The sequence below is a fragment of the Ursus americanus genome, chromosome 26 (assembly GCF_024610735.1).
Source record: "Ursus americanus isolate L20-20 chromosome 26, mUrsAme1.1.p, whole genome shotgun sequence".
Classification (NCBI taxonomy): Eukaryota; Metazoa; Chordata; class Mammalia; order Carnivora; family Ursidae; genus Ursus; species Ursus americanus.
Genome location: NC_142152.1, coordinates 21,452,814 through 21,594,054, shown reverse-complemented (window position 1 = coordinate 21,594,054; position 141,241 = coordinate 21,452,814). Strand labels below are relative to the sequence as shown.

Genomic DNA, 141,241 nt, shown 5'->3' with positions numbered 1-141,241 from the left:
TCCTGTCCCTCTCTGCCCATCCACAGTCCTGCTTTCCGGAATGTACAAAACTTGGGATAGAAAATATCCAATAAAAACAATAGTAGCTGAGTCTACGTGTCCTCCATTCAGCCGGGGCTGGAGCCTCTTGGTCTTGATCCCAGATCCCTGGGGACGGACTTCGGTTGTAGGTGTGCAAATAATACACTAGATATGCATGGTGACATACGCATCAATGGCCAAGGCAGGACACTGAAAGACAGCTTGTCGGAGGCACAGAGGAAGAGCTCCTGTTTGGGGTCTGGGCTGCATTGAAATGAAAACAGAGACACTTAGTAGTGCATGTCTGGGATGAGGAAGCCTGGCTTCTTTCTACTCAATCCAACATCCTGTTAAGAGCAACAGCCATAGCTCCAATCCCCAAGGAGCTCCCCCTCTGCTGAGGGAGTCAGACGCACAGACCGGGAACTACCATACCGAGTGGGGGTGACCAGAACGGTGGTATAGACACAGTGCCTGTGCGTGCCGGGCCAAGGGGCACTAACTCCGCCAAGTCAGGTTAGCTCAGGAAAAGCAATGTTTGAGCTGAGCCTTGAAGGATGGAGTAAAGAAGCACATGCCCGAGCTCGCAGAAAGCCCTGGAAGGCCTGGGTGACTACAAGACAGTATCCTTGGGAGGAGTTCCTCTCCCTTCCCCACCGTCCCCTCCCTTTCCAGCCCCCGTGTGAGGGGTCTATTGCTGCTGTCACAAATTGCTACCAGTTTAGGGCTTAACACAACACAAATTTTACAGTTTGGAGGCCAGAAGTCCACAATGAGTCTTATGAGGTTAAAATCAAGGCGGGGGGGGGGGATCCGTTTGGCAAGGAAAGTTTCCTTGCCTTTGCAGCTTCTAGAGGCTACCTGCATTCCTTTGCTCACGGTCCCTTCTTCCAACTTCAAAGCATATGACTCCCACCTCTGCCTCCGTGATCCCACCTCTTTCTCTTGCTTTTGACCTTCTTGTATCCCTCTTATAAGGACGCTTGCTATTACATAGGGCCCACCTGGATAGTCCAGGATTTCTATTCTCAACACCCTTCACTGACTCTCACCAGCAGAATCCCCTTTGCCATGGCAGGGGACATTCCCAGGTTCCGAGGACTAGGATGTAGATATTTTGGGGTGTGGGGAGGCACCAATTGGTCTACCACAGCCACCCTCACCTCCTGTCTTCTCCCTGCTGGGGCAGAGGCACTAATCTAACTGGAGAGCTTGACACTCCTGCAGTGGGCCCTAGCTCCCAGCGTTCCAGGTTCTCCAGCTGTGATTGGAGAATCCACCAGACTTTGTGCAGGGTCTAGATTTCAAGGGGGAAGGTGGAGACCCTGCGTCTGTGTTCACGAAGCTAACCCTGTGGGCAGATCCATGCTTACTTAGGTCCTTCTGGTTCCTTCCTGATGGTCCAAGAGCCCAGGGAAGAACTGAATGTCAAATTCTTCACGTCTGCCACGGTAGTGGGCTCCCGGCTAGGGGGTGCGAGAAGGAGGCACAGCGCCCAGAGCAACACACGATGGAGTTTTGTGTTCCGTTGTGGGGCTACTTTTTACTTATCTTTTATTTATTTTAAAGATTTTATTTTTAGGTAATCTCTATACCCATGGTGTGGCTCAAACTCCAACCCTAAGATTAAGAATCACATGCTCTTCTGAGCCAGCAGCTGCTCCAATTTATTTTATTTTATTTTATTATTTTTATTTTTATTTTTTTAAATGATTTTATTTATTTATTCGACAGAGATAGAGACAGCCAGCGAGAGAGAGAACACAAGCAGGGGGAGTGGGAGAGGGAGAAGCAGGCTCATAGCAGAGGAGCCTGATGTGGGGCACGATCCCATAATGCCCGGGATCACGCCCTGAGCCGAAGGCAGATGCTTAATGACTGTGCCACCCAGGCGCCCCCAGTTTATTTTATTTTTTAAAGTCACTTCTATATCCAACATGGGGCTCAAGCTCATGACCTGGAGATCGAGAGTTGCGTGCTCTATCGACTGCGTCAGTCAGGCCTCTCCTGGAGCTACCTTTTAAAAGAGACATTAGAGGCACGCCTGGCGGGCTCAGTTGGTAGAGCACGTGACTCCTGACCTCCAGGTCGTGAGTTCGAGCCCCATGTTGCGTGTAGAGATGACTTTATTTTTTTTATTATTATTTTTTAAGATTTTGTTTATTTATTTGACGGAGAGAGAGACAGCCAGCGAGAGAGGGAACACAAGCAGGGGGAGTGGGAGAGGAAGAGGCAGGCTCCCAGAGGAGGAGCCTGATGCAGGGCTCGACCCCAAGACTCTGGGATCACGCCCTGAGCCTAAGGCAGACGCTTAACGACTGAGCCACCCAGGCGCCCCAGAGATGACTTTAAAAAATGAAAGAACATTAGAGCAGATCTTAGAAGCATGTCCAGGAGGAAACGATTAGAAACATGTCAGGTGATGAGCATCGCAGGAAGTAAGAGAGTAATTAACATTTGTTGAGTGTCTAAATGTTAAGGTACTCTGCATGGAGGTGCTTTAATCACTTCAGAAACCCTTGAGAAAAGCACATTTATCCTCTTTAAACAAATGAGCAAACAGGAGCTCAAAGAGCTTAAAAATATCTCCTGAAGTCACCCAGGTAAGGAAATGGTGGGGCTGGACTTGGAGTTGGGGGCCTGTCTGACCCCCACCCAAAGTCAAGGTCTCAGCCTCTCCATGCAAGAATTTTGTCCCAGAGGAAGCTTTTGAAGCAACTGCTAGTTGCCTACCCCGTGCACATTCTCCCTTTTTTCCGTACCAATAGGACCATTGTTTTATTTGAGGCAGCAATGTGTCCAGATTTAAGCAAATAAACAAAAGACAGCCTCTGCTCTTTTGCTACTTGTGGAGGCCATGCGACATGATGCTGACCTGTGTGACATACGCAGCAACCTGCTGGCTGTTTCTGGGAAAGCTTTGTTTCCTTGTTGCTTTCTTCCTTTTCTTCCTGCTAGGAGTGTAGACTGGAATCCGGAGGTGCGGGAGCCACTTTGCAACCTTGAGGCAACTGCAAAGATAAAAGTCACCCATTAGGATGGCGGAGCAGAAAGACAGAAAGGGGCAGGGACACTGAGGTGCTCCTGGAGTTGTGACATCAGCGCCGGGCTGCCCACCCAGCCCTCCTGTAATGTCAAGAAATCTCTCCCTCTGCATTTGGTTAAGCCACTGTAGTCTGGATTCTGTTTCATGCAGCTGAACTCAACCTCTATTAGTAAAAAGGGACGTGACGGCTCTCCTTGAGCACCTGAGTACTGTCTTTGGACACGGGTTTGGACCTAGGTTGCTCGCAACTGTGGAAGGTTTAGGGAAACAGAAACTGGCTCCGTCAGATGGAGGAAGAACCTTCTAGCTCTGCTCTTGTTTCTTGGCTCAATGGAAAAGCTGACAGTGAGTCAGGGGCAGTCCTCACCCATGGGAGAGTTTGAGCAGAAACTGGATGGCCCTTACATGGGGCCAGATGAAGAAACAATGTTTGGATCAGATAACAGGCAAACGAGATAATGTCTACATATCTGAGCATGTGAGAGGTTCGGCTCTGTCAACACATGACCCTCCTAATTATGAGTTTGCAGGATTGTGCAGTGGGCCTTTTTCCATATGCACATGTAAGGGAATCAAACAATTCCCAGCACTGGGGCAGTCCTGGAAGGAGAATCACAGTGGTTAGGGGACCATGGCTGGATTAGGTAACCTGGTTATTCTGATTTTGTGTTTTCCCTTGGGGTCTCCCTCTTCTGGCAAGTTGTCTCCCAAGAGGTGTAGCGCTCAAAATCTTCTCATTATAGGTGGCATAAAATCCCCCAAAGGATTATCAACTCAATTAAATAAAAGTCTTAGGGGTGCTGGTGTTCAGGCATGGCTGGATCCAGGTGCACAGATGACATCATCAGGAACCTCTCTCCTTCCCTCAGTGCTGCTTTCCCTGAGCAGGCTTCACTTTCGGGCAGTTTCTCACCCGGCAGTAGCCAGATGGCAAGCAGCAACGTGAGGCTTGCATCACGGCAACCCTAGCAGTGAAATAGCACTTCTTCTCCTATCATTGAGCAAAAATGCTAAAGAGTGCTGTCATTGGCTAGCGAGGTCACAGATCCACTCCTGACCAATCATGGCAATCAAAGACACACAGTGCTGTCATCGTTTAGGTCAGAGTCATGTGCTTTCTGGGGGAGTTTGGTGAGATGTCAGCCCTCCCTGGACTGGAGGGAGGGAGGGATGGAGTCCCACCAGGAAGAAGACTAGAATGCTGGACGGGCTAAAGCAACAAATGTCTCTCTACTCTAGGGATGCTGTTCCCCCTTTGGGTGAACGCTAGCTAGGCTCTGCCCTTAGTGTCCATTTACATGATCAAAACTGTCAAAGTCTTTCTAAGACTGTTCTAGTCTAAGGGAGGAAAGGGGGACCAGACAAAGACTCTTCAGGAAGCATAAACCCAGTCTAGCTCAGCAAGTAAGAGTTTATGACTTCAGTATCCAATTCAGCTGGGGTTTGGATATGGCTCGCTGGAAACTTCACTGGCTTGCCTTGTTCTTAGTTCTCTATCTGCCAGTGGGACACACAGGTAGAATTTCCCCAAATAAAAAAGCTAGACTTTTCCATACTTGGATTTGCTGTGATTCAGCCAAAAAGACTTCTAACTCTGCTGACCACTTCAATCTCGGTGATAGGGTTCCGGAGACCACCACCTTTCTTGTCCCTTCACCAAAAAGGCAAGAGTTGTCTATGTATGCTGCGTTGACTCCCTCACCAGCTCTAGATTCTGTTTGTATTTATTTATTTTTATTTATTTTTATTGTTTTAATTTTAAAAAAAGGTGTGTTTTAAAAGTCAAATACACTAGGAGGCTTATAATGAAACCTCCCAGTTCAACTTCTCCTCCCCAGAAGCAACTACATTTAACTGTATTTTTAAAATTTTTAAAAAAGTAATTTCTATGCCCAGTGTGGGGTTTGAACTCATGATCCCAAGATCAAGGGTCTCATGCTCTACCAACTGAGCCAGCCCAGTGCCCCTACATTTAACTTTTTTAGTAATTTCTTACACTATTTACCTTCAGATTTTTAAATATATATCTATATCTATATCTATATCTATATCTATATCTATATCTATCTATCTATATATATATATCTTATCAATTAACTTTCTTTTTTTTTTAAAGATTTTATTTATTTATTCGAGAGAGAGAGCATGAGAGGGGGAAGGGTCAGAGGGAGAAGCAGACTCCCTCCTCACCAGGGAGCCCGATGTGGGACTCGATCCTGCGACTCCAGGATCATGACCTGAGCTGAAGGCAGTCACTTAACCGACTGAGCCACCCAGGTGACCTCAATTAACTTTCTATAGTGGAATCTTAGAATTTAGTTCTCTGACCATATATACCCTACTCCTCAGCCCAATGCACCTGTCCTCCTATGACATTTTGCTTAAACTGTTATTTAGTGTTTACATTATTATGTGCATGTGAAACTTGCTCACAGCTGAGTCCTATAGTGCACTATGATTACGTTTTCTCTCTCATGTAACTTGGAGTTACCAATTTGCCTGTTTCGTCTCCTCCTTCTCCTCCTCATCCTTCTTCCTTCTTCTTCTTCTTTGTCCGCTTGGTTAGCTTTTCTTTTTTTCTTTCTTTTTTTCTTAGCTCAGGCAGGAGCCCTGCCCTGCTTCAAATTGAACTAGTTGACACCACTGTCATCCTAGAATGTTCCTTCCCTCCATCTTTCTGGGGATCCTTTATTCCTCTCCCTTTCTTTGTGGTGGTACACATCTTTCCTTTATTCCTGAAGAAGTGTGCATTAAACATTTTGAGCCTTGATTTCTAAAGCATTTACATACTCACCACACACTGATTGATAGTTTGGCTGGGTATCGAATAGCAGGCTGGACATAATTTTTTCTCAGAACTTTGAAAGTACTGTTCTGTTGTCTCCTAGCTTCCAGTGTCATTGTCGAGAGGTATGATGCCATTTTAATTCCTGGTTTTTCTCTTCAGGGCCTAGAAGAATGCCTGGGACATGGTAACACTCTGCACATGTTTGTTGAATGAAGGAGCAAACCCACACATGCTTATCACTCAGGATGGTTGGGGAAGCTGTAGAGCTTAACATACTGACTTAGAGTCTGTTGCTCTGCTATCATCATTATCCACCCACAGTTTCTATGTTGTGTGAGGGTAGGGCTCTCACCCCAACCCCATCCTGAAGGGTATATCCAGAAGATTCTCACCACCGGGCTCCAGGAAGCTTTCAGCCTGGTTAGAGCTGGTTCCGTTCGTCAAGCTGCTCCAGAAATCTACTACATCCAAACGCTCCTGGAGACCATGGGTTGCCTGCCACTCTCTTCCTATCTGCAGGGGGAGGCAGTCCAGGCCACCCCTGCATGTGGAGGGTCCTGTGTCCAAGGCTGCTCCTGCCAACTGGCTCCTGACCCATCCTATTTCCCTGCCCCTGTGAGCCATCCCTGTAAAAATAGCTCTTCAAGACACTTCTCCTCTCCATTTCCACTGCCCCTGCCTTGGTTCAGGCCATGCCATCTCTCTTCTGGAATATTCCTATAGTTTCCTAACCTGTGGCCTAAACAGTTTTGAAACATGTCCACAAATCTTTGACACTACTCCTTCTAAAAGGTGGAGGCTAACTCCTCTCCCCTTGAGTGTAGGCTGGACTTACTGACTCACTTCTAACACATGGAATTTGACAGAGGGGGCTTTATGTGATGAAGTCATAAAAGCACTTTGGCCTCCCTTTTGTTCTCTCTTGGATCACTGGTTGTGATGTTAGCTGCCATGTTGTGAGTAGCCCTAGGAGAGGCCCATGTGGTGAGGATATGAAGCCTTCTGCCAACAGCATGTGAGGGAGCCATCTTGAAAAAGACTTTCTAACCTCAGTCAAGGCTTCTGACAGCTTGCAAGCACAGGAGAGACCCTAATCCAGAACCACCTCATTAGGCTGCTCCCAGATTCCCCGACCTCAGAAGCTGTCTGGTAATAAATGTTCATTGTTTTGAGCCGCTAATCTTTAGAGTAATATGTTATGCAGCAATAAACCATGAATACTCCATTTTGCAAATTACCCTCAAACCACTGCCAAAGTCATCTTTCTAAAATGAAAATCTGGTCAAGTAATTTTGAAAATTTTTAATTGAAGTATAGGTGACATACAATATTAAATCAGCTTCAGGTGTACAACATAGTGATTCAACATTTATTATATACATTACAAAATGCTCACCACAATAAGTATGTTATGGTATTATTGACATACACCCCATGCTGTACTTTTCATCCCCATGACTTATTTATTTTATAATTGGAAGTACCTCTTAATCCCCATCACCCATTTTGCCCATGATCAAGTAATTTTCTTTCTTTCCTTCTGTTTTTCTTTCTTAGAGATTTTTATTTGTATATTTGACAGGGAGAGAGCACAAGCAGGGGGAGCGGCCGGCAGAGGGAGAAGGAGAGGCAGGCTCCCCGCGGAGCAGAGAGCCCAACGTGGGGCTTGATCCCAGGACCCTGGGATCATGACCTGAGCCGAAGGCAGACGCTTAACTGGCTGAGCCTCCGAGGTGCCCCCAACTAATTTTCCTTCTAAAACCCTGCTGTGTCTCCCCACAACTTTCAAGGTAAAGTTCTGACTCCCGGCTTAGCACTCAGGGGCCTCTATATTGCACGTGGTCTCTCTGCCTAGCTCCAGAGCTGTGTTCCGGCGACACGTCTCACGCTCCTTCATGTGGGAACGACTGGTACTTCCATAACCAGGCCATGCTGTCTTTGGGCCCTCATCCACATGGTTCTCTCTGCCTGGATTGACGCACATGTTCCTCTTTCTCTAACAAACGAACCAGCTAACTAGCCCACCAACAAAGTTACTAACAAGAATAGGCTTGGGTGCTGGTAGATCTGAGCCCTACCCACCCATGGGGTCTGTGGCAGATGGATTCTTCTTGGCACCTGTGATCCTCACCTCGTGGGATTTGAACAAAGAGGATGGAGCCAGAGGGGGAGAGTGCCGAGGGTACCGAGAATTGAGTTCCTGCTCAGAAACCCTTTGTGACTCGTCCCTGAGATAATGAGGAGATACTGGTTGGTTTGGGCGTGCTGACACGTTGCTCTGTAATTGCCCTCAAGTCAGCTCATGTCTGTGCCCCTTATTTCCATAATACAAGCTCCCTGGCGAAACCTATTTATTTTACACCTTCTTCCTCCGCTCTGCCCATTCCACCCTCTCTTCTGATTGGTGCCCTGTACCCAGGGTGTGCCTGCCACGTGGATGCAGAGGAAGAGCTGGGTGGGGAGAGCTGGGTGGCTTGCTGACTCAAGAAGGAGACCTACCCTCTCTGTTCCCCTACCTGTCACATGCATCCTCGTTCCCCCCCTGTCTTAGGTCTGGTTGCCTAGAAGCAGTGTGAGGTGGGGATTCTTGCACAAGGGAGTTTTGGAGGGAGGGCTCTCGGGTGAAATGGCAAGAGAGCGAGGGGAGCAGGAGCGGGCGGGGAAGATGCTCGGCGTCTCAGCGTGTCCCGCTGAGGTGTCCCATCAGCTCTTTCTTCAGGGAGCTCTGGAATATGAATGCGCTGCCTCACAAAAGTGTCACATCTTGAGGCAGGGAGGCTGGCCTTCTGTGTTCCCGTCTTGTTCGGTCATTGCCGAACTGGGATCAGCCCTGGGAAACAACCAGCATTTCAGGCTGGGCTGCTCCAGTAGGCCAGGGGAGGGGGGCAATTCTCAGAAGAAGGGGTCCGCTGTGAGCATCTCACACTCCCTGCTGCTGGCGGTGGGGGTGACAGCCTGGCACAAGGATCTGGGTCACTGTGCCCAGCAACTTGGATGTGCCCCTCCTGGCCTGACGCTGCCCCTCTGGGTCCACGGGCACCCAAGGTTCAGGCTGCCAGAAGCCCGAGGCTGGGGGCTGGCAGCCCAAAACAGGCCTGCAGTTTGCCCAAGGAACCGTTTACGGAAGAAGACTTTGTAGTGGGCTGAACAATGTCCCTCCCAGGTTCGTGTCCACCCAGAACCCCAGAATGCGACCTGATTTGGAAACAGGGTCTTTGCAGATGTAGTAAGTTAAGAATCTCCAGGTATAATCGTCCTAGATTTAGGACGGGCCCTAAATCCAATGGCTAGTGTCATCATATGAGGAGAAGACACACAGAGACACGCAGGAAAGAAGGCCACGTGACAACAAGGGTGGAGATTGGAGTGACGAGTGTACATGGCAAGGAATGCTAGGAGCCACCAGAAGCTGGAAGAGGCAAGGAAAGACCCCCACCCCTGGGGCCTTCAGAAGGAATATGGCCCTGCCAGCATCTTGATTTCAGACTGTTGGCTTCTTTTTTGTTTTGTTTTATTTTTAAGATTGATATATTTATTTGTTTGTTTATTTGAGAAAGATGGAGAGAGAGAACAGAGGGAGAGTGAGAGGGAGAAGCAGGCTCCCCAGTGAGCAGAAAGCCGGATGCAGGGCTCGATCCCAGGACCCTGAGATCATGACCCGAGCCAAAGACAGACGCTTAACCCACTGAGCCATGCAGGCGCCCCGGACTGTTGGCTTCTTGAACCTTGAAAGAGTACATTTCTGTTGTCCTAAGCCACGCAGTTCACAGCCATGGCAGCCCTCGGAGACGAATGCAGGCCCTCAGACCGTGCGGTGGCACACGGCGCCCAGGCTGGGAGGCTCCCTGCCACTAATGTCATGAGAGACCTGGGCAATCATTCTCCTTCTCTGAGCCTTACTTTCCTCACGTGTCTGCACTAGAGAGTAGACAACCGTCCAGTCCTAAATCTGGCAGGGCGTGAGGCTCACCGGAGACTCCCAGGCTGAGAAGCTTTAAAGACACACGATTCCCGGGGCCCCGCTATTACCCCGGGTCAGCGGTGTGGCCCCAGGCCTGTCTCGGGTGACTGACGAACCAGGCAGACACCTGCCCCTGTGTCCCCATCTGGGCGTCCCTGGCAAGAGCAGTTTTCTGAGGAACCTTCCAGCCCTAAGTGTAGGAGGAAAGCTCCCGAGGACAGCACATGAGCACGGGGTAGCTGGCTGCAGTTTCTGTTGTTAGAACAGAACAAGTTAAGTGCAGGGGGCTCGTGTGGTGCCTTCTCAATGGTGTGAAAGCAATGGGGCTGATCTACACAACAGTGCCCGTGATGCACAGAACATCCTAGAACGGAGAGTAGGAGCCGTTGTCTCTGAGGTGGGGCCCTGGGGCTGGTGGGCTGCACCTACCCTTCCTATTGTCTACTCTGTATAGGTTTTGAATTTTTTTTTTAAAGATTTATTTATTTATTTTAGAGAGAGAGTATGTGTGTGAGAGCCGGGGGGAGAGGCCAAAGGAGAGGGAGAGAGAAAATCTCAAGCCGACTCTCTGCTGAGTACGGAGCCCCACGCAGGCCGATCTCGATCTCACCACCCTGATATCATGACCTGAGCTGAAATCAAGAGTCAGACACTTAACCGACTGAGCCACCAGGGAGCCCCTGTAGGTTTTCAGTTTTTTACCTTCTGCATGTATAACTTAAAAAAACCCAATTGTTTTAAAACAGAGAGAAAAATGCTCTGGTGCTTGGAAATAAACATGGAAAAAAGAGAAAGGGGTTTCTTTGCTCCTCCCTTTCCCCACATGGCCAACCCCGTCGGCAGTTCCCCGGCGCGTCTATCGGCCTCCTGCAGCGCCCAGTGCCCATCAGGGTGGGGTGCTAAGGGTGGAGGTGGGCTCGGCACTCCCAGAGCCTGGAAGCTAGGGCTGGCGGATTCAGGGCACAAGCTGTCACGAGTCGACAGCAGAGGCTGAAAGCTGGCCACACAAGGCAACACACAGAGGCGCCTGGAGGAGTTGTGTGCTTAATTTCATAGCACAAAGCCTTGCCCTCGATTTTTTTTTTTTAATTAGCTAAATTGCCAAATGAGTAGTGGAGACAGAAACCCCCACAGGTTCCAGGGGAGCAGAGAGGGCTGTGAATGGGTGGCAGGGAGGGCTTGGCAGGGGATGGGAGGGCAGGGGTGAAGTTCTGAGCTGGGCAGCTGACAGCTGAGGTCGGGGCCGGGGCGGGCGGGGAGCTGACCAGGGTCAGGTGTGGCGCTGGGTCGTGGGAATGGGGCGTTTTGCGCCTCCTGGGCACCAGCTCTCTAAGTGACACATATTAACGTAATATGTTGACGTGAGGGTTTCTAAGACCAAGATGAAAAAGCATCTGGAGTGGAGCTTCTCCAGCTCTCTGCGGTCAAGGGCTGATTGTTTTCTTAATGTCCTGTCAATGACGGGCCATTTCTTTTGTGAAATATAACACAAGAGAATTGCTGGAAAAAAAGGAAATGAGCAAAGGACATAACATACAAGCCAAAATTTTTTTTTTATTAGATTCAAGGGACATAAAACAACTCTGTCGAGTTGCTATGAAAGTATCTAAATGCTTGGGGACAAGTCCAGTACTTATCTCATCCTGGATCTGAGCAGGCAGCTTGCACAGGGGGCTGGACCACACTTCGAGCAGCCCTGCTCCAGAGGGAGCCTCTGTGAGCAAGACGGTGAGAGCTTCAGAGGAGATGATGGCCAAAGAGTGGGGCCTTGAGCACTGCGTCCCACCCACCCCCTTCCTGGCCCCCACCCCTTCTGGGCTTCTCCCACATCCTGGTCGGGGACACTCCTGGGAGGAGAAGGCCCTGGGGAGGCAGGCAGGCCAAGCTGGGATCAGTGGTGTCCTGGCATGTTCATTCATCAGAAGGCCTACATATTGTGTTATTTAAGTGCTTGTTCAACATTTGTTTGGAGGAGAGGCTGAGCGCTGCCTGGGGCGCAGAGCTGGAGGATGGGAGGCTGGCAGATGTTCCAGATTCTCCCTGACTCTCCTAGGTAGTCTGGCCCTGCTCCAGTTGCTGACCCCTCTTCCCCCACACACGCCCTGCCAGTGACCAGACCATCCTCTTTGGAAGGAAGCTCAGTAAACAGCCCTGGCTGGAGTATATTCCTCGGTGAAAGTCTCTCCCTACCCCTATAGGCAGTTTCTCGCCGTGGGTCCCATGCGCTCCTGAGGAAGGCCTCCAGCCCCTCCGGGAAAGGTGCTGGAGAAAGCGGCTCTCTTAGTCCTGTTAGGACCGGCGATGGTTTAACACCCAGCGTGTGAGCCTCCTCCTGGCTTAGTATCTGGACAGCTGCCCAGCAGACCTCCCTTAATGAGCTCTGTGAGGGAGCAGGTTATTAACCTGTTTCCCTGCTGCGATGGGGCAATGGTAGTAAGAATAAAAATAACTACCCTCTCCGACTCGGAGCCGGGCACCGAGCTCAGCACCTTACGTGCGCAATCTCCTCTCAGTCTCTTAGCCCTGGGAGGGTGTGTGTGGGCCCTGCTCCCATTCTATAGATGAGCAGACTGTGGCTCAAAGGTTTAAGCAACTGCTGAGGTCACACAGGTGGAGCTGGGAGAGACAGGGAAAGCTGAGTCCGTCCTGCTCTGAGCCCACGTTCTGCACCAGGGCGTGGGGTCCTCGAACAAGTGGTGGGGAAGAAAAGCCCAGAGTGGGACCTAGGTGTTTGTCTGAAAGGAGCCGGGGCCAGTGAAGGGTACAGAAAGCTGAGTGGCGGGACGGCTGGGGCAGCTGCTTCCGGGCTGTGGGGAGGGGGCGGGGCTGAGAGCAACCTGCAGCTTCTCCATCCCCTTGGAAGAGGACAGGGGCAGCCCTCAGCTCTCCTGCCACACTTCACACTCTGGCTCTGGGCTCAGGGGACGCTGGCAGATGCCCACGGCTCAGCCCGGCTTCTGCGGTGCTTTCCACTTGGCCCTCTCGCAGGGCTATGAGGTGCCAGGCAGGGGCCAGCTGGTGACTTTACCCTGGGACACTCCACGGCAGTCCTGCTGCAAGATGATGAATCGACTTGGGGCCTTTTTAAAGGTTAAAAAAGGAAATGCTTTGGGGGATATGATCAGGCAAGACTAATGACCCCTTCCTTGGCCCCTTTTCCCAGCAAGACTCCGGAGAGAGAAGTTCTTCGGGTCAGCGGGAAAGAAGGCAGCTGCACTAAGACAGCCACCATCTGGCTGGGCATGGGGTGGGGCGCTCTGCCTGGACCTTCTCGCGTCTTCCTAGCGTCACTGAATCCTTAGCAGGGCAGACACTAGAAGCCGCTCTTAGGTTTGGATCAAAAGTAGAGGGCCCGGTGCTCTGCTTTCTGGCTGTAGCTCTGGGAGGTCCAGCAGCCCCAGAGATTTAGTGACAGCTTCACGGGGTCCTGGGAAGCTTTACCGGGAGTCCCCACCCGCCCCGTATGAGACACACCCCAAGGTTTTTCTGCGTGAACAAGGATCATACAAAGGTGAGGCTAAGGGCTGGAGGGCCCTGATGAGGGAGACAGGCCACGGGGATGGAGCCCGAGTCCACACGGGGCAGATCCTACACTGAGCCATGAGCCCCAAAACACCAACCCTGGGGAATCAGCCCCAGAGAGGAGGAGAATAGGAGGGAAATCCTGATTTTAATGGAGTTTAAACAAGAAACAACTTAGATGTCATTGCAGTGACTAAGTTTATCCGGAAGTTATCAGATTAAATGTGATCTGAGATAATATGGGGGCGAATGTAGCTTAGGATAAAAATTAAGCTGAATAATGAGAAAAAGAAAACTTACATGGTTGCGTGTCAAAGCGTTAGGGATGTGGAATAATGTCCCTGGAAAACTGAGGCCAGCCTTCCCCAGGAATCCCGGAGGCTGAGCTCTCCCCCATCAGCCCCAGGACAGCAGTCCTGGCCTCCCTGTGGATAATCAGAAGCAAAGGGGCCTTCTGAGGTGATTGCCCCATGGTTGTTTCCTGCAAGGTGTAGGGGAGCCTCTCTGGCCCCCAGGGGAAGTAGAGAGCGACAAGCCCATGGGCAATGCTGCGGTAAACAGTCCCTCGGTAACACACACCTCATGGCAGATCCCGGGGAGAAACTTCACGCATCACTACGCTTCAGAACCTCGTTAAGATGCCACGTCAGCTCGATATGCACAAATCGTGGGCGTCACGGGCAATCTGTGGGTTCTAAAGCATAATCGACAAATGCCTCACGGGAACCCACCGCTCACTTGAGGACGGTGGGCAGCATTTATTCCTCACCGTGACCTGTGAGGTCCCGTTTCACAGATGAAGAAACAGGCTCAGTGAAGTCAAGGTCACAGAAACCAGTGAGTGGCTGAGTCAGAATTTATGCCCTGTTTGGTCTGTACCCTTCCTCCTCCCTCAGCTCCCTCACTAGGGGCCAGAGGTCCCTGCCCAGGCCCTCTGTGCCCTCGTTTTCGGGAGGTCTGTAGGCTCACCCCCTCTCCGACGTGTCTGCACCCTGCTGAATCACAGAGCTTGAAGGGACCCCCCATGCTGAGCTGAGTCACCCCGCCTTGGGGCGCCCTCCAGCATCCGGACAGCAGCGGAGCCCACACGGTCTCACTCTGCACCCCTCAGAAGCCACATGGGGGCACCAGGACTGGCAAGAGTTGAAAACACCCGTTTTGTCGGCTGTTTCCAGGCTGAACACAAAAAGCTGCTCCTGGCCACAGAGAAAGGAAGGCTGGGGCTCAGATCATGCGTTGGTTAGTGACCTGGCCAGGTATCCAGAGCTAAAGGCTGGTCCCTATCATTTGATTGCTCTCATCCCCTCCCCCACCACAGGCAAATGGGTGCCAATTGTACCTGGCAAGCCAGGGGCTCAGGTCACAGAGAGGGAGGGAAGTGTGGTGCTTACCCTCCCAAGAGACCTGTTCTAAAGGGCGAGGTGGGGAGGGGCGCCTGGGTGGCTCAGTCGGTTAAGTGTCTGCCTTCGGCTCAGGTCATGATTCCGGGGGTCCTGGGATCAAGCCCAGCATCGGGGTCCCTGCTCAGTGAGGGGCCTGCTTCTCCCTCTCCCTCTGCTGCTCCCCCTGCTTGTGCTCTCTCTCCCTGTTAAATAAATAAATAAATAAAATCTTAAAAATAAATAAATAAAGGGCGAGGGAGCTCTTTTACCCTTGGCTCCTCTGGCTAACACGTAACTGGTACAGCAGTGAAATGCTTGCATTCCAGTTGGTAACTAACTGCCCACCCCCCCAACTCCAAACCCTCCCACTACTGTCCCAGTCACTCTCCCTGGGAACCTGAGGACCTCTCCCAGATCCCACTACTATAGGGATGTCTCTGCGACCTCCAGGACCTTGACCCTGTGCCAAGGACAATGCCTATGCTGAGTGCTGAGGCTGCGCTGTTGAGATTGTTAAAATATTTGAGTATCACCCTTGTAGGATCCATTGTCTGCGTTGAGGAAACACCATTTTGAGCGAAGTTAGGGACTCTGACTTTTAAGCTCTGTCGCCGGTCAGCCATGTGACCTTGGACTACACACAGTCCTTCTCCTCTCTGGGTCTCAGTTTCTCTATCTGTAAAGCGAGGACACTGGACAGGGGAGCTCTAAAGGCTTTGATAGAACCCTGTGATTCCATCTTCTCTCCAAAGCATGTGTGTACGTGTGTGTTGGGGGGGTGGGGGGTGGCAAATCCCCAGTTTCCTCGCCACCAAGCCTCATCTCCAAGAGTGACAAGGCCTGCTGCCTTCCATACCTTGAAGCTTTAAAACGAGGTGACCTGTGGTTTGATGGTCCCTGAGCCCCTTTCTATGTCTCCTCCCCGCTTTAACCCTGGGCAATTCAGCATGGGCCTCAGATCCTCCGTGTGCCCCGCAGGCTTCCCCAGCAGAGCAGCTCTGCTTCCTCACTGTCATCTACCTTCTCCCCCAACACCCGTCCCAGGCTCAGCCCTGCCTGATCCCTGCTTGGGAGGCCCCAGGAGCACAAAGACCAGAGGATCCCAAAGTGCAGGCTCAGATGAGGGTGGGACCAGAGGGCCGTGACCAACATGAGGAGTGCTCGTGTGTGGCAGCGGGAGGGGAAGGGATTGGAGGGGAGGAGGCGGCCTCTTCCCCCACCCGGCTGAGCGGACTGTCCTGGGGTGCTGGCAGAGACGGAACTTCTAGCTCCCCTGTTTCCTGAGAAACAGGAAAGCCAGGTGGTCCTGCCCTCACCTTTGCATCACAAGGCCCAAGTCCCATGGGCCAGGAGGCAATGGGCTTTCCCGTGGGAGAAGGTGGCAAATTATGTCTGGCCCTGTCAGGGGAGTGGATCTGTGATTTGCACCCAGGGAGCAAGGGAGCCCTAACAGATGAATTCCTGTGGATGTGGGAGCTTTCCCCACTCAAAGGGAATGCTGCTGCTCTGTGGGTTAGCTGCACTACGTGGGTTGTACAATGCAGATCCCTGGGGCTTCAGACGAAGGAGAAGGGCTTATTCCTGCACTTTTCACAGGCTCCCCTCCCCCTCTGATTCCGATGCACACCAAGGTTTGAGAACTTTGGAGAAAGCGAACATGTGCTCTAAAAAGCTTTCCAACCTTCTCCCCTAGGACATCCAGAGGTCTGCCTTTGCAGCTACAATCTGGAATTCTCTAATCTTGCAGAGTCCACAGAGCCTGTTACCTCCTGCTTCCCTCTCAGCTCAGGGAGGACCCCGGCTGCTCAGCAACGCCGGTTCCAACTGTGGCCTCACACCCCAGCGCTGAGTCCGGCAGGGCCAGCCCGTGCCAGCTCCTCCTGGTCCCATCCGCGGGAGTCGCGCGGTCCTCACTACAACCTCACGGTGCCCTGCTTCTCATGGTACGTAGGGTTGGCTTCGCGTCCGTGTTCCTTTGGAATTCCCATCTGGTCTTCTCCAGGGGTGATTAGAAGCTGCCTCGAGGAAGATTCCTAACCCTGGTGGCATGTACCCCCGGGAAGTTCGGGGATGGTCCACGGAGGGTCAGCAGACCCCCTGAAATTGCATGCAAAATTGGGGGAGGGTCACAGAGTGACCCTCATTTTTCTGGGGCAAATGCATAGTTTTCATCAGATTCTCAAAAGCGTCTGTGTCCCAGAACATATTAAGAGACTCGTTAAGGACAGGGACTTTCTCCTGGACAACTCTGTGCTCCCCGAGGTGCCCCTCGCCGTGGAGTTCCTCGTAGGACACATGTAATCATGACGTTCGCTGGGTTCGTTTCTGGAGGGGTGATGTTCTCCACCGTCTCGATGCGCTGAGACAGGAAGGGCCATCGCCATGCGAAGAAGAGAGCAGAACTCTTTTTCTTTTCGAAATATCTCTAAGTCATCTCGGAGAGTAAACACACCACACCTGGGCTTTCCCCCAAGATGGGAAGGTGTGGGGAGCGGGGGGACAAGAAAGAGGCCCATGGCCAGGTCTCCCATTTCATTTATGGAAAGAAGGGGAAATCTGCCAACCTTACGGCTCGTGTTTTGCACTCACTTTTCACCCTGCGCAGCAGCGGATGTTGTCATTGTCTCTAGAAGCTGCTATGTATAGAAGGGTATACTACACGGGGGAGACTGGAACACGGACAGAGAGGGGTAGAGGGCATCTGTCATGTGGGCTTCCACGTGGGTCATGTTTGAGACGGGGGACGAATATGAAATGTCTTGGGCGCTGAAGGATCAAGGACTGGAGCCCTTGTGTGAATGGATGGAGGGGTGTGCGGCCCGGGCAGGGGGAGGGGTCTGGCTGAGCTGGTAGGCATGTAGCAGGGTCCCAGCTTCAGCCCAAGACATGTCTGTGCAGGAAGGCCTTCTAGAAATCTGTTTGCAGGAGCAGTGGAGGGGTGTGTCGGATTTGACTCATCTCCAGGGAGAGGGGCAGTCCCCGTATGATAGGACCTAGAGGCGTCTAGGGCTAGGGGTCATTCTGGGTGCCACCAGCGAGTGTGGCGAGGATTCCTCTCACACTTGAGCCATGTGGAAACCTGAGGCAGACATAGAGGGGTGTGGAAAATTACAACAGGAAGAATTCACTTATTAAAAACGGTTTGTGTCCCTAGGAGCACAAGGAGTCCTGTTTCGGGGGCTTTGACAGAGCAAGGCACAGCAAGGAGAGACTATACCCCCTGCAACCGGCTGTGTGGACAGCCGCATGATTGTGACTGCCGGTGGGGCAGTGTCCCTCAGAACCAGGACAGAACAAGTGTCAAGAGTGCCCACAGAGTTAACCCACAAGTGCCACACGGTGACGAACTGGCCTGGTCTGCAAATGAATGCAAGATGGCCAGAAGTTTCCAGAAGTTGTTAGGGGGCACTTTGCAGAGGCCTTGGGTTCTGCATTAGTGACTAGAAGTGCGTATCAGGAAGACCAGGTGACAGGTGGGAGTGGTCAGCAGGTCCGTGTGTGTGTGTGTGTGTGTGTGTGTGTGTGTGTGTGTGTGAGAGATCAGATGTGTAGAGCTCATGGCTGGAGGTCTGAGACCAAGGGTCAGGCCTCAGGCAGGAACAGAGGCCAAACCAGGAGATGTGCACAATTAGGGGGTAGATCAGCTTAGGGGAAACTGAGTCAGGGAGCTATATGAGGCCTCTGAGAAGCAGGGGACGTGCGGCGGGGGAGGTCAGAGGCTAGGCCATGATGGCAGAGGGTGGTCTGGCCAGGCGGGAAGAGCTGGCAGAGTTATTTTCTGGGCTAACCAGAGGACTGTGCTTTGCGTTCAGACCCTCAAAGGCCCTGGGGATATGGAGGTTCGTTCACGGGACCCCATTCATTATTAAAGGAGATGAATGAAGATTTCTGTTCCACAGGCAGCTCGTGCAGATTTGCTATACCTGGGAGGAGTCAAAGTACCTTTGGATTCTTTCAACAATGGAAGGAATTCCAATCAGGCCTCCAGGGAGGGAAACTCAGGCTCCTCCGTGTTGGTGATCAGAGCTGCAGCTGGGCCTGGGGAGCTCTTGCGAGGACACGTTCACATCCCCTCTAGCTTGATAACACCAAGTCTGAGAACCAGGCCTGGAGCGGGCACTGGGCAGTTGGAACGTGGGGGATGTAGCTGGGTTGGGGGGCAGAGTTATACCACGGAAAGGGGCAGGACCTGTTGACTGAGGACTTCCCTACAGCCAGCCATCCTTCCCCCATCATCCTTATTGAGGTCTGTGTTCACAGGGCCCCCAGCAGGGGGCTGTTAACTCTCCCCTTACAGGTGGGGGGGTGTCAAGTGTTTGGCCCAAGGCCCTGAGGTCAGCAAGTGGCCAAGCTGAGATCTGAGTCCAGAGCTTTCCTTGGCCTGTCCAAGGAGGGCCCCCAAGAAGCTGGTAGCAGGAGCCTTGCTCTGCCCAGACACTTAGCTGTCGACCTCACCCAGCATGTGGGTGCCTCAGCTTCCCTGTCTGCGAAATGGGAGGGCAGCCCCCCAGGGAGCCACAGGGCCAGCCTGAGCCTGGAGAAGGAAGGGGGAAGAAGGTGGAGACTGGCGTGTGGTTGTGAGCCTTGGGACCCAGGCCCAAGGCAGGAAAGCCTGTCCAGGACATGAGTCTGAAATGGGTAAGTTCACCTACCCTTCTGCCTGTCCTTCCTCCCTTGCAAAAGCAAGTCTTCACCACGAATGTCACTGAAGACCTCCCTCGCCCTCTTGGGGTTTTACTTGAGGCTGGCCCAGCACAAACTTCCCCCAAGTGTGAAGGATGAAAGCCTGATGTGAGGCCCGCCCCTCTCCTGCCCTCTCCCGGCCTCCCAGGGCAGTTTGCATTTTCATGGGAGGGGATTAGCAGCCTGGGATCCGGGGAGATGCCAAGGAGGGAGTCTCCAGTGGCCCAGATCTCGGCCTCAGGGACAGAAGGTGGGGGTGTTGAGACAGGCCCTGCCCTGGCTCCTGCCTAGCCTGGCCAGTCTTGCCAGGGAGGGCAGACTTCCCTGGGCCTGGCTTCTGAGAGCCAGGCCAGGCTCCAGGCTGGGCCCTAAGCAGATCCCTGAGTCTCCCTCATTCCCCCCACAACACACCCAGGGTTGGGCTCCCTTTCCACCTTCTTCTGGGGACCCTGGATTCTCCCCAGCCCTGGCCCAGGACCCAGGGCTGCTCCCCTCCTGCCAGCTCTTTCCCGGCACCATCTGACCCTGGACCGACTGTGAGTGAGGTGGGGAGGCTGCAGGAGCTGCTGGCCAGCCTCTGGGAGGTGGAAACTAGCAGTCTGCCTGGACCGAGCTGGCAGGCTCAGGCTGGGGGCGGGGGGAGGGGGGGGCGGGCGGCAAGGTGCGCAGGCCCCGGCAGCATTCTGGAGGAATTTCTGAATTACTTTCTGGCTGGAGACCAGAGGCTGGAGCAGGCCTGGGCTGGCCCAGCTGGCTGAGGACCTTGAGGAGTCTTTCTCCTGGCTCTGAGGCCTAACCACCTCCCACCTCTTCCCCCCACTCCCTTCTGCCTGCCTGCCTCACCCCTGAAGCCTCCTGCAATGGCGAGTGCCAGCTGAGGGGTTCACCCGTGTTCCCCACGACCCCATTTGTGGAAGAGGCAGCCAGGGCCTAAGGAGGAGGGGCTGGTCTTCCCCTGGCCCTTGCCCTTCCTTCTTCTTGGCCTTTTGGGCGACCTGCTGAAGTCAGGGCTGCTCTTGATCTCTCCGCTCTTCTGAAAACGCACATTCCATCTGTCCAAGAGAGGAGGCCGCTCTAGTTTCCGTGTCTTCATTGAGTTGTTGGGGAGAGGATGGTGGGGTGGCTGTCCCCATACCCTCCAATGCGGTTTCCCAGATGGGAAGGTCCTTTGTGTATAAACGTCTTCTCCCTCAGACAGGACCAGCTATGTAATTTGCAGGGCCCTTTGTTAAAAAATAACCAAGAGTTTTAAGACAGTGACAAGAGACCATGAAACCAAGCCCCAGGCCCTTCTGAGTACGGGGCCCCGTGCGACCGCACACGTTGCACCCATAAAACCAGCCCCGCTCCCAGAACACCCTTGGCCCTCCTTGGCCCCTCCCCAACCCTCTCCTGGACCAGAGCATGTCTTTGGCTGGAAGGCAGGTCTGAGCAGACATCCACCCACTCTGCTCCTTTATAGCTTACCCTGTCCTTAGTGATGGTGTTCGATGTCCTACACTCGTGTTCCTCCAGGGGAAACTGAGGCAGCAAGGAGACTGGGGCCTCATGATCCCACGCAGTACTGCCCGTCTCAGACAGCGAGGCGAGGGCTTGGCAGTGACGGCTGGGCCCAGGGGCTCCCCTTAGCTGCCCGTGTGGTGTGCCAGCCCCAGACCTCTGGGTGTGAGCTCAGGTGTCCAAGTTCCTGCCCTGGCTTTCTGTTCTCCATGAGTGTCATTCTCCCTGAGCGGCGGGAGTGGGGGGAGAGCGGGGCTGCTCTGCCAGCTCCAGACCAGGCCTCCGTGCAGCCAAGCCTGGTTGCTTTGTTCTTTGTCACCACTGCTCAGCGGCTCGCTCAGCTGCCACCTGGCAGGGGGACTGCGCTTGGGGCTGTGGAGTCCCCCGAGCCAGAGGAATGGTGGGGCCTGGGGCCAGGAGTGTACTGACTCGGGGATTTTGTTTTGACTCCAGTAGCTGAAGCTCAGCTGAGGTCGGGGGAAGCAGGTGGGCCCTGCCTGGGCTCTGGGGCCTGCCCGTCCAGCTGCACGGAAAGACCAGGCCAGAGGGAAGGAGGGCCAGAGCCGAACAGCGCAGCTCTGCCCTGGCAGGCCCCTGTGGCACAAGCCCGTGTGAGACCCTTCTTTCTCCGTAGCGGCATCGCCAGGCTTCCAGGCCCGCTGCTGCCTCCTGATGGTAACAGCTGCCACCCTGCCCACGAGGAAGCCCCTAGTCAGGGCCCTGAGAGGGGCGTTCGTGGCCTACGGGCAGTGGCCCATTTCGGCTCCCAAAAGCCACAGGAGGTGGGTCCTGTTGTTCCAGTAATGAGAGTCTGATGGGCTGAATGAGTGCTACAGTCCCCGCGGCGGCCACGTCGTCCCCAGACATTCTTCCTTGGCGGCAGGCGGTCCTTACCACGGCCATGTTTGGGGGGCCCTCTGCTTCTGTGCACCTCCCGGATTGGGGTTCAAGCTCCATGTCACTGAGCAGGGCTGCTGTTTGAATTCACATCTGGCCAATCGCCACGCCAAAGACTGCAGCCCCGGAACGGCACACAGTGCCCAGCACATCGTGGGACCGCCGCGGATGATGAGGGGAAGAAGGAGGGAGGGGAGGAGGCTGCCGAGCACGCATGTCAGCACAGCCCAGCCTGACGCAAAGCCTGTGCCCCTAATCACTGGACGGCCCTAGCTCCTTCTCACCGGAGGCTCTCCTGACATCGTTCTGCCAGGCTAATGCGGGTCCCTGTCGCAGACCCGAAGGGGGCAGGCCTGAGCCTGGCATCATGGAAGGAGCTCAGGACGAGGAGGAAAACGCTGTGTCACCCTCTCAACTCCCAGTCAGAGGTCCTTAGCGCTGAGGTTTCAGGAAGACCCCTCCTTCAGGGGACACCCCCACTGGGCCAGTTGGTTCCTGGCTAACTTCTTGCCTCTCCGGCCCTGTGAGGCAAGGGTCTTGGGAGCTGGAAGAGTCTATCTCTGTGGGGGCTGGGTAGGAGGGTGGGTGTCAATAGGGAGACCTTTTCTAGAAGAAACACCTGCGTTTATAGCATGCTTCCAATCTGGCCCCATGGAGTAATTCCCAGGCCTCCGTTCCCTGTGCACTTGGCATATCTGCTTCCTAGTGGTGCTGGAGCTGCAGCCTCTGGGCCAACACTTCCGTCATCCATGGCGTCTGTGGGCGTTCACCCCAGACGTGTTTGCACACGGGCACCGCCGGGCTGCTGGGGTGCAGTGTGTCTGCTGGGGCAGCTCTCAGGAAACCCAACAGCTGGGCTGCCGAGAGCCGGGATCCCCTCACTCTGTCTTCCATTCTCTAAATGTCCTCCTCAAATATCTCTAAGCCCCTACTCTGTCCCAGGCATGTTGCTAAGCCTGGAGATCACAGATGGGACCACAGCCCCAGACTCAAGGGGCTCCCGCTCCTGTAGGGGAGAGCCATGTGTCACCAGACAGTGGACACAGAGCGATGGTGTGGACAGGAAGCGTGGGGAGGGTGGTCTGTGTCTCCTCTGATGCTTTGGTGCAAGTAACAGAACTCAACTCAAAAAAGCCTGGGCAGAAAGACATTTACTGGTTCACTTCGCAGGGCAGGTGTGAAGCAGGGTTGCCTAGCAACTTAGTGAAGTCAGGCTCGTCCCCATCTTTCCGTCCTGCCATCCTCAGCATTTCTGGTGACGCCACCTCCAGCCCATATGATGGATACAGCACCCTCCCACAATCCTGTCCAGAAGCAGAGTGGAAGGGCAGGCTCTCCCTGTGGCTGTTCCTTCTAGCAAGGAGGAAAGATTTTCCCACAAGCCCGTACTGGCCTGCCCTTCACATCGCACAGGAGGCTGGGAGAGGGCCAGCCGGGCATTCTCAGCTTTCTCTGGAAGACAGGGAGGAGCACCTGTCCCCTGCCTCATTTAGTCTCAGTTTGTTCACACTGCTACCACGGAAGAGTATAGACTGGGTGGCACATAAGCAGCAGGGGCTTATCTCTCCGCGGCTCCCCAGGCTGGAAGGATAAGGTGCCCGTGGATTGACGGGGTGAGGACCTGCTTCCTGGTGCGCAGATGGCCATCTGCTCTGTCCTCACGTGGGGAGGGCCAAGGGAGCCAGCCCTCTGGGGCTTCTTTCAGGAGGGCCTTATTCCCCTGCATGAGGGCTCTACCTCATGAGCTAATCACACCCCAAAGGCCCATCTCCTAATGCCATCACCTCGGGGGTTCGGATTTAAAGACACAAATTAGGGGGTGAGGCACAAACATTCCGTCTACAGCCAGGCTCCTCTGTGCATCGCAGATGTTTGCCAGCATCCTTGGCCTCTCCCTGCTCGATGCACCCTTCCCCAGGCTATGACAACCGAAAACCATCTCCAGGCATGACCAAATGTCCTTTCGGGGACGCGGGATGACCCCCTTGTTGAGAACCACGGATCTAGTCTTCTTTAAGTCATTCCCCTGACTGAACTGAGCTCAAATACCACTTCTCACCTGCCTGAAATTGTAACTGCCCCCACCCCCAGCCATGACCCTCCCGAACCTCCTTCCCCAGCTCATTTCCCCCCATAGCACTTAATATCTTCTCACACACTGTAGGACTCACTTATTGGTTGTATATTGATTATATATTGTTTGTGGTCAGTCTCTTCTTGCTGGAGTGTAAACTCCATGTAAGAGATGGGTTTGGTTTTATTCACTGATGTATCCCAAACCTACCCACAATAGCACTGGACACAGGGGAAGCTCTTAATAAATGTTTATTGAATTTAATTGAAGTCACTTACACTTTAGTATAAACTGAAGTACATAATCGCTCTCCCTAACCACCCCCCCCCAACCCTCAGACTTGTATTCCCCACTGATTTTAAGATTAGGTAATTTCCTGTAACACAGTGCCCTTACGAAAGGCATTTTGGGGGCTGTGAGTTTTACAATCTTGAAATAATGGCAGGTGGATGGAGGACCCACTGTGAAGCCAGGACTCAAGGAGGGAGAAGGCAGAGGGGATGGAGGGGGCAGGTTCCGGGGTGTGACAGAGAGGGAAGGAACAGCGACCTGCCACTGTCACATGGTCATGGTGTGACTACAGCTGGCTGTTCCAAAGACAGTGGTGGCGGGAGAGGCATGGAGACCTAGATAGGTGGCTCGCTCGAGCTGTGTCTTTCTAGCATGTTTTCATGGCAGGATGGACTCAGGAGGCAGGCTGGACTCCGCATTCGGAGGCACCTGGTCACTGCTGGAGGAGATGCAGGGACCCTAAAGAAGCTGAAGAGGCTGGAGCTGCAGGGACCCTCCCTCAGTGAGACCCTCTACCGAGGCCCGGGGTCCATCTGACGTTCAGGCTGCTATGGGCTTTTAGAAAATGTGCCTTTTGTTGTGACTTTTTCCTCATTCTAAATAAATATCCACTTACCTCATATTGTATTTGTAAATTTATATTTTGTGAAGAGGTCCCCCAGATCGTACAGCTCAGCCCCCACAGAACCTGGACCTGCCCCTGGGCAGAGAAGTTGCTCTCCAGGCAGGCTGAGTTCTGGCCCACGCTCCTCTGCTATGACCAGTGTCACTGAAGCCAGTAGCACTGCGGCCCTTTTTGGGCATCTGAATTTGATTTCCTGGAGCCAGTCTGGGGTCCTGTTTTCTTTTTCTGCCCGCTCCCCACCCCCCCCCCAAGCTTTAAAGAGCTGAAGCTTTCCGGAGGGGGAGAACTTGTGTGGGGTTGGAGCGCCCTCTGCTGGGAATTTGCAGGTACAGCCAGGAGAGGTACAAGCCGGCAGTGGCTGTGGTTGAGTTTGGTCTTAAAGTTGCCCGCAATAAAGCAGGTGGATCTGGGGGTTAGTACGCAGATAAGCCCCTCTTGTTGGTCACAGACACCCTCTTATTGGTCATGGACATGGACATATTTGAGCACGCACATTATGTGTCTATAATTCAAACGTGAGAACGCATTCACGTACACGTTTCCTTTTCCATCACACCTGGGGCTGAAGCTGCGCCACCACCAGAGTGAGCGTTGGACTCCGCAGGTTAAGCGCTCCATCACCTAGACGACTTCAGATGCCAGTTGCAAGGGGGTTCCCCAGGATATCTGTACTTCTGATCCGCCAGCTACAACGTGGGGGTTTCCCAGGGCCCCCTCAGGTTTGATACCCGCAGAACTCACTGAAAGCGCTATACTTATGATTACAGTTTTATTATAAAGGCTCTGGCTCAGCGGCAGGCAAATGAAGATGTGTGCAGGGCGAGATCTCAAAGGCGGTGCAAAGCTTCCCCTCCCAGCAAGCTCCTCTGAGCCTCACCGCCCAGAGTTTTCACCGGAGCTTCATGAGGTAGGAATGATTGAACACCGGCTACATTATTTGAACTCAATCTCCAACCCCCTCTCCCATTGGCTGAAAGTCCCAACCTCTACTCCCTGATTGGTCGTTCTGGCTACCAGCATGCCTAAGCTATCTAGGCACCCACCCTGGGTCACCTCTTTAGCCCAACAAAGACACTCCTGTCACTCAGGAAATTGCACGGGTGTTTTTGTTTTTTTTTTTTAAGATTTATTTATTTATTTATTTATTTATTTATTTATTTATTTATTTATTTTAGAGCGATTGGTGCGGGGAGGGGCAGAGGGAGACAGAGAGGGAGTCTCAAGCAGATTCGGTGTTGAGCGCAGAGCCTGACAGGGGGCTGGACCACGACGCTGAGATCACAACCTGAGCTGAAACCAAGAGTTGGATGCTTAACCCACTGCACCCCCCAACCGCCCCCCAAGGGTTTTTAAAGTTGGTAGCAGGAACTGGGAGAAAGACCCCGTATGTTCTTGATACCGCACACATGGACACACTCAGAAGAGTTCCGTCTTCTTCATCCTGGCCACCGCGGCAGGCGGCTCAGCCAGTCCCACTCCAGCTCACCCACAGACTCCCTAAGGCGGGGGCCGAACAGCCAAAGTAGCCCGCCCAGGGCCGCACCACCGACCCTCCTTAAAAGGCGAACCACTGGGCTTCAAGGTGGGCCTCCCAGCGCCCTGGTGCCCCTCCCCCTCCAGGACTTCTGCTTCCTGAAGGAGAAATGTTCCCTTCCTGTAGTTCAAGGCCATTTGTCTGCAGCCAGTGTCTAGGATGCAGGCTTGCCTTGCCAATCATTGTTTGATTTTGTTGAACACAAAACACATCAAAACAAACCCAATCCCAAGCCCCTGCTTGGCAAGGCAGCCTGGTCCCCTGAGGACACGGCAGCTGTCACCACGGCCGCACAGCCCAGGCTGCCGCTCACACCGCTGACCTGCCGGCTCTGTGTCCTCAACAGCCCCGGCAGCGTCGCCACCGGTCGGAGGGCTCGGCCAGCTGCAGTGCTGCAGCTCGGAGAGAGAATTCGCTGTGTTCGTTGGTGCTTTGGGCTGCTGGCTCCTGCACGTGGCTAGGAGAGTCGGTGTCTGGTGTAGGCATGCTCTGCGGCCTGGCTGCAAGTCCCAGCTGCCCCTCCCGTCAGGTGAGGCATTCCCAGCTCAGGAAGAGGGGTTCAGACCTCAGCAGCTGCGAGAAATGCTAGATGTCTACTGTGTCCCCCGCACTGTCCACACGATGCGGCTGCTCCCTGGTCCTCCCCACGTCCCTCCAGTTCTTAAGACTCCAGACAGGGGCTCCTGGGTGGCTCAGTCGGCTAAGTGTCTGACTTTGGCTCAGATCATGATCTCAGGGTCCTGGGATGAGCCCTGTGTCAGGCTCCCGGCTCAGCGGGGGTGCCTGCTTTTCCCTCTCCCTCTGCCACTACCCCTGCTTGTGCTCTCTCTCTCTCAAAGAAATACATAAAATCCTAAAAAAAAATTGGACAAATTCTTTCGATTTTTTTATGCAAGTCTTAAACCAAAGCCTGAGATTAGAATGCTTCCATGGTGTTTCAAAGGCCCGGTACTTGGATATTTCAAAGATGGCTGCTTGGTTTGGCCACTATTGTACCTGCTGGACCTAGGGCTTCTCTCATTCCCCCCCTCTAGGAAAGGAATGCCCACTGTAACAAGATCATGCTTGTAAGAAGCACTTACTGTGTGCTAAGCCTTGGGCTCAGTGTTTCACATGCATGAGTTCATTAAATCTTCACAGCAATCCTGTGGGGTAGGGGTTAGCATTATTGTTTCTGTTTACAGATGAGGAAATTGAGATTCAGAGAGGCTGAGTGACTTGCTCAAAGTCACAGAGCTGGCAAGTGGTAAAGCCAGGCAGAATTCAAACCCAGAAATGTCACATGCCAGAATCTTTATGATGCTGGCACACAGAACTTTCCAGACGCTTCCTTCTGTTCTCTCATCCTACCTCCCTTGGTGCAATTCCTGAGCAATGCAGGGGACAGGGAGAGCCTATCAACCTGACCTTGAGAAATCAGCTGCAATACAACATTACCATCTGCCTTTGCCTCCCTCCCACTGGCTAGTCCAGCCTGGCCTGGAGCTTATGCTTGCTTATGAATTTAGTTATTCCTCCCTTTGTTGCAGAAAAAGTATAGACAGAGTAAGTGCATTTCAACTTCACTGTCCTGATCTGAAGCTGCCACTTGGAAGCCACGGAGGGGCAGGAAGTATAGTGGTTAAGACCCCGGCGAGCCAGAGCTGTGTTGTCAGGGTCTGAATCTCAGCCTCGCCACTTACTAGCAAGAAACCTTGAGTGAGATGCTTAACTTCTCCATGCCTCCCTTTCCACAACTGTAAATGGGGATAAGAACAGACCTCCTGTACAGGGTTTCTGGGAGGAGCAAAAAGTTAGCGCACAAAGCTAATTGAGTTAGGGCATGGAAGGAGGGGCACATGCAGGGTGCTGTTTCCCGGGGCTGCAGCCTGATCCCCTTCAGTGTGGGGCCAGTCCCTCTGGGCCATTTCCACCTGCCAACCTCTCCTACTTCTGCAAGGTTTCTCTACCTCCACCTTGGGCTTGCAGCTCCTCCCTGAGTCCTCCTGCCCACCAGCCTCCCGACTTGGCAAGCCGATTGTCAGAGGATGAGTCCCATGTGCAGTACCCCCCAAAGGAAGCATTGTCTCTTCCTGCGGTCTTGCCCAGCTCCAGGGCGGGCTGACTGGGGGAGGGGACTGAATGTTTACGGTTTTTACCAGCCCCTGATTTTCTTCCTCACAGCAAGGATGCAAATGTAGCTGTTAGAAACCTCAATTCACAACGAGGACACTGAGCCTTGGAGAGGTTTGCCCACGTGTCAGGCTGCTGGACCCTTCAGGGCTCAGATTTCACGTTGGGCTCTTGGAGGGGCAGAAGTTTGCGAGATCACAGAAAGTGCGTGGCAAAGGCTGCAAAGCAGTCTGTTAAGATCTGGAAGAGACGCGCTCACCAGGACTTTTGGAGCTGACCTGACACCTAGTGGCCACTCCTAGGAATTACTCCAACGTTGGGAAGGCTCCCAGGCTGTGGCAGGCAGGTTTTTTTGGCTAGGCAATCCTTCACCCACTTGGGGGTGGCAGTGCCAAGGGATGGCCTGGAAGGTTAGGGGTGGTGGTAGGGGTGGATTTGAGCTTCCCTATAGCTCCATAATTACCCCAAAGCTACCCAAACAAAAAATAACATTTGATCAGAAGATTGCTGCCTTTTCATTTCTATGCAAGACATGGATTAAAAGCATCTTGAGAAAATGTAACTGTTTTTATTGATCCATGGCTTATAGTCCACCAATTCTGACCCTCTGTGGCTGCATAATCCTCAGGGTTCCCCCCGGACACCAGCAGTTATTGGAGGCTCAGCAGGCAGGAGACTTGATGGGGAAATTTATAGATTATAATAAACTTAGAAGACATAGCCTGACTTCAAGGGGATTCAATTTATTTGTGGAGTCGGAGCCAAAGACATCTGCACATCCTGATGAGAATGGTAGACATGAGCTTCAGCCCTCAAATCCCTTATTGTGTTTTTATTTTCTTTTATTATCCTAATTTGGACTCCGAGCTCCTGTACCACCCAATCAATGGAAATTCAACTTCAGGCTAAGATCTTGATTAAGGAGGGGAAAGGGGAAAATGCGCTGTGGGGAGGGGGCATAAATTATTTCGAATAATGATTCTGCCCCATGTGCAGAGAGGCTTCAGCATCAGTTCCACCCCCGGTGAAGCAAAGTGAAACCAGGGTGATAACTGGGTGCCTAGATGCCGGTCCAGCACTGCACTGATGTGTGAAAGTGTTGGTTCTTGGTTACCTCCCAATTTTCCCAGTTTTCCACCACTTGCCCAAAACAATCACCAGGTAAATGTAATTGTTTGTTCCATAGGTATTTATTGAGCACCTACTATGTGCCAGGCACTGCAGTGCTACAGAGACGCAAGCTTTCAGTCCCTCCTTCTGCCCTTGTTCATCCACAAAGACGACTGGCAAGGTTGATCAGAACCCTTGGAGGTATCCACCTCCCTACCCGCACAGCACAGGCTGTTCTTGACTCTCCCTGCTCTTCTGTTAAGCGACTCTTCTGTCCCTTATCTCTTATCTCATCTCCCTAGCTTCCAAGGAATTTTAAAAAGAAATGCAGATTGGTAGATTCCCCAGAACAGATTGGGAAGCCTTTAGTTTAGCTGTCCTACTTTTCAGATGGAAGCGTAAGGCTGCAAGGTCCGGTGGCTAGGTAGTGTCGGGCCACCACCACATGCCCGGTCTCCGTCTCCCATCCTGGGCTCTCTCCACGTGGCCCCTCAGCATTTGCTTCTAAAGGCCCCCGTTCTAGTTTCCTGAGCATCTGTTCCCTCAGCCACTGCCTCCAGCATCTCAGAAATCTCCCTCCTGGACACAGTTTACATTTACTGTGATGATCGCTTTCGTACACTGATCTCCCCCCTTCCACTCCCCGCTTTACTCTTGCTGCCTAGCAACCCCATTGCATTCCCAATTTGTCTTCGCGGCTCCCACCAAGACCGCCGAGGATGCGCCCCCTGCTGGTCACTAAAACCAGGAGGTGCTGCCCGGGGGAAGGGCACACCAGCAGCAGCCCAGAGACGCCGAGACCCAGCCAGACTTTATTGGCTCGCTCACAGTCTGGCCTTGATGTTTGTCGACGGAGGTTTCAGACAGATCTCCGCCTCCTCCCTGCCACCATCTGACTTGCCAGGACGTCTCGGTCGCCAGGACTTCTTTCCAGACCACACTTGTTGCTATGGCTTCGCCGTTTTCAAGAAACTGGTTTGAAAGGTAAAGGGGTAACACTGAGTGTGGGTGGAGCCTCGTGGCTGACTGGTGGGAACGTTTGGGCCGACTCAAATCCAAGCGAGACCATTTGTCAACCTACCCCTCGTGGTGGCAGAGGGTTGAACCGGGCGGTCCTGGGGACGGGGCAGTGAGCTGGTTTACATTGTCCACAAGGGTTTGGCAGTAGATTGAAATTTAGAATGTGCACACCCTCTGGCCCAGCGATTACACGGGATCCGCTCCACTGAGTCCTTGTTAGAGGGACTCAGGCGTGCAAACACCATATACAAAAGGATGCCGGTTACAGTATTATTTGTAGTAGCAAAACAATGGAAATCACTTCACCGTCCATAAAAATGAGATTCAGCAATGAGACTTCAGTGCTATGAAATAACATGTGGCACGTAAAAAGACGGAGATGGACCTAAATGTACAAACATGGAAAGATTGCCAAGACGTGCTGGAAGGCAAAGCGAGTTCAGAGGAACGTGATAACATGATTCTATTTATGATAAATAAGAAACTGTGTGTTTGTGAGGGTAAAATAATATATAGGAAAACATATGTGTCCTCTGAGCCTACCACATGCCAGGTAACGTTCTAAATGTTTTATAGGCTTTAATCCATTTCCGCCTCAAAAACTCCAATGCATGGGCACTATTATTAGCTTCATAGTACAGATGGGGAAACTGAAGCCCAGGGAGACTGGGTAACTTGCCCAGGAGTGGAGCTGAGCTTGGAACTCAGATGGTCTGGCCTCAGAGCCCACATTTTAAACCACTATATCACATGCACACCCGTGTGCACGCGCAGGCACACCTGATTACAGGTTACAGGAAAGTTCCGGAAATAGGCACCGAATGGTTCGTGAGAGTACTCTAGGAGGCAGAGTGCCCTGTGGGGAGGAGATCAAAGAGGACCTTTGCTTTCTTCTTGCTATACTGCTGTGGATTTAGAATTTTCACAGGCAGATATTGTTTGTAACAAACATGAAAATTAAAAATCCTTGCAATGATAAAAAGGACCATTCGGCTCTTCAATCAGAACTAACAGAGCCGAGGGACAATTTATGGGGTGCATGAGAGACCTCCCCTCAGTTCCCAAGACTCCGGGACCCAAGCCCAGGACTGCCTCTTGATTACCCCTTGAGCTCGTCTGCAACGCTAGAGATTTGCTGGACCTGGAGCCTGGTCTCTTGGCCTCTGCCCGGGCACCTCCCATCAGCCTCCCAAGGAACAAGAAGCACCACTTTTGAGAGGGCAGGTGGGGATGGTGTGGGGGACGAGCAGGCCTGAGCCATCTTCAAGGGCCCCTTTGCTGGGTGACACGTGCCAGCCTCTTGCATGCATTATCCCCATTTGGTCCTTACAAACCCTCTTGGGTGCTGTGGTTATAACCCCATTCTGAAGACTTGGAGACTGAGAGCTCTGTGCCCAGCCACACCCTTTACTAGAAGCAGGGTGTGCAGATGGGTCAGTCTGTCCCTCCTGTCTTTGCCCTGGCTTCTCCCCAAGAGAGATGCTGATCAGGCCACAGGACAGAGGTACCCAGGGAAGGCTCGTGGGGCAGGGCCAGAGGGGATTCCCTCAGATAGAGTTCCCTAAGGACACTGCAAGACACAAAGCTGCAGGGCCAGACGGGAGCCCAACCCGCAGGCTTTGGCAAGGAGGTCCAGCATGGTGGAGCGGCTTCTGGAACCACATAGACCTGGGTTCAAAGGCCACAGTTGCCCTGTTCTGTGTGCGCACCGAGCTTCTGTGCTGCCCTTCTCCAAAGCTCAGTGTCCGGGAGACGACAGCAGCTGCTGGGCACTGTGAGAGGTCGGGCACCTGGGCAGGTCTGGTGGCCCACAGAGTATGAGGCCACGTAAGGGCTCACGGAGGGTGTCGTTACCCTTTTTACTGTTATCCCGACCCTTTCCTGTCTCTTTAAGGAATGGCGCCTCTGCCCCACAAGCATCACTTTTGGCCACCGGCCACCATGGAGCTGAATGGCCTGTGGCTTCCCAGGGCATGTGCGGCTCGCGCTGCAGGACCTGCCAAGGTGAGCCTCCTCTTTGGGCTCCCTGGCTACCTGCACACCCCTCTCACCAGCAGGGCCGAGCCCCAGTGCTCCACTGTGTCACCTCACTGTGTCCCCAGAATCTGGCCCCGCAGCCGGCAGCCCACGGTCAAGGGGAAGCTAGGAGGAGGAGGGCAGACAGTGGGGCCAGCCTTGGTGGCCAGGGAGAGCGCACCCAGCTGCCTCAGCGGGGCTCGTGCCTCATCGAGTGCACACAGGGTGGCCCCTGGAGCTGGGATCAGCCGGGGCGCCTGACAGAGAACGGGGGGCTTGCCTGGGGCAGAAGCAGGATCAGAGAGCCGCTGTGCCCAGACTGACCTGAAGTTCACCATGCCTGTCTTGTCATCCAGCTTCTTTATCAGCTCCCTGACTTGGTGCAGGTTTACGGGGACCTTGTCCTGCTGAAGGGGTGGAACGTGCAAGGTCAGCAGAGCTCTCTGCCGACCCCCAGCCCCCCCAACACAGACATACAGACACACAGATAGACACACAGATAGACACAGACACACAGACACACAGATAGACACAGACACACAGACACACAGACACAGACACACAGACACAGATAGACACAGACACACAGACACAGATACAGACACACAGACACACAGATAGACACAGACACACAGACACACAGACACAGACACACAGACACAGATAGACACAGACACACAGACACAGATACAGACACACAGACACACAGATAGACACAGACATAGACACACACACAGACAGACACACAGATAGACACAGACACACAGACACACAGATAGACACAGACACACAGACACAGATACAGACACACAGACACACAGATAGACACACAGACAGATAGACACACAGACACACACAGACACAGATATGCAGACACACACACAGACACACACAGACACACACAGACACACACCCTGGCTGTTTAGCCACAGGGGTCAGCACACCTGGATCATGGCTTTCCGGAAGTCACCCACAGGCATCCTCATCGTTCCTTTAGGGTTCAAGCTCTTGAAGAAGTCTAAGACTGTGATTTTGTGCTGGTCGGCATAGCTCTGAGAGAAGCAGGAGACACCAGGGGCACACACTTGACTTTATAGAATCTATTAACCCCCCAGCCCCCCACCCGCCCCCACCTTCTGCCACAGGGCAGTCCGGCAAGCAGAAGGGGGTGTAACAAGGCAGACTGGGGGGCCCAAGTCTCCTGTGTGTTAGCAGTCGCTTAAGCCCAAGAGCCCTGCACAGAGCGAGGCGTGGCGAGCTGCATGGATGATGGTTCTGGGGGTTTGCTCAGTTTCCAGGGGCCCCCACTCCACAGAGCAGGATCTCCATGCGGCTCCAAAGAGGGAAGGATTAGAGTCTCTGCTCTTTGTCCTGTCTTTCTGTCTATCTACCTATCTATCTATTTTTCTTTCTATTATTCATCTATCCTCTATTACCTCTCTCTCCATCCATCCATCGCATCTTTCTATTGTACACACTCTTTATAAACTGCGTTGCACTAACACACTGTGAACACCTTTTCAGTTCATTAAAACAGTCTTTTGGGGTCCTTCTTAAGTCTTTTTATGTTTCTCTTCCCCTCCCACTCAAAGGGCCTTCAAGGCCCAGCCAGATTGATAGATATTCCTGCAGACGTCGTGCTCATTGAGGAACTCCTCAGGGCCCAGTCCTTGGTCCCCTGCTCTTCTTTCCCCACACTAACCCCTCTGGGGTGCACTGCCTCTCCCCTTGGGGGGGACCCTACTTCTGCATCCTCAACAGCTGCTCACAAGTCCCTGCTGACACCCACTGGCACCTCGATCCAACATGTCCCCGATGACTTTCAGGCAGCCCGACCCCGCCAGCGGTTGTAAGCGCTGTGACGGACCCCACGGGTGAGCCGCCGTGCCTCCCGTCCCCCCACAGCAGGCCGCTCTACAATGCAGACGCTACAGAGCGAAACATTGAGCTTCCCCAAACCCCCTTTCGGCTAGGCATCGGGATGGGATGGGTTTCACCAAGCATCTGATTTGGAGGGAGCAGGCCAGGCAGCTGGGGGGTGGTCCTAGTCAGCGGGTGGCTCCCCATTGGCCGGACTCCCGATCACAGCAGAAGCCACTGCTACCCTGGCAGCCCACGTGGGGGATTTGGAGAGCCATTTCTGGAACCTAAACCGAGAGTCTGTTTCTTCAGCTCCCCGATGTTTCTGGGGTCTGTCTCTGGTAATATGTCCCTCTGTGTTTAACCCAGCTAGAGTGGACTGTGTGTTCAGCAACAAGAACTTTGACCAGTGCAAGAAGGGCCTGTTGCTTTGGTAGGTGTTACTGAAAAGAGCCATGGTGGCTCCTGCCCTGGAGGAGTTCAGAGAGGGCCTGGCTACTCCCAACTAGGGAGTCGGGAAGGGTTGCCCAAGGATGTGAACTTGAGTAGAGACCTAGAGGGAGAGGAGGAATGAGTGAGACGCAGAAGGCAGGAGGAAGGGTGTTCCAGGCAGAGGAATGTGCGTGTGCACAGACCTGGGGTTGAGCAAGAACTGGTGTAGAGAAACAGGGAGAAATCCAGTGCGGCTCAACTGTGGAGAACCAGCAGGGAGGGGCGGACAGAGATGGTGGGGTAGAGAGGACTTCCCTACCCCTGCCAACGTCACCACCTTTATTTTAGTCCCTCGGGGTTGAACTTTTGGGGTTATCTTTGGCTCTCTCCTATCATCACAGGCCTTTCTTCTCCCGGCACACACACACACACACACACACACACACACACACACACACACACACATTCTCGCACACATGCAGCATGTACCCAACCATTCACCAAATCCTGGAGATGTTCCATAATGGTATCTCCTACGTCCGTCCCTCCACTTTCATTGCCACTCTCAGACAAGGCACCATTCTAGAATACTAGTTATCATACCTAGAATACTACCATAGTGTCCTCATTGGCGTTCCCACTCTCATCTTTACCCCCTTGAGTTCATTTCCTCTCCATTGCCTGAAAAATTATCCCCCGGTCCTGCTGGATTCACATTACCCACTGCTCAGCAACGATCACTGGCTCCCTGCTCCCTATGGAATCAAACTTCAGCACTGAGCCTAGAATCTGAGGACCACCATATCCAGCCTCAGCCTCCCTGTGCAGCCTTGGCTTACAGGCTTTGCAGGAGCCTGGAACCATGTGGTGGTTCTGCTGGAACCACGTGGTCCTGCGCATCCCCCAAGCACACTGTGTGCACCGCCCTCTTGCTCCTTTGCTGGTGGGAATCCTATTCCGGGAACTTCCTCCCTGTCGTTGTCGCTCACCTGAACCCTTTCTGCTCTTCAAGGCCCTTCTCCAGGACATGTCCTTTTTTGTTTGCCTAATCTCACAGTGGCCTCTACTCTAGACTTCAGTGACATTTGCTGCCTTTGTCACTCATTTATTATTTATTATCTATCTATGAGAAGTTACTGCATCTGTCCCATCTTTCTAACCAGATTGTTCGCTCCCTGAGTGGAAGGACTATGTTTCACCTTGCACATCTGGTTTGGTCTCTAGTCTGAGATTCTTATGAGATTCCTAGAGATTTCAATGCTGTGTTAAACACGGGGTGGAGTCCCCACTTTGCATCTGAGAACTCCGTTCCTGTTCCCTGGGGCATCCTGGTCCTTGGTTCCAGCTGAAGTCATCTGACTCATGAAGATATTCGATACCCCCCCGGCCTTCTAGAACTTTCCACACAACAATGATTTTCATGCAGAGCTCTTCTATTTACTCGTTAGTCCTGGAATCTAAGGCACAGAGCAGACCAACCAAGGCGCAGGAAGCAGCCCCAGCAGCACACACCCTACAGAACACACCTCTGTGCGGCATCACCCCAGATAGCAACAGGTGTGCGTCCAGCAGAAGCCCGTCAACCCTGCCGCAGGTGAGAGCCAGGAGTGGGAACACCAGCCTGGGCTGGGCGCTACTCTGTGAAGTGATCAGACCAGATGAGCACCCTTGCAGCCCGAAAACTGTCTGATTTTTCATTTCCATGGTTTCATCTGCCTCCTGTGATCTAAGACTTGAGCCAGGAGCAGGTGACCACTAGATAGCCTGAGGGTCCCTCTTGAGCTGAAGCCATCGAATAGCTGTCCTCACCACAGGGGTGTCTTGGCAACCTCACCAGCTCTTGGCCAGAGCTTGCGTTTGTTGGTGCTTATTACTGGCCAGATATTGCTCTAAGCCCTTTGTGTGTGTTTAGCAGAATTGGATCTCCACAGCAGCCCTCCTGGGGTGAGTCCTGTTGTTCTACCCATTTTCCAGGTGAGGAGACTGGGACCCAGAGAGCGCAGTGACTCGCCCTTGGTTGCACATTAGCAAGCGGAGGAGCCTGACTGGTGGAGACCATCCGGCTCCAAGCCCCTCCCACTTCAGCCAGCTCCCAGATGGCCCCTTCCTCTGGGAGCCGGGAAGCACTGCGGAGGGGGTCCGACATGCACAAGGACTACCCCACGTCTGAGACATTCCTTGTCGGAGAGGACTGTGCAGACACTTTGGGGGAGGGGAGACTCTGGGTCTTCGGGGTCTCTGAGAGGGAAGCGAGGGCTCACCTGGATCAGTTTCATGGGGTTCACCCACAGGAGAAGGGCTCTCTTTTCAGAGAAGCCTTGCACGGACTTGTACATCACGTCCAGCTGGGGGTGGACGGCACACACCCCATCCAATATTTTTAGGAACTGCTCAGACACCAGCACATTCTGAGGCGGGGAGAGAGGGGACCCATCATGAGGAAGGCCTCGCCGTTGTACCATCTCCACCCCCGCAGACCAGCAGGCCCCTCCAAGCCAAAGGCAGAGTTTTGTTTTATTTTGGTTTTTGTTTTTTCGTCTTTTCCAGCTTTTTCTGCAGGGCTGCTCCTAGACTGGGGTCGTTCATCAGATGTTGTAGCTGAGGGCTGGTAGCCTGTCACTGTCAGCTGGGCTCTCAGACGAACATCTAAGGTTGCCAAAAAACCACCAGAAGCTGCAAGGAGCATCGAACCCATTCTTCCCCACAGTCCTCTGAAGGAACTAATCCTACCAACACCTTGATTTAGTCGTTTACAGAACTGTGAGATAATACATTTCTATTGTTTGAGCCCCTTTTGTTCACAGTAGCTCTGGGACCTGAGTCCACTCTACCTACCTCCCAGAATGGGGTCAGATGAGCTGGAGCATAGAAGATCACTCTGGGGGCAAACCAGTATAAAGTGGTGGGCCAGCTACCACCTGTCTGATGATGCGGGCAAGAACACCTGGCCCAGTCCCCTCCTCGGGCCTTCCTCCTCCATCAGGGGGCTTACCCTCACATTCTACTCTCAGGAGGCCCCGTCATGGAATACAAATACAAATTTCTCTGTGTGTTAATAACACAGATTCTAAAAGTTCTGTGATTCTGGAACCGTTCTGGGACCCAGGACTGTCCATGAACAGGGCTGGCATGAACAAAGTCTGCTCTGGGGATCCCACCTCGGTCTCTGCTGTTTCTGCTCCCAGACCCACTCGGGCTCCGGTCTGGGATTTCACACCGTGAAGTTATTGACGGAATGGCTACTCCTACTACTAGGACCCCAAGAGAGGGCCAGGTTGTACTCCAAAAGGAGTGACCTTGTCATGGAGCATCGGTGTGAGGGACAGAGCTGTTGGCGCCTGCCCACCCAGCGTGCCCGTGGTAACCGGCGTGCGCCCTGGTGCGAGCCAGCACCGTCTGATCACTCACGGAAATGTCGATCTCTTCCATCTTGGATTTGGGGTTCCTCTTGATGGACAGGATAAGTAAAACAGCCCCATCCATATTCATAGGGTTCAGGAAAAGCTGTTTGAGGAGGGAGAGCAGAGGAGGATGTGATGGGGACAGGAGAGGCTGGCTTAGAGCACGGCTTCCATTTCCCATCAAACATCATCCCTGTCTTCCACCCAGTCTTCTCTGTAAACATCTGTCTCCCTGTCTGTATGTCCAGTCATCCATCTGCTTGTACATCTCACTGCTCAGCCATCCATCCATCCATCCATCCATCCATCCATCCATCCATCCATCCATCCAGCAAACCTAGCATGTGCCGGTTGCTGGGAAAAGTGCTAGGAATGCACAGGCAGACAGGACAAGGTCTCTGCCCTCACTCAGCTTACACTCTAGGGGGGCCCCAGGCGTCAGAAGTGCGGTGAGGGCAGTGACAGAGGCACACACTGGTGTGTGAGCCAGGAAAGGGGCATCCAGCACAGTGGAGGGGACACTGGAGCTAAGCCTTGCAGAGCTAATGGGGATTCTTCTCTGGAAGAAGCAGGGGGCACGACCAGAGGAGGGACTGAGATGCACCCAAGTAGACAAGGGTAGGCAAGGGCAAAGCTGCAGAGGTGTTTGGGCAATAGCAAACATTTCATGAGCAGGAGCAGAAAGAATGAGGCCACAGCGCTGGGATGGGCCAGATCCCAGGGAGCATGCAGGCCTAGCCGAGTGCTCAGGGCATTATCCCAACGCGGCTGGGAGCCACTGGAGCTTGGTGTAGTGGTTAACAGCAAGGAACATGGAGCCCAGTGGCTCTGCTTACTAGTTTTCTGGCCTTGGGTCAATTCCTTGACCATTGGGTACCTATCGCTTAGCGCCGCTCTGAGGATCCGATAAATCAATTCAAGCAAAGCATTCAAAAGAGTGCTTGGTGCATAGTAAGCAGCACGTGAGTGTTATTATTATTGAAGGCTTTCCGCCAGGTGGTGTCTTGATGAGGCAGCCGGAACTTTCGTTGAGCACCTACTGTGTGTCAGGTGTTTCCCGGGTTCCTGACGGACTCGAGAGAGAAAACACAGACTTCGTAGGGCTTAGCTTTTAGAAGCCTTTGATTGACTCACTTCCCTGGGGGAATCCTTATTTTTCTAAAAGTAGGGAAAGGAGGGCTGTGCTCGATGTGGAGAACAAGAGATCATTCCAGTGGCAAAACGGATGTGGCTTCCATCTACACCCCAACTGAGAGGTATGTTTCAAGTTGTGCTTAAAACTTTTTTCTTTCATTTTAAAACATTAAAAAAATTTTAAATGTATTTAAACACATGACAATGTGTTTAATTAAACATTTAAACAATGATACATGGCCATTATACAAGAAACTCAAAAAGAGGTAGAAAAAATGTTAAAATCACCAGGACCCCACCAATTAGAGAAAACCCCCCTGGCCGTGTTGTTAAGGCACCGTTTCAGTCTTTTACGATTCAGGTGCTCTGAACTTTCCTTGGCTTCATTGTTCCGCGGAGGCTGAATCGCAGGCAGGCTGCATGTCGGTCTCCTCTTCCTCGCAGCTCGGGCCAGACCTCGCTCCCAGCTCTCACGGTCACTAGCTGGCCGGTCACCCTGCCCTCCACTGCCGGGAAGCTGGCTTCCTCTTTGCAGCTCTCAGGTGCTTGTCCTCTCAGATGACAGCTCATTGTCCCTGATTTCTAACTCCTGTCTTTCTCCACCAGCACCCCCACCTCTGCGCCCCCTCCCCAAATCACCCCCACATCTTGAGTCTGGAGTTGCAGCGTGAAGCCAGGCAAGGCTGACTTCTTTGCCTCTCTTGGGCTGCGGGGAGTCACGTAGGCTCGACTTTCTCATCTGACAGGTGGAGCGAGTGGAGCCCACGCTGGAGGGCTGTGCTGTGGGCAAGAAGCAGACCATCTGATACGCACCTGCCTCACGTCACGAGCCCCGGAAAGAGAAACTGGTGATGGAAGGCCTCTTCTTTCATCTGTTTTCCAACTGCCCAGGAGCTTCTATGTTAGACATTAGCATCTATAAGCCAATCTATTTATTTACGTATTTTTAAAGATTTTATTTATTTATTTGACAGAGAGAGAGGGAGCACACAAGAAGGGGGGGCAGCAGGCAGAGGGAGAGGGAGAAGCAGGCTCCCTGTGGAGCAGGGGGCCTGATGCAGGGCTTGATCCCAGGACCCTGGGATCATGATCTGAGCCGAAGGCAGACGCTTAACCAACCAAGCCACCCAGGCACCACCCAGGCACCAATCAATTTAAAATGAAATATGTATTCATTCATTCATTTACGGACATTCACTGGGCATCCTACTGTATGCCCTGCACTAAGCTAGCTACAAGGGGTATAATAATGGGCAGAGGCAAACACAGTCTTGGCTCTCATGCAGCTCTCACACCAGTGGGGGTGACCAGACAGTCAGCTAGTCTCTGAGATGAGAGTCTAAGGAGGAGCCTGGCGAGTTCTGCATGAAGGGGTGAGCCGAGATCTGAGGGTCCGTGAGGACTGCTGCCAGAGCAGTGTGCTGAGCTGGGGCAGGGACCCAGGTGGGTGCAGGGAGCAGTGAGGGAGAGCACTATTGGGGAGGCTGAGGCTGAGGCCACAGGGAGAGCCGGGCCCTGGAATGGGGGAGACGAAAGAAGCCCCTGAAGCCTTGGCTGGACAGCAAGGGAGAACGTGGGGTAAACTGAGGCTGGAGAAGCACACTGGGATGAGAGACAGGATTTGAACCGCAGGAAGCCATGGGGGGGGTCTAAGCTGGAGGAGACTAGATGGGAGTGGGGGTGAAAGTCAGACTTATGCTCAAAACGCACACTCTGGCTTCAGTGTGGAGCAAAGTCTGGAGGAGACCCAGGTGGGAGGAAAGATGACCAGTTAGGAGATGACAGCATGCACTAAGTGACAGTAGAGGGTGGCATTAAGGTTAGAGCAGAGCGACAGTCCGGAACCGATCCACACGTGAGGCACTAGGTGAATTTTCCCAAGGATTCTCTCCAGCAATACGCAACCCCATCACCCTGCTGCTCCCACCCCAACACACACACACACACGCACACATTCATGGACACACCCACTGAGGCACACACACAGATGAACACACATGGACACACGGATGCATGGACACACACACAGATACACGGATGCATGCACACACACATGAATGCACACACACACGGACACACACCTAAAACGGCCCCTTCCCAGCTCACCTTCAGAACTTTGAGGCTCTCATTGACCTCCAGCCCTTTGCTGATTTTGGAGACTCCGTCATTGTTGATGTTATTGCTGCTGACGTCTAGGTAGACCAGGGAGTTGTTGAGTCTGAGGACCTCCCCTAGGGCCGTAGCCCCCTCGTTCCCAAAGCCGTTCATAGAGAGATCCAGTTTCTGCAGGGTCATGTTAGCCTCCAGAAGGGGAGAGAACAGCACCAGCATCAAGGCTGCGTGTGACTCCTCTAGCCACCAGGCCCTGGGCTCTCTTCCCTGCTGCCAACAAGTTTGGGTGCTCAGTGGTCTCCGGGAGGGAGAGCTCCGCCAGACCTTTCCAGATCCCTCCCAGTGGAGTCAGAACCTGGTCATTCCCTACCCCCTAATTAAACTGCCCTCTTGAAGTATCCCCAAAGATGCCACTGAGGCCCAGGAAGGTGAATTTGCCATAGTAGGATTTATACTAAAGAATAAAACACATCCAGGAATTGTGGGAGGGACGCTAACAACGTGAAAGCATTTGATGAGAGCTCAGTGTGTGCTCATCCGTGGGGTCATGAGGAAGAGGTTCAAGATGGCGGGATGGGAGGCCATGGATGTCCTCACTGGACTCAACACACCACTGCCAGAGAGTGCCTTACCCGGAGACCATTGCACAAGGCCACAGCTCCCCGTATGTAGAAGAGATTCCAGCTCAGATCCAGTGACTGGAGCCCTATATTGAGGGCTGGGGGAGGGAGGGAGTCATCTTAGTGTTCCCCAGATCCCAGAGAACCCATTCTCAGAGTTGACAGATGTCCACGACATTGGGGAATAAGGATTCCTCGATGTTCGTGCAAAGTAAGACACTGGGGCAATAACTTTTTCGGTTATTCATTTAAACACAAAATTTTAAGAGGATTCCCAGTGCTGGCAACAATTGCAGGTGGCAAGCAAATTGCTACCATCTATTTGGCAAATGTGATCTGGTCACAGACAGTTTGCTATTAGAATGTGTGTGCCCTATCGCACAAGCAATATCACCTCCGAGACTCTTCCTAAGGAGACAGGGAAGGATAGGAGAAGAGTTACACGCTTGTGGTGTTTATCATGGCATCACTTATAAAAGTAGCATTCATGGCTCCCAGGGAAAGGGTAAAGTATATTATAAACACCCATCTGGCGGAATCTGATGCAACCATTAAAATAATAGCGATAGCGTGGAACGCCGGGGTTGCATTTACACAGGGAGGCTGTGATGACATACGACATCGTGGGATATGTTTTTCTTGGGGAACTATGGAAACAGAGGTGGCTCCGGAAAGCTTTAGGGACACCATCATTTCTCAGTGGTGAGGCATCAGTCTTACCTAGAAGCTGGTTTGCATAGAAATTGTACTTTTTTTTTTTTAACTTAAATATATTTTGGGGGCGCCTGGGTGGCGCAGTTCCTTAAGCGTCTAACTCTTGGTTTCAGCTCAGGGCATGATCTCAGGGTTGTGAGTTCGAGCCCTGCTTCGGGCTCCACGCTCAATGGGGAGTCTGCTTAGGACTGTCTCTCTCTCTCCCTCTGCCGTTCCCCAGCTCTTTCTCTCTCTAAAATAAATAAATAAATCTTTAAAAAACTATTTTTGCTTACGTGCTACATAGGGTTGGGAAAACATGCTGTTGAGACACATTTATCATGGTTATTTTTACTGGGGGAGGGCGGATATGCTGAGGACACTGTTGGAAACAGGCTGAAGAAGTCTTGGAACTTTACGGGGTGGGGGGGGCAGTGCCTTCTGCCCTCAGACCCAGGAAAATGTCTCACTCGATTTTCTTTTCCACGGTCAGTGCGCTGGGTACTGACTGTGTGTGTCTTGCGTCAAGCACCAGGATGTACTTTCAGTCAAGTGCACAACACCTGGTATTGTTTTGAGAACAAACTTCCCCCGCCTTCAGTCTCTTCTTACCCTACTCCCTCTTCTCCGCCAATTCCCTTGCTTAAGTTACCTCCCTCCCTCCATCTCTTGAAGGGCTGCAAAATTTATATTTCTGTTCTGTTCTCACCCCTGACTTAGCTGTGTGACCTTGAGCAGGCTACTTACTCTTCCCTTAGTCTGTTTTCTTACCCGTAATAATGGAGATATTAACACATACAAGGTTTTGGGGGGAATTGATGTAAAATGTCTCTCATGATGCCTATCGTATGGCAATCACTTAATAACCAGCAGCTAAATAATAATAAGTATTTTTTAAAGCTCATATACAATATGATGATAACAGGATGTAGTCTGTCTTACTTTAAAGTTGTTTTAAGGGGCCCCTGGGTGGTTCGGTTGTTAAGTGTCTGCTTTTGGCTCAGGCCATGGTCTCTGGGTCCTGGGATCGAGCCCCACATCAGGCTCCCTGCTCAGCAGGAAGCCTGCTTCTCCCTTTCTCACGCCCCCTGCTTGTGTTCCCTCTCTCACTGTCTCTCTCTATCAAATAAATAAAACCTTAAAAAAATAAAGTTGTTTTAAAATTCAGGGTTTTTTTTAAAAAATATTTTATTTTTAAGTAATCTCTACACCCAACATGGGGCTCAAACCCACAACCCCAAGATCAAGAGTCACAGACTCCACCACCCGAGCCAGCCAGGTGCGCCTAAAATTGAGTTTTAAAGTATTTAAAAACCAGGGGCGCCTGGGTGGCGCAGTCGTTAAGCGTCTGCCTTCGGCTCAGGGCGTGATCCCGACGTTCTGGGATCGAGCCCCACATCAGGCTCCTCTGCTGGTAGCCTGCTTCTTCCTCTCCCACTCCCCCTGCTTGTGTTCCCTCTCTCGCTGGCTGTCTCTCTCTGTGTCAAATAAATAAATAAAATCTTTAAAAAAAAAATAAAATAAATAAAGTATTTAAAAACCAGTTCTCAGATGGACTCAAATTGCCCCACAAGGCTTGCATGCTTTGCTCCTCCCCTCTGATCCTTTCTCTCGGGGAAGATATGGCTCACATCTCACTGAGAAGATGGCAGCAGTGAGATGGGAGAGCTCTGCCCCCCCACCCCCCTACCTGCCAGCCTACCTGCCAGCCTACCTGCCGCCTCTGGCCCACCCACTCTAGCCCCTCCCTCTCTCAGCACTGCTCCCAGAGGCCACCCCTACCCCTTTGTTCCTCAGTCTGGCTCCAAGCATTTTCTTTTTCTTTTTAAAATTAATTAATTAATTATTATTAATTTAAAGATTTATTTACTTATTTGAGAAAGAGAGAGAGCAGGAGCAGAGGGAGAGGGAGAAGCAGGCTCCCCACTGAGCAGGAAGTCTGAGGTGGGGCTCAATCCCAGGACCCCGGGATCATGACCTGAGCCACCCCGGCGTCCCCCTCCTTTTTAAATTCAATTAATTAACATATAGTGTATTATTAGTTTCCAAGGTAGAGGTCAGTGATTCATCAGTCTTGTATAACACCCAGTGCTCATTACATCATGTGCCCTTCTTAATGTTCATCACCCAGTTACCCTGTCCCCCCACCCCCCCTCCCCTCCAGCAACCCTCAGTTTGCTTCCTATGATTAAGAGTCTCTTATGGTTGGTCTCCCTCTCTGATTTCATCTTGTTTTATTTTTCCCTCTCTTCCCCTATGCTCCTCTGTTTTGTCCGCCTTTTCAAGAACTCTGTCCCACAACTATCTCCTCTTCCTTCCTCACGACCGGTTTCTTCTTCTTTCCTTCCTATCAGCATTTTCCATTGTTACGAACCTTCCTGCCTCCATGTCACCCACCTTTCTGCCCCAGCCTTGTCCCTGAGGGGCTCCTGGAGGTGCCCACATTTCCATTTCACTTCTTTGTGTCCCATTTTCAGTTCTGCCCCCTCCAGTCAGGTCTCCCCACTCACAGCTCTTGTCAAGGTCACCAGTTATCTTCATGTTGCCGAGTCCTGTGGTCACTTTTTAGACGTCATCTTATTTGACCTCTAAGCAGCACTTGACCAGCCGAGACCACTTCCCCCTTCTTGAAAAAATCCCTTACTTGGCTCCTTGATACCTCACCTTCCCCCTACTTGGCTGACCACTCGTGCTCAGGCTCCTTCTCCCCCTCTGGGACACCTAAAAGTGTCACAGTGGTCCACTGGCCACCTTCTTAACTCCATCCACACTCCTTGCCTGGTGATCTCATCTGGCCCCATGGTTTTAAATACATCGCAATGCCTCTAACTCCCACATGCATATCTCCAGTCCTGACCTGTTCAGGGTTTGCTCAACCCATATAGCAAACCGCATGTCTCCCTGTAGATGTCAAACGGACATGGCAAACATCACATGACCAGAACAGAAGTCTTGGCTCCTGGCTCCTGTCCCTCCATACCTGTTACTCCCCGAATTTTTCCCATTTAAGTAAATGGCACCACCATCCAACCCGTTCCTGAAACAAAATAACTCTCCCTTTCCTTCATTATCCACAACAGCAAGTCCTGTTGGCTTTACTTCCAAAGTCCGTTCTGGATCCATCCACTCCTCTCTATCACCACCTCCTCCCTCGGCTCCGGCTATGGTCCTGTCTTGCCTGGACTACTGCGTTAGCCTCCTAACTGGCCTTGCTTCTTCCATTCTTTTTTTTTTTTTTTTTTTTAATTAAAGTGCAATTAGCATACAATGTTATGTTAGTTTCAGGTGTATGACATATTGATCCGACCATTCTATACATCACTCGGCGCTCACTATGGCAAGTATAGTCACCATCTGTCACCAAACAACACTATTACAATAGTATTGACAATATTCTCTACGCTATACTTCTCATCTCCATGACTTATTTGTTTTATAACGACGTTTGTGTCTCTCAATTGCCTCTGCCTATTTCACCCATGCCCCCACCCCCACCCCAGCAGTCACCAGTTTGTTCTCTCTTTTTAAGAGTCTGGTTGTCCTCAGTTGTGTTCTTCATAAAACTACATAAACCTTCACAAAACGGTTCCTCTAAAACTGCAAATCAAACCGTGTCACTCCCCGACATGAGCACCCTGCACTGACTTCTCATACATGGGGAATTCGGACTTGATGCATGTCGTGGTCCCTCAAGCCCCACTGAGTGCCTGCAGGCCACCTCGGTGACCTCCTCCTTCCATTCCCCTCCCCTGCCTGCTCCACTCGCTGCTCCCCTGCCTGCTCTGCTGCACCTACACTGCCCCCCCCCCCCCCCCCCCCCGGCATGCCAGGCTCTGCTCTTTCCTCCTGGAATGCTATGCTTCCAGAACGTGGCATGGCTGATTCTTCTTTGATATTCAGGTTTCAACAAAAAGCCACCTTCCCTGTGGGGCTTTTTCTCACCACCCCATCTAAAGTAGCATCTCCCGTGCTAATAGTGATCCCTGTTTCTACTTAGGAATGAACATTTAACTTTTTTCTTTTCTTTCTTTCTTTTTTTTTTTTTCTTATAACAAATCTGCAGTGAGCCTCCTCAGACCTCTCTGTCTGTGTACATGTGAGAGCTTCTCTGAGACACGCACAGGTGATTGCTGTATCATAGAATATGTACTTTCAATTTTACTAAATACTGTCAAACTGCTCTCCAAAGTGCCTTTATGAAACACACACGCGCGTGCGCACACACACACACACACACAACAACAACAACAACAACAACAAAGTGCCTTTACCTAGCAGCTTCAGAAAATTCTTATTTCTCCCTTGGGGTCCATGCACTGGATATTCTCTGACTTGAAATTTCTGCAGCTTTGGTAGATGACAAGGCGGATCTTTTCATCGTTTGATTTTGCGTTTCTCTAATCACTAGGGAGTTTAGGCGTTTGGCTTTCTCTCTGCACTGTCCATATGCCTGCCCATTGTTTCATTGGGAGCATTTATCATCGTCCAGTGGATTTGTAGGATCTTTTATCAATATTCTGAACGCAAATCTTGTAGATGATATAGATGCTGCAGGTATGTATTCTCTACCCGTTGCTTCTCTTTTAACATTGCCCCGTCACATCTTTTTATCACAGGCAAGTTTTACAATTACTGTTGTCAAATAAAAGAATCATTTTCGTGACAGTTTATGCCCATTGTGCATATTTAATCATCCTTAGCCTCCCTGAGGTCAGTAAGTTATTTTTTGTTTTTTTTTTTTTTTAAGATTTTATTTATTTCACACAGAGAGACAGCCAGCGAGAGAGGGAACACAAGCAGGGGGAGTGGGAGAGGAAGAAGCAGGCTCCCAGCCGAGGAGCCTGATGCGGGGCTCGATCCCAGAACACCGGGATCATGCCCTGAGCTGAAGGCAGACGCTTAACGACTGCGCCACCCAGGCGCCCCAGTAAGTTATTTTTTAAATAAGCAAGTTATTTCTTCCTATGTTTTTCCCACATCAGGTGTTGGCCCCCCTTAAGATGTGTTTGGGGTGTGGCTTCCATCCCTTTATGATCCGAACACTCACTAACAATAAAAACCAGGAGATGCGGCCCTGACAGGTGACTGTCTGCCAAGTGCCTCTCCTTTACTGACCCCTTCCCTCCGTGGGGGACTCACCCAGCATCTGGCCCATGTGCTCTCCTCCCTTATCAGAGAACTGGTTGTGGCTGAGATCCAGCGTCTTGATTTGGTAATTGGTCTGGAGAAAGAAACAGTATAGAGAGAGGTGATTTTTGGCTTCTCTATGGCTGCAAATACTGTTTCATCTCAGGGCCATGTGATGGAGGGCTCTCATGCACCAAAAATCCAGTGGACGAGAGTTTTTAGACCAAAGACATTCTCTTCTGCATTTTTTCGTGTAACTGTTGATGACCACTGGGAGGGTCTTGTCCCATCCAGTGGCTGTTGTCAGGATCAGCAGAGTCCAGATCCTTGCCAGCTCCCTAGACATTAGGGGGACCTTACTTCTCTCTGCCCGGAGCCACCCTCCAGGCCCCCACATCACCCAGGGCCATCACCCACAGGGCTCTCAGTGGCACCCACCCCTCCCTTCTTACCGATAGGGCTTGGCACAACAATTCTGCAGATTCGTCCCTGAAGTTATTTCCTGCAGTGAAGGGGGGTTGTTTGCAATGCTGTCCAGACTAGGGTTCCCTTTCCCTCTGGCGTCCTGGCCCTGCCAGGCTCTTCCCTTTGGAACAATCAGCCATAGGAAAGGTGGCAAGTACTTAAAGCAAATATACGGACATGGAAGAAAACAGGAGAAAGGCAACTGTTTGCCTTTCTCTTTAACCTTCTCTGCTTTCTCTGCCATGATAGGGCAGGGAGTTCCAGGAGCCCCAGCTCAGTGCCTAAAGTCTGTCATGTGATAAAAAAAAGTGCAAATCCAGAAGCAGGGCCAGGACCAGAGGGGGACAAGTGAGGCATGCCCTTTGTGCGCGAAATCTCAGCTCGGTAAGCGCAACGAGCAATATCTTAATGCGATATTTGTAAAAATCATAATGAACACAACACTTCTATGATGAACAAAACTTTAACATTTTAAATAAGGGCAGGATCTGACCCTGCACTTGCACGGCTAGGCCTCACCCACCTCACCATAGTCTGTCCCTTTTGGATCCTGTTTTATATTTGAAGTGTTGATAGTTTGCTCATCACAGACTTTTTTTAACATTATTTTTGATTTTTACAAACGTTGCAACACAATATTATTTACTTGGTTACTGAGCTTTTTTGTGCCCCTTGAATTCCGGGACTGAGGCTTGTGCCTTCCTTATCTTACTCTTGCTCCAGCCCTGCTAGACAGTTTAAAAGATTTCTGGAAAATTGGGGCGCCCGGGGGGTTCAGTCAGTTGAGCATCTGCCTCTTGATTTCGGCTCTGGTCATGATCTTGGGGTTCTGGGATCGAGCCCTGCATCAAGCTCCGTGTCAGGCTCTGTGCTCAGCAGGAAGTCTGCTTGAGGATTCTCTCCTTCTTTCCTCCTTCCTCCACTTGCACGCTCTCTGTCTCTCTCAAATAAATAAATCTTAAAAGAAAAAATTTCCAGAAAATAAATGATACAGAGCCTTACCCCAAATTTCTCCTTTAAACCCTTAATAATTATCTTTGTATCTTTAGCACCTAAATAGTGCTTGGCACCTAACAGTGTTCCATAAATGCTTACTGAATGAATGAATGAATCCAGTGAGACACACGTGCTTCTTGGTTGCCTCTGTGCTAGTGCAATAAAATGAGATAATAAGACAGTCAAGGCATAAAATTAGGTTTCTAGCTGTTCAAATTGTGTTTATATCAGTCGTTACAAATCGTAGAGCTGGCTGTCAGTTTGATAAAATACAGATTCCTAGATCCCTCCCTTTAAAGATTCTGACTCAGCAGCCTGGGATGGGCCTGGGTAATTTGTATTTTTACAGAGCTTTCTGTAATATGTTAATGTTATATTAGAGGCCTTAGCCAATGCAACTAGAAAAATCATGGGGAGCTATAAATATTGGAAAGAAGAGACAAAACTCCCATTATTTGCAAACATGATCACCTGCCTAAATAATCCAAGAAAATTAACTGACAGAATGTTAGAACTAGTAAGATAACTCAATAAAGAAACAGGGGCGCCTGGGTGGCTCAGTCGGTTGAGTGTCTGACTCTTGATTTCGGCTCAGATCATGATCTCAGGGTCGTGAGATCAAGCCCCAGGTCAGGCTCCGCACTGAGCATGGAGCCTGTTTGAGATTCACTCTCCTTTCCTCTCTGCCCCTCCCCACCCTCCACTTGCATACTCTCTCTCTCTTCCTAAAAATAATTAATAAATAAATAAATACGGTGACTGGATATAGGATCAATGTACAGAAATTAATAGCTCTCAGACATATCAGTAATACACACTTAGAATATATGATAGAAAGAACATTCTGTTCATGCAGGAATAAAACGGTAAAACACCTGGACCCAGTATGAAATGTGCAAGACTTCCAAGGGAAAAAAAAACATAATACTTTATTGAAGATAAAAAAAGACTTGAAGAAATAGAGATAAACCTAATGCTTGGGATTGATCTATCTATTTTAGAGAGAGAGAGCGCGCACACGTGAGTAGGGGAGGGGCAGAGGGAGAGGGAGAAGCGGACTCCCCACAGAGCAGGGGGCCTGATGTGGGTCTCAATCTCAGGACCCCAGGACCATGACCCGAGCTGAAGACAGACACTTAACCAACAAAGCCACCCAGGCGCCCCTATTTCTAATAATTCTATTTTCTCACGTTCTCGATGCAGCCACTTGTTAGAATCTAAGCTCGCACGGTGCTCTGGTTCCTTGTTTTGCTATTTTGGGCTGTGAGCCCATCTTCAGCTGAGCTTTATTTGTGGGGACCCCAAGCAGCCTGGAGCCTGGGTCGAGGGACTTTTCCTCCAATGAGGTGTTCTATTTGTTCCTGTGGCGTGCCTCAGGTCATTACCAGCACGGGACTACTTAGATCAATTTCTCAGGGGTTCCAGGACCCTGAAGAGAATATAAACTCAAACCACAAACCTGGGTGAGGACAAGTCTGTGGGTGCTAGAGTTCTCAAGTGACTTTTTTTTTTTTTTCTGTGAGAGAGACAGATAACAGACTAATTAAAAACTGAGTGTACAATTGTGGGTCAGGTAGCAATAAATGCTGTTAAGAAAAACCCGGAAAGGAAACAGGATAGTGATGGTGATGGAGGGGAGGTCAGGGAAGTCCTCCCTCAGGAGGTGAATTTGAGCAGAGGTGTGAATAAAGCAACCGAGTGAGCCATGCAGATATCTGGGGTGGAGACTTTCAAGCAGAGGCAGGCATGCTGCCAAGTGAGTCAGAAGTCTCTTGTCCAGGAAAGCCAGGAAGCCAGTGTGGCCCTGGGAAGGGGGAAAGGATGACCAGAGGGCTTAGCGGCGCACAGACGCAGTGTTCTGATCTTGGAACTCAGAGGGGGCCTGGTCTGGCTCGCTCTCTTCTGGGTTCTCTCTGCTCTTCCCTTCTCTCCTTTTCATCCCCTTGTCCTCTCCCACCCCTTCCATGGGCTCACCTGAAAGCTGGAGGTTCCAGAGCGAAGAGGTATTTCTCTGAAGGAATTCTGAGATGATTCTGGCCCCCTTCAAGCCAAGATCATTGTCGGAAATATTCTAAAAGGCAAGAACACCCTCATGTGTGTGAAAATCCCACCCAAGGACCCTCATTAAAAAACAGGGTTGGGGTGGGGCTTACTTGAGGCCTGCAACAGGGAGTAGGGCTGGGTGGAGAGAGGGGCAGGGGTGAAAGGGTAGGAAGCATTGGGAAGAGCAAAGAAGCAGAGAATGATGGGAATCCAGCTTTCCTAACGCCTGGCTGTGAGGCCTTCCGACTGGTCTTTGTTTTCTCTGAATTTGGCTTTGGTGACTCCCCACTTCTCTGGTTTAGCCCTAGTACTTTAGATAAGCATACTGTCCTATTTTTTCTGAAACCTAAGACAGCTTCATATGGAGAGTTTGCCGTAAAGCAATTGAGAGATTAGTTTATAGAGTAATTCATCATTGTAAATTCCATTCATTGATTCATGAAGCATGAATGACTGTGCTGGGAACACGTGGGGATACAAATGGACACAGTCCTTTTTGGCTAGTGGGAGGGACTTTTATATAAACCAGCTATTATTTTTTTTAATTTTTAAAATTATATTATGTTAGTCACCATACAGTACATCCCTGGTTAAACCAGCTATTATTATCTTAATTGTTTCTCCTCTCTTTTCCCCCCATTTTTAAAATAGGGTAAAATAGACATAGCACAGCATTTACCATCATAACTATTCCTAAGGGTACAGTTCAGTGGTCTGAAGTATATTCACATGCTTATGCAATGCTCACCATCATCTGTCTCCAGACACATTGTGTTTGATGAAACTATTTCACGCCTTTATTTTCTCTAAGTTCACTTTAAAGCAACTCTGCAGAAGGGCTTATAAGGTCCAGACAGAACTGCTTTCTTAGGGTTTCCTTGGGCCACAGGGAACACAGCCCCCCCCTCCCCCCCGCCTCTGACACGCAGCCCTCCTCTGAGACGTCACCTCTGCAGGAGAGGGGCCTCCAGGCTGATTGCAGAAAGCTGGAGGCTGGCTGGGGCCGGGGCCACCCCAGGGGGGTTCCAGGAGCCCCAGTGCGGGGGTGGGAACCCGCAGGGCAGGGCCCAGTACCATCTCCTGCAGGTAGTAATTCTCTTGCAGCATCTCCACCAGGCTCAGGAGGCCCTCCTCCATGAGACAGTTGTCTGCCAGCTCCAGGGTGACGACACTCGTGTTGGACTTCGGCCGCCACAAGGGGAGGGGGAGAAAGACAGAGGGAGTCGGTGACCCGGTTGGTTCCCTGCCCTTGCCCAGAGCCTGTCCTCTCCCTTGAACATCCCAGCCTTTTCAGAGGGTATGGAGATGCAGGCTAGCACTTCTGGAGGGTGGGGAGGAGCAGGAGGAAGCCCGGGGACGAGCCGTCCCGTTGAGGTGTACTGGGACAGTATGCTTATTCTGGGCACTTCCACCAACGGGGCTCTGCGGGGGAATTTAGAAAGGGGACATTAAAACGATGAAATCCCTGAAAAGTGGGGCGCCTGGGTGGCTCAGTTGTTAAGCGTCTGCCTTCGGCTCAGGGCATGATCCCGGAGTCCCGGGATCGAGTCCCGCATCGGGCTCCTTTGTTGGGAGCCTCCTTCTTTCTCTCCCATTCCCCCTGCTTGTGTTCCCTCTCTCACTGGCTGTCTCTCTCTCTGTGTCAAATAAATAAATAAAATCTTTAAAAAAAAAAAAAGGAAAGAAAGAAATCCCTGAAAAGTGCGGGGCGCAGGGATGAGCTAAACAGATTGTAGCTATTTGGCCTGGAGGAGAGAAGTGGTGACCTACTCTAAAATTAAGGAGAACTTGATGCATTTAATCAGGGTATTTAAACATAAAGCATCTAGTGTTCCTGCTTCCTCCCGAGGTCTTACTTCTAGTTTAGCCATTTGGCTTATCTGATACGTTTCTTTAGTCAGGAAGCTTGGAAGGACCTGGCGGTCAGTCTTAAATATCTACATCCCAGCCAGTCGGCATTCCTGCAGGCAGCAAGGTCAGAGCAAGTGACTTGCAGCAGGAGGACCAGGGGTCCGCTCTAAGCAGCACTGTTTGTTACTTTCCCCTTCCACACCTCTGGCCCCGGTATGGAAAGGTAGGGAGAACAGACACATCATTGGACTTGAACATTTTCGAAGTGCGCCAAGCAGCGAGAGAGGTGGCCAGCGGTAAGGAGTTCTAGCTCCGGGTAAAGGGCAAACGTGAGCACAGCTACTGCGATGCGGGACGGTCCACTCAGGGCCTTCTGGCCGCAGCTCTCGGGGGCGGGCAAAATTCCATCGTGCTCAAAGGCAAGGGTCCTGGCTCAGGTGGCCAGGTGTCATTGAATAGTGTCCAGGCAGGTCGGGGGGTTGGATGGCCACTTCCAGAGTCACCCTGGTGACCAGCACGGTGGGGGGGGGCAGCTGGCAGCCCCCTCACCAGGCCAGTCCACATTCGTCTCACACAGGCCGGTAGCCAGTGGCTTCTCTTTGTGCCCACTGTTGGGGAAACATGCGTGAGCAGAGAACACCCCTGCACCCCACCCAGAACAAGGGCGGGGAGGCGGGCAGGTGAGGGAGGGACGAGACACATGAAATACGACTGCTACGATCAGGGTGCTTTTAAGCTAAGCCAGGGAAACACAACATGCTCCACGTTGAGCAGTACAAACGATAAATAACAGTTCAGTCCACCGACATGTCACAGTGATGACTTGTCAAATTAGAGACACAGAGAATCAGAGAAGAGAAAACTCCCCCCAAACAGAAACTGTTGTTACTAAGAGACAAGTGGCCCAAGTCCTGAGAGAATTGCATTATTATCCGTTTTTTCCCCCAAGAAACTCATGAGGTAATGGTGCATTCCTAACACCTCATTAATCAGTCTTTCAAGACTCAGTAGATTTCGAGATGGCTTTGTTCGTTCTCTGCTCTTCCCCTCTTCCCACCCCCCCAGAAAGCCCCACAATCTCACATTTCATGTAGCTTCTTAATGGGCATGTGCTAAATGCAAATGCTGTTCTATTTCCCAAAATGAGTGAGTGCTTTTTTTTTTTTTTTAAATCAAAATTTCTCTTTACCGTCCTAAATGAACAAACAGTGTTGTGCTGACCTACAGTTTTCACGTGTTCTGCTTTTTGGGTTGGAAGTTGGTTTGTATACAATCAATTATAATTATATAAAGCCGTGATGAATTCAAGGTCAACTCCTTGGTTGCTCGTGCCAAGCCGAGAAAGAGACAGAGAGAGAGAGAGAGAATTATTCCTGTAGGAAAACATGATCTACTCTACAGTGTGATCTTTTAAGAATTATGATGTTGCAAAAGACAAACATTGAATAGAAGAGCTCAGTATTGAACCCATTTATAGCAAAGGTGAGCTTGGAATTGAGACCCAGGCTGACATTTCGTATTATGCACTTACATTAGGGCCAAGCCCAGCCACTTACTCAGGGCTGTTGCCTTTGCTTCCTGAATCAGAAAGAGCACAGGCTTCCAAGGCCAAGGTCCCTAGTAGCCCCCTTCCCAGGAGCTAATGAGGCATCCATGCCTGTTAGGTAATCAACAGGCAGTCAAGCAGAGCCTAGGTCAGGGTGAGCACAAAGCTTGAAATTTAGGGCCCCATGGAGGATCTCTCTGAGTCTTGGGCCCAGCACTCTGTCAACCCCCACCTCTACCAGTCTTCACGTGCCCCCACTGGCATGCTCACCACCAGGGCTATGGCAATCGCCTTGGTACCGTTGGGGCCCAGCCCGTGGTGGTTGAGGTTCACGTAGGACTCTTCCATGTTCCGGAGAAAGTAGGAGACAGGCACTACGCCCGTCAGTTTGCAGGCCTCCAGGTACAGCTCCCTTTGTCCGGTGGTGAAAAATTTCTCCGTATCTACACAAAAGATGCCAATGGATGAAGTGGGTTTGTCTTCTACCTTTGCCTTATTTCTTCTCTAACCCAGGGCCAGGTGCGCTTCTGCCCTGTGTCCCCTCTGCCTGAGGATGTCCCTGTAGGTGTGTGTGTGCTGGGAGGCGACTCCAATCGGGAAGACAGCCGGAGGTGGGGGAGGGAGACCCAAACTTCAGAAAGCCCCAGATGGATGTCTCCATTTGGGTAAGAGACAAGGCCTCTGGTTTGAGGCCCCAAGCTTTCCTAGGAGAAGGAGCAGTGTGCCCACACGCACCTTCCCGGGCTGCCCACATCCAGGACTGATTATCAAGGATGCATACAGGCCCCTCTCTCTTGCCCACCGTGGGACAGCTCTGAAAGGCCAAATAGACAAGAAGCTCATTTGTGATAGTTGAGGGGAGCCTCTAATTAGTTTTATGACCACTGTTAAAATGAGAGCCACAAGGAAAGCTTTACTAAAGATTTAGGGAGGTTCCAACTTTAAAATCCCCAAGTAGGACTGAGTGGGCTTCTCGAGGTGTCGAATCAGTGCAAGATGGAGAGACGCCCCCCAAATCAGCCGGAAACAAACGAGCTTGTATTTGAGTGGGCTTTTCTCCTTCAAAGACTTGCATGTCACTTTTCCTCACAAAAAGGACGGTCATGCCTCCTTTACCCATGACAAATCTAGCCTCAAATCAGACACAGCTGATCAGCGCTAAAACCAGCTAACAGAAAAGGGGACTTTATCTTTCCATTCCAACTTCTTGGGGCCTTTGTTCCTCGGGCTTTAGACCTGCCTGGTCATGGTCAACGGGCAGTGGGCCTCCCGGGGTGCCGCACGCCCTCGCAGCTGTCTCCTCATTAAGTGAGCGCCTTCGATGGCAGGGCTTCCGATGGCAGCTGGGGTCTAAAGCCTGCGTCTGTTTTTCCTTCGGATGCCAGGGCCTTTGGCCAACCCACCCCGGACATTTCTGAGGCAGACAATGAGAGCTTTGTCGGGGAGAGGACAACTTTACAAGGAAGGTGGCTTTGCAGCCACAGCTCCTAACTGGCCTTCTCCGACATTTTGGGTTGGATAATTCTCGGTTGCGAGGAGCTGTCTTGTGCCGTGAAGGCTACTAAGCAGGATTCCTGGCCTCTGCCAGTGAGATGCCGGTAGCATCCTCCAGCCTGCCCCGGCCCAGTCTGCCAAATGTCCCCTGGGGGGCAAAATCGCCTCCAAGTGAGAACCACTGCTGCATAGGACAGACAGCGTGTGGCAGGTGAGCAACTTCTACTGCCTTCTCTCCCTCCTCCATAGCTTCGTGGCCAGCTTGCTATTGCCCCCGGGCTCAGGTCTCAGGCCTGCCCAGGAAGCCCTCCCTGCCCCATTCCCAGCACCTCAGTACGAGCGGCAGGGGCACGAGAAGCCGGAGCAGCTGGGCCCTGGGTTTCTGTCCCAGCACAGCAGAGTTGCCATCAGAGATTCCTGTTTGCCAAGGCAAGGTTGGTAACCACCTTTGTCCTTGGCACTAATTCTGCTCTGTTTCACTCTGCTGACCCTTTCCAGCTGTAGTCTATATGGTTGTGTTTTATTTTATTTTTTTAAAGATTTTATTTATTTATTTGAGAGAGAGAGAGAGTGAGAGAAAGCATGAGCTAAGGGAGCAGCAGAGGGAGAGGGAGAAGCAGACTCCCCGCTGAGCAGGGAGCCTGATGTGGGGCTCAATCCCGGGACCCAGGGATCATGACCTGAGCCGAAGGCAGATACTTAACTGACTGAACCACCCAGGTGCCCCACTCTGGTTGTATTTTATTTTATTTTATATATATAATTTATTTATCTGACAGAGAGAGAGAGACAGCCAGCGAGAGAGGGAACACAAGCAGGAGGAGTGGGAGAGGGAGAAGCAGGCTCCCAGCGGAGGAGCCCTATGCGGGGCTTGATCCCAGGACTCTGGGATCACACCCTGAGCCGAAGGCAGACACTTAACCAATGAGCCACCCAGGTGCCCCTCTGGTTGTATTTTAGAGGCAGCTTGCAACAGTGTTCTCTCTTGTGGGGAGTTAGAGGGCGGGGGAGGAATGGGATGGAAGCAGGAATCTGGGAGAAAACATCCAGTTTCTATCTGCCATCCCCTCCAACCAGGTGAAATTCTGTGTTGAAAACAGTACATTAGCGGTAGTCTTGACATGGTAAAGAAGTCAGAAGAAGAGCAGCAAGATGCAGGGTGGGAGGAAGGCAGGAGGAGGCATATGTGGAGGGGAACATATGTGTGTTGACCACGGGTGGGGAGGTTTATGAACTGACTGACCCAGATGCCAGAACACAGGAGAGGAAGGCCACTGGGCTAGCCTCAGCCTGGAAGTTCCAGGCTGGCCCATCAGGCAGGGCGAGCATTGTGCTCACCTTGCTTCCCAGGTGTTCTGGGCACTTCCCTCCTAGGGGAAACAGGGAGAAGAGGGTAAAGGCATTGTTTGCAGTAACAGAGTCTTTGCTGCGGCTCAGCCAGCACCCCTCTTCCTGCCCTCCCAGCTCCCAGGGCACACTTGCTCTGTCCAGGGCCCACGCTCAAGTAGGAGGACCAAGAGCTGGAATGTGAGTAGAGAGGAAAGTCACCAGGATGCCAGACGGGCCACAGACACTCCAGGGGCCCCTACAATCCGGAGCGCGATGGCAGATCAGCAGAGTGGGGCGAACAGGGGATCGGCGAACACTGGCAGCTCTCCGTGGCCTTGGGCAACTCACACAATCTCCTTAAGCCTCAGTTGCCTCCTCTTTAAAAGGCGGATAATAATGACAACCTCCTGGGACTGTTGCAAAGATGACAGAAGACGCCACATGTGGAAACACTGAGAAAACCAGAATTCCCTCTTCATGTATTATTTAGCTTCCAACAAGCTGATGTGAGCGCTCTGCTCACCGGGTAGGCCGCGAGCACAGGCCAGGAGCTGCAGCTGCCGCCCCCAGGCCAACCTTGAAGAGGACGTGGCATAAAGCTGAGCCCCGGGCTGCTGCCACTTTCCTTCTGCAGGACGGCCCACTGGGCCAGAGCCGGGCCGATCTGGGAAAGCAGAGCTGGCCAGCTTCGGAGGAAGGAGGCGCCCCACCACCCCGCCCACTAAGGGCCCACTATCACCTTCAATTTCCAGGTCTGTTTCGGAGCTCTCCCGGGCTGCTTTCTCTTTTTCCACAGCCACAGAGCCCTCGGCCTCACAGTAGAGGGTTTCATCACTGTTCTGGGGCGCTGGCTCAGTTTTGGGTTCATCATCTGGAAGAAAAACTCATCTCCTTGATGGGGGAAATGAAACCTGCTGGCCTTTCACGTGGAGCCCACCCTATGCTCCCTTGCTCTGCAAGCCGTCTGGCCACAGCCGGTGACGCCACAGCCTCATGGGGCTCAGGGTGCCTAGGAACTGCAGTGTGCATTCAGTCCCGCCAGGGGGACTCCATTCTACAAGCCCTCCCTCCCGGACACAGTCTGCCTCCCCATCTTCTTTACGGGGACTCCCTGCTCCTGCCCCGTTCCCTGCTTTGGGCCTATCTCAGACACTGGCTCCTTGCTCCCTCTTTTCCTTCTCATTGGCTTGGGTGGGGTTCAGGGTCTGCTTCACTCTTTCAGGGAGAGGATGTGTGCCAGTGCCTAGGCTTCCTCATTGGCGGGCACAAGCCATGCTGCAGAAGGCCAGGGGCAGGGGAGGCGACTTGGGTCAAATGTGAAATGCAGTGGAATAGGAACAGTCCCAAGGAGAAAGAAGGATAACTTGACTCCTAAGAACTTGACCTAGCTTCTCTTCGTTCCAACCCAACATTTTCAGACCACGAAGAAGGGCTTGCAAAATCTTGCTGGGGTTGAAATTAATTGCTATGATGAAATATCCATGTCCTATGCTTCCCTCCCACCAGTCCCTACAGTCGCTGGACATGGGTTTTTTGCCATTGGACCGCTGATCTGGGACCAGCACGGATTCCTGAAAACCTCACACAAGGGTCCAGACCTAGTCATCCCACCTCTGTGGGATGCAAAGTTTGGGGGAGCCATGCTCCACGACCAGTAGCCCATTGGAACTTGGCCAATCTACTCTTTGGGTGGGCTGAGCATTTGTGGTGGCAGTCCCAAGTTTTAACCACCCAGGTTCTAAGAAAGTGGGGTTCCTAATGAGTCCATGCAGGTCTGTGTTTTCTTAGTCCTTATCTGTAAACCCGAGCTCCAATATTTATTTCCAAGAGTGTAAGACAAGGTCTGCATGATAAGGGGTGGAAGGAGCAGCTGCCCAGCAGTTAGAAGACATACAGTGGCTTGGCCATCAAACACTGATGACTTTCTGAGTCTTAATATCCTCATTAGTCATACAATTTCAGAATTCCATCCAACCAGTAGAATGCCAGTGAATGTTTAACTGGCCCTCCAGAAAAAAAAAAAAAATCCTGATTTGTAGTGTTAGCCAATTTGGGCGGCGTAAATATTCCCAATATGGCTGATTTCAGACTCCCAACATGACACAGGCCAGCCCACAAAATGAAAATTAAAGTTGGCCAGAGCTAGCAGAGCATCGCGTCCAACTCTCTCTCCCCCTGTTTGGGAAGCCCTGAAGCCAAGTCACTGTAACACACCGTCCGGATTCTAGAGGGTCCCGCCTGAGGAGGGGAGGGGAGTTCGGGGTCCGTGTGATCACTGGGTATTACACTGAGGCAGCCCAGAAGGGCCCGAGAGGTGAGAGATGGGATGCCTGTTCACCTTTTGTCTCAGGCTCAAGAAGCTCATCATTGTCCATGATGCCAGGACCCTCTCGGGGGCTGCTGCCAGCTTCTTGCCACCTCTGTGCTGCTCCCCTAGGACGCACACCCGTCCATTCACTTCTGTCTCAAGGTTTGTGCACCCTGCCCTCACACAGATAAATCCCAGGGGGGTCTGGAGTTATCCTTCTGTCCCAGCAAGCGTGGGGAGAGTGGGCTTTGGTGGGAACAGGATATGCATGGATTGGACCCCAATGATGTCTGGGATAAGTAACTACTTCCCCGGCTCATCAGGGGAAGTGGTACAGCTCTATTCCTGGGAGCCCTGTCGAAAGGATGCCCACCCGCCCGCGACTTTGTGACTTAGGAGCCGGTTTCATTTCACCTCTTCAACATTCCGGTGACCTCATGCAGTCATTGTGATCCACGTGGGTGGACCTGGCAACAGCCAGCCTCCCACCCTCTTGGTGGCACTGGCAGGTCCTCTTTTCTCATATGTCCGCAGGGGCCGAGCCCAGGCTTGGCTGTGAGTGTGCAGGTGCTGTGGGGGGGCCTCTCAGTGGTGGTGTGTTTCCCTCTGAGGCAGGAGCAAATCCAAGCCCCTTAGTCAGGTGACTGTGAAGAGCGGCCACCATGTTCTTCTCTCAAGGTGGTTATGCTTCAGGTATGAAATATTTCAGTGATGGGTGAAGTCCATTTTCTTCTACCCAGTTCTCTTTCCTTTTTTCTTTCCCCCTCGGGAGAGTATCCTCAACCTTGGAACGGAAGATCAAAAGCAAAGCCCAACAAACATATGTTCTATCACTACAATTTGTTGCAGCCAAAGCATTGTTCAACCCAAATTACCGGGCTGCCTAACTTGAAACCACTCAACCATCATTCACACGCTGGGCTGTTCTCACATGTCTTGGAGTTGAAGTTCACTTGCAGTGGACTCTCAAGAGAATCTGGAGGCGTGTTTGTTCCTTCTTGATAAGCTTTCAGCACATCAACGGTCAGGTCAGTGACTGGAGGGCTTGGGGACGTGGAAATCCCTCTTTGCCACTCAGAAGAAGGACGACAATCTAGGAATTTGTGTAGGGAAGCCATAGTTAGAACCTAGGACTAAAAGAAAAATGTGTATCTGAGATGTGACTCGTTCCTTCAGGCATTCGTTCTGTGAAATATTTACAGAGCATCTATTATGTACAAGGTGCTGAGATAGGCAACCACTGTGGGGAGGGGGTACAGACATGATTATGGCATGGACCTTTCAGGGCATGTATCATACAAGATAGAAATTGACACAGCCACCCCTAAGGTGTGAGGGTCATGGGCAAATATTTTTGGCAGAGCTCCCGTTCATAAAACGAATTTGGGTTACCCCAAATCAGCATGGCGACACCATTTTACTGGTCCAATGTCATGTGATTCCTTGAAAGAAACACCAAGCAGACCAGGGGGAGTGCTTGGCTCCTAGGATGATTTAGTAAGCATGAGTCCTGGAGAACCTTTGGGCATCCGGGATGCTCCATGCTGTTGCAGAGGATAAGAAAGTGTCCTAAAGGAGAAAAAAGGGGACTGGAGAGGATGTTGGTCCTGGTCTAAACTCTAGGTGCTCTGTCTGGACAGCACCATGTGGTCTCAGGCACAAAGTGAGAAATAGAAAATTTGGAGGAAAGCACCCCGAATAGCCACTGGGCAGAGGCCCCAGACAGTTACTGGAAATTGATAAGGGTCATGAGGGAGATTCTCTGGGAGTTCAAGGGAAGGTGAGGTTTCTTCACACTGGGGAGCATTTGTCGGCTCTGAACAAGTAAAGTCCTGGCAAAAGGCATTTCCAGGAATGCAGAATAAAGGAGGGCAACAGAGGCCCAGGTGGGTTAGGGAGAATATAGGGTGCAGGGAGTAGTAGGGAAAAGGGAGGCAACAGGGACCAGAGCAATTTTAGGGGTAGATTCAATGCAGTGAAAAGTCAATAGGAAGCCACTGAAGATTTTTGAACAGGAGCATGATTTAATCAGAGCTTCTCTTTATGATGATGAACAGCAATTATTTATTTATTTGGGGGGAAGAGTCCATTATGGAGAAATAAAAATGTTCAAGAACCATAATTTAAAAAGTTTATATCTTTTTAACATCATAAAATATATCTGCAACTTCTTTTTATGTTATTTTAAAAGTTTATTACTGAGGGGTATCCTTTTTATTTTTAAAGATTTTATTTATTTATTTGAGAGCGAGGGAGAGAGCATGAGTGGGGGGGGGGAGGGCCAGAGAGGGAGGGAGCCTACTTCTCCCTCCCTGAGCAGGGAGCCCGATGAGGGGCTCCAATCCCAGGACCCTGGGATCATAATCTGAGTTGAAGGCAGATGCTTAACCAACTGAGCCATCCAGATGCCCCAGGGGTATACTTTTTTAAATTAAAATTTTAATTTTGCAATATTTTAGACTGTAGCAGAGTTACAAAAATAATAAGAGTTCCCATATACTCTTCACTCAGCTTCCCCTTGTATTTACATCTTGCATAGCAAAATTATCAAAAGTAAGAAATTAACAATGCTATTAACTCCACTACAGATCGCACTTGTATTTTACCCATTCTTTCACTATGTCCATTCTTGTTCCAGGATCCCACATTGTGTTACCATGTCTCTCTCAGTCTCTCCCAAAATATGACCTTTCTACAGTCTTTGTCTTTTTTGACCTTGACACTTTCAAAGAGTACTGGTCAGATGTTTTGTGGAACGTCCCTCAATTTGGGTTTGTCTGATGTTTTGTCATGATTACTGGGAAAGTTGCCAGAGCTGACGTGCCCTTCTCAGCACATATCAGGGACACATGATGTCAATATGTATTACGTCGATCTCTTGGTCAAGGGGGTATCTGCCACATTTACCTACTGTAAAGTTACTGTTTTCCCCTTTATAATTATTACATCTTTTGGAGAAGATGTTCTATGCAAATATCCTATTTCTGCTTAAACTTTTTGCCCAATACTTTTATTTATTGATTTTGCCCAATAATTTTGGCATTATTGATCTTACTGAGATCTTGCCTCAACCATTATTACTGTCATGTTTTAACGGTGATTTTCTGTTTCCCACAATCCTTCTATGTTTGCTAATGGGAATTCTTTTGTGGAAGAGAGTGGTCCCTCTCTTCTATTTATTTGTTTATTCAGTTGTTTATATTAACAGAGATCATGGATGCTTATTTTTTTCAATACAGTACTGTCATTATTTTGCTGTTCAAGTTCGAGCTTTGGCTATGGGAGCTCACTCAGGTTGGCTCCTGTGCCCCTTTGACATGCGTCCTGCCTTTTATTTTTTTGTTTGATCCCTTCCTTCCTTCCTGGCACCACAGGCATCAAGCGCTTTTCCAAGGAGACTGAAAACCTAGGTCTGGGTGCTGGCATGCTCAGTACTGTTGCGTTGGCACTGCTCCTAGTCCTTCTGAGTGGATAGAGCGAGGAAATACACCTCTGTCTGTCTGTCTGTATATATACTAACCCACGCATAACACACATCTGTATTTATTTCCATGCCCGTCTATCTGTATACCTATTAAACGAAAGCCATGACTACACCAATACCTGTGATTTCAGTCCAGCACCACTGGAGACATTCATGTCTTCCCCCTTTTCATATTTGTCATTTTTTTCTCCCTAAGAAACCCTGCTCTCATTTACCACAATACATTTACTTATTTGCTCATCTCTAGTATACATATAAGGTAGTTTCAGAATTGCTAAACCATAACAGGGGAAACAAATTTACCAGCTAAAAATACAGTGTTTGTTATTATATAATTTGTTTGTGTGTGTGTGTATGTGTGTGTGTGTACACGTGTGTTTATCCTTACGCATCCAGTTGAAACACTCCCCAACCCGCCCCCGCCAAATTATCTAGGCAACTCTTTCTTCCAAGCCCCTTCATTGTGGTTATTTGATTCATTTGTAACATGGGTTCACTGGTCACAGCCTGTATTTCATCTCCCCCCCCCCAATATCCTGGTTGATTTTATTTAATTTACATACAGCCACAGTCTCTTTGTACAGCACAGTTCTGGAGGTTTTGACAAATGCAGAGTCATCTTTTTACCACCATGGTTCCACTCAGAACAGTTCCATCAACAGAAAATTTCTCTCATGCTGCCCCTTTATGATTAACCCCTTCCTAGCCTAACCCCTGGCAATCACTGTTCCGTTTCTATCCTTATAGGTTCACATTCTCCAGAGTCATATAAATGAAATCATACAATGTGTCGTTTTTTGGGGGGTCTGGCTTCTTTCACTTAGTAAAGTGCATTTACGATTTATCCATGTTATTGCATGAAGCAATAGTTTTTTCCTTCATATTTCAGAGTAATTAATATTCCATTGTAGGATGTACCACACCTTATCCATTAACCTGCTAAATCTTCATATTTCCCCTTTCTTGGTGATTTGTGAATAAAGCAGCTATAAACAATCACATACAGGTTTTTGTGTGAACAGAGATTTCTCTTGAGCAAATGCTGGGAGTGGGATTGCTGCATGTCCGTAGCGGGTGTAAGTTTCATTTTGTGAGAGATCACCACGTTGTTACCAAAGTACAAAGGAGCGGTTTTAATTTGAATTCCCCTAGGAATGTGTGGTAGCATCAGTTGTTCCACATTCTTGTCGACACTTGAGATTGCCAGTCTGTTTTTGTTTTGCCATTCGCATTGTGTAGTGGTATTTCCTGGTGGTTTTACTCTGCATTTCCCTAATGTCTAGTGATATTGAGCACCCTTTCATATGCTTTTTTGCCATTCATCTATCTTTCTTATTGTTCAGATTTTTTGCCTATTTTAAGCTGGGTGTTTTATTTCCTTACTGAGTTTTGAGAGTTCTTGATATATTCTGGGCTGAAGTCCTTTGTCAGAAATGTTGTTTGCAAATATTTTCTCCCAGTTTATGGCTTAGCATCTTATTCTTTTTTTTTAACGAAGATTTTATTATTTATTCATTTATTTGATAGAGAGAGAGAGAAAGAGAGCGAGCATGCAAGCAGGGGGAGCAGGAGAGGGAGAAGCAGGCTTCCCACTGAGCAGGGAGCCGGATGTGGGGCTCAATCCCAGGACCCAGAGACCATTACCTAAGCCAAAGGCAGACGCTTAACTGACTGAGCCACCCAGGTGCCCCAGCTTCTTATTCTTAACAGTGTCTTTCACAGAGTACACATTTCAATTTTTATAAAGTCGAATAATTTTGATAATTTTTCAAAATTCATCATTTTTAAAATTTATGCATTTGAGACAGAGAGAGAGACAGAGAGAGCGAGAGAGAACATGAGAAAGGTAGAGAAGCAGTGGGACAGGGAGAAGCAGGCTCCCTGCTGAACCAGGATCCCAACATGGGGCTCGATCCCAGGACCCAGAGATCATGACCTGAGCCAAAGGCAGATGCTTAACCATCTGAGCCACCCAGGCACCCCTCAAAATTCATAATTGAAAAATTTTCAAAATTGATCAAAATCATCAACTTTTTTTCTTTTATGGATCAGTTTTTGGTGTCATATCTAAACTTTCTGCCTAACCCAAGGTTGTGTAGATTTTCTCTTATGTTTTATCCTAGAAGTTTTATAGTTTTAGCTTTTACGTTTAGGTCTATGATCCATTAACATTTTTTTTTATTGTGGTAAAATATGCTAACATAAACTTTATCACTTTAACCCTTTAAAAATGTATAATTCAATGGCATTAAGTACATTAACAATGTTATATAACCCTTACCTCCATCTGTTTCCAGAGCTTTCTCTAGAATCTATTTTGAGTTGATCTTCGTATAAGGTATAAAGGATACCTTTGTGAGGTATGGGTTAAGATTCATTTTGCATGTGGATGTTCAAATGTTCCAGCACCATTTGTTGAGAATACTGTTCTTTCTCCATATAATTGCCTTTTTACCATTGTCAAAAGTCTGTTGACTGTATGGATCCTTTGGGGTTATTTGTGGGGCTAGCATTTCAGAAACCATATAACCAGCGTGTGATGACCCACCTAATCAAAATATTGTACTTTTAAAGTACTAATTTGTGAGACAAGCTCCCACGGTGCTGGGAGGTAGGCACAAGGCACTTAGGGGATGGGAGGTAAACTGACTCAACAGTTAATCCAGAGCAGGGACTAAAGAGACAGTCCCAGGGGAGGAGGGGAGGTGTGGTTTTGACTTGAAATGAGTCAAAGAGAATGTCACCCTGGGCCAGGTATGGACAAATACTAAGAGAATGAAAATTTCCTTCTTTATGGCCAGTCTTATTGCTACAACAGTTCACTAGTGGGGAACACGGCAGAGGGACCCATTACTATCCTATAAGGTACCATTTATACAGCACTTATAAGTGTAGACACTGTCCTAGGGACTTTACTATTATGCTATCATGAGATCCTATTTTTGATTCCCATTTTACAGAGGAGGAAACTCGGCACAGAGAGGCTAAGTAACTGGCCCCAAATCACACAGCTAGAAAGTGGCAGAGCTGGGACATAAATGAAGTCAGTCTGGTTGCTGAGCCCATGCTGCCTCTCTACACTGCCCCCCTTGCTGTTGCTTTAACATGACAAGGTTGTTCTCCATTCATGGCTCAGAAGAGTCTGGGCTCAGGTGACAGATTTCAGGAGTTGGCAAACTATAGCCTGAGGACAAAATCTGGTCCGTTGCTTGCTTTGTAAATAAAGTTTTCTTGAAATAGAGTCATTATCACTCATTTAGGTATATCTGTGGCTGCTTTCATGCGGCCACATGGCAAAGTCAGGTTGCTTGGAGACCCATAGCCTGCAAAGCCAAAACTATTTCCTATCTGGTCCTTTAGGGAAAGGTTTGCCATTGTATTTGATAATGAAGGTTCTAGTTTTCCAAGGAAAGAACGGAGAGAAAAGAATCCAAGAAAGTTGGCAGAAACCATGTGAAGGAGGCAAGATGAGGAAGTGCGAACAAAGAAAGAAACAGATGCCGTTATTATTCGATGTAATAATATCCCATTTTTTGTAAGAGCTTTTTTTTTTTTTAAATGGTAGTTGTAAATCAAGTGGGATTTCAAATATGGGGGGGAGCCTTTGAAAGAAAGTTACTTGCAGAATTATAAAGCAAGAAATTTCCCATTATGTGTCCACTTTTGTGGGTTTTATTTTTTATTTTATTTTATTTTTTTTAAAGATTTTATTTATTTATTCGACAGAGATAGAGACAGCCAGCGAGAGAGGGAACACAAGCAGGGGGAGTGGGAGAGGAAGAAGCAGGCTCCCAGCGGAGGAGCCTGATGTGGGGCTCGATCCCAGAATGCCGGGATCACGCCCTGAGCCGAAGGCAGACGCTTAACCGCTGTGCCACCCAGGCCCTGGCCCCTCGCTTTTGTGGGTTTTATTATGCTCAGTTTCCTTATGAAACTGAAGCTCTTGAGAAAGAAGGACTTTTTATTCATTCATTCATTCATTCATTCATTCATTCATTCATTCATTCATTCTATGTGTTGGATGCCCTAGTGCTCCTTAGATGACGGGAGCAGAGTGGCGAACACCATGAAGTACACAGTTTACTGAGGGGTACTGATGACTAAAGAGACAGTGACAGTGTTGGGCCCAGAGTAAGCAAGGGTGTGAGAGAAGCAAATAGGAGGAAGTTTCTGGTTCAAACTGGGTGCAGTGGTGTGTTTGTATGTGGGTGGGTGCTGGAGACTCAGGACAGCTTCCTTGAGGAAGAAGTGTCTAAGTTGAGACTTGAAGGTCCATTAGGCAGTAACCAGTGAAGGTAGAGGGAGGGGCAGACCCAGGGCAGGGTCCCTGTGCTGAAGTGGGATCCTCACTGCCACTGCAGCGGGGGTGGGTGGTGGGTGGGGGGTGGTGATGGAAAGGAAGAGCTGAAAGATGAGATGGGAGGTGGGTGGAGGCCACAACAGAGAGCCTTTGTTGCTATGCTAAGGAGTTTGGCCTGCATTTTGAGGATAGTGGAGGTTTGCAGAGAGGTTTTAAGCAGCAGTGTGATGGCCATGATTCGCAGAGTAGAAATGCTGCTCTGACTGCAGTGTGGAAAGCAGATTGAGGACAGGAGAAAGTTAACACCAGTTAGAAGTGGCTGCAGAGGTGAAGTGGACTCACTGAATAAACATAAAGAAGGTCAAACCCCTTGGACTTGGGACAGACCAGGTATGAGAGTAAAAGCGAGAAGAAAAAGTAGGAGGCCAGGATAACTTGATAGATGATTGTGCCATTCAGAAAGAAGAGAACAAAGGAATTGAGGGGACAGAGGGGCCGTCATTTTTTGGAGGATGGTGGGGGAAGGTGCTGAATGCAACTTTGGGTGTGTTGAATCTTTGCCTCTGGGACATCCATTGGAGAGGTCCACAGGCAGAAGGATTTATGAATCTAAGACCCAGGAAAAGGAATAAAAACATAGATGTGTGAGTTGTCAGTATGTGGATGGTATCTGAAGCCATTGGAGGGGTGAAATTTTCTCAAGGAGGGACTTTCAAGTAAGAAGAGTAAAGAGACCAAGGATGAAATCCTAGGAACACCATCACTGAAAGGGGGTATTCAGAAATGAAAGACACTAGGACAAACGTTCACAGAATCAGAAGGAAAACAAGAATGTCACAGAAACCAAGGGAAGAGAATCTTACAATAAGGGGGGGAATTATGCAAAATTATAGAACATTCAAGAAATAATAAAGCCTGGAGCATGCCCATTAAATTTGGCAACCAGGAAGGCACTGGGAACTTTGGTGGGGAGTTTCGGTGGAGTGTTGAGGGTAGAAGCTACATTTCAGTGGAATGAGGATGAATGAAAGGTAAGGAAGTGTGGACATCAGGAGCAGACAACTCAAGAAGCTTGGCCGTGAAGGAAAGGTGGGGGGATGGAGGGATGGTGGGAGGGGGCCTTGGGCTGCGGGAGAGTTTCATATAGGAGAGATCTGAGGCATATTTAAATGTTGATGGGAAGGAGTTAGGAAAGAAATGGAGAGCGGTGAGCAGAAGGAGCATAATCTCTGAGGAGGCAGGAAGAAGGAATCCCAAGCATGATGGTGTGGTCAGCCACTGTGTTGGGAGGGAAGGAAGTAAGGTGGTTATGGATGCTGGTCAGTGTGTTGGTGCGGCAACAAGGAGTAGAGAGTTTTGACTTGGTGGTTCTATTTTTTTCTCTACAGTTGGCAGGGAGATGATCTCCAGAGAACAGGAAGGGAGATCATAGGACAACAAGTTAGAAAAGAATGGTCATCATGGAAATGGGAGAGAAAGCTAATCAAGAACAAAGAATTGCTGGGGAGGGTTGAGGGCTGAAGTGTAAGGTTGGAAACCAGCACCCTAATAGCTCCAGTCCAAGGGGTAGGTAACTTTATTCAGCAGTGCTCAGCAGCCCAGATGTCACAGCCAGGAAGGAGAATGCTTTTACTGACCTCAACAGGTGTCATTTAAGAACCGTGGACAGGAGAGTTGATATTGAGAAGAGTGATAAAAGATGGTTCATGGGGATTCCATATTGGATAGAGAAAGAAATGGTGACTGAGGGGAAGCATGAGGACAGATGAGAGAACTCCAGGGTTTGATGAAGTTAACAGCTGAAGCAGAAGTGAGAGTGGGAGAGGCAGAAAGCCATGAGGTGATCCATTGGGGTGGGCGTGTGAACTTAGGATTCCAGAGGTGGAGCTGTACTTAGCTAAGATGCTCTAAGAGTGTCTGAAGTACAGTGGGAATGAGTCCGCTGAGGAGGTGGTGACCCGAGCTTCTAGGGTTTGGGATGGGCATCATTGACATTGGGCATAGGAAGACTTGAGGTAGGAAAAACTGTCAGGGCTAGAGTCTGCAATGGAAGAGGAGGAGGGGGCCTGAGGTCAAGAAAAGTCAGGGTGAGGTTGGGGTGAACATTGATGAGTGCTTGATAAACATCTGATGAATACATGAATGCAGGAATCAGTGAATAAGTGAATGCATCACTCAGACCAATCTGGCACATTCTCGGAATATCTAGCATAAATCCTGAGATCCCAGAGGAAAACACCAGGATTACAGAGGCCAGGTTAGGAGGAGTGCACAGGTCTCAGGTTATCATAAGAGTCAAACGTAGGCAATTCTTTTCAGCCTGTCTTATCTGAGAGGCTGTTTGAGCCCTCTAGACCTGCACGGGTTCAGTATGATAGCTACTAGCTCCTGGAGCTACTGAGCACTTGAATTGGGGCTAGTCTAAACCGAGATGTGCTGTCCACATAAAACACACACTGGATTTCAAAGACTTAGTACAAAAAAGAAAAAAAAGAACATAAAATATCTCATTTTAAAGTACTGATGATGTTGAAATGCCAATTTTTTGGATAGATGCATTTGAATAAAACATATTATTTTTTTTTAAAGATTTTATTTATTTATTCAACAGAGATAGAGACAGCCAGCGAGAGAGGGAACACAAGCAGGGGGAGTGGGAGAGGAAGAAGCAGGCTCATAGCGGAGGAGCCTGATGTGGGGCTCGATCCCATAACGCCGGGATCACGCCCTGAGCCGAAGGCAGACGCCTAACCGCTGTGCCACCCAGGCGACCCCAGAATAAAACATATTATTAAAATGAATTTCACCTGCTTTTTTTTTCTTTTTATATGAGGCTACTAAAATTTTTTAAAATAATTTTTTTAAAGATTTTATTTATTTATTTGACAGAGATAGAGACAGCCAGCGAGAGAGGGAACACAGCAGGGGGAGTGGGAGAGGAAGAAGCAGGCTCATAGCAGAGGAGCCTGATGTGGGGCTCGATCCCATAACGCCGGGATCACGCCCTGAGCCAAAGGCAGACGCTTAACCACTGTGCCACCCAGGCGCCCCTAAAATTTTTTAAATTACATATGTAGTTCACATTGTATTTCTCCTGAACAGCTTGCTCTAGGCCTTGGCCAGTAGCTTCTGCAACCCTGAAAGGAAAGATTATGCCAGCCTGTATGAAGCACACGTTCTATCAGCAAATGAAAGGCAGCCATCTTGAACTTCCAAACATACCTGGTGACAGAAGTGAAATTTGAACCCGCAAGGGCTTACATTTCTTGTATACAGGAAATTTCCCTGGAAAAGAACATTTTGTATCCCTCAAAGTATTGCAAAGCTTTCCACTGACCCTACTAGACAGGGTCTGCATCCCTGCCACCACTCAGTGGTTGATCATCGCCTCCACTGTTATCACAGTTGGGATGAACTGAGGGACTCATCTGGTCTCTCTTCTGGAATATTTCTGATACGATGAGACTGCAGATGGTGCATATTGTACTTACACATTTCCTTCGACTGCGGAAGCCCAAGGCTGCTCTTCTCCAGGCCAAGTCTCCTTGGAATCTGCAGTGAGGGCTTGCTTAGCATTACAGTTTGGAATGCCCTAATTTCTGCCAGGGACTGTAAAAGATGACCCTACATTACCAGTAGCCAGAGCTGGTTTGGGTTTAAATTCAAACAAACAAACAAACAACAACAACAACAACAACAAAACAGTAAACACTAGCAGTTTACCCTAGGTTGGAGGAAACTGAGGCTCTAAGAGGTTCAGTAACCTGAGAGGTTCCACAGGTGGAAAGTTGGCAGAGCCAGGATCTGAACTCAGGTGGTCTAACTCTATCCTTGTGATGCTCACATCCCCCTACACTTTTCTACATAGCTGATTATGGATTAGGAAACAAAAAGAGGACAGTTTCGCTTACCTGGCCTCGGGGAAAAGCCTCTGAAAGAGTATGGCATCAGTTGGCCGGACACACTTTGCTCACTCATGCATTGAACGGCACAGTCTTTTAGCAGAGGTTCCCAAACTGTACACCAGCATAACTTGGTCCGTGTTAAGGGCCCCATTCCAGATCTGTTAAATCAGAACCCTGTGAGTAGGGCCTAGGGATTTGTATTTTTAAAACATTTCCAAGTGGATAAGGGAATCGTCATTTCACAAAATGATAAACACAGTGTCGAAGTAAGTACCTTGATTTAGGATCTGATTTAGAACTTGGACTTCTGGGTAACCATTGGGACAAAATGGAAGGAAGGTACAAGGAAGGTTTACTTCAGCCACCTAAAAGGAGTGGGCCTGGCCTTGGGGGCTCCTTAGGCAGAGCTAACATTTGTGAGCTAGTTTCTAAGGGGCTTCCCAACCTTCAGATTGCCCTTGGGACCCCTGCCTCATCTCAGGCAACGGGTGAGTGCTGTTACTCGAAGCCAGACTGACTCTCTCCTTCTTCTTCCTTTTAGCCTTTCAGTGTTAGGATGTACCCAGCTGGTCCTGGATCTGGTGACTCCCCAGAGGGCTTCCCTGAGCAACCGAGGCTCCAGCCACAAATCGGAAATCACACGGCTCAGACACTAGGTACTGAACTTGGGAGTATTACACATTCCTTGCTTCCCAGTGTGGCTGGGGTAGACCGAGGGGGAGGGATGGGGAAGGGAGACTCACAGAGGTTTTCGGGTAGCACAGAATCCACAGAAGACCTGGCCTTCATTTAGTGACATGTGCTGTGTTCAGTCAACAAAGATCTGATCCCTACTATGTGCCTGGCACCGTTGTAGGCACTAGAGAGACACCTCGATGGAAACCAACCAACCAACCAGACTCAGTCCCTGCCTTGCGGAGCTTTCCCCCCTGCCTTCTTGACTCCCTTACCAATGGGACACCCCCTTTTTTCCAGGTTAGGTAAAAAGAGGGCCCATATAGAATAGGATGGGAAAGGAGACAAAGGTGTGGACTTAATTTGTGACCTAGAATCTGAGCTGGGGAAGACAGCAGAATCAGGAAAAGGGAACAAATGGGTTAGAACGCGCGCTCTTCTCTGGGATGAGGAGAGAGATTATAGATGTCAGGGCAGCCAAAGTCCAGCCCCTCATTTTACAGATGAGGAAACTGAGGGGCAGGGAGGTCATAGTGCACCCAGGCGGACCCCTGGTTAGGTGGCAACACTGGGAATGAAACTGTGGCCCTGGAATGATACTACGCAGCCTCCAGTGAGGCGCTTAATTTTCAAACTGGGCGCCTGGATGGCTTCGGGGAGCTAGGCCAGGCCGTTGCCACAGAAACGGGCTCCCCGCCCCTGCGGGCCCAGGCGTGGCACTGCGCTCCCAATAAAGTTGTTGTTGAAGCGCAACCCTACCACGTGAGCCGGCCCGGGGGCGGGGCCGGGGCCGGGGGCGGGGCCGAGCTGAGAGAGACCCAGCTGGCGCCCGTGAGAAAGGGAGGCGGGCGTGGGCGCGAGCGCGGCGGCTGGCCATGATCGCGTCGTGCCTGTGTTACCTGCTGCTGCCGGCCGCGCGCCTCTTCCGCGCCCTCTCAGGTACCGGCCCCGCGTCCTGACAGGCGGGTGCCAGGCCCGGGCCCACGTCGGCGGGGCCCCGCGGGGTCTGGGGCGGCGTGTGGCGCGTCGGGCCTCACGACCACCTTTCCCCGGCCAAAGTGTGGGGAGGCGGCCTCCGGTGCCCGTCCCGGACCCCACGAGGCCCGGGCCTGGCCGACGACCCTCGCGGGGGCCCCTCTTCCCCCCGCGCCTGTGGCCTGGTGGCGTTCGGCCACAGTTGACGTGGGAGGGGGCCGGCGAAGGGGCAGGAGCCGCCCTTCCCAGGCCCCGGGGGTGCACAGGTTTCAGGGGTCCGCGGAGTCACTGCCCTGGGGGGTCGGGGAGGCTTGGCAACTCGGGTCGAAGCGAAGCCCGAATTGTTGGGGGCGGGCGGTTTGTGGGCCGAAGACCTACCTGCACTTACCTGCCTTCCCCCGGGTTACCCCACACTCACCTTTCCCAGCCGCCTCTCCGCTCTCCTGCCGAGTCTTAGGTTGAAAAACTGGTGCTCACAACCCTGAAACCATTTAAACCCCTGCTTTGAAGCAGTCTCCCGTGCGTTTAGAGATGCGGCGGGGTGGAGCCAAAGCCCAGTTGGTACCTTAGAGAGAGAAGAGAATTTTTCTTTCACTTTTTCATGCTCTGCTTTCGCTGCCGTTCCCGAGGCTTTGAAATTCCCGAGGATCTTAGGAGACCATCCCTTCCCACGCAACTCCCAGAATGTTCTCTGGCAATTTAGAGGGCGGGACAGACCAAGAGCTACTTTCTTAGAAATAAGCGGTCAACTGCATTCTGTGCTTTTCCTTTCTGGAACTTTACACAATGTGTGTGAGTGTGTGAATTCATTTGTTTATTTCTGTGTGTCTGCCGCTGGAATGCAAGCTCCAGGAGGGCAGGACCGTGTCTGTTTTGCTCCCTGTATCTCCAGTGTTAGCACACTGCCCAGAATATAGTAGGCACTCGATTCAGGATGAGAAACGCCCGGAGGTAATTGTTTTCAGAGAATTAAAGCATATTCCTTTATCCATGTTGCTGTCATTTCTGGAGCGCTTCCGATGTCCACCATGGTAGCCTTAGTGACATATACCAGTCGACAGGTTTCTAGGCCAGTAGTCAGAATTCAGAGATCTCAGAGGAGGGACCACCTCTCTCCCTCCCCTATTAAAGTAGTGTCGCTTTTTTTTTAAACTTTGTGTATTTGGTTTTTACAGAAGATTTTCTTTCCCTTCCTCTCTTCCTCCCTCCCCTCCCTTCCTTCCTGCCTTCCTGCCTTCCCGCCTTCCCTCCTTCCTTCCTATAAAACAATTCTGTTGAAAAACCAACCACCACCACCACCACCACCAAAAATCTGCTAAATTTGAAAACAAGTAGCCTCACACACGTAAACCAGAGAACCTCTGCCATCTGGTATGCAGAGAATGTTTCAAGGGACAGGGAATTAGCAAATCCCTGAGATTAAAGCCCGCAATGCAGTTCGTGGGTTTAAAGCAGCGTTTCCCAATCTCAGCACTATTGATATTTGGGCCTGGGTAATTTGTTGTGGGGCCATCCTTTGCACCGCAGGGTGTTCAGCAATATCCTTCTCCACTAACCTCTAGATGCCAGTAGCATCCCCACAGTTTTGACAACCACTGTGTTTCCAGATAATACCAAATGTCCCCTGAGGGCAAAATTACCCCTGGTTGAAAACCACTGGTTTAGAGTGACGTAAATCCACATAGACTATAAATAAGATAGTATCTTTTAACATTTGAACCATTTTGAAGCTTTTCTTGCCTTTTAAAAAATTGAGCTGATAAAATGAATCTCTGGTGATTGAGGGTGAGCGTGTCACTTGTCCTGTGCTGTAAATGAGTGATTTAGTGAGTGTGGGTGTTTGCTTGCACCAAAATACTGTGCTTGGAGTTTGGGGGCTCTAATTTTAGAGTTTTCCCACTTGCTTTCTTGCCTGTTGGCTGTCATTTGTGGCTGCTGTAGCAGAGAGATGACAGCTGTCTCTTGTTGGCACCTTCCGATTTACAGCCTCTGGTGTGTTATGGAATGGGAAGACTGATAACAAAGTTTGTTAAGATTTTTGAATAGGATATATAGCTTCGAGAAAATGAGCAAGGGTCTTTGCTAAGAAGTAAATTGTATAGATTTCGAGACACCCTTTTTGTCTACTTAAGGACTTTTTCTTTTGGAATGTATTTATAGATTAGGGGATTTATAGAACTAGAAAGGCTCTTGGAGATTATGTAGTTCAAACTTCCCCTGTCCCCCCTTTACAGTCAAGAGTGGGTCCATCTCACTAGGGGCATTGTCCAAGGTCACATGGTTTGTTAATTTCAGTGCTAGGTCATAACTCACAGTTCTGATTCATGGTCAAGTGCTGGTTCAAATGTAATATGGCCCTTAGCAACAGAGAGTTGATGCTTAATAGGAGTCCCAACCTGTAGACAAAAGGGGGCAGTGGTTATATGTGACCATGTCTGTCCTAGATTACGTGGGACGACCATTCTTTCATTCACACACTGAATACGTATCAGATCCCTACCATACAAATTAGTTAATAGCACCTGGCACATAGTAAGCACTTTATGCTAATGACGATGGTGTTCCAGGCACTAAAATGGGCATGCTCAGTGATGGCACAACGATGAGCAAGGTGCATGTGATTCTTGCTTATATGGGACTTTCATTCTAGTTGGGAGAAGAGTATGGGTTCGGGGATGTTGTCATCTTATAACATGGTATTTTGGCTTGCTTCTTAGATGCTTTCTTCACATGTCGAAAAAATGCCCTCCTGGCGAAGAGCTCGTCCACCCAGGTAGAGGGCGACTTTGCCATGGCCCCTCGGGGGCCCGACCAGGAGGAGTGTGAGGGCCTGCTACAGCAGTGGCGAGAAGAAGGGTCGAGCCAGGTGCTCTCAACTTCGAGTGAGGGTCCCCTTGTAGATAAGGGACTAGCCCAGAGCAGCCTGGCGCTTCTGATGGATAATCCCGGAGAACAGGATGCTGCTTCAGAGGACAAGTGGTCCAGCAGGCAGCTGAGTGACCTGCGGGCAGCAGAGAACCTGGAGGAGCCTTTCCCCGAGGTGCTAGGAGAGGAGCCACTGCCAGAGGTCGAGGGCCCAATGTGGGCAGCTGTCCCCATGCAGACCGGCCCCCAGTATGCAGACTGTGCTGTCCTCCCAATGGGTGCCCTGGCTGCAGAGCAGTGGGAAGAGGACCCCGCAGTGGTGGCCTGGAGCATAGCACCTGAGCCTATGCCCCAGGAAGAGGCTCCCATCTGGCCTTTTGATGGTCTGGGGCAGTTGCAGCCTCCCCCAGTGGAAATCCCATATCATGGTGAGTCTGACAACTGACTGACTGAGCCTCGGCGGCAGCTTGTCTCCAGTGTGAGCAGAGCCTATTGCTAAAGAGAAGATTCTCTGGCAGGGAGCTCTGTTGCTGTATTCTGTTTTTCTGAGAATCTTATAGTATCAGATCTAGAGGGGCCTTAGAGATTGTCTCATCCAGACCTGTGGTCTTTCAGATGAAATAGCCATGGTGCAGAGAGGTAGTAGGACATGCCTGAAGTCATATAGCTAGGTAGAGTCAGAACTGAAAGCACATCCTTGTTCTGATTCTCCATATCGTTTCTAGTAGTGGTGGAGAGGTCTCAGGGCCTCCACACTGCCTCAACCAGAATTTAATCTTCTGGTTTATCTATGGTATATATTTGGCTTCCATTAAAATTTGAAGAATGAATTCTGTGGCTCAAATAGGTTTGGAATTCACTTTGCAGCTCCATGCTCTAGGGGAGATGGGGACATGTGGTTTATAGCCCCACAGGGTTTTTTGAGCTTAAAGGTTAGGAAACACGATGGATTACTGAGATTACTCTAGAAATGTCTTTAACCTCAGGTGACTATGAAGCACCTTGATCTGTGATTCTCCAGAGACCCATAGATTTATCAAAAGTGAGAAATTGTCAGCTTAGATTTATTGAACAGGTACTAGGTTCCAGGTACTGTGCTAGGTACAGTGGTGAACAGGCCAAGATTGTCTCTGGCATTATGGAGCTTATTATCTAGTCTGAAAATGTCCTAAGAGTGCTGCTCAAAGAGCCATAGAGAGGGATGGGTGGTAGGGAAGATGAGAAAAGGAACTTCGGGTACAGTCTCTCTGAGTCAGGGGTGGAGATGGCAGTGCCTGAGGATAACACGTACTCGTTGTGGACCTCTTCTTCCCAACCCCTTGCAGAAATCTTGTGGCGAGAATGGGAGGATTTCTCTACTCAGCCAGATGCTCAGGGCCTGGAGGCAGGGGATGGCCCTCAATTCCAGTTCACTCTGATGTCCTATAACATCCTGGCCCAGGACCTGATGCAGCAGAGCTCAGAGCTCTACCTGCATTGCCACCCGGACATCCTCAATTGGAACTATCGCTTTGCGAATCTCATGCAGGAATTCCAGCACTGGGACCCCGATGTGAGTGAGGAGGGGAAGAAGTGCCATGTTGTATTTGCTTTGAACCCCGTAGTTGTTTATAGGATTGGAGTTCTACCTAGGGCTGGAGCTTTCCTGCCTGAAGTAAGTGAGTTTTTGGCAGGTGTTGAGAAGACTCTGTGGGTACACACTTTCCAGCACCTTTATGCAGGGAGGGAGACTTGAGGGATTCAAGAAGTGGGAAAATCCAGTGCATGCATTTGGTCTACTCAGCTTAACTCTAGGCCTGACCTTGCTGGTGGTTGTCTGGGAAGATTGGCCCTGTGGGGAGTTTCAGTGTGACCCTGCCTGAGACAAGCAGCAACTTCCCACCTGGCCTCAGTGCCTGCTCCTAGGGTGGGAGTCACTTTCCAGCACTCTTGGTACTCTGGAGTGAGTCGTTTCCTTGTCAATTTCCCAGATCCTGTGTCTCCAGGAAGTCCAGGAAGATCATTACTGGGAGCAGCTGGAGCCTTCTCTGCGAATGATGGGTAATGCAGCTCCCTGGCTTGTTCATTGGTTCCTCCAGCCCTGTCTGCCTGAAGGCACCATCTTTTTCTTTTGCTTCAGTAAATCCTCAGTCTCACCTGTGCACTAGCTCCTCCTCTGTATGGATGAGAAAAAAAGAGTTCTGCAATTTTAAAGCGGTTCTGACATTTACTGCCATTTAGCCTTGAAGTAACCTGTGAGGCTGAGTTATTGTTATCCCCATTTTTACAATGAGGAGACTGAGGTTCTGAAAATATGTGTGACTTGCTCAAGGTCACCCAGGCTACAAAGCTAGTAGGCTGTGGAGCTGGGACTCTAATTTGTCTGACTTTAGAATCCATGCTTTTCCTATCCGGTTATATTGCTTCATACCCTTCTGTCCTACTTCCGCTTTGGCCACTCAGTCATCTGGTTATAACTGTAAGGGATCCTCTGCAGAACCAAGGAGTTGGCAAGGCAGGAACCCCCTTACTGAGCAGCAGGAGCAATGCCATAGGCGCACACGCCCCGGCTACTGCCACTGGTTGGAGGGATTCAGGCTTTGAGGACTCTGACCCATCTCCTTGGCCCGGTGTTCCTTGCAGGTTTTACCTGTTTCTACAAGAGGAGGACCGGGTGTAAGACAGATGGCTGTGCTGTTTGCTACAAGCCCACGAGATTCCGTCTGCTCTGTGCCAGCCCTGTGGAGTACTTCCGGCCTGGCTTGGAGCTCCTCAATCGGGACAATGTGGGCTTAGTGTTGCTGCTGCAGCCACTAGTCCCAGAAGGCCTGGGGCAAGTCTCGGTGGCCCCCCTCTGTGTGGCAAATACCCATGTCCTATACAACCCACGCCGGGGTGATGTCAAGCTGGCCCAGATGGCCATTCTCTTGGCCGAAGTGGACAAAGTAGCCAGGTTGTCTGATGGCAGCCATTGCCCCATCATCTTGTGTGGGGACCTGAATTCTGTTCCTGATTCACCTCTCTACAACTTCATCAGGGACGGAGAGCTCCAGTACCATGGGATGCCAGCCTGGAAGGTGAAATGGGAGAGGCCAGTGCGGGGGTGGGAATATGGCCAAGGAAGAGATTCAGGTATTGGCAACTAGGGCTGCTTCTGTGGCAGGGACCTCAGTTACACCTTCTCTGGCTCCCTCCAGCTTTTTCTTGTTCTGTTGAATAGTTTGTACTCAAGCCTGGAAGTTAGAAATTCCTGGGTGCCTTTGGCATCTTGGAATCCTTTCAGTTTTTATCATTAATTTTTAGTTTGTAAATAATATAGAAGTACATTCTTGCAAGAATTCAAACATTGTAAAATAAGACCAACCCCCCTTTATTACTTACGTTCCTTACCTTTCCCTTTAAAGTGAAGTAGTAACTGTTTGAAGTTTGGTGGTGGTCTTCCAGAATATTCTGTATGCATTTACAGTGATATCTATGTTCCTATGATACTGTAATTATCATTTACATTTATTAGGCACTTATTGGGTTCCAGGTGCTGTTTTAAGCACTTCACATGTATTAACTCACTCAACTTCCATAGTTTCTATCATTGCTTCCATTTTTTAAGTGAGGAAACTAAGGCGTGGAGAAGTTTGGCAGTTTGCTGGTTCTGGGCTATACAGGTAGCTAGTGGTGGAGCCAGGATCCCATGCCCTCCAGTACTGTGCTGTGATTGCTTCTGATGGCTGATATATGATCTACTGTGTGTGTGTTTATAAACATATTAATGTATGTTTCATTCTGTAGCTTGATTTTTTCACTCAACAGTGTATATATGGATCTATCTCATTCCTTTTAACCACTGAATGTTGATAGCATAGATATCTCATAGTTTTATCCCATTTAGCCCTGCCTATGGACATTCAGCTTGTGCTGATTTCTTTATATGTCACTTAATCTCCCTGTTCCTCTGTTTGGCCACTACTATCCAACTTAACTGCTTTAGCTTTTGGCAAGGCACAATGGAGAAAGGACACAAAATGGCTGAATTATCGTTGAGCACTTTGGGCTTTTATTTTAATGAGGTTTCTCAAGTGCCAGCAATATCCTGGTTCCCATGTGTGCGGAGAAAGGTCTTATCCTGCCGGAAAGCTGCTATAATCAAGGAGCTCAGAGAATGGGAAAAAGAATTTACTAAGTGCTTACCATGTGACCAGTGCCATTAGGCATGGTGATTAAGAGCCAAATAGTCCTGAGTTCCAATCCCTGCTCTGCTACCTTGTGCAAGTTACTTAACTTCCTTAAGCCCCATGCGCCTCATCTATACACTAGGGATACAATGGGACCCACTTCAGAGGGGTTTTTTGGTGGTGGTTTGGCAGATCAAATATAAGAACGCGTGGTAAATTGTTTTCTCAGTTCCTGCTTCAAAGAAAGCAGTCAACCATTAGTTGTTATTATCAAGATTCTTAATTGTATATGGTATTATTATCCCATTTTATAGTAGAGGATATTGAACCCTAGAGAGTTAACTAACTTGCCCAAAGTTACACAGCTAGAAAGTGGCCATTAAATTTTAGGTCTGTCTTACTGGAGATGGCATGTTGAAAATTTATGTCATTCAAGGGCAGAGAGATTGTATCTATCATTGCACTCTCCCCAACACTTAGCTAGTGTCTTGCCCATAGCTGGCATTCAAATATTTGTTGTTGTTAGATGAAATAAAGGGAATTTTGCTACACACGGTGGAGATATGCAGGTGACTGACGGTACCCAATGTTTCCCTACGACGTTCTGTCCATTCCTAGGCTGCTCATTGACTTTGACCAAGGATGGTGATGTAGATACGGTAAAGTTCTTTGTTGCATTTCCCATTTGCTTTGACCCTGTGGTTTCCTCATGATGGACTCAAGATGCTAGACCTTGATCCAGAAGATCCAAAGATCAGGATAAACCTCTTCCCACTGCAGATTAAAGCCCCTGAAAGTTGCTATTCCCTCTGGAGACTCATGTAGACTTTTCTGAGGTGAAATTTAGGGGACTATATATTCATACAGTTCTATTCTCTTTGACTCACATACCTCATTCTCTTAGCCTTTGTTTCTGCTTCGAGGACATTTCAGTGCTTCTAGTTTAAAAAAAAAGGTTTTAATTAGCTCCTTATTTTTAACCTTTCCCTGAGACTGACGTGTTTTGCTTATAATGTGTATACAGTATGTGATTGTGTGCGTGTGTGTCTGTATGTCCCAAATCATGGGCTGTTTTCTTTTTCCGTCTTGGTATCTTCATTCCCCCTGTTCTTTCCTTCTAGGTGTCTGGACAGGAAGACTTCTCCCATCAGCTTTACCAGAGGAAGCTGCAGGCCCCACTCTGGCCCAGCTCCCTGGGCATCACTGACTGCTGTCAGTATTTTACCTCCTGTCACCCCAAGAGAGCAGGTGAGCCTGTGCCACATTCTTGGTTGGCCTCTGTGCCCATTTTGGGAGAAAGCTGGTATTTCAGTGACAAGAGAAAATGTAATTTCCTCAATTCTCTTAGCAAGTTCCTTTGTTTTTCCCATTGTCCTCGTGACCTCCCAGTGAAATGGACAACTTTGGATCCTATCTGTTGGAAAATCAGCTTGTCTTCAGAGCCAGGCTTCCTCTGTGTCCCTACACCGGAAGCTTCTCAGTATTAAGGCGGTTTCAGCATGCGGCTTCTTTTCCTTTCGCTCACTGTATGGCTTTTCCTGGTTTGCAGAGAGACTAAAGTATAGCCGAGACTTCCTGCTGCGATTCCGTTTCTGTGACATCGCCTGTCAGCGACCAGTAGGACTGGTTCTTATGGAAGGAGTGACAGATACGAAGCCAGGTAATGGAAACTGAGCTTGTTTTCTTGGTCTTCTTTCCTCTTCACCCCTGATATTTGTCAGTTACGTGGTTTTTTAGTCTTTTTGTAGGTATAATTCTTAAGGTCAGCTTCTGGTAATGAGCATGCTTAGGAAGAAGGTCAGTGGAGTTCTGCGGCCATATGCACGCAAAGATGTGCAGCACAGTGAGAACGTGGACCAGGAATCAAGAGACTTGAGTTCCAATCATCTCTGAGACCTTGAATGAGGCATGTAACCTTTTTAGGCTTAAGTTGCTAATAACCAATGTGTGTACAGCATATAGGGAAGATACACATGACAGGGTTTGAAAATCATAAGGTGACAGGAGTCCTGCTTGTGATAAAAAGTTACTCCTACTGAGAACTCCTAGATCAAACATGGCAGAGTGTACTTGACATTCTCCCCTTCTTGTCTCTGAAACCGTTCCAAAGCAATAAGTAGAATGGAAAAAAGCAATGCAAACTCCATCTGTGAGAAATCTAGGAGATCTGAATGTGTCTGAAACCATGAATCACAGCATAGGTAGATGGCTGCCGGAAGCTCTGGAGAAGTATGGAAGGACTTACCTGGGGACTATATCGATCTCAACAAAGAACCAGCACAGTGCATTTCTCCAAGGTGAGGAGTGTACCTTAATGCACAAAATTAAAATCCCTTGTTTCGTCAGCAAGAATAGGATGCACAGGTTGTGACAGGAGATTGTCTGAACCTGTTTTGGTCTTAACAGGCACTGGAGAAAAGCCTGATCAAGGAATCAAGCCCTATTTGCATTAAGCAGTCTGTATGAGTGGCAGGAGGGGCGATGAGACACTTACAGAGCTGCGTTTTGCTTTTGCCTTGGGAGAAGTAAAGATTCAAAGGACTCATATATAACCCTGTGTCATCAGGAATATTGCTGTTACTTGGAATGCATACCCAGTTCTTCCCTTAGAGAAGCTGTACAAGATAGCTTGTACAGAAAAACCTCAACTAATTCAAAGCCAGGCTGCTTAAAAGGAACCGGCATGTGAGCTGTGCGAGAATACTGGAAGAAAGAAAGCAGGAAGAACGGAAAAACCAATGGCAGATAAAGAATGCTTACCTCAAAGATAAAATTGTTTTCATGAAGCATATGAAAAAGTGTGACTATTTTCCCATGAATAAAAAACTGAAGCAATTGCCTTTATAAAATAAGAGTACAAAAATAATTGCCTTTATAAAATAAGTTCAGGCACTTTGCAGGACACCAGAAGATGAAATGGAAGCTGCAGAGCTGGGAAAGAATAAAAAATTTAAAAATCACATGAAATGAAGACAAAATTGGGTTCAGCATAAGAAGGAATAGGAATAGATACTGCTGAAAACAGGCCAAGAGACAGAAGCCATGAAAGAAAAAGCAAAATAAAAAGGAGGTAAAAGGATAAAAGGGATTAGAGAGAAATGATAGTAGTGGGAGATAAGGAAACTCAACATACATGTAATTGGAGTAAACCAATATAACGGCACAAAAGACGTAAAGGTATTATTCAAGGAAGATTTTCCCAAAATTAAAAGATTTGAGTCTTCAAATTGAGAGAATGTACTATGTTTCAGTAAAAAATGACATAGGAGATCAACAGTAAGACATTTTACTGAAGTTACTAGAAGCCAGAGACAAAAGAATCCTTTGGGCAGTTGAACCAAAAAGATGGGGCTGCTCTGAAGGGTAAAAATAACCAGGTTGGCTTCAGACTTCTTAGTTATCATTCAACTCTAGAAGACAGGAGAACAAGGCTTCAAGGAAACAAGGTGTGATTCAAGAATTTCAGACTCAACCAAAAGCTTTTCTTAACCAAACTGCTAGAACAATCTAAAACAACCGAGAAATGACTGGAAAAGCTATATTAGAAGGACTGGTGATAAGCAATGGATTTATTTTTTCTTGTACAAATTTGATTTGAATTGGCATTTTGCACAAAGCAATGAACATTTCAGTGGCTCTGTTTTTTTTTTAATTTAATTGCAAAGCTAAATCTATTATATAACTGTAGCAATAGCAATAATGGTAATGATGGCCCCCATGCATGAAGCAGCTAGCATGCTCCAGGAACTGAGAGGACTGCTGGTATTAAGTGGGCTCAGGCAGAGAAGCAGTGGCTCAGTATTTTATAATTACGAAATCCTAAAGTTAAAGCAGTAGTAGGACCCCACATTTCATGTTAAGAATACATTATTAAAAACCAAAACAAAACAGTATTGTATTTGAAACATAAAATAAGCATTTCAATTTAATAACAAAATTAAACTTTTTAAAACACATACTGACAGTCACTTTGTAAGTAGAATCATTATGTATGGGGAAAATATCCACTTCACTAACAGTGCAAAATAATAGCAGTATTTTCAAAATTGAGGTTAAATTTGGGTAAACATACCCATCCACTATAAGTGTAGTTACCCTCTATCACCCTACAAAGTTGTTACAATATTGACTGTTCCCTACGTTGTACTTTTCATCCCCATGATTTACTTACTTTATAACTGGAATTTTGTACCTGCTTTGCCTCTCCCTCACCCCCGCCCCTATGTCAACCACTAGTTTGTTCTCTGTATTTATGAGTCTGTTTCTATTTTGTTCTTGTTTGTTTTGGTTTTGAGATTCCACATGCAAGTGAAATCATATAGTATTTCTTTCTAAGTTATTTCACTCAGAATGCCCTCTAGGTCCACCCATGTTGTCACACATGGCAAGATTTCATTCTTTTTATGGCTGAATAATATTCCGTATTTGTGTATGTGTGAGTACACTGTATGTTCTTTATCCATTTATCTGTTGATGAACACCTGGGTTGCTTCTATATCTTGGCTATTGTAAATGAGGCTGCAGTAAACATGGGTGCATGTATCTTTTTGAATTAGTTTTTTTTTTTTTTAAGATTTTATTTATTTATTTGACAGAGAGAGACAGACAGCGAGAGAGGGAACACAGGCAGGGGGAGTGGGAGAGGAAGAAGCAGGCTCCCAGCGGAGCAGGGAGCCCAATGCGGGGCTCAATCCCAGGACTCCAGGATCACGCCCTGAGCCAAAGGCAGATGATTAACGACTGAGCCACCCAGGCGCCCCTTGAATTAGTATTTTTGTTTTCTGTGGATAAACACCCAGAAGTGGAGTTATTAGGTCATGTGGTATTTCTATTTTTTTGAGGACCTTCCATACTGTTTTCTGTAGTGACCAGTTTATATTCCCACCCACAGTGCACAAGGGTTCCCTTTGCTCCACATTCTTACCAACACCTGTTCTTCTTGTCTTTTTGATACTAGTCATTCTTACTGGTATGAAGTGATATCTCATTGTGGCTTTGATTTGCGTTTCCCTGATTATGAGTGATGTTGAGCATCTTTTCATGTTTTTGTTGACTATCTGTATGTCTTCTTGGAAAAATGTTTATCTCATGAATATCTTTTAAAGACTCCAAATCTAAAAATCTACCACCATTTTTATACCAAGTTGAAAGGCTTAAGTGCAACAAGGAGATCGATAATATGTGATCTTTTTTCTAGAGGATGTGTTTAGATGTGCTAACAAATAATATTTCCAGTCTAATACTAGAGTCATGCAACCCACTGATACACATCAGAACTTGCTGACTTGACTGTGGCCCTGATTTTACTAGGCAGCATGTGAGTTGCAAAAGGAGCTGCAGTGCTATGTGGTGATGGTCTAACCTTGCCACAGGCTGACATTGCATGACGCCGGAGAATTCTGCATTGTCCAATTGTGTAATAAAAACATTGTAATTCTCACTCTCCCCAACTCCCTTTGTGGGGAAATAATTCATGAGAAGGGAATCTAAATTTTAAGTCCCCTTCTTGTAAACATTGTCCATTACTAATGATTTCTTCTTTCCAGTATGATCTTAAAGACACTGGAAGGGGGTTACTGATTTTCTTTCTCATGACCACTTGCCCGTTTCCATTGAACTCTGGACCTTCAGGTCTTTTAACAAATAACAACAAACCATGTGCCCAATACAGTACATTATAGAAAAAGCAATTGCTAATAGATGATTTTTGTAACCACTATTTACAGACTGACCAGATGGTCACAGACCAAAAGCTGTCTGATCAGTTTTCTAACCGGGAAAGTTCTGAATCCAACTTCTCCACTGGCCCATGCCTGGACACAATTTATCCTCTTCCCAAGTACTTGCAGAAGAACTTACTTGTTTGACTGCTCCCAGTGCTGACTGGGTCAGGAAGACACTGCAGCTTCTGTAGAGGCAGCTGTGGCCCATGTGCTCATCTGGCCAGGTGGGGCACGCAGAGGCCTCTAGTCCTCTGTGACTGCCGGAACAGCGCTGTTTGTACACAGTGCTGCGTGGACAGAACCTGACGTTGAGGGAAACCATTTTTAGTATCCTGCTGCTCATTGAGATTTTTCTGGTGTATTGTAATGGTAGAAGATACAACTCAAAATGAAGATATTAGCATTATAAATATTTAAGCTCCAAATAACATTACATCAACAATCATGAAGTGAAAGTGCAGGCTTAACAGGAACAGTAGTCAGAAAATAACTAATGGTAAAGGGTTTTAATTCACCTGTCTTAGCCCACAACAGATCAAGTAGAAAAAAGATAACTAAGAATATGGAAGACTTCAGTAACATGTTGAATATGGCAAATCTGATTGATGCATATCAAACTCTGAATCTTGAGCAAAGACATCTTTTTAAATATTCATAGGAAATTCTTAAGAATTAGACCACCAAAAAAACCTCAATAAATCTCAAATAGTCGAAGTCATACAGTCTTTCTCTGATCACACATGCAGTACAAATAGAAATTAGAAACAAAAAAGAAAACATTATCACCTGGATATTTAGAACATTTCAAACAACTTTTGAGTCAAAGGTGAAATTTAAGCTAAAATTGCAGAATATCTAGAAAATAATAATAACGAAAGTACCATATATTTGTGGGATATAGCTAAAACAGTGTTCAGTGAGGGGCGCCTGGGGGGCGCAGTCGTTAGGCGTCTGCCTTCGGCTCAGGGCGTGATCCCAGCGTTCTGGGATCGAGTCCCACATCGGGCTCCTTCGCTGGGAGCCCGCTTCTTCCTCTCCCACTCCCCTGCTGTGTTCCCTCTCTCACTGGCCGTCTCTCTGTCAAAATAAATAAATAAAATCTAAAAAAAAAAAAACAACAAAAAAACAGTATTCAGTGAAAAGTTCACAGAATTGTATAGAGTATTTAGAATCACAGAATTACATTAGTAGATAAGAAGAGATAAAAGTAAGTAAATCACATGTTCAGCTTAGGAAGTTAGAAAAAAAGAACAAGTAAGCTGGAAGAAAACAGAAGATACAAATGGGAATAATGTAGAAAACAGAAAAACAGTGAAACTAATAAATTTTAGGAGTTTGTTGTTTGGGCAAAAAAGCAGCTGTCAGTTAGGTAGGCCCATTAACTAACCTATTGCAAAGGTCAGGGAAGGAACAAGCAAAAGTATCCAGATGCAGAATAATTAGTAGGATTATAAGGGGGTTCTTGGCCCAGCGAAGTGCAAAAGAAATTAAAAACTTAGATGGCATATATTAATTATAGAAAATGTATTTTAGTAAAGTTGGTTACAGAGGAGAGAGAGAATCTAAGTAGGGAAGAAATACATAAAGTTCTCAGAGATGTCCCACAAAAACACCAGGCTCAGATTGATTGGAGAATGTCATCAAACCTTTAAAGAACTTGTAATTTCATTACTATTTAAATTATTACAGTGCACAGAGGAAGAAAGGAGCTGGTTATTTTTATGCAACAAGTATTTTGACACCGATATCTGACAACAATTATACAGAAAAAACTATCGATGCTAAAATTCTCCACTTAGGAATACTGATGCAAAAAAAGTTTAAATAGAAGATCAGGAAACAGTCTAGCAGCACACTGAAAGAGCAGTATACCATGACCAAATGGAGTATATCAGAAATACAAAGATTGTTTGATATTGGGAAATTATAACTTAACATACTAATATATATGAAATCTATTAAAATATATGAAGTGCATCCTACAGATGTCCAAGAGACTGTTAAAATTCAACCTCTATTCTAGATTCTTTTTAAAAGACCCCACTTAAATCGAGGAAAAACTAGATACAGGCGTACCTTGTTTTACTATGCTTCCCTTTATTGTGCTTTGCAGACGTTGTGTTTTTTACAAATTGAAGATTTGTGGCATCCTTGCGTTGAGCCAGTCTATTAGTGCAATTTTTCAAACACCATTTGTTCACTTTGTATCTGTCACATTTTGATTATTCTCACAATATTTCAAACTTTTTCATTATATTTGTTATGGTGATCAGTGGTCTTTGATATTACTATTGGAATTGTTTTGGAGGGTCATGAACCACACCCATATAAGATGGCAAACTTAATCGGTAAATATTTTCTGTGTTCTGACTGCTCTACCAACCAGCCATTCCCCTGTCTTTCTCTCTCCCTCTCCTTAGGCGTCCCTGTTCCCTGAGACAAAACAATATTGAAGTTAGGCCAAGTAGTAACCCTACAATGGCCTCTAAGTGTTCAAATGAAAGGAAGAGTCGCATGTCTCCCACTAAATCAAAAGCTAGAAATGATTAAGCTTAGTGAGCAAGGCATGGCAAAAGCTGAGACAGGCAACAGCTAGGCTTCTTGCCCCAAACAGCCAAGCTGTGAACGCAAAGGAAAAGTTCTTGAAAGACAGGAAAAGTGCTACTCCAGTGATCACATGAGTGGTAAGAAAGCAAAACAGCTTTACTGCTGATATGGAGAAACTTCTAGTGGCCTGGATGGAAGATCAGCCTAGCCATAACATTTCCTTAAGCCAAAGCCTAGTTCAGAGCAAGGCCCTAATTCTCCTCAATCCTGTGAAGGCTGAGAGGTGAGGGAAGTGCAGAAGAAAAGTCTGAAGCTAGCAGGGGTTGGTTCGTAATGTTTAAGGAAAGACGCCATCTCTGTAGCATCAAAGTACAAGATGAAGTAGCAAGTTATCCAGAAGATCCAACTAAAATAGTTGATGAAGATGGCTACACTTAATGGATTTTCAATGTAGATGAACAGTTGTCTATTGGAAGAAGATGCCATCTGGGACTTTCATAGCTAGAGAGAAGTCAGTGCCTGGCTTCAAAGCTTCAAAGGATAGGCTGACTCTCTTGTTAGGGGCTTTCACAACTTTAAGTTGAAGCCAGTGCTCGTTTACCGTTCCAAAAATCCTAGGGCCCTTAAGAATTATGCTAAATCTATGCTGCCTGTGCTGTCTAAATGGAACAGCAAAGCCTGGATGAGAGCACATCTGTTTACAGCATGATGTACTAAATATTTTAAGCCCACTGTTGAAACCTACTGCCCAGAAAAAAGATTTCTTTCGAAATATTATTGTTCATTGAGAATGCATCTGGTCACGCAAGACTCTGAGGGACATGTACAACAAGATTAACGTTGTTTTCATGCCTATTAACGTAGTATTCATTGTGAAGCCCATGGATCAAGGAATGATTTTGACTTTCAAGTTTTATTATTGAAGAAATACAGTCTGTAAGGCTATAGCTCCTGCAGATAGTGATTTCTCTGATGGATCTAGGAAGAGTAAATTGAAACCTTCCGGAAAGGATTCCTTGTTCCAGATGCCGCTAAGAACATTTGTGACTCCTGAGAAGAGGTCAAAATACCAATATTAATTAACAAGAGTTTGGAAGAAGTTTGATTCCAGCCCTCAGGGATGACTGTGAGGGCTTCAAGACTTCAGTGGAGGACGTAACTGCAGATGTGGTGGAAACAGGAAGAGAACTAGAATGAGAAGTGGAGCCTGGAGATAGGACTAATTGCTGCAATCTCAGGATAAAACTTTAATGTATGAGGAATTGCTACTTTTTTTTTTTAAGATTTTATTTATTTATTTGAGAGAGCGAGCACGCAGAGAGGGAGAGGGACAAGCCGACTCCTGTGGGGATCCCAGGACCCTGAGATCATGACCTGAGCCAAAACCAAGAGTTGGATGCTTAACTGAGCCACCCAGGTGCCCCCAAAATATTTAGAATATGATAAAAACTTAGTTGATAAGGCAGTGGCAGGGTGTGAGAGGATTGGTGCCAATGCAGAAAGAAGTTCTCGAGGCAAAATCTCAAACAGTGTCACATGGTACAGAGAAATCGTTTATAACCACCACCCTCATTAGTCGGCAGCCACCCACATTGAGGCAAGAGCCTCCACCAGCAAAAAGATTATGACTTGCTGAAAGTTCAGGTGATGGTTAGCATTTTTTAGCAATAGAGTATTTTTAAATTAAGGTATGTACATTGTTTTTTTAGATGCAATGCTATTACACACTTGAAAGACTACAGTATGGTATAAACATAACTTTTATATGCACTGGGAAATCAAAAAAATTAAGTTGACCAGCTTTATTGGGGTATTTACTTTACTGCCGTGGTCTGGAACTGAAGCCACCATATCTTTGAGTTTTGCCGGTAATCCCTTACACCATTAAAATGATCTTGGTCAGTGGGAGTGCATCGTGGCAACAGTGTACCATAGAGGTGAGGAGTAGGAGGAGGGAGTGGAGCCACTGCAAGCCTGCAGATTAGAAACCAAAACCAAACCACATTTATCTCAGCTCCACAAATCAGCATCTGGCTTAACAAAGACACTGTAGTAGCATTCCTGTCAAAGTCAGGAATAAGACAAGGAGGACCACTCTCATTATTCAGCCATATTCAAAGATGCCAGCCAACAGATTTAGAAACAGAAATGCAGGTAAGAAAACAGAAGTAACAAAATGGAGAGGAGGGGTTAATTACTTGCTGCTCATATTGTTAGCTAACTGGTGATCCAAGAGAATCAACTAACAACTATTGCAAGCATTAAGATAATTCTGGAAATAGCAGGTACAATATGAATATACAGAAATATAATAGTATTCATATATAAAAATAAGGACATATTTGTTAAAAGATAATAATGAAAAAAAAAAAGACCCTATTTATAATACCAACAAAAAGAAAAAAATCAACAGGGAAAATGTAAAGTATATAAAGGAATATTCCATTTAATCTGAATTATTAAATTCATTGGCATGAAGTTCTCTATAACATGTACTTACCCTTTTTTAAAGAAACAGCTTTATTGTGATGAAATTCATATACCATAAAATCTACCCATTTAAAGTGCATAAACCAGTGGCTTTTATTCTATTCAGAATTGTGTATACATCACCACAATCTAATTGTAGAGCGTTTTCATCCCCCCGGAAAGGAACCCTGTATCTATTAGCAGTCATTGTCCATTCATCCCTCCCTTGTGAAACATTAATTGAACATGACAATACAGGTTTCTGGACACTCAGTTCTATTCCATTCACTATATGTCTATCCTTATGCCAGTACCACAGTGTCTTGATTATTTTAGCTTTGTATAAGTTTGAAATAGAGAAGTTACATCCTATAACTTTGTGGGGTTTCAAGATTATTTTGTTTATTCTGAGTCCCTTTCATTTCTATATGAATTTTAGGATCAGCATGTCAATTTCTGCAAAGAAGCTAGTTGGGATTTTGATAGGGATCTAGAAAGCTGTAGATCAGTTTGGGAGGTACTGCCATCTTAATACTATTATGATCAATGAACATGAATGTTTTTCCATTTAGATTTTTAATTTCTTTCCATATTTTGTAGTTTCCAGTGTGTAAGTCTTACACTTTTGTGAAATTTATTACCATTTTATTCATTTTGATGATACTGTAAATGGAAATGTTTTCTTAATTTCATTTTTGGATTTTTTACTGCTAGCGTATAGAAATGCAATTTTTGTAAATTGACCTTTTGTATATTGCAGCCCTGAGAACTCATTTATTCTAATAGTTTTTTAGTAGTTTTCTTAGGATTTCTGTATAAAAGATCATGACATCTTGCAAACAGAAACAGGATTACTTCTTCCATTCTAATCCGGATGCCTTTTATTTCGTCTTCTTCCATGATTGTCCTGGCTAGGCCTCTCTAAAGTTGAGTGGTGAGAGTGGACATCCTTGTTTTGTTCCTGATCTTAGGGTTAGAGCTTTTAAGTGTGTTGTGAGTTAAGTGTGATGTGAGCCCTGGGGTTTTTGTGGATTCCCTCTATCTGGGTGGGGAAGTTCTCTTCTGTGTTTAGTTTTTTATGTTGCTTTTTCTGCCCCCGTAAAGCAGTGTTGAATTTTGTCAAATGGTTTTTCTCTGTGTGTTCAGATGATCATGTGGGTTTTATCCTTCAGTGTTCTGTTAATATAATGTATTACGTTAATTGATTTTCAGATGTTAAACCAACCTTACATTCCTAGGATAAATTATATTTGGTCATAGTATAGAATCATTTTTATATTTTGCTAGATTTGGTTTGCTAATACATTGTTCTTTTGGTGTTCTGAGACTTAATTTTCAACATGGGGAAGTGGGAGGGGGTTACACTCAACTCAATTTTGACACCATCTATCCAGAGATAGCACCAGATTCCACAGGTGAAATAAAGACTCAGTCCTGTAAGACTGCCCCTACTCCCCAACTTCAGACATCAGTCATAAGCCCAGCCTGTGCTTCTAACAACCCCCTCCTTGCACTTTAGATAGCAGTCATAAGTCCAGGTTGTTAACTACTTTCTGACCAACTGGCTTTTATAAATCAGACGTTCCCAAGACCCCTCTCCTTCCTTGGGTTTAATTAATTTGCTATAATGGTTCACAAAACTCAGAGAAACATTTTTCTCACTAGATTACCCGTTTATTATAAAAGGATAAAACTCAGGAACAAGCCAGATGAAAGAGACTCATAGGGCAAGGTATTTGGGAATCTTCCTTGCCCTCTCTAGGCATGCCATTCTCCCCAGATCTCCACGTATTCACCAGCCCAGAAGCTCTCTGAAGGCTTTATTATGCAGGCGGGATTGATTTAATCATTGGCCATTGGTGATTCAAGCTCCAGCCCCACTCCCCTCCCAGGAGGTTTAGGGAGTTGGGACAGAAAGTTCAAATCCTGTAGTAACAGATTGGTTCTTCTGCCCCCATCTTTAGGTGCTTTCCAAAAGTCACCTCATAATATAACAAAAGACACCTTTATCACTCTCATCTCTTAGGAAATTCTAAGGGTTTGGGGAACTATGAGTCAGGAACTGTGAACAAGACCAAATATATATTTCTTATAAATTATGATATCATAGTCATTGAAGAATTTTGCATGTACAAGCACAGAGGATATTGTTCTGTAGTTTTCTTCATGATGTTTTTATCTAATTTTGACTAACACCTTGCAGCATGAATTGGGAAGTGTCCCATCTTAATTTTTGGAAGTGTATATGAAATATTTGTATTACTTCTTCTTTAAATGTTTGGCAGAATTCACCAGTGAAGCCCTCTAGTCCTGGGCTTTTCTTTGTGGGAAATTTTTAAATTACTAATTCAATTTCTTTACTTGCTTATAGGCTATTCAGTTTGTTTATTTTTTCTTGAATCAGTTTACATAGTTTGTGTCTTTTTAGAAATGTGTCCACTTCATCTAAGTTATCAAATTTGTTGATATACAGTTGTTTATATTATTCTCATAATTCGAAAATTTCTGTAGGGTTGGTAGTGGTGGCCCTTCTTTCATTCTTGGTTTTAGTAACTGGAGTGGTTTTTTTTCTTGTTCAGTATAGCTAAGGGTTTGTCAATTTTGTTGATCCTTGTTACCCTGTTGTCTTAGTCAGTTTGGGCTATTATAACAAAATACCACAGCCTAGATGGTTTATCAACAACAGAAATTTATTTCTCACAGTCCCGGAGCTGGAAGTCTAAGATCAGGGTGCCAGAATGGTCCGGTTCTGGTGAGGGCCCTCTTCTGGGTTGCTGAGTGCTAACTTCTTGTGTCCTCATGTGGTGGAAAGAGGGTGAGGGAGCTCTATGGGATCCAAACCTTTTATAAGGGTGTTAATCGAATGTGCAAGGGCTCCACCCACATGACCTAATTACCTCCCAAAGGCCCACCTCCAAATACCATTTCACTGGGGGGTGGGATTTCGACATACTTTGGGGAGACACAAACATTCAGTCCATAACACTTATTAATGTCAGTAGGATCTGTAATAATATCCCCTTTCTTTCCTGATACCAGAAATGTATATCTTTTTTCTTCATGTATGTGCGTGTACTTATTTATGTGTATTTAAGAATGTATACATAGTGTGCATACATATGTATGTGCACACTATGTACACACACAGCAGATGGTATGTGATAGAAAATCTTCGAAGGAATATACCAGGGATTTGGTGACATTGGTTGCCTCTGGAGAGGGAAACTGAGTGGCAGGAGCCCCAGAGTGTGAGGGATCATTTCACTGATATTTTTCTCTACATTTTGATTTTTGTACCATGTAATTCTATTACCTAAAGAATACATTTAAATAAATTTATTTCTGAAGAATACATTTAAATAAATTATTTGAAAAGGTGCTGAGTCAAGGAAGAAATGTCTGTGTTCAAGGTCTCTAACTGCCTTCCTACAACTCTTCCATTGTTTTCTTTGTCCCATCACCTCTTCTCTTTTCCTTTCCTCTTTTGGAGCAATCTGGTCAAGGATCTGAGAGGGATTCCAGGGTACAAAGTTCTGGCCCTGCTTCACTATCTGGGAATAATAAAACCTTTTCTCTCTGGTCTTCTACAGAGCGACCTGCTGGCTGGCCCCAGTCTGTCCTTGAGGAAGACACTTTGGAGCCTGAGCCTGTCTTCCCCAGGTGATCTTCCTTCCGGTTCTCTGCGGCTTGCTTTCCAGCCCCCATCTGGGTGAATGAGAGAGATTCTCATTGGCTTTCCTGAGGCTGATTTGGGGGGCGCCTTTTGCTGAGGTCTCTCTTCTCCCAATACATGCTAAGCTTTTGGAAGGGCTGGTGTGCAGAGGCCAGAGGTGACCCACCTAGGTTCTTGCAGATGAAGAGCCCATGCACTTGTCCTCAGGGAGTAAGGCTTCACAGAAGAACTTGCTGACCCCTGGACAGGTTATTAGGTATACTTCACCAGGTAATAAAAGGAGAGTGGGGGTGGGGTGAGGAAGGACAGGGGGACTGCATATAAATGTGTCTGTTTCTAGGCTAATTTTAGCTAAGACCATCCACCTCTTAATAGCATGGGAAGGAATTTGATGAGATGGAGTTATCTGGGATAGTCCCTTAAAAAAAAAACCCATAGAGGAAGTGACTTTGAGAAAAGTTCAATAATGCTTGTTGACTGACCTCTTCCCCTTCATCCCTACAGGACTGTAGGCACCATCCAGCACTGCCTTCACCTGACTTCAGTATATACTCATTTCCTGCCCCAGCATGGCCGCCCGGAGGTCACCACAATGCCCTTGGGTCTTGGAACGACAGTGGATTACATCTTCTTTTCAGCTGAGTCCTGCGAGAATGGAAACAGAACTGGTAAGCCTGGTGGATCCTGGGTTCATAGAAGGCACTCAGAAGTCCTGGGAACAGCTGATGGTAGGTCAGGCATTTGGTCATATGGCTTGGGCTGCTGTGACCAGACTCGCAAAAGAGCAGATTTCATACCTACCTGGTACTGGTCATCCTCATCATAATTCCCTTAGTCCACTTGCCTGCCTTCTCTTTTTATCTTTGCAGCATTAGAGAGAGGTGGGCAGAACCAGCCCTACCTCTATTTAAGAGGTAAAAATAGAGCACCAGGAGGTAAGTGGATTTTGAACATGGCAGCCATTTAGTGATGGATTTGGTTAGGTTAGAGACCCTATTTCTTGTTTCTTCACCCTCTGCAGGCAGTCACAGTGTGGTAGCCTACCAGCTGTGTGCCTTTTGTATTCAAAGCATGTCTTTTAAAATGTTTGAATTGATTTCCTATGTTTAAAAATCAGATTTTATGTAGAAAATCTGGATTTCCAGCTTTTCTTGGAAAATCCGAAGTTTTTGTAGATGCTGGGCCTGGGTACGCATTCTCCGGTTGCCACAGTCTCCCCGAATCCAGCTGCTTCATTCATTGATATATCACAGAAAGTGAGGCCTCTGCCAGAGGCAGCAGGGGAAAGTGAGGGAGGGCAGGATAGCCAAGGGGATGCAGCCTACATAAACTATAGCTCCCACAGGCCCCAGCCACCCCATGCAGTTGCTGTGGCTACTTTCCCCACTGGCTTCTGTTTTGTGCCCCAGATCGCAGGCTGTATCAAGACGGGACTCTCAAGCTTCTGGGCCGTCTCTCCCTCCTCTCTGAAGAGATTCTCTGGGCTGCCAACGGCTTACCCAACCCCTTCTGCTCTTCAGACCACCTCTGCCTGCTGGCCAGCTTTGGGATGGAAGTCACCGCCCCATGATGGGGCTCCCAGGGGAAGAGAGCTTCTCTTCCAGAAGAGCTCACTGGATCAGAGACTGTGGAAATACCCCATGCTTCTGGAAACTTAGATCCAAGAAACTTAAGTCCCCTCTCCTCCCCTCCCCCATTTCCCTTTTCCCATGGTTAGATTTTCTCCAGGCCTGTCCACGTTCTCTGCCTGTGGTCCCTGCCCCGCCCCAACCTCTTCCTAATCCTGTGCCACATACTCAGTGGCCCTGGGAGAGGCAGAAGGGGGGGTTCCCCTTTCCTTCCATGTATCCAGCGTTCCCCCTTAATTTTTAATTACCAGGGTTGTGGGAGCTATTGATCTCATTGGTTATTTGCTTGCAGGCCGTTTCTTGATGGTATCTTCTAACGCAGTCTTCTTTCTGCTTTCATGACCTCTGGGCCCAGCCCTCTTGCCAGGCACACACATGTGAGGTGTGTAGCATGCATGTGTCCTCTCAGGGTGGGACTGCTCTGTACGGCCATGCCTGCCTCTGACCAGCCCACTTTCCACACTGGGGCTGTCGGCCTCATGACAGGTCGAGAGCATGACCTGGTGGCTGTGTGGTGCCAGGCAGCAGCAGGGCCATGGGCCCTTCTCCCTTTTTATCCTCTGTGTCTCATGAGGCGTTCCTCATGCCACCCAGGGCATACCCCTCATCTGGCCTCTGGGAATGAATGGGTCTCATAGCCTGGAACAGAAGATTCAGGGAGGCACTACCTGCCCCAGCAGCCTCTGAGCCTCCGACCCAGAGCTTCCACAGCCCTGGCACGCTTCCTCTAGGGCTCGTCCCTGTGTGGGGTCAGTGGACTGGAATAAGAATTTGAGGTTTAAAAGGACAAGAAAGAACCTTCAGGAAACTCTTGTCTTCCTGGACTCTGCCCCCTGCAGAACCGGGGCAAGCATGGGAGTCCTGATAGGGGGAAGAGCAGGCAGGCTGTGCAGCCACTTCAGCTGGGACCCAAGACCTCAGGGACTTGTTCTCTTTTCTCTGCACACCTCAGAAGCTGTTTTCTGTTCCTTTCCTCCCACTACTTTTTACCTCGCTGCCTCCCCCATTCCTGTCCATTTTCTCCTAAAAAAGCCTGGTACTCAGCTCAGGCCAAACCCTCTCTGCAGAAGGTGGCCTTGGGCAAAACCTGCGCAAGAACTCGAGGTGGTGGTGCTGTAGGGTCTGTTCTGCCTGGCAGGGCCTCAGCTGCTCATTGCCAGTGCGTCTCCTCCTAGCACTGGGCTACCCTGGCCCATTCGGGAGGCCCCTCGCCACATGTATCACCTGCATGCCTTAATCTTTCATAGCTGGGGTGCAGCCTGGGTGTTCCTGGGCCAGCAGCTCCTCACACCTCCCTTAACTCAGAGTTGCTGCTGGTCCTTACAAATAAGCATTGCTGCTGCCCTGCTCGGCCTCCAGAATGGGTCTGAAGGCAATGGCGGAGAGGCTGGAATTAAGGACAGTAACCAGAGCTTCTCTCCCTCCTTTTTTTGAAAGCCAAAGACCCAGCCTGAATTTTGCTGCTGTGTTCATGGTTATAAGCTTTCCATGCCCAGGTACTGGGATTTATCTGTGTGTGTATATTTTTGAACACTGTATCCTGGGTATTGGGCATGTGCCTGTCTGAGCCCCAGGCCCACCTGTCCACACCCCACCCATCGTTCATTGTGTTTGTCTCTCCCCGGGCACCTCCTGAGATGGTCTCAAGTCAGTGCCCTATTGGTTTTCAGGACTATGGCCCATCACTGTTCTCTTCTGCCAGGAAGTGCAGTTTAAAACGGCTCAAGATGACAGAGGGCAGGAGTTTTATAGATAACCTTTTCCTTGTTTTCTTATTTGTTTCTGTTTTGGAAATGAAATGGGGGTTTTAAGTGGTCATTTAAGCTCTTTTCCAAATAAAGGTTTACCATTTCCCCCCTGCTGTTGATCATTTTGTTAGGATCCTGAAGGGCATGAGAGAGAGAAGGCCTGGAGAGTGAGGTGGGCGAGAGGAAGGCCAGATCCTGGGCTGGGCTCTCAAGTCCTAAAGCTTGACCTGAGAAAGGTGTAATCGCCTGTGATAATTGACACGTATCCCTGCTGCTCTGAGGCCTTCGAGGAACAGGGCCTGAAGAAGCCTCCTCCCTTGCCTTTTGTTGGGGTTCAGCTCTCCTCTCCCTCCTCGCCAAGCTAGAGAACAGCTCTTTCACCTGCTTTCATTCCCATTCCGTCAGCTGCGCCTGTACCTTCCCCTGGTCCACAGTGCATTTCAGGAGGGTCTTATGGAGTGTGGGGTGAGAAGCGTTTTCCTGGTCAAAGCCGTGGCAGGTGTGTGAGGCATATGTGCGAGTGACCGTTGTCTCTTGCTCCGTGCCTAGTTCTGATCATCTCTTTTGCATGTTGGAGTCAGAGCTGGCCTGTTGGCCATCTGTTGCTGGAAAGGGTTCCCTCCTGGGCCTCATTCTGCTGGTACTTTCATCTTCCTCCAGCCTCCTCCTGCAGCAGTCCATGAAGCCCACATGCCCGTGGGAAGCCCTGGTGTGGCTTCCTGCCTCACCTGAATAGCATCCCAGACCCCACACCTCTGAATCAGCCTCTGAGAATCGGAATTATTTAAAGGTACCTGGTGCTTCCGTTGAACCGCCTGGGTTGGGATTCAGCTGACAGAAAACAGCCAGGGATAAGGAACACCGCTTGTCATGTTGGCCTGGTCATTTGGTGACTGTGGGTAAGTTCATTCCTTGTTTCACATCTTGGTGAAACGGGAATTAAAGTAATAATCTTTTCCACTTGTGAGGAATTTTCAGATCTGAAATTGTGTTGTTTGGGCTTTGGCAAGCCACGGGTGCTGAGACTTGCAGAGACGTTGAGGGTAGGTCATTCTCCCCAGCCTGGCTGCGTGGTTTGCCCATGGGCTAGGCATTATTTTGCATCTCTAAACTTTGAGGCGTATCCCCAGAGACCCTTTCCTGGCCTGGAGGGTTTCCTGAGTCCCGTAACATTTGCACAGACTTTTATTAAATGTAAACAGTGCTTCCACATCCACTTTCAGTGAACAACACTGTGAGGTGGCAGTGCGGGTGTTCATATATTACCCTTATTTACACCTGAGGAAACACAATTCCCAAAGAGGTAAATTGAGAATCTCCTTTGCTTTATTCTGTGACACCCACACTCCTCAGAACACAGCCTTTCCCAGAGTAGGAGACACAGGTTACCTTGTAAGGCGGACCCATGGGGGGTGGGCCTGAGAGAAGGGAAATGACCAACCAGCCTGCTGCTGGCTTCTGTTTTTAAACTTTGTTTTTCTCCCCAGTTCTTGCGCTGGTGTAAGGACTAACTGGAGGCTTGTTTTTTTTTTTTTTTTAAAGATTTTATTTATTTATTTGACAGAGATAGAGACAGCCAGCGAGACAGGGAACACAAGCAGAGGGAGTGGGAGAGGAAGAAGCAGGCTCATAGCGGAGGAGCCTGATGTGGGGCTCGATCCCAGAACGCCGGGATCACGCCCTGAGCCGAAGGCATACGCTTAACCGCTGTGCCACCCAGGCGCCCTGGAGGCTTGTTTTTTGATTGGTTATGTAATGCGCAGTGTGGCCTCTCTTCTCCCAGGAGTTGGAGGGGCCCCCCTCCTCTAGTTTCCATCTGAGGAGAGAGTGGACCTGCGGCCAACACTTCCAGCCTCATCCTGGTGCTCCATCCCCCTCCTGAGCAAATGCGCAAAACAAAACTGTTCTAGGCAAGGACCAGCCAGATGAGAGCCTGGTAGGGTGCAGCTCTCACCCCGGTTAGGAGAATGTGAACTGAATGCATTTCCCAGGCGACTCTGCCTTCGGCCCATCCCTTCTCAGGTCCTCTGCTGCTGAGGCCTCACACAGCTGTGGAGAGAGGACTGGAGTCTCTACACTTAAATTCTTGGAGGTTTTGTCTTTCCCACGACCAAGCCCTTTCTTGTTGAGGGTTGGAGGAAGTGCATATCTCCAGACAGCTGTCCCTCCAGCCGACCTGAGGTGGCCTACCTCCACCACCTGCCAAGCCCCAGGAGCTGGTCCCCTCACCCCCTTGGCAAACACTAAGGGTTACCAGGAAGCCCATATCGGGGCCAGTTGGTTTGGTCTTTGCTATGACCACCTCTTCTTGTCACTACTGCCCTCCAGAGTGGTCGTCGAGAGGTTAGATCCTGGCAGATGGGAGTGGCAGGGCTTTCAATCTCTTCATGTTCAGGGCTCCAAGACATGCCACCTGCATCCAGAAGTCCAACACAAATTAGTCATGTGCCTGAATGAGGCTGGGACATGCTGAGAGCCTGGAAGAAACAGGGCAGCAGTAAATGAGGTAACCCCCCACCCCCACCCTGTAAGCTGGGTCCTGATTCTCCCGGAAGTCCACGGTGACATTTACCTGTCAATTCTAAGCAGTGTCCGCAATAAGCCTGCTGGACTCATGACAGGCTCTGGTCCCAGCACTGACCCAGCCCTCATTTGTGCACCAGCAATCCAGGGGCCCTGCTGTGAATGAGCCCATGTCACCGAGGTCTACCCACAGGCCCTTGGCTGGGTATTTTAGCTGGACTTGAATGTGTATGTTATAATGTTGCCTTTGGGTGAAGGCATACAATCCACTTTATTCACAGATTCTGGTTACCTTTACTGAAAGGTCTTTTTTGGGTATTATTTAAACTGGACTTAAATGAGGCTGTAAGTAACAAAACTGCCTCTCTGGATGATTTACAGTCTAAGATGTTCATGGATTCCAACAGGCTGCCTCTCCTCTTCCTAGCTGCCATGCTTTACTACCACGCCCCTGAAGGTGAGGGAGTCTCGCTGTTTAGCACAGGACTTTATGGAGATTGGCTGGAATAAGGAAGAGGAAATACACTACCTCTTCTTATAAGCCCTGGTTTTACTCTCAGCTGAATGAAAGGAGAGCATAGGAAGGAAGGGGACAGGTGAAAACTAAGGCTGTGGGGTCTAAAAGCTATTTCCATGCAAGTCTGGTTGCAATGGTTGGGCTAGTCTTAAAGCATGGGAGGGGGCCTGGAGCTGGAGGGAGCAGGGGTGATGGGTGGAACCAGAGATGTTCTCCAAGCGGAGGCTTTAGCCACCATAGGTTCTGTGCTGAGACTGTGGGCAGCTGTGCTGAGAAGGGACTTCAGATCCTTGTTGCTGTGTCTGCCTGAAATAACCTTTCCTCCTAGGGGATCACTCATCCTTCCTCCTCTGTTCCTGGGGGACTGCTGGGAACTGGGATGGGAGGAGCAGATGCCGGCCTGTGGGGTTCAAGCTGGCTGTGTGAAGGAGAAGGGTTCATTTACAGCCAGCAGGAGAGATCTCCCAGATTAGGGTTCACAGAGCAGAGTGGCTTAGGCAGGCTGAGGGTGATAGTCTGGGACCCCAGAAGTTAAATGACTGCAGGGGCCTAAAGGTTTCCCATTGGCTGGTTTGGGGCTCCCCTAACTTCTGGTCAGGTTCTTCCCGGAGCCACGGGAGGCTGACACTGGTGGGCTCCAGCCCCAGCTCCCAGGGGAAAAGAGACAAGTCTTCCATGTGGTTTCTGCCCAGCCCGTGCAACCGGAGCCGGGGAGCCTTTATTCATTTTAGGGAAAAAGTGAGCACAGCAATGAGAGGGGTGTAAAAGTGAGAGAGGAGGGAGCAATACTGACATGGGAAGAGCAGGAAGGACAAAGTCTGGTCCCACAGGCAGCCCAACACAAAGCTTAAGGGAGGGGTGGCCCCCATCACCAGGCCCCTAGGCCAAGTCCACCTGAGAGAGAGGGGAACTTGGGACTCAGGAGCACCAGGATGTGGCAAGGGGTCAACACTGATGGGCTTGCAGCTAGCACCACAGCAGCCCTGCGTGGCTTGGGGTAGGCCCCCTCCCACCCTTCAGCTGGTTTCTCAGCAGAATGAATGGAAATTTCAGCACAGGGGTGCTCTGGCACAAAGAACACAGTCAGTATGCCGGCCCAGCTTGCACTTTCCTGCACTTGGAGGCCAGAGGGTGGGCCTGGGGATGTTGGTGCATCAAAGCTAGAAAGCCACCCAGGCAGGAGACCCAGGTACACACAGACACAAGGGCCTATGGGCACGCTGCTGACCAGAACTGGACCCTGTCTCATAGCCAGAAGGTCAGGTTCAAGATGGAAGGAATGGGGTGTGTGCTGACAGAGAGGGCCAGAAACCAGACACAGCCAACCTCTGGGCCCTTTCTTCTCCTTGGAACCCTGGCCCTAGGCTTCATGGCACCCAGGCCAGGGAGCTGCTACCCTCCCCCCATGGCCATGCCCAGGAAGGATGGAGTCTGGCGTGATGGGTAAGGGGAACTGACTGTGTTGAGGCCATGGGAGGGAGAGGACTGGCAGTTAGGTGGGTAGGAAGGCTCTCTAAACCCAGTTTCCCAGGGTTCTGAGCTGGCACTGAGCACAAGGAGCCGGGCTTTGGGGAACAATCACTGCCACCCTGACCCACATTCATTAAGCAGCTTTTTCTGACCTCACCTTGGGGCCTCCTTGGCCAGCAGCCCCCACTTCTGGGGGCAGAGGCGCCCCCACTGAGTGCTGGAAGGCAGTCCTGAGTCAGGAGCCAGGCCCCTGTTCCTCACAGGAAGTGAGATGAGGTGAAACCAAGGATGGTGACTAAGGCCCCAAAGTCCTCTGCCTCCCCAGAAACTCTGCAGTCAGGCCAGCCCCAGGGAGCAGAGCCTGTGTAAACACGCTCAGGAGGGGAGGAGGGGTTGCTACATATGAGAAAATGTTAAAAATAAATTAAAAAGCACCGCTGTATCCTGTGGTGGCCTCCACAGGCCCGAGGTCTCAGCGAGGAAAGGAAAGGCTGGGGGCTATCGGCTCAGGGTGATAGGCTCCCTCTTGCAGGCAGCAACAGGAGTGGGCCTCATTCCACTTCCTTCTCCCCAGACGGTTTTGGGGAAAGAACCTGTGGGTTGAGCAGTTTCCTCCTGTTTCCCTGACCCCAGTCCCCTCTCACATGTCTTCCCTCAAGCCCTGGGGTCTACAGGGGTGTCTGAGTCCCCTCCCCTGCTGATGAGTAGCTTGCACGAGGCACCCACATGTAGACCTGGAAAAGGCCTAGTTCGTTGTCAGCTGCACGCCTCCCAAAGTGAGCCATCTCTGCCTCAGGCCAATGTGGGGAATGTGGGAACCACCACCCCACACCCTGAGAACTGGGATGGGATGGGATGGTGAGTCAGGGGTCACAGTGGCCCTTGAATCGGGTCTAGCTGGGGTATAGTCCAGGGGCAAGTTAGGTGCTTCCCCAGGGCCTAGTGACCCCTGAGGAACCCAAGGGATTGCCCAGCTGGCTTCCTGCTGGGCCTGGCTCTGGGCCAGAAGCTGCTGGTGTGAAGAGCTGCCAGCCCCTGGTGCTTCCCTGATGGGCGCTCGCATTGGCAAAGGCATCCTGTCTCCCTCCCTCCTCCTCCATTTCTCACACCCCATCCATCTCCCCGGCAGGCTGGGAGTTGCGCAATCTTCACCCCACCCCCGCTGGTGACCCTGGTGGGTCTCTGGTCTGCAAGGAGAGAGAGGAAGACAAACATGGGCCAGCTGCCCTCTCTGGGAGCAGCTTCAGTGGCGAGGACTCTGCCCTGGCCCAGCCTGCCCTGGGAAGCCTAGAACTTTCGCGATTTCCACCTCAAAGCATCTCAGTGGACTTCTACCCAGCACAAGCTCGCGCTCTCTCTCTACCTCAGAGATTACAAACTGGCATTCTCTTTCATGGGTTTTTACATTTTCTGAACTGATTGCCAACATTTAAAAGTCAGGATATTTCACATAAAAATCCAGAGTTCTGGCTTCTGAAAAGAAAATCAGACCATCTGGCGATGCAGGGCCCCTCTCTGAGAATAGCTGGCAGCAGCAGCCGCTTCAGTCGGCCCCTGTGCCCACCCAGCCCCGCAGCCCTCCTTCGAATCCGTGGCTGGCCCTGTGGACGTGCGAGCTTACCACTCTAGTTCTGGTCCTCCCTTTTCCAGGGCCAGGCCCTGGCTGAATCCTAGCCTCTCAGTGAAAAGAAACCTTAACGGTCATCTTCTCCAGCTACGCTTCCATAATCTGAATCCTCTCTACAGCTTCCCGCAAGTAGCCATCCAGGCTTTGCTTGGATACTTCCAGCAGCAGACAACTCATATGCCTCAAGCAGCCTGATTCGAAACTCTCCCCCACATCCTTTTCTCACTTACACTGCCCAGTTCCCAGGCTCTGCTCCTCCGTGGTGGCCAGCTGCACCCTTGCCCTACCACCTCCTTGTTGCTTGAGCCTCTAGAACCTTCTCTCAACCTTGCCAACTTCTTTCCACTTCTTACTTGCCCGCCAGGGATCTCGCACTTGACAGGCAGACTGTGCAGCTGCTCACATTCTTCCCTGACCAGCCACACGCCACAGGCCTGATCATCACTGGTGCCCCCAAACCTAGGGGGCTGCTAAATGAGGGGTGACAGGCCCGAGGCACAAGCATCCTGAGCAGGTCTTCCTTTTCACAGCAAGGACTGAGGTAACAGAAAGGGGGGAGTAGCAGTGCCTCCCCCAACCCTTGGGGACTGCCAGGGGTTAGCCCCAGGCCTGACTGTCCCCCGGCCACAGTTCCTGGACCCACCAGGTCTGCTCAGTCCCCACAGTCATGCTGAGCCCAGTACAGCTGTGGGCCTTTGGCAAAGCCCAGCCCCTCTGCAGACAGCCCTCAGCTCCAGCAACAGGCAAAGCTGGACTAAGTGAGGAGACCAGGTAGGGGTCTGGGATCTCTTCCCCCAGTGGGCTCCCCTGGGTTTTCCTTCAGCCCGCATAGCACTGTCCATGCGCCAAAAGGGCACGAGGGCTCATGGGCTCTGCTCTTGGGGCAGATGTGGCCTTGTGCCAAGCTCCTGATACTGGCCGCACAGACCTTTCCCAGGATGATTTCTACCCTGCTTCCCGTACCCTGGGTCAAGATTCTGCCAGGGCAGGCAGAACTGGAGGAACACCTCCATCCCTCCCCGCACCCCACCCCCAGCCTGCCACAGGCTCAGCGGAGATTTCCCACAGACGGGATGGATTCAAGTCCCAGAGAGATGCCAGCAGAGCCAGCAACCCCTCCTTGCCCAACCTTGTGGTACTTAGATCTCCCAAGCACTGGCCTTCTGCCGATGGGCAGATCCATTAGTTTTTTAAGTTTTCCCCAAACACTTTAAACTTCAGTTATCGGGTTAAAAACTCCAAATAAAATACTAACTGCTTCTTGGCCCAAAGTTAGGGGTCTTGGCCCAGGGGGAGGGGCAGCAGCTTGGGTGGCTGAGCTGAGACAGGCTCTTCCTGCTGCCTCTTGCCCTGCCCCCCATCACCAGCCCCTCCCTCCCCACGAACGAGGCTGGTTCTGGCAGATGGATCCTGGCTCCCAGAAGTGGCGAGGCTGGGGTACTGCCACAGGCCTCACACGCGGATCTGGTACCCATTGAGGTCTGGCATGGCTTTGGGCTCAGAAGGCTTCTTCTCCCCCGATGGCCTGCAAGGAAAAGAGAATGGAGAAGGGGTAGGGGTGAGTGGCTTGGCAGGAAAGTGGGCGAGGAGGGAACAAACAGCGGCTGCTCCTGGTAGCCCCCTCCATTCTTCAAGGTGCCCCAAAGGCAGTAGCAAAGTCCATGTGGGAGTGTGTTCCTGGAACCCCGATCTGCCTGTGCTGTCCTGCATGTGGTCCCGAAACTCTCTTACAGGCTCCTGCTCTCTGCTGGAGGCCCCCTCCTCTGTGGCTGGCTGAACAGCTTAACTGTGTAACCCTCTGCACTGGGAACCTGTTCCCTACCAAAGCCTCTCCGGTTGAAGGGAATGACACTGCCCACGGGAAGCCTGCTTGTGCCCCTTAATCATCCTGGAGCTGCGACTCCTGAATGATAATGATATTAAGGCGAGAGCCAGACCAACGGGTAGGAGACAAAGGAGAGGAGGCGGCCTGGTATTTTAATGGGATGTTTCTGCCATCTAGATGGAGGCAAGCACCAGACTTGCAGGGGCAAAAGTGAGGTTCAAAGCCACCCACCAGCCGCCATCTGATGTTAACCTTTCCCAGTGGCGTTGCCGGGAGAACTCATCGTCTGGCAGGAGCCCACCCCTCCCCGCCTCCCTCCTGCAGAAGCTGCCTCCGACCCTCCGTGTGGGCCCGCTTACTCGGGCACGGCAGCCAGTGGGCCAGTGTGCGTGGTTTTCCCTTGGGGAAATGGGACAGCAACCCACCAACCCACATCACCTCCCTCTGGCGGGGAGGGGAGGGGAGTGCAAAAAAAGGAACAGTGGGAAAAGGGTGAGAAAAACGCGAGGATCTAGAAGATGAGAGGGAAAAGTCGCCTTCTGGCTTCCCCAGGCATGACCCCATCACCCCATCCCTTACCGCCTTTCGCTGCGGCTGTTCCTGCGGTGGGGGCTGGACTGGCCCCGCTGCGGGGAGGAAACGTCCTTCTTCCGGTCCTTGGTGGGGGAGGGAGGGCCGGTCCCTTTGCCAATCTTGGTGTGAAGGAAGAAACAAAGACACACTTAGGGCTTCCCCAGAGTCCCTCCTGCCCGAGGCCGCCCTGTTTCCGGGGTCACCCCAGAAGCCGCAAGCTTCTCAGCAACTCAGCCCACCTGCTGCGGGGGCAAGGGTTCCTCAGCCGGCCAGCTTGCACTTAGGGGTTAGTCACTGAGCTTTGTGATACTGTAAGATGCCCTCGAGAAAAGGGCCATTTACCCATGGCATGTAAATGCAACAGCTGGGGAAGCAGCCCATGTCCGCGTTCTGGGCTGGGATCCTACGAGTCCCAAGGGGGACATTGGTTATCTTGAGCCAAGCAGAAGCTCAGACTGGCAGCTGTGTATGTTAAGAAAAAAGGAGGAAAGCAAATGAAACATCTTTTATATGGCATGATCAGCTTGACCTGAATTTTACAACATGGGGTATACGGTGGGGATGCTGGAGAGGGGCAAATAAAGTGGGGAGTCCTTAGCGCCACATAGATTGGGAATCGCAGCGCTGAAGAATAGGTAATCCTTGGTGCCAACTCTAGGTCCAGCCTGTTCCCTTGAAGACCCCTACGACTCCCACAGCAGGAGCCAGGACAGCCAGTGATTCGCAGGGGAGGGCCAGCCCCCCACAGCCGTGCAGGGTCACTGCAGCTGGCTTCTACTCTGGGGGAAGGTGCTGTCACTGCACAAGGTCGTGCCTGGGGCCTGACAAGGCAGGGCAGCCAAACTCTGACCCGCCCTGCCGGGGCACTGCCGGCACCTGTGATGTGCCTGCGTTCCCCATCTCGAGACTGAGTGCCTGTCTGATCACCTCATCGCCTGTCTGCAAGCTCCTGGGCTCCCTTGTACCTCAGTTTCCTGCCCCAAAAATTGAGCTCCTAACTGCCACCAGCTGTCTCCTGGGTTCAATAGTGACCAAGCAATGGGGAAGGGCTGAACACCCAGGAAGGGCCAGGCAGGCACCAGGGGAGGCACAAAGTCCAGGGGGACCCAAAGAGAGGCCAAGATTCTGCCCACTGTAAGGCTGGGGGTGGGCAAGCTTCTCAGCAACTCAGCCCACCTGCTGGGAGGCAACAGCCTCTGGCCCTCCTGTTCTTTGCAGGTGGGAAAGAGGGAGAAGGAACGACCACCCTCATTGTCTTCCCATGGTATGACTTCCTTCCTTTTTCTGACTTCCTCCTAGTCCTTTATTGAATTAGGAGTTTGGGAGGTCAAGGGTCAGGATATGCAGGACTGATGGAGGTTCCTTACTCCTGGCTCTACCTTTCCCTCCAGACAGCCCATGATTTCCCAACCAATGGCTCCCCCAGAGCTTGGCACCCCTGCCCTTCTCCCCAGGTGGCAGAATCCCCCCTCCACCCACACCCAGGTCACCTGCTGCTTCCTTCCCGAGCCCTCCCTGGCTGGCCAGACTGCATGGCCTCTCCACCCCCATCACCTCCCTTGAGCGTCGCTCCACCTCTGCTGGGGTGGGGGCCCAGCTGAGGGGGTTGGTGACGTTCCCCGAAGCGGCGCGCTAGGAAGCGGCAGCCCTCCCATTTCCAGAGCCGGGCCCAGGGCAGCCGGGCACTGACCTTGAGCCGCATGTCGCGGGCGTGGCGCTCCAGCTCCTTGCGGAAGTCCTCGCGGCCCAGCCTCTCCACGTCCAGCACCGAGTGCTTCCACTCGATCTGCTCCACGCTGTGCGGGTCGTGGGACACGCACTGGCCCAGCTTCACCTTCTTCAGCACGTGCCAGCAGCGGCCGTAGGCGGCCTCGTAGTCGAGCACGAGCTCGCTGAGCGTGCGGAAGGCCGGCGGCTTGTACATCAGGTCCTCGCGCCGGCTCATGCCCAGCGCCCCGTAGCGGCCGCCGCAGTTCACCCCCAGCACGATGTGGCGGAAGTAGTTCCCTGAGAAGTAGGTCTTGAAGCTGATGGGGAAGCGCTCCAGGGTGGGCATGCTGTTGGTGAGGTAACTGGGCCCGCCAGCCCGGCTAAGGAAACAGCCCGCAGAGGCGCCGGGGCCGCCCCCCATCCCATCCCGGACCCCGTCCTCCCGCCCGCAGCCCGCCTGCAGTAGGTGCTCCCTAAAGTCACCTGTAGGCTCCTCGGTGCGGCTGCTAGGCTGTCAAGCAGGCCTCACAAAGTATTAAGAGCTAACAGTGAGCTCCCCACGGCACACTGCAGGGCTCTCCAGAGCTTTGTGGTGGAAGGAGGGATGAGCGAGGCCCGCCGCCCGCACCCCTGTCTCCCTCCCTCCTCCTTCTGTCAGTCGCACACATTTCCGCTCACCCGCCCCTCCGCTGGCTCTCAGACACACTCTCTCACGTTTTCTCTTTCACACGTACACTTCCTCCCAGATGCAGACAGTTCTGTTCTCTTTCTCTCACTGCTGCCCCCCAAAACACACAGCCAGGCTCCCCTGGCCCAGGACCCCGACCCGGCCTGGCCCGGCTGCGCACTCCGACCTCTCACCCCGCCTGCCGCACTCGTTCGGTCTCTCCATCCTGGATTTCCCACCCAGGACCTTCTGCACCAGCTCTTCCCTTTGACCAGAGGGCTCGTCCCCGTCCACCTTGGCCGGCCCCTCTCAGGCCACTGGCTCAGCCGTCATGGCTGACCTCCCCTCCTAAGGCAGGTCAGCTCTCCCGTTTCCTTCCTCCATGACACACTCACCACAAACTGTAACGATTTTACTTACTTCTTTGTCTACTAGCTTTTTTGTGTGTCCCCGGCTAGAACGCAAACTCCTGAGAGCAGGGACCTTGTCTGACCACGTTCCTTGATGCATGTCTGGGGCTCAGCCCAGACCCAGGCACCTAATAGTTACTCAGTGAACTCTCCTTGAACAAATGAGTGGAAGGAGATGACCAGATAAGAGCTTGGAGCGGATAGCCCGTACAGGCACCGCGCCAAGTGTCCTCCATGCAATGACTTGTCCAGCTGTCCTAACGGCCTTTCGCGACAGGCACGACCAGCATGCCCTTTTGGCAGGGGAGGACTCCCAGGCTCAGAGATGTTAAGGCACTTCCTTGGGGTCACATAGTCAGTAAGCTGCAGAGCTAGGATTCAGGTCCAGGTCAGCCTGCCCCCGAAGTGTGTACTCTCGGTCCCTTCGGAACTTACTGAGCCCGACTCCTTGCAAGTGCCTGAGGACGCAGAGATGAACCAGGCCCACGCTCGGGGTGCAGCAAGGAGGCCGCAGGGGAACAAACTCAGTAGAGCGTCCGCTGTGTGTGCAGCAAACAAGGGGGCTGTGGCCGTTCTGTGGGGACCACGGGGAGGGGCCCCAGGACGGGAGCTGCTCCCTCCTCTCCCTGCTGCAGTGTAGGTGGGAGCCTCCACTCTGGTGTGTGTGGCCCCTGAAGAGAATGCGGGTCATGAAGGAGGCACCGGCAGTGGCCTCAAGTTCGCAGGCTGGCCTCGGGCACTTCCCCATAAAGAACCCTTTGGGCAGGGCCAGGCTTCTCAGGCTCTAGGGAGGAGGCCTGCCTCTCAGCAAACCACCACCACTGTGGGGTTAGCTCTCGGGGCCTCTGCGGGAGGGGGACTGAGGAGGCGTCCCTGGGGTCCCTTTGTATAATTTCAGGTAGGTGTGTCCATGAGGGGTCGGGGGAATGCCCCCTTGGATCACAGTCCTTTTGCAGAAGCTGAGCTCCTGGCCTGACCATCATGTTCTCCTCCCCGATCTGTCCCAGGGAGTGGAGTCCTGTTCTGTTAGGCAGCTTGCCTCCTGCCCTCTCTGCAGCACTAAGCTGCCACCATGGGGGGGGGCGGGGTGCAGACAGAATACTTAAGAGCTGGGCGGTACTATGGGAAGCAGGAGATGGGAGGGCTGGGCAGAGATGAGTCAAGACTGGCCTTGGACTGGTAAGACTGAGTGATGGGCACATGGGATTCGTTATATTGTTGTTTGTACAAAGCTTAACATTTTCTGTCATGAAACAAAACAAAAGGCTATAGCACAGACGAATTAGAACAGAGAACTGGCCATAAACACCTGTCTCCCTCCTGCTCTGACTCGGGGCTGGTCTGTCCTACCTCCCTACCCCGGTGACCCAGCTATAGGCCTCAGTTCTGCCCTTTGGATGAGGGTGACCCAGAAACTCTGCTTGTTTAAAGAGGCAGTTTTGTTTCAAAGACCCCATCCATCATCTCCACGAATCAATGTGTCCTGGAAATGCCAACATTTGGGCATTCAAATGGCTTCTCCCAGACTATCTGGTTCTCAGAAATGGGACAATAGCCTTTGTGAAACAATATGCCCTGATTTGGGGGTTCAGAGAACACAGTCACTGTGTCCACACAACTCAAAAAAGACCTGCCTAAGGGCGCCTGGGTGGCTCAGTCAGTTAAGCATCTGCCTTTGGCTCAAGTCATGATCCCAGGAAGGGACAGAGCCCGGGGTTGGGCCCTCTGCTCAGCCAGGAGCCTGCTTCTCCCTCTCCCTCTGCCCCTCCCCACTGCTCATGCTCTCTCTCTCAAATAAATAAAATCTTAAAAAAAAAAATCTCCCTAATAAGCCTGGAAAGTTAGCAACTGAGGTGCTGGGGACTGAGTCCCCCAAGAGCTCCTTCACTTTGGGACCAAGTTCATGACCTCTGGGAGGGCCTTGGAGCTCATTCAGCCCTCTCCTTCCAGAGGAGGAAGCTGGCGCCCAGAGAGGCTGAGCCCACCTGCCCCTAGTCTCCGAGGGCCAAGGAAGGATACATTCCCAGGATCACGGCTTCCAGGCATTTGATTGGCAGGGCCTCTTTGGTCATTTCCTTGGCCAGGTCCATCAGCCTGGGGGAAGGGAGGCACAACCATGAGGACACGGCCTCCAGTCCCTTCCAGTGGGGGAGCGTCAGCAGGAGGGAGCAGGGGGTTTAGAAGTGCTACAGGACAGAGAGCCCCCTCCCTTCCAGCTCAGGCCCAGCTGTCTGTCTCAGGCCCCCAATCTGTCCTGAGCCTGAGTGGTGGGAGAAGAGGCAGCCACTAAAGACAAGGAAGGAGGCCCCTTCCCCCTTTCCTACCCTCCTTTCACTTCCTCCTCCCACCCCAGACTTCTCTCACTCCAAAGACTTCTGGGAGAGGGGAGCATGAAGGGGGGAGGCAGACCCTGGTAGGCAGGTCTTCAACACCCATGGTGCTGGGGGCCTTCTATGAAGATGGTGTTGTGGGAGCCAATGGAAAAGCATGCCAAGGGGGACCTTGGCAGTGCTCTTGTCCCTTTCGGAGCAGAGTGAACATCCCTGACTCAACCATGGCTTCTCTGAAGAGCTTGTAATTGATTACAACTGCCCCCCCCCCCCCCCCCCCCGCTCCCGGCGGCTGGCCTGCTGCCCAGGGCCTAGACAAACAGGATCTCAGGCAGTTGGCTGCCCAGCGACAACCCAGCCTGTTCCTGAACTTGCAGTTCAGGCCACTTTGAGACAGCCTATCCCCGAGGCCTGGTTCCTTCCTCCTCATCGGATGCTGCTTCCAGCCCTAGGAACATTCAAATCTTCCTGCCTAGAGAGGCTGGATTCTACCCAGGGCTTTGGAGAAGGGGTAATTAAGTAATTTAGCAAACAAACCATTAAAGTATTTTTCATAAGAAAACAAACATGGACAGATTATGTGTGGAGAAGGGTGTAAAATTCACATTAATTTTTAAAACACAAGGTTCTAAACTTTGGGCTAAGGCCCCAGACCCAGCAGTGGCACTCACAGCTTCCTCTGCCTTTGGGGTGAAACCAGCCAGGGGCCTACAGGGCTGGTGGAATGGGAAGTGAGAGATGCAGTGTGCTCTCCTGTGGGGTCCCTGTTTCTCACACACTGGGCCTTGTACTAAATGACTAGAAGAGCATTCAATAAGGCAAACGGGGCAGCAGACAAGTCCTGGGGTGGGGGGGGAGTACTCGGGAAGTTGCAGGGAAAAGAGAGAATGGGAAGCCTGGCTCTCTCCTGCTAGGCTCATCTCTTATTCAGAGAGAGAGAGAGAGAGAAATATGAGGCTAGACATCTGCCTGGGACACCCTAAGTCATCATCAAGGCAGGTTGGGGGGCTGCCCATCACTGTTCCAGCTTAGCATGGATGTTGGGGTTTCCTTTTCATCAAGGGAGCCCTGGATATTCATCTTGGGCAAGAGGTCCCCTTTAGGACAACCTTAGAGCCCCTCGGTGGTACTTGCCCCCACTGGCTGGCTCCCCTGGGAAGTGTCCCTGCCTGCCTCTCCCCAGGCGCTCCAACGTGGCTGGGGGCTCTGTTAGCCTGGGTGTGGAGAGACAGGGTGCTCCCCAAACTTACCCCGTCAGAGGTCTGCTCTTCTTAATTTCAAAGAACTGTGTCCCTGTGTGATTGTACCTGCGGGTGCCAGTTAAGGGCTTCCTAGCTGGGTCTGAAAGAGCTGCATGCCTCTGCCCCCACCCATCCCCCAGACCCCAGGGCTCAGCACTCCCAGGGTGCAGACTGGGTAAGAACCCCACGAAGTGCTGCCACAAGGCACTCAAGACTGGAACATTGGAAAGGACAGGCCAGCACAGCTCTCCCCTCCATGGCTGTGAGCTATGGAGGGGACAGCCAGGCCAGCCAGGGCTGGAAGTGACGGACAGAGTGGACAGCTCCTTGCAGCACGCTGTTTTCCAACCAGCCGAGAAGCAACGTGCTTGGACAGGAGGCTGGAGTGGGGGTCCGGTGCAGCTAAACTGCCCGGTGCTGCTCCTGAGCCAACCGCCTTCCCCAGTTCGGGCCACAACTTCCCCACTGGGACACTGGAAGGGCTGGACCTGATTTCCAGTAATGAGTTTGTCTTTTCTCCTGCTCAGGCCCCATGCCTGGTCCTTCCATCTCTGTCACATCTGCAGCTGGAAGGGCCTAGGGAGAGGACTCAGGACACACAGCTCTGGGCAGGCACAAGGGGTGGAGAGGCCCAGAACAGGGATACTGGGGAACTGGGCTCAGCGGGTCAGGTCTTTCCATGCTAGGCAGTAGGCCTCCTACAAGGGAAGAAAAAGGCAAAGAACTAGATGAACGTTCCAAGATGTAGAGGTTACCTCTTGGAGCGTAAAATCCTTTTTCTCCTCCATCTGACTCCCCCAGCCCTTTCAAACCAGCTGTTAAGCAGCCCCAAGGGGGCTTCCCCTCTCTCCTTCTGCCGGGTTTGGATGGACAACAGAGGAGGAGGTCTGTGCTGGGGGACCTAGGCTTGACAATCTCACCAGCGGGCTGTCAGGAGACCTCTACCCTGTCACACAGAGGACGAGGACGAAGACGTGGATGGTGGAGAGGCCCGAGTGGGTCTGGCACTCATCCGATAAAACCCTCCCACGGCCAGGCCGTGCCGGCATACTCGACGGCCACAGAGATGTGCTGGGAACGGCACTCTTGGGCGTTGCGGAATTGGGCCGCTCTGCTGATGCCTCTCCAGCCCTGTCTGAGGACAAGCCCCACCCTGCTCTTCGGACCAGCACGCCAGCCAGACGGTGGCCGTGACCGTGAACCCGGGAGGATACTGCAGCTCCCTGATGTAGCGCTGCACGGCTTCCAGGCGCTCAGGGACAGGCGTAGACGGCTGGAACGTAGGCACACTCGGTATGGGAATCTAGGGGCGGAGAAAGAGCTCTGGTCACACGAGGGAGGCTCACCCTGGAGCTTCCAGCCCACCCAACACCCAGGATTCGCCTGCAGAGAAGCCGCCGCCTGGAGAAGGCCCCCCCTTCCCTCCTGTCCTGACCCTCTGTCCTTAGCAACTCCTTCCAGAGATTCTAGTCAAGCCCCCCATCAAGGCCATTTCTCTCCCTCCTTGTGCTTGACAGCATTCCTAATTTGGAGCTTACGTTGATGTTTCAATTTTACACTTCTTCCATAATTTTAGAAAAACACAGGTTGGCTCACCAGCTGTTTTGAATCTTAAATATTCATTAACTTCCAGGCTTAACAAGAATGTCAAATACTGGGGCTGAGTTCATTTGCATCTGGGGTTTGCTCTGGTTCAAGTGTTGGATCAAAATGGATCCACCTGGTGTCCCCTTCCCCCCAGGGCCCTGCCTGGGCTGGGGGAGTGCCCCTTCTGTGAGGGTGAATGCACCCCGGTATCACAGTGCGTTGGAAGGCACAGGCCTTCCAGCTGCAGCCCGAACTGCTGAGGAATAGCTCAGTGGTCCCTGGCTGGAGGAACAGGTTTTGGGACAGGTCTTGGGGATCTACTTGCCATGGCCTAGCTGCTTTGGAGGGGTTTCATGGCGGCACAGGAGCCCCCTTCCCAGGCCAGGAGTCGTGAATTCTAGCAGTTTGGCTGCAACACGTCCGTGAGGCTGAGGTGGCCAGGAGGAGCACCAGCTGAGGTTCTCCAGGGCTACAGAACTGACTTCTTCAGGTAGAAGAATCGGACTTCCTGGAACAAGGCCCACCTGTCTGGGCTCCCCCTCAGCCACCAGGACATCTTTCTGGGAGGTGGCCTCAGGCTCCTCACAGAGAGGTCTCCCCTCTTCCTCTCTCCCTCTACCCCCACCCACCCAGCCCACTTGAAGCCCACCCAGCAGGCTGGGGCTGTGGAGAGTCTCAGTCTGCACGGATAGGGGTATGTGTGAGTGAAAGGGCAGAGCAGGAGCCCTGTCTGTGTGAACTTGGGGTAGGGCTGGGGTAGGAGAGGTTCTCCCTGTCGTGAGATGCTGAGCCCACAGGGCACAGCCTTTTAAATTACAGGGCTGCCATGACTGGGGCTCTAATGTGGAGAGAGGTGACACACCAGTGATCACTGTACACTCATGTGTGGGGTGCCACTGCTGACAAGGGGACAAAGGACAGGCTCTGACAGACCCTTACCCATGCTAAGGGGTGAAGATGCAGGAGGGAAGGCCTGGTTGGGCGAGTCTGGAGCAACAGCTCGGCCTGAACTTCCTGTCTCTTCCTTGCTGGTCCCCTCCTTCCTGTCTGGGCAGTCCCGAGCAGCTGACACCTCTCTCTGGAGGAAGCTATTTCCCCTTTCACATCACACTGCTGCCTAAACTGACGCAGCCACTTACAGTCACCAGGGGGATAAAAGTCCCAGGATTGGGGGGGGCGGGGGCACTCTCTCACTTCCTGCCTGACCACTGTGTGCCAGACGAGCTCCAGAACTCTCTGAGGGCCTGGCCTTGCCTTCCCCATGTCAGGATATGGGGTGGGGGGAGGTGGGAGAGGAACTGGAAAAATTCCTTCATGATATACTGTGAACAGCACGGCACCTGACCTCCTCAGGTGGAAGGTCCCTCAGAGGCATGGGGGTTGTCCCCTTCTCGAGTGAGGCCATCCGGGGACTTCCAGGAGCTTTGGCTAGAGACTGAAAATATGCCCTCCCTTGAGACACTCCAAACAAGGAGGGAGCTCCAGTCAGATGGTCCTTCACCGATGCTTACCAGAGCCAGCCTTGGGTCAGGGCATCGCCTGCCATCCAAATAGAGAATCTAGGGACTGGTTACTCTGGAAGAAGGAAATGACTACAAGAGAGGCCAAAAAGATGTGGGATTCACAAGCGGGGCCTCAAAGGCCCCCACCCACCACCGAGGCTTAGCTGGAAGGAGCCGTCTGGCCAGCTATACGAGTCGCATTACGTGTGTTAACCAGTGAAGACAGTGAGGACGCCGTCCTTCTGAACGTTTGCATACAAACTCATTCGCTCAAAAACAAATACGCAGGATTCTGTACGTCCAAATGGCCAGGCCCACTTGAGGACTGGTAGCCTGGATTTAGCCCCCTGACCCCCAGCTACAAACCAGGAGCCAGGAAATGTCAAGGGGTAGTTAAGTGGGGGACGGGGCAGTGAGTGGTATCCACGACCAAGATCTCTTCAGGGACAACGCCTACTCCGTTACCAAGGGTTACCCCAGCTCCGCGACCCCTAAAGTCCTGAACTCTATTAAGACGTTCTCCCTGGTGGAGTCCACGTCAACCAGCACAAGGAGGCTTTTCGGGGAGGTGGAACAGCCGGATGAAGGTGTGGGCAAAAGGCAGGATGGTCTGAAGGTTGATAGAGCCGGTCAGAACCAGACCAGAACGACCCAAATCCCAGCTCTGCCGTGTACTGTCTGATATCAAGTTCCTGAACGTCTCTCCGTGCCTCAGACGCCTCATTTGTGAAATGGGCAGCATAACAGAACCAACCTCGTAGAATAATGGAGATGCTACACGTCGAGGCCTTAGAGCAGGGACCGGCACAGGGCAAAGGTTTGATTCCTGCTCAGCGTTACTATGGCGTGGGCCAAAGCGACTGGTCAGCACGTTCTGATGCCGGCAGTGTTACCTTTTGGAGGAGATGTCCAAATTCCCATTCTGCAAGACCTCTGGGGCCAGAGCCACAGTCAGAAGCCCTTCAGCCGCGGAGTCTGGGAGGAGCGGCCCCTGAGCTTTTAAAGGTGGTGGCAGCTTGGAACATCAAGGAGAGATTCTTAGGAAAGAACACGAACTGTTTCTGGACCTGAGATCCTCCTCGAAACGGGGTGCCCTTCAATGAACTGTATCATGCTCTAAAGGATGTTCCCCCGGGGGACCTGGGGAGTGACCGATGCACCCTCAGGACTTGCTCCATTTGCTGGGCACACGTTACATGCTCACCTGGTTCACATGCTCAACTTCATCAATTCCTCCCCAAATCCCTCATGGCACTGGTATTCCTACTACCCCATTTTACAGCTGAGGACACTGAGGCACAAGGAGGTGGCAGGGCTTCCTCACCCAAAAGCAGTTACGAGACAATCAGGATTTGAATATGTTGGATTTTTCTGCCGAGCTCTTTTTAGCACACTACACTACGGGGCTCCCAGGCTGAGCCACGGGCAGGGGCCGGGCAGGTAGCACAAAGCAGGAAGACAGGTGGGGAAGGCGTGGTGGGGACTGTGGCCAGTTGGGGGAGAGAGAACGAGTCCTCAGCTCCAGTTGCCAGCTGCTATGTGGGATCACAGATTCTCTGTTCCGGATCTTCTCATTTTCTGAAAAGATGCCCAAAATCTGGATCTTAATGTGAAATCTCCCAATTTTACATTTTGGCTCCAGTGATCTTTTAAAACAGTATGCCATCCCAGCAAAACAGCTCTTGGGCCCGCCATGATGTGACCCCTGCAGAGAATACCTCTATGCCACCTCCAAGGGCACGGCCACTCGGGGAGGGGCCCGCCCAGGGGTCGGTCGTCTCTGCTGTTGGCACTCTGGGATCCCACCCCTGGTGCCTCCCAGACTCTGGGGCTCCTTTCTATCCTAAGGTCCAAGAGGAGCCTCATACAGAAGTGAAGGTGCCCTGTCTGTGACCTTTGTCCCGTGGTTTAAGGAGGGCGAGTTTGGAATTTTTACAGTCTGTTCACAAAACCCCTTCCACTCCACCAGACTGTCAGTCATGACATCCCCTCCACACTCAGACAAGAGCTTCATTTCTTCGCGGGGGTCCTTAGATGTGAAGGTTGAGGATGAGAAGATGAGATTACAGACCAGTCGCCAATGAATTTCAGATTCGTTTTAGTCCTCAGCAGCGGTAGCGGTCTGGCAGGGAACCGTTCACACTCTCCCACAGCCCGATTTAGACGATTTAGACGTAAGCAAGGCGGCTGGAGAGCTGTCTGCTAAGCCCTGACTTGCTGCCATGGGAGAAGCGTGTGGCTGTGCCCTCCTGGTGCCGACACCGTGTGAAATCTAGCCTCCCCTCCTGGGGGACGATGTGAAGAGGGGTAACAAACATCCAAAAACAACTAGCGGCTTGGCACTTTACTGTGTGTTAGACGCTTTGCCACACTGTCTCTCACGGAATTTTCCCCACAAGCCACTCCATCGCACAGGCGAGAAAACTGGCTCAAGTAGGTCGAGGGCCTGCTTGAGTTCACACAGAGAGGCAGGCGATCAAAACCAACATCTGTATCCTTTGACACAATGCTCCCTTTCTAGGAATTTACGCCAAGGAAATAATCGGAGATGGACCCCCAAGTGTATGTTTTAGAACGTTCGCCACAGTGTTCATCTTAAGAATTAAATATTAGAAACAATGTCCAGTCATAGGGGATGAGCTTCATAAATTCCAAGTTTCTACATAGGGCAATTATGTCGCCATGCAAAATCAATCCACATTTTATTTCCCCTGGAAATACTAGGCCTTTGCTCCACCTTCAACCTCTGAATTCCCTTTTCCTGGAAGACAGTTTCTGATGTCCCTACCAATCACTTGGTAAAAATGAAACAAAACAGGTCATCTCCACTCCTCATTAAGGGCCACTGTCCCTGGAGCCCTTCTCACCTGAGCAGGCACAACTAAGCACTGGGCTCTGACCTTTGCCCCAAGTGGTTTCCTTTGGGCATTTCTGCATTGGGGAGAGTGTTTCCTTAGTCTCAACCATAATGATAAAAAACCCAAAAATTGTGCATGTGAAAACCTCAAGCACTCTTTCATTCAGCAAACACATGCCAGTGTCTGTCCTGTGCCAGGCGCACAGAAAGCCCTGGAAAGACAAAGATGAATGAGACACAGCCTCAGCCTTGCCTTCATGGGGGACGCAACTGAAGGACAGCCATCACGGAGCCAGCCCCACAGGGAAAGATGATTTACCTGTACTCCTCTCCACGGCCCTTTTCTGACTGCCCTCTCATCCAGCAGAGTAGAGAACATGGCACCCGCAGACCTGCGGTTGAGTCCTGGCTCTATGGCCACTTACTAGCTGTGGGGCCCTGAGTTCCTGAGTTTCCATCTGTAAAATGGGACCCCAAACCTCCCTTGTTCTGCGAGGCTGTCGGAGACCTCAGTGGGATGAGGCATGAAAATATTTTCTCAACATCTGAAGCCCTGTATCCTCCTTAGTCCTCCATTACCTCTCAGCTCACAGTTCAGTGGCTTAGCAAATAAGATGTAAGCCACACTGGTGTACTCGTCCGTTCGTCCGCTGCCCTGCCCACAAAACATGGGTATTTAAAGAGATGGAAGACGGGGCGCCTGGCTGGCTCGGTCAGAAGAGTACGTGACTCTTGATCTCTGGGTCAGGAGTTCAAGCCCCACTGGGGTGTAGAGATTATTTAAATAAATAAACTTAAAAAAATAAAAAGAGATGGGGAAGCGCTTACTGGAAACAGGGCATGTGGGCCTCACAGAATCTCAGTAGCAGCTGAGAGAAAATTCTTCTGGATGGGTACCACCTGTCTGTATTTTTAAAATCTTACCATGCCAGTGGTCCCCTACCCCACCAAGGAAAGTGTGGTTTTGTTCTCCCAGCCCCAACATCACTAAAACCCTGGATACCACCACTGCTCCCTCCAACCCACACACATACACACCCCTCACCTTGGGCAGGTCTGTGGCCCCACGGATCCGCTGGGCCACCTTCTCTCCCTCTGGGTGGATCTTGGCCACGTGCTTCCACATCCTTTCCCAGGTGGCTTCGTCCACAGGCAGCCCACCCCGGTTGACAAAGAAGGGGATGCCTCCATCTCGCAGGTCCTCTTCCCCTTCCTCTTCTGGCTCATCATCTCTCTGGGCTGAGGCCCCTTCGCTGGTCTCCAGACGTCTGACACCAGAGGGGGCGGCAGCGGCAGTGGGGGCAGCACCGCTGCTGCCACCCCCGGCCACCTTCTTCCCCCCTGGCATCCCCGAATCCTTGACAGGGGGTGGGGGTGGGGTGGGAGTATATATCAGGAGGCAGGAAAAAATAGGCGGCTCACAGGAGACCTCCCACACACCAGCTGCAAAGATAACACATGGCCAAACAGAGTAGAGGCGCCTTTAAGAAACCAGGGCGTGGCTCCTGTACAATAAAATAATACTCGATAAGAAAAAAAAAATCAGTGCCTCAACGTGAAGTATGGGGTAGAGAGATGGTTGTCCGGGGTCAGCCTTAGAGGCTTTGTTCTTTTTGTGAAACGGGATAAAGAGAACACACCCCAAATTGGCAGCCTTCACAAAGCTCCCTCATTTGACAGTGAGAACAATGACGGCAGCAGTCTGGGCTTGCGGAGAGGAGAAAAGTCGGAGGGAAACTGAGGCCAGACAGCTCCGACCTGCGGCCACAGAGGGTCAAGGCACCGATGCCCCGGCCGACCCGGCGCCCCAAGTCCTAGTTTTGGAGAGAACAAATTCCTCTCCAAAATACCGCACGCTCACGGCACCGTGCGCTCCGGGGGGTACCGAGGCGACTCCCGGCCGCATCAGCTCGGAGCCGGGACCCCCGGACCGGAGGGTGGCGAGGGGGCGCGATTTCTTCAACGCGACGAGCCCGGGAGCCAAGACTCGCAGCTGGCGGGGCGCGGGGAGGGGGCGCGCGCCGACGCGCTCATTCCACGCCCGCGGCCAACTCCCCGCACAAAGTGGGCTTTGTCTCGGCCCCCGTCCCCTCGCCCCCGGGAAACAGCAGCGCAGCTCCCAGAAGGGGGAAGGGCGCGGGGGGGAGCGCCAAGGCCAGGCCGGTCCCCAGCCGGGCGCGTCTCAGCGGGCGGAGAGCGGGCACCCGGCGCCGCGCAGCGCCAGCCGAGCCATCGCGGGGCGCGGGTCCCGCTGCCGGGCCCGGGGCTCAGCGGGGCCGACTCGGGCGCCGCGCGGGGGCCAGGCTGAGGTCACCGAGCGGCGGGCTCCGGCCGCGCGGTCGCAGCCTCGGAGTGGCTGCGGCATGGGCGGTGGCGCGGCCAGGCCGGGCGAAGGATGCTCCGCGGCGGTCCGCTCGCGCTCCCGCTGCCCCCGCTGAGGAGGAGGAGGAGGAAGGACCGCCGGACGGGGAGGGCTCGAGGCTCGCGCAGCCACAGCCCGAGGACGGAGCTGCAGGCGAGTGACAAAGCCTCGGCGAGCGCGCGCTACGCTAGTCCGGGGAGAACAGCCGCCCGAGCACGGGGTCCACGCACAGGTCGCCGCGCGGCTTCTCCGCAAGGCTCCGGCCGCCGCCGACCGCCCTCGCCGCCCCAGGGCCCAGCTGCCGCCGGCCGCGAGCGTCCCCTGCCAGCCCGCCGCCCACCGGGCTCGACTCCGGCCCGCGCCGCGCATGCGCTCCGTCCCCCCCTTAAAGGGCCAGCGCGTTCCCGCCGGGTCCTCCGCCTCCCGCGGCCAGCCCTGTGCCCCAAGTTATCTCTAGGAGGCAGGGGGTCGTCCGCTCCGCTCTCACCTCTTTCTCAGGGCGCAGCGAAGCCGGCGCGGAGCCGCGGAGGAAGTTCACAGCGTGCTGCTCGGAGCGCAAACTGCACGGAGATTCCGGGCTCGGGAGGCCCGTGGTCGGGAATTTCCTAAAGGAAGCACCTCGCAGGGGCCCTCAGGGGGTAGAAGCGAGAGCTCCGGCCTGGAGGACCGGTTCTAGACAGGAGTCAGAGTCTAATTTCCTGCGGGACATCCTACAGCTCGCTTCCCTCAGTGGGCCTCGGTTTCCCCATCTGTCAGCCGAGCTCGTCACACCGGGTGAGCGCAGAGTCCTCCTGGCTTGCGGGCTCCTTAAAGGAGGAAATCTGGGGGTTAGGGTCACGACTTCTGGAAGCGATAGGGTTAAAAGCTACCCAGTTCCACCCCGAGACCTGCTCCAGTAGGAGGAGGAGGCGCGGGGTTAGCCCCTAGTTGGCTTCCCTGGACCTGGCGGTGGGCGCCCCCGCGCCCCGGGCAGAGGGGCTGCTGCGCCCCAGGGTTTGGGGACCGCGCGACCCGTGGGAGTGTGAGGCGACGGTCCTGCAGGGTCCAGGCGGCTCAGAAGAAGGGGAAAGTACAGCCCAGGTGTGCTGTGCGTGGGCCCAGGACTGCAGAGACCCAAGGCAACTTTTTCTTCCCCTCCACAGAGCATAACGCGGAAAAGGCACGAACAGGGAGCAGAGGGAAAGAACTTTCCAAAAGGAGAAGGAGACGGATAGCCCTGGGCGCTTTTAGACTTCTCTCCTTTCTTCCACAGGAGTTAGTATGAATGACAGTGTTGTGGGGGTAAAGCAGATTCCTGGGCTCTGGGCTGCCTGTAACTGCTGCATTTCTCACACCCCCTCTCTGACAAGCTGAGGTGTCTACACCTGGGCTGGGACAGAGAAGGCCTTGGAGAAGCCGGAGGTGCTCAGTGGTTCCTCATCTGTTCCCTAAAGTTATCCCTGGTGTCTGAACTTCCTAGGTCCCCTGAGCTCCAGTAACTACCTCTTGCTGCTTCCAGGGTCAGAAACCAAGCGTGATGAGTGATGGGAAGGGTCATGGGACTTAAAGAAAGCCAGTTAAGAGGAGATCCTCTTGGGCTCACTGAGGCAAGAAGACTCCGAGCATGAAAACCACCAGGCACCAACAACTGCAACCTACTCATTGTACAGATGGGGAAATTGAGTCTCAGAGAGTGATTCCTCCAAGCTCACACAACCAATAATTTGAACGGAAGCCTTACTTCTTCAGACACTTACCTTTCCACCCTGCACTTTGCCTCTTGGGCCAGCTAAGTGGTTGTGGTAGTTTAAACATGTTTGCAAGTTCTTTACCACTTCTCTTTTCAAAAGATGTTGGCTCATTCCCCTCCCCTCCAGTTGGGCTGGACTAGCGACTGGCTTCTAACGAAAGAACATGGCAGAGGTGATGCTATATAGCTCATAAGCTGAAGTCATAAAAAGGAGACGTTCCTTCTGTCTCTTTCTTACTTTCTCAGGACAGCCACCCTTGAACCTAGCCACCATGCTGTGAGGAAGCCCACACCACATGGAGAGAGGACAGGAGGTGCTGTGGCTGACATCTCCAGCTAGGCTCTCAGCTCACAACCAGCATCACTCATCTGATAAGTGGTGAGCTGAGATTAGTCCACCACCAGCTTTTGAGTCTTGCAGCCGAGGTCGCAGACATGGAGCAGAGAGACGCCAACGTCGCTGTGCCCTGTCTGAATTTCTCTCCCACAGAAAATGAGAGATAAGAAGCGATCGTTGTTGTTTTAAGCCAGTAAGTTTTGGGGTATTTTGTTATACAGCATTAGATGATTAATTCTGTGAAATGACACTTCCTGAAATGATAAATAATAAAATGGATTTGGAGTCTTTAGTCAAACATTCCAACAGGAAGTAGTTCCTGAGCACCTTGTATGTGCCTGGCTCTGTACAAGGTACTGGGGATAACGGTGATGAACAAGAGGCACGTGAGATTTGCCTTGGAAGGCTTATGGTCTACTATTGGAAGAGATGGTGAAACATGATTCTAGTCAAGTGCTTTATCAGAAGCTTAGTCCAGGAAGCTATGGGAGTGCATACCCTGGGCAACTTGCCAGTTAAGTGGGTTGCTGGGGAAAGAATAAATGAATTGCTTACAAGGCCAGCATGGTCTAACCTAGAGAGTTTTCTAGGATATATTCATAGAAGGAAGAGGACACAGGTGTCAGGCAAGGTGGGAGGAGCATGCAAATAGGTGAGAAAATGGTGAAACTAGAGAGGGATGTGCTTTACTCAATCTCATTTTAGCAGAAAGCTGAGAAAGGACAAGTATCTTGCCTGGGGTCACACAGCTTGTGAAAGGGGCCCAGATCATGGGTCCTGCATCAAACCCTCCCATGGTTCCCCAAACCTATACCCAGGAAACAATACCTCTGTTGACACTTTGGTTACTCCCTCATTTGGCTCAAAGCTCATATGACTAATTTTTTGGCTGCCTTTCCAAAGCTCTGGAAGAAATTTGGATGAGTTAATTTCCATTTTATAGATGGAGAAACGATGCACAGGGAAGCTAGGCAGCTTAAGTACCTAGGTTAGGAGCCGGCATGTCAGGGCTGCTAGGTACTGATGATGTACTTGGATGATGAGAGGGATGATGATGATAACGAGGCCTAGGTCACATCATATCTCACTTATTATTGTCACACTAGGGAGTAATGTTCTGGAAACTAATACACAGTGTCTGAGGGAATCAACATTGGTATTAATCTGCTCCAGTTCATTTTCTTTCTTTTTTTTTTTTTTTAAAGATTTTATTTATTTGACAGAGATAGAAACAGCCAGCGAGAGGGGGAACACAAGCAGGGGGAGTGGGAGAGGAAGAAGCAGGCTCACAGCAGAGGAGCCTGACGTGGGGCTCGATCCCACAACGCCGGGATCACGTCCTGAGCCGAAGGCAGACGCTTAACCGCTGTGCCACCCAGGCGCCCCTCCAGTTCATTTTCTTGTGACACTGAAGCTACAGTCAGATTCCTAGAAAGGAGAGTCTGGTTGACTGAGTTAGGGTTCTGGGCCCACCCCTTGGCTGGAAAAGGTCAGAACAACTTCATGAGCTGCCCCCAAAAGACCTCAGGTAGTAGGGGCAGGAGATCACCCTACGTGAAAACAGGGCACTGTTAGTCAAAGAGGGGCATGGAGGGGCATAGCTATAGGTGTGTTTGTGAAAGACAGACACTCTGTGTCTGCACTGTCCAATAAGGTGGCTAGAAGTCACACGTGTCTATTTGATTCACAAGACATAAAATTAAAAATCCAGTTCTTAGTCACACTAGCCACATTTCAAGTGCTCAAGAGCCACATGTGGCTTATAGCTACTGGATTGAACAGCACAGAATATAGAACATTTCCATCATTGCAGAAATTTCCATTGGATAGCACTGCTCCAGGATTCTTACTTGCAATTCAACTATTTCTTTTCTTCTTTTACTGCATACATTGTGAATAGGGAAATAGCAAAAAACGTGAGTCAGAATCTTCACTAACTTATGCATCAAACATACACTAAGTGTCTACTTTGAATCATACATTGTTGTAGGCACCAGGATGCCGAGAGGGGCTTTGGAGATGTCCTGGTCCAGTGGATGTCATGTTAGAATCATCAGAGAGCTCTTACGAGTACTGATATCCAGGCACCACCCAGCAGAGACCCTGGTGAAAGTGGTCTGGGAGGGGGCTGTCAGACCCATAGGGTGGAAAAGCTCCCCAGGTGATATGTCACTGAGCTGGAGAACCACGACAATCTGGTCTGGCTAGGGACGTGTTTTGCTTCAGACAACCTGAAAACCTGAGTCTGTGTGTGTGTCTGACCTCAGGGTCCTTATGGTAACATCAGAACTCTCCATGGATATGGCATCTATGCGATCAAATGCAAAATTCTTAGAGAAGAACAAGTCAACTCTTCCTTAACCCAAAGAGAATCCAATTCACTTCAAATAAAGTGCCAAAAGAGCTTCTGGTTTTAAATCACTTCTTTCTCCAACTGTTACATGTTTTGTGCCTGGAACTGCCTTCTACGGCGAGCTGGGGAAATCTTTATAAAAAGAGTGCCTGTTCTGAGTACCTGGTGTAGGCCAGGCACTTCACATGCGGTGCAACTTAATCCTCAGGACGCTGTTACAAAGTGAGTTTTGCTGACACCAGTTTATAGAGAAGAAACAGATGCAAAGAGGATAAGGATTATAACTTGTCCTAGATGGTACAGCTGGGATTCCAACTGCAGATTTCATGTTCTTTCCCCTTCATCTCATAGTGCCTAGCCCATAGGCAAGAGTACAGGGCAGCTAGCAGACAGGGGCACTGTGTTCGATCTCCAGAGTGAGGAAAGCTCTGTGGAGGTGACATGCAGTCCTTCGTGTGTCAGGGATCACCCTGGAGCTGACGTGACCCAGACGCTGTGTTCAGTGAGAGTACTAGAGGCCTGGAGGAAAGAGGGATTCAGGGATAAAACAGATGAGGGGATTTGGAGTCAAGTTCTCCTTTTACTTAATGGTTGTATCTGGATTCCTTTAACCAAAGGATTTGGAGGAAGCAGCTAAGAACAGTGTTGTACCTGGAACAGTGAGCTCTTAGACACCTAGCAATTATGATATATGCTTGGTAGAAGCATTATCTATACTTGGCCTGGATCCCTGTGGGCTTGTACAATGTCTGTGTCACCATGTATCTTTGCAATCTGAGTCCCTGCCTGATACTTCCTGGGCAGCCTGGCCTGGCCTGAGGGGGGGGGGGCGGGCTGTGAAGGGACAGGATTATTGCGTCCATTCCAAACGACTTGAACAGTGGGGGAGATATGTCTCCCCTGCCATTCTCTGCGGGCCACCTCATACAGTAACAGGAGATCCCAGCCTTGGAGAAGAGGAAGGGCTGCCCTTGGAATGGATCAGGGCTTCTCTGTATGGCATTCAGCAGGTCTCTGTGGGAGCCAAGCCACGACTGGCCATAGAAAGAGCATAGAATATCACAGCTAGAAAGACCCTTAAAGATCTTTGCAGGTTTCATTTCACAGATGGGAAACTGAGGCTCAGTGAGCTAACAGGGCTTACTTTGAATTACAGCCTGTTAGAGGTAGGGATCACGCTTGCAGTCAGATCTCCCTCCTGGCCCAGAATGCCTTCCCTGATGTCTCTGCTAACAGGAGAAAAAGAGTAGTAGATGAGCCTCTGAAAGCTTTGCGGTGGCAAGAGGTAGAGATGGTATTTTCACGTTTGCTTCAGGGTGTGGCCAAGCTGTGTCAGTAGTTGGGTGTGGACTGCACGTGTGTTTAGGAAGTCTCCATTCAAGCTGAAGGACTAGAGGGTGACCATTCTCATTTTCCAGGCAGATCACACTCCTCCAGACTTGCATCCCTCCTGTTAGGAAACTGGCATTTCCTTTTACTTTCTTCTGCATGCACGAGAGCAGGTGTTTGGCTGGTGGCAGGTTATTGAGTTGGTCTGCCAGGAATGGTTGGGCTGCCGTAGTTGCTCCCAAGCGGTGGCCAAGACTCTGGCAGTCCCAGAAAGAATCGAAAGGCCAGCGTCAGCCTCTCTGCTCCCTGGAAGGGCCTGAGACTTGGTGACAGGGAGACACAGAGGCTGAGATGTTGGTGTATCCTAAAGACTAATTCAAAACCATTTAAAGTTGTGGGACCATGTATAGGTCCCTGAGATGGGAGGATTATTTCTTAATCCTTGATTAAGGATTAATAAATAAGAAATAATCAATAATTAATAAATAAGAAATAATTAAGGATTATTTCTTAATCCTTGATTTCTAGGGAAGACTTCACTTTATTTCAACAATTTCCGAGTGCCTACTATGTGCATGGCATAGCCTAAGATGCAGACGTGTGCAGAAGCAGACATTCCTTGACCTTCTGGGTTGTATCTAGTGAGATGTGTCCCGATAACTTGGTGGGAACTTATCACGTGCCAGGGTTTCTGCACAGCATTCTATGTAACCCTGCCCTTAAGCTTGCAGATAAGGATTCTGATTCTCCATTTTTCAAATAAGGAAATGGTCTCAGAGAAGCAAAATGACTGTTTCTGGGTTTTAGCCAGCGGGTGGCTGAGTCAACAGTCAGAGCCCGGGCCCTTCCCGCTATACCAGGATGCCACCAGCTAACTAGATACCTGGCTAGATACTAGAGTCAGGCCAATGCCCCAACACAAGCTCAAACGAGGTGTTAGCAGAGCATAGAGAAGGGAGAGCTTCGTTTTCATTTGGGCAACAGTGTTTAGCTTTAGGCATTGTTGATACTTGGAGCTACACGATCCTGTGTTGTGGGGAGTGCCCTCTGCCTGGCAGGAGGCTAAGCAGCTTCCGGGGCCTCTACCCACGAGTTGCTGGTAGCATTTCCCCACTGTGACTCCTGGTGTAGGATCACAGGTTGTCGGAAAGAAACGGTCTTCCACCTGGGCCTATGAGAATCCTGTAGACAAGACAAGGATTTGGGCAATTGAAGACAGGAGGAAAACAGTCGTTTGCTTTGTGTTTTTCCATTGGACAAAGAGTTTCCACTTAGATTTTCCACTTTGGTCTTCCCCCTGGCCCCGTGGTGTGCTTGTGTCAGCACACAAAGCAAACAGCCACATCAAGTTGCCATGGGACCGCGGTGCCCGAGGGGGCCCCTCACGGGTTGCATGCGTCCTCGGGAGCCAGGTCCTTCCTGGCCTCTGTTGGTTCAGCCTGAAGTTAATGCTTCGTTTTCATCTTCTGGCCCCCATTTCCTTTCCAGTGGGCTCCTAGAGAATCTGTTTCTCCTCCACCACCACCACCAAGTATGTTCCTCCAGCACTCATTTGGAGTGTGGCTCTGTGTTAAGGGCTTTATAATGTTAACTCATTTAGCCCTCACAGCACCCCGAGAGAAAGGGGTTCTTTACCATCCAAATTCTATGGGGGAGATGGCAACCAGCCAGTAGAGGGGGAAGCAACATGCCCAAGTTCATGCCTATGTGAAGTGGTAGAGGCAGGACTTGAACCCAGGCCTTGCCGAGTCTCCTCTCTTAACCTCTGTATGCTACTGCTTCCTAAGAGTGTCCTTCCCTCATTTGGCAGCCCACTGGGCTTTATGTGCTCCTGGGATGAGTTCCCAGGAGAACCACAGGCGGCAGCCAGCCACAGCAGGCTTGGTGGTGGTTGGGGTGGGGGTGGTGAGGGCTGCAAAGGTTGTGGAAGGGAAGACCATGTTTCTGGTGGTGCTGGTGGATCCTCCCCTAGGAAAGGGCAATTTCTGGGTCTGCATGGCACTTGGCTATCAGGACGGCTTCCTGTGAACGGGGCAGAGCGCCCAGTCAGGCTGCAAGACAAATGGGGGACGTATGGACTCCAGATCAGCACACAATGGGCTCATTATTTTGCATTGGCCAGCAATGAAATAACACTCTATTATTGCAGGAGGCACAGAATAAATAATAAGCACAATATTTGGGGCTGGGTTCTGAGGTCATTTTATCTCTGTCCTCCCTTCTCTTGGGGGTCATGGTCCCTTTGGGACCATTAGTTCTGTAGCTTAGATGTTTTAGCCACAGAGTCAGACCAGCGGGTGCAAACAGACTCTAGGTGAAACTCTTAAAGATATGTTGACATTCATGTTCTTTCTGGTTCACAAAGGACCCTTGTTCCATCCCTTTGTGCTGCAGGGAGAGACAGGGAGGGAGTGATGGGACAGCTGAGGCGTCTCTGCAGATGAGACAGGAGGGTGACCTGGCCTGCTCTCATCCATCACAGACAGGCCGTGGTCCAGACCACATGGGGGGACCAGGGTCCAAGGTCGCAACAGAGTCAGGAATAGAGCAGTGTCTTGATAGCGTTTGCTGGATGTCCTAAAGCAGTGCTTCTCAAACTTGAGTGTGTATTAGGGCCAGGGGGCTCCTCACTGCGCAAACGGCTAGACCCACCCTCAGCGTTTCCCCCCAGGCTTGAGCAGGGGATTGGAGCTCTAATTTCTTCAAAAGCCTTTCAGCCAGTCTTCCTGCTTCTGCCCATCTCCACCCTCACTTCCTGAGGTGTTGGTGCCTTGTGTTTGGGGCAAGCTGCCTTTCTTGGCTTTCCCCAGCGTGATTTTAGTATTTCATTTTCCCTACTAGCTAAGCCATTTGCTAATTGACCATCTACTTTTCTCCTTCCAAAATTTTGTGGATATCATTTTCTCTCCTGTTGCTTTGTCATCATGGGTTTATGATCCCCTCCCCCCTTTAAAATCCACATCCCTTTATTGTCACTTTAGTGTAGTTTCAGAAGGGAATGGAGCACACCACATCCATTATCTTGCCTCTTGAGCCCCCGAACAGCACTCTGGGACGTGCTGTGGCGTGGTTATCTCAGTGCCTCTTTTGTAAGTGCGGAAACAGACTCAGAACTTACTTGACCAGAATCTCCTTTTGCAGAATTCCATATTCTAGGCTCTTTGCACAAGAAAAATAGTTGTAACATATTCCGGTTTTCTCAAGTACTTTGGCAGAGTTTCTCTTGTTGGCTCCTCATCCCAGTCTGACGGAGCAGGCAAGACAGGTGTCAGTCTCTGCTTCATGACTGTGAAGACTGATCAGGAAGGGGAAGGGACTTGCCCAGGGTAACACAGCTTCGTGTGCTTTGAGCCCACTGTTTATAGGTTCACATCCAGGACCCTATCTTCTGCTGACTTTGGAACAGCTTTAAAGACATCTCCAGATAATAAAACATCTAATTACTCAACAATCATTTATTGAGTGCCTACTATGTCCCTGAAACCCCACTAGGTTCTGGGCTTATCACAGAGAGCAAGATGACCGGGAGCAGCACACGCCTCCTGGCCCTCCTCCAACCCTGTGTCTCATCTCAGAGGTCGCCTCTAGACACTCTGTGCCTGCTTATGGCCTCCTTTTGTCTCTGCCTGAGGTGCCAGGGCGTTAAGACCCTGGTGGGACCCTCAACTAATGAGGATGGGAGTGGATGGGTAAACCCTTGAGCTTCCTTGCCCCTCAAGGGGGTCCTTGTGAGGCACATTCTATACAGTCTGTACGAGGGTCCCCCAGGACTGAGCCTCAGTTGCCCACAGTGGTCAGTGTCTCATTAACAAACTATTTATGGCCTTCCTTCCTCACTGTCACTTCCCCATTTGCTCACCGGTGCTTCCTGGGATCACTTTCCCAATAAGCGATCTACTCTCAAATCCTTCTCTTAGGGTCTACCTTTATGGGAACCCAAATCAAGACTCCAGACTAACAACCTTTTGATCTGTAGCTGACGGTCCTGTTACCTGCTGTTCTCCACCATCCCTGAGAGCACAGACGCCTCTCCCCCCAGTAATGTAAGCTGCAAGAAGGCAGGGCCTTTCATTATGCTGTTCATTGCTGTGTCTCTGGTGTTTAAAATATTGCCTGGCACATGGTGGGTGCTCAATAAATATTTGCTGATTCAGTGAATACCGATTGTTCCTACATTGATCAAGGGAGGGGATCCAAGAGACTGGAGTAGAATGATGTGGGGGTAAATCACAGCAAAGGTAAACAGTCTTAATGTCCTGAAGACTTTGTTCTGGCCATTTTCTCCTCTAGACTGGTGGAGAGAGGTGAGCACCAGACTGTGTCGGTGGCAGGCAGGGCTTGGCAGGTGGAGGAGGGTGCCTCTGAGGCTGGGCTCAGAGAAGGGTGTACGAGTCACTAGTGCCGACGCAGAGGCACTGAGAGTGAGAGCATCAGCACTGCCAGGGACTGGTCCCAGGAAGAGGCCAGGCTTGGCCTTTGTCTGTTCTGCAGATGAGAATTTCTCTGAAGATGGGAAGTAGCACTTCAGCTCCCTCTGAGGGCTGGGCTAGGCTAATTTTCGGCAACAGTGTCAGGAGCTCATAGACTGAGGGAGATCTTGTACGGAGTTTATCCAGTCTCTGAGTTTTGATTGAATGATGTGCTTTTTGAAAGATTAGTCCCCTCCCTAGGCCATCTGGTGGCTGTGGGGTAAAATTAAAATTCAGATTGAGGACTCGTTTCTTTTTCTTTTTTTTTTTTTTCTTTCTTAGAGTTTATTCCAGGCCAGTAACTGTCCTCTTGGCCTCTGATGTCACTGTTTTTTGGCTGTTTGGGTTGGAGAGCCTCAGAATCTTGGTTAATCAACAGATCCTGGGAAAAATGCCTTAAGGGCATGTACAGACTGGCTTTCCAAAAGGATGTGTTCAGTAATGTCGGTGAGACAGAATATCTCAAGTTTGTATAATGTTTTACATTTTGCAAAGTACTTTCCTCAGACATTATTTCCTTTAACTAATATTTTTAGTATTTGCCCATATAATCGCCTAAAAACATTGCATATCCAGGGATAGATTTAACGAAACATGTGCAAGACCTCTTCACTGGAAACGACATATCATTATTGAAAGAAATTAAAGAAAACTTAAATGCGGGGAGGGCTAGACCATGTTCATAGATCAGAAAACTCAGTACTGCAAAGATGTCAGTTCTCTCCAAATCAGTTTTTAGATTCAGTGTAATCCCAATAAAAATACTAGCAGGTTATATTTTATGGAAATTGACAAGCTGATTCTAAAATTCATATGGAAATTCAAACAGCTAAGAAGAGTAAAGACCATCTAGAAGAAGAAAACGCTGGAAGATGTATGCTGGAAGAATCAAGAAGTATTACAAAGCTCTATAGGACAGTGAGGTATTCCTCCCAAAGCCCCATTTTATTTGAAGTTTCCCTTGTTTGTATGGTTCTGAAGGCTGGGATGGAGACTGTGGGAAGCGCAGAGGTCCAGTGTACATCCCTGGTTCTTTGGTTCTTTCAGTTGTTTAAAGTAGGCTGGAGTCAGTCTTATCGTAGGATTCATGCTATACAACAGCCATCACCTGTGACCCAAAGGCCACTGCGGGAGTTTTAGGCAATCCATTCTCCACACAGCACCAAAGCACTCCTTTGCTTAAGGCTCTGGGATGGTTTCCCTTTGGAGTAAGGATGTAGTCCCAGCTCCCAAACCGGACTTAAATAAAATGGTCCTTCCCATCTGGCCCCTGCCGGCCGCTCTAACCCAGCCTTCTGCCATAGTCAACAACCCTTTGGGATGTCTCCAGTTTCTGAGGACTCATAGTCCTCGATTAGATTCTGGGCATTAGTTTGCCCATTGTTCTTCCTCCTGATCCTTCCCTCTCCCTGCTTGGCCCACTCCTACTCACCTTCCATGTCTGGGTTTGAACTTTCATTCCTTGGGAAGGCTGGATCTTCAGCTCCTTGGACTGGGTGCCATCCCCTGGCCACACATTCTCAACACACCCATTGCTTCTCCCTTTTCAAGCCACTCTGCACTTTGTTCAGAATCTCTCCTTCCAGCAACAGGGACCGTGTCTGTCTTGCTCACCACTGTGTCGCCTACTCCTAGGATAATGCCTGGCACAGAGTAGATGTCTAATCAATATTAATGAAACACATGAATAAATAAATGAATGTATAAACTAAAAATCCATACTTGAAAGGCTGACTTTATAAAATCAAACCTATTAAGTTTTGGCAAACTTCACAGTTTGGCGAAAAGCACCAGTTTATAATGTGATGTACTGTGCTATGGGTGAGGCTGTTGGAGGTTAGTGCCTTTGCCTGTTTACCAAGCCTGCCCTCCTTGTCTAAATGCTTCTCGGACTGGGCCAGAGAGCGTGGCTGGAACATGGGCCAACCATCTGTGCTCCTGGAGAAATAAAGCCAGTGGGGGTTGGTGGTGTCCTCTCTGGGCGTAAAGGACAAGGCATGAACCCATTCTCTTTGGTAAGCCAGAGAGCTACTTTGTTCTGAAAACTGGAGGTTTTGTCTCCATGGTTGGTTCTCGCAGGAAATCATGGGATGGGCTAGGTCAGCAGCGCCACGGATGCCAGGCTGTATCCATGGGATGCCCTGAAGTCCTTGGAGGGTGTTGCCCCCAGAGGCCGTATTCACTCTCAGTATTGTGTGGAAGCATTGCATAAAACGGGCCATTTCTTTATGCTTACCAATCTCTTGTTCAAATGTTTTTCTTTATGATAATCTTAGGGTATTGAAAATTTAGAAAATGCAGATAAGCAAAAAGGAAATAAAAATCAAGTAACCCCATTACGCAGAAATGAGGGCCAAGTCATCTGATGGCCCCTGGAGGCACAGAGCCTGGCACCCATGGCTATTTTCATTTTAATTTCTCTTAAAATGAGAAGAAAAGAATGAATATAATAATAATGAATATATAGCAATGAATCCAGCCTGGACTATATTATCTTTATATATTTTTAACATTTTTTATGGGGGAAGGGGTCCATGAAGGCAAAGCTGCCTAAGGCCCATAAAAGTCATAATGCAACCCGGCAGAAATAATCACTTTTGACAGTTTGTTGTATATCCTCCCAGCACTCCTGTATTCTGTACATGCAGCACACGTTTACGCATAAACATATTTATGTCGTTACTACAAAAATGGGATCATATTTGCTCAGAGTTTTATAACTTTTCTAACAATACATTGCTCTGTCTTTCTATGTTATCAGATATTGTTCTAAAGTATTCTTCAATGTTTTATTTTTAAGTATAAAAGTAGCATCTGTGGGGCCCCTGGGTGGCTCAGTTGGTTGAGTAAGCGACTCTTGGTTTCAGCTCAGGTTGTGATCTCAGGGTCTTAGATCGAGCCCTGTGTGGGGCTTAGCACGGAATCTGCTTCAGATTCTCTCTCCCTCTTCCTCTATCTCTCCTGCTCATGCTCTCTCTCTCACTCTCAAATGAAAAAATAAATAAATCTTTATTAAAAAAAAAAAAAGGCAGCACCCATAACATCATTCTTAATGCCTGTATAGTGTTCCCTATTTAACCCATTTTTGCTGTTTTTAGGGTTTTGCTATTGCAACAGTAAGATGAACATTATTCTAGCAAAAATCATTGCATTCATCTGCGATTCTTTCATTGGAATAAACCCATAGATAATTTTGAAACTTGATACATTATGCATAACTTAACAGTGAAAGAGTACCAGCACAATATGGGTCATTTTTGATGCCTGTAATGCATCCTGGCACCTTCTCTTACCATCAGCAATACTGTAGTGGGCTCTCCTTGGTTTAGGGTGGACATCTCTGAGTGCATGAGCAATGGAAGTCTCGGGAACCACCATGTCCTCAGGTCTCGTCTCTGTGTATGGCACATGGCAGAAACTTAATAAGTACTTGTCGGATGAACAAATGGATGGATGTGTAGTTGGTGTGAATGCTAGTCCACAAACTCAGATGTTCGACACTATTACATTTCTTTGTATTCTTTAAATCAACTTGGGTTTATCTCACCTGTTGAATTGATGCGAAGTTAAGTTTCAATGGTTATTGGCTCTTCCCTCCAGCACTCTGCCTTCTCCAGGTTATACAAAGATCTTAAAACCTTAAACATTAAAGCCTCATCTGAAATACTCTGCCAGCCTTGATTACACTGGCCACTCCGAGACCCCTTGTCTCAGTTTCATGTTCTCTTTAGGCTCCAGCCTCTATGCCACATTTGGGGACAGGGACTCTTGAGAAGACTTGAAGCTTCGGTACCTGGGGCTCAGCCCACTTAGGTGCACCAGACAGCCATTTGTTGCTTCAGGTCTTGCCAGAAAGAGGTGCATGGCTCCCCATTGCAGGCTGGGGGATTCTCTTCTGCCCTTTGCTATTCTCACTCCCCTCCTGATGCAGCACACCACTCTTCACTACATTCCCTTACTTCTTCCCCACCCCCCCATGCCCTACCCTGAAAACAGTGAAGGAGGCATTGACTACAAGCTCTTTTGCCCTCTGCTTTGCAAAACCCAGAAGGTAAGCAGTTTCAAAGGGCCTGGCTATCTGCTTGAAAGCAGAGTCAGGGCAACTACAGAGGAGAGCAAACCCAAGTTAATCTCAAACGACTCTGCTGTAGATGGACTCATGAAGGCATATTTCACTTGGGTTTGAGTTATGTGGGAGTGAGACTATTGGAAATGGTTTGATTTTGAGAGGAAGCCAGTGTTTTCTGAAGCCTTTGTTTTGGCAATGCCTGACGTGCATCTGCATTTCTTGCCGTTTCTGACAAAGAAACTTCCTTTTGAGAGTCAAAATGTATCAACTGAAGTTATTTTCAACCGGAGGGAAATGTTTGAAAGTCAGCCTTTGTTAGCCTAAAGAACATTGTTTCATTGGGCAGTGGTTGCAATAGTAATTTCCCTTGGGAAGCCTTAGCTATTGAAGCCAACTTTGATGTTGGAAGCAAATGTTTTGACTCTAAAGATGGCATCCAAGGGTTACAACTTCTTCTGGCTCCTTAATGTAATTTATTATAATGCGATGATAGTAAGTTTCTTCAGGTTTGAACGAGGAAAGCTGCTTTGGCTGGCTGGGCTCACGGTAAGAGGCAGTATGTAGTTCAGTGGGAGGAGCAGGTCCCTTGCAGCTGGGCTGCCTGCATTTGCAATCCTCACTTGGCCACTTCCAAGCTGGAATCTTTAGCAAACTACGTTAACTGTTCTGAATCTCAGTTTCTGCATCTATAAAATGAGCAATGATAGTATTTACTTCCTATGATTGTTACAAATATTGAAGAATTAATGTAATAAACAGCACTTAGAGAAATTCAGTAAGGGCTATGGCTTAGTTAATAGTACTGTGTCCATGTAAATTTCTTGGTTCTGATCACTGTACCATGATTATATTGGATGTTATTATTGAAGGAAGCTGGGCAAAGTGTACACAGGAATTCTGTAGCATTTCTATGTGAGTCTAAAATATTTCAAAGTATCAAGTTACAGGGGCGCTTGGGTGGCTCAGTCAATTGAGCGTCTGCCTTCAGATCAGGTCGTGATCCCAGAGTTCTGGCATCGAGTCCTGCAACAGGCTCCTTACTCAATAGGGAGCCTGCTTCTCCCTCTCCCTCTGCCTGCTGCTCCCCCTGCTTGTGCTCTACTTCTCTGTCAAATAAATAAATAAAATCTTAAAAAAATGTATCAAGTTAGGAAAAAGCACTTAAAGGAACTATATTTGATGGTGCCATTCTTTGAATAATGTTTGTGTTTGACCAGAGACTGTGAGCTCTGTTTTTCTTCCTTAGCATAGTGCCTGGCACACAGTAGGCCTTCAATAAATATTTGTTGACTAAATGAATAAAGAAGCTGAGATGCCAAAGGTACTGGCCAACAGGTGCCAAAGCGACCAGAGAACCTAGTTCCCACATTTGGGGGTGGGAGGAAAGAGGTGAGAGGGCCATGCATTGATTTTTCATAGAGCCTTCACCATACAGGTGTGCCCATGTGTGCACACACACACACAAGCACCCCTGCCCCTGTGTGGGCGGGGGATATGGTCTGAGGCCAATGCCTGGGTTGCTATGCAGAGTGATGGCCACATGAACAGAATGGCAAGATGATTCTTAATGTCAAGTAGTTCAGCAGAAGCAGTTCAGAGCCAGAGGTGACCCCAAAAGGGGGACGAACCACTATTATCTGGATCTTGGGTGGCTCAGTAAACCCAACCACAGTTTTAGTAAATAAACGTAGAGCATAGTAGGGGAGGCATAACTTAACCTTCCTTCTTAGGGTTTCTGGCTGCTCCCGAGAATTAAATTGACATAAACCGATTAACAGGAGAGAAGCATACAGAGTTTTGCATGTATGTGGGAGCCCCCAGAGGAAAATGAAGACCCAAAGGGCAGATTGGCCCAAGTGCTTATATACCAGATTGAACAAAGACTTGCAATTGTGAAAAAGTAATTAAAATACACAGGGAGACTAGAGGAAGGTAAGAGTTATTTTAAAAAGGTCTGTTTGTACAGATTTCTTTCTGTTTCCACTCCCTGTCTCTGGGGATGATAATGTTTCTTTCCTCCTGGGGTAGGGAAGACATCTTTCACATGAAGTCTTAACTTCTGCTTTCAGGAAAAGGGAAGGTCAGAATGACCTTTTTGCATCTGCTGTTCTTAAGGTGTTTTTAACTCAAAATAGTCCTTATACCAATGTGGCATATTTTGGGGTGATATATTCTGCCAGCCTTCACTATCTTCTTCTGTACTCAAATGGTAAATGTAATCTCGATTGTTTTAATGCTGTTCCAATCTAAGGGATGCTGGAAAGCTACCTATTTTGCTAGAATATGCTGGGAAACTGGCAAAGAGGGTCAAACTCGGGAGGTAAGCTATGTTTCTGGGGGAGTATCTGAGTCATACCAAATAGGCAACGAGCTGATCAGAGTATCATTGAGTTTAAGCTAGTAATACTATGACTTGCAAGTAATCTAGAAATTGAGAGATCCTCTGAAGTATTTATGGCTCTAAGAAATGCAACAGGCTTTGTTGTGAATTAGCTTCTATATTATAGACAGCGTGTTAAAGACTTTGCAAACAATTCTTAGGCAAAACTTAAAAGGCCTGGGGCACCTGGGTGGCTCAGTCGGTAAAGCGGTGAAGCGTCTGCCTTCGGCTCAGGTCATGATCCCAGGGTCCTGGGGTCGAGCCCCCGCATCAGGCTCTCTGCTCATCAGGGAGTCTGCTTCTCCCTCTGCCTGCTGCTCCCCCTGCTTGTGTGCGCACGCTCTCTCTCTCTGTCAAATAAATAAATTTTTAAAAATCTTTTAAAAAACCCCAAAACTTAAAAGGCCTGAAAGCGTTTCCTGGAAGCTGTTCACAATGCCTGAATTACATTCTGTCCATACCAGATATGATACAAAAATGTTTGTGTAGAGTTTTTTTGTAAAAGGCCAATACTTAGAGATCAGTTTTGCTTCAATGTCTATCATATCATTGAGGAGGATGGGCTATGTGCAGAATATTCTACAGCTCGCAGAAATGGATGGGGCCATTTCCCCTGTGTATGTCTTAGTTCCCCAAGTAGGCACTTGGTCTCTGAAGCCACGAACTGTGTGTGGGACTGTGGATCTATTTTTGGTACTCTCCACCCTACCTCCTCCTATTATACTGCTCTGCAAATAGTTGGTAGATTTTTAAAAGCCCTCCACTGTGCTCTGTTAGACGTATAGTCTTCCCAATCAGTTGCATTTCAAAACATTCTTAGTGGAACTGTTATAGAAGAAATACGTCTTCATTGCACCAAATACAAAAGGTACAGAGAAGTGTAAAGAAAATAAAAATCAGGAAGAATTCCACCATAGAGCAGTAAACACTGTCGACAGCTTCACGTATATCCTAGACTTAGAGATGCTTTTCTGCACAAGATGGGATTTATGTAATATCAAGATAATAACCTGTTATTTTCTGATTATCACCCAGAGAATTCTTTCATTAAGTGGAGTGTCATCTTTAATGACTTCACGATATATACATACGGGTTGTAATTTCAACCCCCATTGTCGAACGTTTAGGGTACTGTCGGCATTTTCTCTGTCATGTGTTATAATTTGGTAGGTAAATTTTCTGAGGAAAAATTCCCAGGAGTGGAGTTCCTGTTACTTTTAGTTTAAAACTTTATATTCTAAATTGTTGAATTTTGAAGGACATCGAGCACATGTATATATGGTTAGTTTCTCCTCCTTGATGATAAACTTCTAGAATAGGAGGGTGAAACTGAGGCTTAGATGTCTCGGTATTCTTACAAATTCCAGCATCGCGGGGGTGGAGGGTGTTGGAAATGCTTTGGGCTGCAAATTGTAGAACACGACAGAAGAGTAGCTTGCATCAAAAGCCACGTAATTATCTCACCTCATTAAGAAGTCTGGGTGTAGACAGTTCAGGGGTTGGTGGAACAGCTCAGCAATGTCACCGAGGGCCCAGGCTCCCCTCCTTCCATCATCACACGCCTCCAGCCCTCAGGCTTGCCACTTCATGGTGGGGGATGACGGCCTCCATAACAGGCATGGTATCCTCCCACTCCACATCCAGACAGGAAAACGTTTCCCAAAAGCTACTTGGGAGAATTGTCCTTCTCTTTTGGTGGCCAGAACTGGGTCACAAGGCTGATTCCAGCTGCAAAGAAGGCTGGAAAGGTAAGTCTTTGGCATTTTGTCCCCTTCCGTCAGAGGCAAGCTCGTGCGAGGAGGGAGTCAGGGCAGGCCTCTTGGGTGGGCCACCAACAAATGGGGGTACAGTGCCAGGACTCAAAATATTCCCTGGGTTCAGATCCAGATTGTCTCCTTTCTCACCTCTTCATAGTCTATCATGAAGGAAAATGAGTTCTTGGGGTGTCACAGTAGCTGGGGGAACCCTCTGGGATAAAATGGCTGTGAAGGACAGAGAGTCTCTGTGATCACATTTGAGTCAGGTTTCTCTGAGCACTCTTCTCGACCAGGCCTCGACCTTGGCCCTGTCCTTGCTGGACCTGCAGAGCCCAGTTACAGTAGCAAGAACCCTGCCAGATCAGTGTAGAGAGAATCCCCCCACACTTGATGTTCGATCACCCTAGTTGCCTTCAGCAAGGATCCTTGAAGTGAGCAAGAACCCCGTGGCCTTGAGGTTTCCTCCTAGAAATGCCCATCCTCCAACCTGCTCCTTGGCTATAAATCCCCACCTGTTCTTGTTGTGTTTGGAGCTGAGTCCCATCTCTCTCTTCCCTGTTGTAACAGTCTTGATACCTATTGTGATAGCCTTAAATAAAATCTTCCTTAACATTTTAACAAGTGTCAGAATAATTTTTTTCTTAAATAGTTATGGTGCCATGACTTCCTCCCTGAACATTTGGTGGGGCCTTCCTTGCTCGTGTGGGTGTCCTCCAGGGTCTGAGGCCTGGGGCTGCGGGAGGCGGTATCAGGGCCGCTCAGGGATTGGAGGAGACTTGGGTTGCCTCTGTGTTTAAAGGTCCCATGTAAATTAAAAAACAAAGAACAGAACCCGAGCTGCATTATAAAATTTGTGATTTATTTTAAATGCTTGCCTTCCACAGATCAGCCCATTAGAACTGGCCACAGTCATCAGTGAAGTTGTGAATGGTACCAGTTCAAGTGCATTGCGGCTGGAGTCGTTCAGGATGGGGACACACTTCAAGTTGAAGGTGGAGCCTTGTCTTCAAAACACAGGTCTGTGCTTCTCAGCATTTCATTTGGAGCTCTAAATTTGAGGGGATCTGGCACGCAGCCCTCCTGAGCCCTTGTGAGAAGCCCAGCCGGGCAAGAGCTGACCCAAAGCCCCGAGGACACAGGTACCACAGATTCATAATTAGTTACTCATTGTGTTTCCTCTTCTTGGGTTTTCCCTTCCCCACCAGTTCCCACCTCCATTCTCTTAGATCCCTTCTTTCCCTCCCCCTTTTCCCTTCCTTCCTTCCCCCCTTTGAAAGTCTGGCCAGGGGGAAAGACTGGAATCTGAGATCTGGCCAACAGCCAGCAGGGGACAGGGAGCACCTGTGGGGTCAGACCAGGGTCACACCAGGGAGGGGGAGGCAGTGAGGCTGCATGTGCTTCCTGCCCCACTCCCTCCAAAAGACCCCCCTTTACTCCCTCCATTTGCTGGGAAGATCGGGGCTTATTTTAAAAGCAATGAGAGC

At 49.8% G+C, this 141,241-nt stretch overlaps 3 protein-coding genes and 1 long non-coding RNA gene across 7 annotated transcripts; 1 reads left to right on the top strand and 3 right to left on the bottom strand.

The window, feature by feature from the left end:
• Positions 1-32,127: 32,127 nt before the first annotated feature.
• Positions 32,128-60,060, bottom strand: LRRC74A (leucine rich repeat containing 74A). Its single transcript, XM_045807562.2, has 15 exons — positions 60,024-60,060; positions 58,425-58,556; positions 55,133-55,305; positions 52,540-52,647; positions 51,397-51,493; positions 48,414-48,463; positions 47,974-48,055; positions 42,154-42,239; positions 41,516-41,710; positions 38,283-38,378; positions 37,136-37,282; positions 33,527-33,634; positions 32,907-32,989; positions 32,658-32,708; positions 32,128-32,218 (listed from the first exon to the last, which is right to left on the bottom strand). The coding sequence occupies exons 1-15, from the start codon at positions 60,058-60,060 to the stop codon at positions 32,128-32,130; spliced, it is 1,536 nt and encodes a 511-aa protein (XP_045663518.2).
• Positions 60,061-71,244: 11,184 nt separating this feature from the next.
• LOC148107695 (uncharacterized) lies at positions 71,245-73,882 on the bottom strand. The gene is made up of 3 exons (XR_015721826.1): positions 73,751-73,882; positions 71,689-71,840; positions 71,245-71,386 (listed from the first exon to the last, which is right to left on the bottom strand). It is a non-coding gene; the product is annotated as an uncharacterized LOC148107695 (long non-coding RNA).
• On the top strand, positions 73,157-98,240 carry ANGEL1 (angel homolog 1). The gene is made up of 10 exons (XM_045807753.2): positions 73,157-73,296; positions 76,050-76,625; positions 77,523-77,749; positions 78,168-78,237; positions 78,820-79,253; positions 81,467-81,593; positions 81,895-82,005; positions 94,675-94,744; positions 95,262-95,425; positions 96,167-98,240. The coding sequence occupies exons 1-10, from the start codon at positions 73,233-73,235 to the stop codon at positions 96,325-96,327; spliced, it is 2,004 nt and encodes a 667-aa protein (XP_045663709.2). The 5' UTR covers positions 73,157-73,232; the 3' UTR covers positions 96,328-98,240.
• Positions 98,241-99,661: 1,421 nt separating this feature from the next.
• Positions 99,662-121,995, bottom strand: VASH1 (vasohibin 1). 4 transcript variants are annotated; one of them, XR_015721825.1, is made up of 9 exons: positions 120,018-120,786; positions 114,241-114,329; positions 113,036-113,092; positions 111,475-111,549; positions 108,359-108,740; positions 106,675-106,787; positions 105,526-105,795; positions 100,706-100,812; positions 99,665-100,546 (listed from the first exon to the last, which is right to left on the bottom strand). XR_015721825.1 is itself a non-coding variant. In XM_045807755.2 (8 exons), the coding sequence occupies exons 2-8, from the start codon at positions 120,318-120,320 to the stop codon at positions 105,723-105,725; spliced, it is 1,092 nt and encodes a 363-aa protein (XP_045663711.1). In that variant the 5' UTR covers positions 120,321-120,329; positions 121,822-121,995; the 3' UTR covers positions 101,850-105,722. The 4 variants fall into 4 exon arrangements, 2 of the variants coding, with proteins under 2 accessions (XP_045663711.1, XP_045663710.1); XR_015721824.1 differs by having other exon boundaries at positions 99,662-100,812; XM_045807755.2 differs by lacking the exons at positions 99,665-100,546; positions 100,706-100,812 and adding an exon at positions 121,822-121,995 and having other exon boundaries at positions 101,850-105,795; positions 120,018-120,329.
• Between the last annotated feature and the right edge of the window lie 19,246 nt (positions 121,996-141,241).

Coding starts and splice junctions, on each gene's coding strand:
- LRRC74A (XM_045807562.2), bottom strand. CDS start 60,060: ATGGACAATGATGAGCTTCTTGAGCCTGAGACAAAAG. Junction 48,056..48,413: donor TGTTGTGCCAAGCCCTATCG/GTAAGAAGGGAG, acceptor TTCTTTCTCCAG/ACCAATTACCAAATCAAGAC. Junction 32,990..33,526: donor TCCGGAAAGCCATGATCCAG/GTGTGCTGACCC, acceptor CCACCCCTTCAG/CAGGACAAGGTCCCCGTAAA.
- ANGEL1 (XM_045807753.2), top strand. CDS start 73,233: ATGATCGCGTCGTGCCTGTGTTACCTGCTGCTGCCGGCCGCGCGCCTC. Junction 79,254..81,466: donor ATGGGATGCCAGCCTGGAAG/GTGAAATGGGAG, acceptor CTTTCCTTCTAG/GTGTCTGGACAGGAAGACTT. Junction 82,006..94,674: donor AGTGACAGATACGAAGCCAG/GTAATGGAAACT, acceptor GGTCTTCTACAG/AGCGACCTGCTGGCTGGCCC.
- VASH1 (XM_045807755.2), bottom strand. CDS start 120,320: ATGCCAGGGGGGAAGAAGGTGGCCGGGGGTGGCAGCAGCGGTGCTGCC. Junction 113,093..114,240: donor CGCTACATCAGGGAGCTGCA/GTATCCTCCCGG, acceptor TGGCACCCGCAG/GTACAATCACACAGGGACAC. Junction 111,550..113,035: donor AAGAGCAGACCTCTGACGGG/GTAAGTTTGGGG, acceptor CCCTTCCCCCAG/GCTGATGGACCTGGCCAAGG.